We start from the raw sequence: 144,179 nt of genomic DNA on the forward strand, positions 1-144,179 counted from the left end.
CTGCAGACCCCCACTAGATATGTCCCCCCGGTTTGACAGTGAACCATTGATAACCACTCTTTGAGTCAGGTTTTTCATCCAGTTTTGCAGCCAATTTATAGTAATCGCACCTAGACCACGTCTCCCTAGTTTGCCCATGAGACGGGTTGGGGACAATTGGAGGGGGGCTGTTGGATGTTAGGGTAGTGGATAGATAGTGCAGGGGGAGCTAGCGTGAGGGGACTGGGGTTAGGACGCGAAGTGGGGTGGTATTGGGGTATAGGCTATTTGCTGATGCAGATAAACGGGCAGCACTGCAGGAGGCTGAGAGCATTTGGGGGCTGTGAGCAGAGGCTGAGGGCACTGGGGAGAAGCTGGGGACAGTTTGGGGAGAGGCTGCAGGCGGCTGAGAGAGCTCGGGGGAGGCGGCGCCAGAGCGAGGGGCTAAGTATGGGGGGACCCTGAGGGGCTTTGCGGAAGGAGATTGGGAGGGGGAAGGTTTCTGGGCAGACCACACAGTGGCTGGGGCCTGGAGTGCAGCGAGCCCCACCCCGCAGCGAGTTCCGGGGGGGCGGCCGCTGCACAAGCCCAGCCCCCTCGGCGTGCGGGGCGGGGCGGGGACGGTACGGCGGCGGGAGGCTCCGCAGCGGCTGCAGCCCCAGCAGCAGCGCCGGCGCCGCCGAACCCCGATGCCTCCCCTGCAGCGGCTCGCCAGGGAAGATGGCGCCGTCCCACGTCCTCAAGTGCTGCCAGAGGGTGCTGGCCTGGGTGCCCGTGGTCTTCATCGCCCTGGTGGTGGCCTGGTCCTACTACGCCTACGTGGTGGAGCTGTGTGCGTGTGAGTGTCCGCGAGCGGGCGGCTGCCCCGGCCAGGGAAGGGCGGCCGGAGGTGGCGCTCCCACTTCCCCCAGCAGCCCGGGGGGGCAGCGGCTGTGAGAGCGGGGAGTCCCCCCCGGTTACCTCCGCTGTGCCCCGGCTCCCCGATCTCGGCCCCAAATCCTGTCTCTCCTCCGCCTGCTGGTCGCGGGGCTGAGACCCGTGTGTCATGCGGGGCCCTCCCAGGGGGTCCCCCGCTCGCTTGGGGGTGCCTGTCGCCTGTCCCCTCTCTGGTGTAGGTACGGGGTGTCCGTCCCCGCGGTGTCCGTGGCTGCCGCCTGTCACTTCAGCTAGCCGGGTACCGAGCTGCTTGGGGGATGTTACAGCACTTGGATGTTGCCCTGTGTGAGGCTGCTGGGTTGCTTGTTTTGTGTCCCTCATTTTGGAGCTTTGCCTCACACTTGGGAAGTAGCAGGCTGAGAGCCGCAGGGGTGGTGGTGTAGCTCCTGTTTAAATTGTGTCAACTGGCCCTTGTGCCCAAGGGTGTCCCACAGATGTGTTTTTTAAAAAATGTCCCTTTAACTTGGTAGCATTTGAGAGGGGAGGTAGCGGCAGTTCCTTGGTTTCTGCAAGCTTGAGAGGTGCTGCACCCGTCCTTGCTGACTGCCTGTAGGAGAGCATCCAGCAGAGTGCCGAAGTGGTGGTGGTGATAGGCCTAGAGTCTCATAAACGAAGGCTTCTTGGGGGGAAAGACCAGGGTGCCAAAGAACCTAGAAGAGTTAAAAGTGAGGAAGGAATGGGCTGTGGGGAAGAGATGTGAGAGAGGGACGTAAAAGGCCTGGGATGGTCTGGAGAAGGACTGAACTCCCTGCCACTTGAAGTCCATAAAAGTGGCTCAGGGCCTCTCAGAAATCTGCCTTTAGGATCATTGTAACTTGCGCCAGCCTTTGGTTAATTCCTTCACCATCCATGGTTTCTTCCCTACTTAAAGGGGTAACGTTATTTATGTGTGTTGCCACTTTTTTGTTAGCTTTTGTTTTGTTTTGACACTGTTCTTTCATCCCCTTCCCCCTCCCCCCCCATGATGTGGGGAATTTTTTAACTGAACCACTGTTGTTTGTTTTCTTTTAAAAATAAACTGGGCTAGAAGTTCATGTTTTAGAAAGTAAAACTTTTTGAGTTCTTTAGTGTTCTGCCCCTCTTCTGATAATGAATCCTAAAACCTAGTGTCACTGAAATGTGATTAGAGTGAAATCTTTTGACTTAGACAGTAGGGAAAAAGGATTTAGAGCTTAGATGTTTCATACTGTCAGGCTATTGGTAGTGTAGTTCAGTGTTATGTAAATCTTATTTGAAGACCGTGTCATTCAGGATGATATTTATCCTTTTCTTATATCTAGATCTCAATTTAAACTGAAGTCTTACGGCATTGTTCGGTTCAGATTATTTGTTCATTTAATAATAATAATACATTGCACTTACATAATTCACCAGAACTTCAAAGCATGTAAAAACATAATAAAGACATGTAGTGTTTAAAATCTCTAGGTAGTCTATGTAAAAGAGTTGAAATGCATAAAAATAATAGATGGGAAGACAGAAGAGTGCACAACTACTATAATATAAGGACTGCCAATTAATCACGTGATTAACTCAAAAAAATTAATCATGATTAATCGCACTGTTAAACGAATACCAACTGAAATTTATTAAATATTTTTGATGTTTTTCTACATTTTCAAATATATTGATTTCAGTTATAACAGAATATAACACAGTGCTCACTTTATATTATTTTTGCTTACAAATATTTGCACTTAAAAATGATAAAAAGTAGTATTTTTCAATACACCGCATACAAGTACTGTTGTGCAATCTCTTTATCATGAAAGTGTAACTTCAAATGAGTTTGTTTTGTTACATAACTCCACTCAAAAACAAAAAAATGTACAAGTCCACTCAGTCCTACTTCTCGTTCAGTGAATTGCGAGTTTGTTTATGTTTACGGGAGATAATGCTGCCCACTTCTCACTTTCAGGTGACACTGTAATTAAGAACAGGCGTTCGCATGGCACTGTTGTAGCTGGTGTTGCAAGTTATTTACGTGCCAGATGCGCTAAAGATTCCTATGCCTCTTCATGCTTTGACCATCATTCTGGAGGACATGCTTCCATGCTGATGACGCTGGTTAAAAAAATAATGCGTTAATTAAATTAGTGACTGAACTCCTTGGGGGAGAATTGTATGTCTACTGCTCTGTTTTACCCACATTCTGCCATATATTTCATGTTATAGCAGTCTCGGATGATGACTCAGCACATGTTGTTTGTTTTAAGAACACTTTCACTGCAAATTTGACAAAATGCAAAGAAGATACCAATATGAAATTTCTAAAGATAGCTACAGCACTCGACCCAAGATTTAAGAATCTGAAGTGCCTTCCAAAATCTGAGAGGTGTGAAGTATGCTTTCAGAAGTCTTAAAAGAGCAACACTCTGACGTGGAAACAGAGAACCCAAACCACCAAAAAAGAATATCAACCTTCTGCTGGTGACATCTGACTCAGACGATGAAAATGAACATGCATCAGTCCGCACTGCTTTGGATCGTTATCGAGCAGAACTCGTCATCCGCATGGATGCATGTCCTCTGGAATGGTGGTTGAAGCATCAAGGGGCATGTGAATCTTTAGCACATCTGGCATGTAAATATCTTGTGACGCCGGCTACAACAGTGCCTGTTCTCACTTTCAGGTGACATTGTAAACAAGAAGCAGGCAGCATTATTTTCTGCAAATGTAAACAAACTTGTTTGTCTGCTCTGAACAAGAAGTAGGACTGATTGGACTTGTAGGCTCTAAAGTTTTACATTGTTTTATTTTTGAATGCAGGTTTACAAATTCTACATTTGTAAGTTCAACTTCCATGATAAAGAGATTGCATTACAGTACTTCTATTAGGTGAATTGAAAAATACTATTTCTTTTGTTTTTTACAGTGCAAATATTTGTAATAAAAAATAAAGTGAGCACTGTACACTTTGTATTCTGTGCTGTAATTGAAATCAATATATTTGAAAATGTAGAAAACATCAAAAATATTTAAATAAATTGTATTATATTATTGTTTAATGGCACGATTAATCACGATTAATTTTTTTAATTGCTTGACAGCCCTAATATATATATTTCTGTTTGTGGGGCCCTGGAATATGGAAATACTTTAATTATTTATATAGAATGTGTGAAATGCTTTTGTTTTTTCTGTTATATTGTGCAAGCCTTCTATTTCTAGTTACAGGGCATATCTGATATTTGGACAAGCTTGTAAAAATCTGTATGTATAAGTCCCTTACAGATAAGATTTTCCACTGTATTTAGGTATAGGGAGAAGTATTTGGATCACTTGTATTTTTGCAGCTGTTAATCATATTTCATTTTTTTTTTAAATAAGAGTAGTCTGGAGGAAGAAGTGTGAATACTATAGACTTTAGGCATCAAATTATTTAGCTTGGTTATACATTTTTACCCTTTTTAGTTAGGGTTAAAATGAAACCTATTAAACTATGAGTGATCTTTAAGTTTCATGTAAGAGGTTTATGTAGACAGGCTTGATACTATACCAAAATTTGTGTCAAAGGTTCTGATTTGTGGACACATTGATGGGACTATTCACATGAATAAAGTTACTCCTATGCATAAATGTTTGTAAGATTGGACCTTTCTTATTTTGTGAAGGTCTATTTTAAAACTGTCCAAGCACTTGCAACCAAATTTTTAGCCAGCCTCTAACATTGGATGACCTGTGGTTTCCGGGCACAATTATTTATATTACAGTAGCTCCTAGAAGCCTCAAATGAAATTGTAGCCACATTTTGTATGTATGCACAGTGAGAGACTGTCCCTGCCCTGAAGAGTTTACGGTCCAATTGGACAAGACGATCTAAGACCTAGTCTACACTAAAAAATTAGGTCAGTTTATTTACATCAGTCAGGGGTGTGAAAAAATCCACACCCCTGAGCATCGTTGTTAAGATGACCTAAGTCCTTGTGTAGACAATGCTAGGTTGACCGAACAATTCTTCCGTTAACCTAGCTACTGCCTCTCGGGGAAGTGGATGCTGACAGGAGAACCCCTCCCATTGGTGTCGTTTTATATATAGACAAGCCCTCAGAGTGTTCCTTGTTTACAGGCAAGGAATTGAAACATCTGGAGACTAAATGATTTGCCCAAGGTTATACAGGAAGTCTTTGGTTGAGTCAGGAATTGAACTAGTTCTTCCAAGCCTCAGTTCAGTGTCTTGACCTCAAGGCCATCCAGTGTTAGAGGCTGACTAATAATTGTACCTGTACCTTGAAAATGTTGGCCCTGATCCTGGAAGGAGCTCTAGGGATGGATTCCTAAACCTGCACAGTGCCCCATTGAATTCAGTGGAGCTCTGCAGAGAAACCGGGGTCCATCCACGTGGAGATCCTTGCAGAACTGGGGCTTTTGTTGGTATTAAAACCCTCAGTTGTATGCATAAATCATCTAGCCATTTTGCACTCTCAGTGCAATTTTTTCATTCTTAATGTTTGCAGGTGCAACTGTGCAGGCTGTGCTTGCAAATTCAATCTTTAATAATAGGAAATCTAGATCATTATTGTATTGCTGTTTTAAGTGGATTCTTGACATGTTACCAGTCAAAAATCACTGTGTTTGGTATGTCTCGTGTTCTATTTTCTATGACTGAAAAAATAGTTGATACTTTAATTTTTTTTATTTTGTGTTATGTAGAAGTCTTGGGAAAAGGTTGGTTGATGTGAATACTTACCGGTAGTAGACAAACCAAGGGGTGGAGAATGTAGATTTGTGATGCTTTTCTTTTACACATCAGTTCATTTAAAAAACACACAGACCTTAGTCATGGCTCAGAATGCAAAATTACTGGATGCTCACCTTCTTTTGGCAAGTAGATATCCCTACTTAAAGGGGTAACATTATTTATTTGTTTTTTATGACATGTGTGTTTTCTTTTTGATTGGGAACTACTGCACTGTATATTATTGTGAAGAGCAATGACAACCCTTTTAATATACCACTAATATGTGAAAGTGATGTGATCTCTGCAAGGGCAGAAATGGAGCTGTCAGTTTCACTTCTCTCATTCCTCAGTGAAATACACATAGTGCAGATGATATGATTGCTCTTGTGGAAAAAGACACAGAAAGATCATTAAGAGGCAGATGGAAGGAAAGGCTAGAAAAGAAAATACAGACAGGAAACTGAAAGGAAGCGAGCATGAATGAGAGAGAAGTGGAAGGCAGGCAGGGCCATAAATGTCAGTGTCTTCCCCAGGATGTTAAGAAAGGATGTATGTAAAGGATTGTCTGAGTACTAACTGCATGAGGAGACATCCGGAGAGTTTGGGAGCATTCTTTGTCTATTCCCTCAACCATAACTTTTTATTGTATTATCACAGTTCCTTGGGGTCCTGGCCCATGACTGGGACTCAGTTGTGCTAGGCACTGTACAAACACAGAACAAAAAGATAGTTCCTTTCTTGTAGCCCCTCCTTACTAAATTAATAAAGGTGAACAAATGTATTCACTGAGTAATTTAGTGGGCTACCAGGATGCACTTTTAGTATCTTGTTTGCAAGCTTTGCAAAAGATTCTTGAAAACAAAATTAGAGAGGATCCCAATATTGGGATCCTCACTGTTGTCTCTGTCCCCATTCTGTTTATCTTCCTCTTCCCATACTTGTTTTATTCCCACTGTTCTTTCTCTGTTTAATTATGTATTTGAGTTTCATGTTTCTGCATTTTTCTCTTACCCCTGTGATGGAACTGGGGCAGCTTTGTAATAATTTATAAATTCATAAACTTGGGCCTGCCTGAGTACAGGGGACTGGACTTGATGACCTCTCGAGGCCCCCTCTAGCCCTACATTTCTGTTAAAAACTGTATGTTGACCTGGTTATTTGGATGTTTACTGTATGGCTATATTTAGCTTAATAGGGAGCTGTCAGGAATAGCAATCAGGAAAGAATGGCTCAAAATAAGACATTTCTCAGTAAACACTTGAGTAGTTGTTAAGAGGCTACGAGGACAGGAAAAGGCCTGTGAATGTAGGAGATAGAAGAACTGGAAGGTTTAGAAAGGAATGGTCTCTTAAGAGGCGGTGTAGTTGTTTGAGGAAACCAGACTGAGACAGATGGCCCGCAGGTGTCTGAAGAGGTTAAGCTTGCTTAGGTTATTATTTTGGGTGGAAAGCTTTTAGGCAAGGTAGACATGCATGTAGGTTGTTTTAAAATCCATTTTCTCTAAATGCTCTGTTTCTACTGCTGAACTAAGCAATACTTTGGTTTTAAGAAGGCTGTCTGATCACTGTACACCCTGCTCACAGACTCCCGAAGGAAAGAAAGACAAGTACTTGAACTCAGTCGGACCTGCTGGGTAATAACGGTTGAAACACAGGGCACTGTAGCCCAGTGTGCTCTAGGTGTGGGAATTCTTGACATCTGAGAAATGCTTTACACACACATTGAATTGCAGAGTGAAAATGATTGACTGGGTTTGTGTTGTGATCCAAATGAATTTCATTCTGCACCTGGCTCCAGTGCAAAGCCACTGAATTTGGTGCTGCTGGTGGCACTGATTTCTTAGTAGTTCATTGCCTTGGATGGAGATCAGGAAGAATGATGGAGGTGGTCGTGTGAGACAAAGAATGTCTGGTTCTGCTATGTTAATATTTTGGGGAGGGAGAAGATTTAAGTAGAAATCGGAAACCAACAATTAAGTATGATGGTCACTTTTGGGTTATTTTAAATTTTGGATTATGCATAAAAATAGATGCTCAATCAGCTGATCCATGTGGATCTTCAAAATGAACATTTATCCCTGGCAGAAATTATTCAGTGTAGAAATTGTTTGTGCATATAGTCTGGATGACTCCTGGGGTGGTTGATAAGATGCAAAGCCTTCCATATCTACGCCACTGTCTTGAATCTGTGCTGGCTTGGTAGTGACCAAAAGACATTGTTGTGACCTATATAAAATGAGCTGGGGAGTGATCTTGGTCTGTTCCATACTAGACAAGAATCCATTATGTACCATGGTTATGAACACACTAAATATTTAGATATTGCAGTTCACACTACTTGGTACCATTGATGCAATCTCAGTATTGTGACTGAACTAACTTATCTTTGGGTGTGCTGCTTGTAGAACATAGCTAAGGTGCATTGGTTGGAAGTTATACACCGCTACCCCTATATAACGCCACCCGATATAACACGAATTCGGATATAACGCGGTAAAGCAGTGCTCCGGGGGGGGCGGGGCTGTGCACTCCGGTGGATCAAAGCAAGTTCGATATAACGCGGTTTCACTTATAACGCGGTAAGATTTTTTAGTTCCTGAGGACAGCGTTATATCGAGGTAGAGGTGTAGCTGGAAACTGGTAGTGCTGTCAGTACTTTGCTTTCCCTATTGAGAGCGGGTCAGTTTTCAAAAGCACCTTTTACTTGAGTTACATTTTTAAGGAAAAAATCTTGCTGTATATTGCACCTTTTATTTATATAAGCCTATACACATCTTCCTTGTGAAGATATTCCAAAGCCCTTAGAAATAAGTGAGTTATATAATTGTGACTATAGGCAACCAGAGTAGTTTGTGCTCATCCCACCAATGGTGTATTAACTGTGGATCCAGCCCAGGGCTGATTCAGGACAAACAGCTGACCAAGATTGTTGTTTCTTGTCTTATGCTTAGATTGTAAGAGCTCTTTGGGTCAGGGACTCTTTTTGTTCTGTGTTTGTATAGTGCCTAGCATAACTGGATCCTGGTCTGTGACTGGAGCTCCCAGTTGCTACAATTGGTGGATTAACTGTGGATCTTGCCCTGGGCTGAACCAGGATCCATTATGCAGGAAAACTCTTGTCTTGTGGGACATCCTGCCTAAATATGTTAAAACTGGGACTTGTTTCAATCTAGTTGTCTAGCTACTAACCGCTACACCTTAAAGAAACTTGAAGCCCTGGTCTGTTTCTGCTGGCCTTAGTTGTGCCTCCACTGAGTTCTGCATGCTCTCACAGATAATGAAACCTGGGGTGTGTCAACTTCTTTGAGAGAGGAATTTGAAAAGCCCCAATCTCATTTTGGGTAAAATTCAATTAGTTGCTTATGCCAGGGCCCAGCCAACAGATGTAGCTGGCCAGAGTTTATTGCTAAGTAGATAAGAATTGTTAGAGAGGGGATGTCATTTTCCAGCCACCAAACCTTGTATTTGCTCCTTCCCCCATTCACACAGCTCTTAGATCCTCCAGTTTCACCATCCTCCATCTCACTTTTTCTAGCTGCAAATCCCTTCTGCAGCGCCCCACACCTAAAAATGTGTTTCCTCTGTGGAAGAAAATGACTTCCCCTTGTGATTGACCTGGCTCTTTTCTCCCTCGCCTGCCCCTGAACATTGAAGCAGTATGATTTTGGTGAAAAATGCCAGTGGTCATCTATGCTATGGCTCCCAATGTTATTAACACTGGTTCAGCTCCACCAACATCATCAGTGGAAAACTTATGCAAAACTTCCCTAGGATAGATAAGCCTTAAATTAAATCACAAAATTGGTGGTGGAGTGGGGAATGGGACCAAAAGCGTAGCTAGCTAAAGGAACTGATCTCCAGACCATTGTTTTCACAACGAACATGGAAAACTTCTACTGTCTCTGGAATCAGCAATGAACCATTACAGTAGAGGCAAGTTTGTCTGGTTTTTATAACAGTGGACTGGGAATGATGGTCTCTCACTTTCTTTCTCCATAGCCCAGCCCCCCTCACCGATGGAACAGCATATGCTTTCAAAGGTAGAATTTAGCTTCCTTTGCTGCTATGGAGGAGCAGTCTGTTGAGCTCCTTTAATCTTCAGACTAGAAACAGCGTTTGTATACTTTAATAGCTAAGACATTTTTTCCCCTCACACCCACTCTTCCTTATGGCCTTGTCACTAGGGAAAAAATGGTGCTAGCCAACACATGTTAAAATCCTAGTGAATGCAAGGCAGTTTGTAGTTTCCATATGTGTTATATTACAGACAGTGTTATCTTCACTAGGAGTTTAACATACGTTAGGTGTGCTGTTACCTCATGTTAGCTTTTTTCTTAGTGTGGCTGCACCTCTATGTTGTGAAAAATCATTACTACCTTGTCCTAGGAAAATGTGATAGTCTCTGTCTTTGGTTTGTTTAGTATCCTGAACTCACTTATACAGTTAGTCTGTACCATGGACTGTCTTATTGTTCTGTGTTTGTATAGCCCCCAGCACAGTGGAGTCCTGATCCATGGCTCAGGCTCCTAGGTGCGACAATAATACAAATAAATAAATAAATATGTAACTTCAGTTCCCTCTATCTGTACCACCAAGCCCACAAGGGTTACTGTAAAAGTAAATACAAACAGTCCTTTATAATTTCTCTGACGCACAGTCAGTACTAAGAGGCTTGGGTTGATCTGTTTTAGTGCTGTGTTCTGATAAACAAAGGGACTGTAATTTCATCTGTTTTCCCTCAACAAGTCTTTACTCTGTATCAAAATGTTAACACAATAGCTAACAAACAATGACAAGGTTGCACTTAACAACAGTTCTACAGTGTTTCAGTAACTTTTTGGAAAGGTCTTCTGTTTCTGTATTTGCATGAGTATCAGCAATATATTACAAGACTTGCATATGGTGCTTTTATATGAGCTCAACATATCTTGCTAATGGGATGAAGAGGCCCACATTTCAAGGAGAATGGAAAGCTGGAGTGATTAGTTACAGTAAGCTAAATATTTTAGCTATCTTAAATATATATTATAAAAAAGAACAAAAAGGTTTTGGATATATCTGTTACTGTTTCACTATCTCAATTCAGTGATGGGAGTTGGGAATGGTGTCTGTCTCTTTGGAGGCTACCATTTTATATATACTTCCTATCAAGCGCTTCAGCCTGATGCAGTGGGATTGACAGATCTGATCCCGTTTGAGAACACTTAAAGAAAGATGATCAAACTTTTTATAAGGTATGCTAAATTAACTGATATGACTCACAAAAAGGAAGGGGAAGAATGGGGTTAGTGCCCTTTTATGGTATATAAGGTTTGAAATCAGGGCTTTGGAGCGGAGCCCGGAGCTGGAGCGTGGAGCAGCTCCGGAGCAGTGGAGCTGCAGGTTTTTGCCGGGAGCTGGAGCGGAGCAGGAGCACAGTTCCAAAGCCCTGTTTGAAATGGCATGCATGTTCTTTTTAAAAATTCTGCTTGGTTTGTTACTCTGGAGTTAACAGGTATATCAAGTTTTGTCTTCCTTGATTGTGCTCTAGGTCTCGTTGGCTGTGTTTAGATATAGATTATTAACTTTCTCATCCCTTAATTGAAAGGCTTGGACTAATGTCTTCTAAATATTTCTCAGACATTGAATTTAAATGTGCAGATTAAAAAAAAAAGTTTGAAATAGTCTGAATAATAATCACTTCATTTTTCAGTTAATCGGGGTTTACATTTCTTTATCCAAATCATACCAATTCTTCAGTCATCCATAGAGTCTTGTAGGGAAATCAAGATAGACAAGACCTGAAGTTCTACTCTGCTTAAAAAAGAAAAAAGTTATTTTAGTTTTTGAAAACAAAATAATATTTCAGGTCTTCCTTATACGTATAAAGAAACAAAGGCATAAACTTATGTTTGCTTTTGTAGATCACCTTTTACCCTCTTCAAAATTGAACTTCATCCAAGTTTAAACAAACAAAACCATATAGAGCAAAAAAGTTCACTATCTGCCCTTAATTTTATGGTTAAAATATATAGATAGCCTTGTCCGTATTCAAAGACTCTTACTAGGGTAGTTCAGAAATGCATCTTCTGAACTGAGTTGTCCTTGCAACATAGTATATTTAGACTGTCTTGTATCTATCTCTTTCTTTGCTTCTATAATTTGTGAAACTTCTCTATATATCTGGCTTAGTACACAAGAGTAATCTGTATATGGTTATTTTTAACACCTTTTTTTTTTTTTTTTAAAGACAAATCCCAGTTGTATCTTGTATAAACTTGGGTTTTGGAATTCTGTGTTTATCTCACTTGGTATATCAATGCTTACGCAACTTTTTTCTAATAATCCTGAGATCCCTTTAACCAAACCCACCATTTCCTCATATACAACCAGTATGAATTTGTGACATTTTCTTATGTTTCATCCTTCCATGCAATAAACCAGTGGTCTCAAAGTGGGGTGCGCAAGAGGATCCTTGGGGCTGCGCAGCAGGAGGAGCGCTTTTTTTTTTTTTTCTTCTTCTTCTTCGTCAGGCGGGAGTCCGAGCGGCTTTTTTTGTTTTGTTTTGGTTTGGTTTTTTTTGTTGCTTCGGCAAAAATGGTAGAGCCGGCGCGGCAGGAGGTGCATGCTCAAAAATTTTTTACTGATAGGGGTGTGCGATCAAAAAAGTTGGGAGACCACTGCAATAAACTATTAGCCTCTAAGGATAGAACAAGAAGCAATGGGCTTAAACTGCAGCAAGGGAGGTTTAGGTTGGACATTAGGAAAAAGTTTCTAACTGTCAGGGTGGTTAAACACTGGAATAAATTGCCTAGGGAGGTTGTGGAATCTCCATCTCTGGAGATATTTAAGAGTAGGTTAGATAAATGTCTGTCAGGGATGGTCTAGACAGTATTTGGTCCTGCCATGAGGGCAGGGGATTGGACTCGATGACCTCTCGAGGTCCCTTCCAGTCCTAGAATCTATTAATCTATTAATCAATTAATTACATCTTCCTACAGTTTTTCAGACTCTCCAGTTCAGTTGTCAGTGTCACACAGTCTGGAGTGGCTAATGACCGTGAGTGCCAGCCTCAGGGCAGACTGTCAAAAAGCAGGACAGAAACCCAAAACTGGTTGTATGTTCAATAATTAGATTTCACCAACCCAGTAACAGGTGTGAAGTTCTAAAGCACTATAACAGTCTTACCACAGAGTTACGGACAATCCCCTTGGACATTCCAGTCTATCTTGCCACCCAGGCAAGCTGGACTATAGATGGTCACTTTACAACAAAAATCCCAACAATATTCAGGTTACTCCCAGTTCCAAAGAACCAGTCACTTACCACAGGTCAGTTATACTCAGATCTCAAGCCCAAGACACAGCCTGTAGCCAATCCTGTAATAAACTAACTAAACTCCTATCTCAGTTAATAAATCTTATTTACAAGGCTAAAACAGGAAACATACACACACAAAGGTAATATAAGCATCTATAATAAGCAGCTTTATATGGCTTTTAGGGCTCACCCATACCATACAGCATGGGGATCTCTTTCTTATGTTTAGGAATCTTTGCCCCTCAGAATCCAGACAGCATAAAGATCCCAGTTTCTCTTTGTCTGGGTTTTTTATCCCGTATCACACGGGAATCCAAATTGATGGGATGAGATCATGCTCAGGTCTTAGAGGGAGTGAGGGATGCAGTCAACATGGTCTCTATCCTTTGATGCTATGCATTGCCTCATTTGCCTTCAATGGGCCATCTGGTTGCAGGACCACTTTACCTGAATTAATGCTGCTTGTCCTGTTTGGTGAGTTACACAATTACAGAGGTTTACAATACAGACACTCAATATAACTTTATACCATGAGCTACAGAAGTTACAAGTGAGATCAGTACATGCAGCTTCCTACATTGTTCATAAGGTCTAAGCACCAAACACATTCTTACAACTCTAATATTTATCTTAACGATACTAACACACAGGTAAGCCAGACTGGTTTCCAGCTGTGCATTTGTCAATGTTCAGTGGGGCCTGGAGCCTTGGCATGAGCTGCCACCTGGTCTGCTAGCATCAAAGTCGTATTGATTTCATTCTTAGAAACTGCTCATAATTTCTCTTCAAAAGTGCCAACAGAGTCGTATTTTTTTTTTCCAACTTTGGAGGCAAAAACATCCAATTTTCCCTTAGTGGTGTTTAACAGAAGTGCTAATCAATTATCAGACCTTCTTGCTCCCTGGGCAGACTCCCTAACATGGTGTGAGAGGGTAGGAGAGGCAGCAGCAGACACACTAAATCCTGTAGCCACCTCCCCCACACTTCCCCATTTCTGCTGCCTTTGAACTTTGAGGGATACACCTTAACCGTGTCCTGCACCCCACAGAGGCGTAGCGAGCGCCCTCCGTACCCTCCGACCGGAGGGGGCCCCGCAAGGAAGGGGGCCCCTAAAAGTGGCAAAATAAATACCGCATTCCAGTTTCTGCATTGTAAGGGGCCCCGCCCGGACATATGTTCGGAGGGGGCCACGTTCGGAGGGGGCCACGTTCTTTGTTGCTACGGCCCTGGCACCCCAGAACAATAAGAGTGAGAAATGTCTTAAGAAAACAATCCAGCAGGAATGATTCCTTGCTGTCTGTGAGAGCATAATATTTGACTCCTGTCTTCTTCTCTCAACTTTAAGCCAAAATTAAGTCCTGTCACTTCCTCCACAACATTTCAGCCAAATTGCTCATCCACACCCTACTCATATTCCATCATGACTACTAGAATCTTCTCCTCTGTGTAACAGTCTTGGTTAATAATTTGATCACTGTGGCCACAGGCGCTGGCTTCCTTCAGGCTCTGGGGGTGCTCTACCCCCCACTCTGCCCCAGGCCTTGACCCCTTCCCCCAAGCCCCTGCCCCTACTCTGCCCCAGGCCCTGCCTCCATCTCACCCCTTCTCCCAAGTCCCCACCCTTGCCTGCCTCTTCCCACCCCTGCTCTGCCCCAGGCCCTGCCCCCACCGCCCCCTCCTGCCCCGTTCCGCCGCCGCCTCCCCTGAGCACGCCCCATCCCAACTCCTCCCCCTCTCCCCCCAGCACCTCCTGTACACCGCGGAACAGCTGGTCGTGGCAGGCGGGAGGCACTGGGAGGGAGGGGAAGGAATTAAGTGGCGGGGCTGCCGGTGGGTGGGAGGGGAAGGGGAGAGCTGGCTGCTGGTGGGTGCTAAGCACCTACTAATTTTTTTCCATGGGTGCTCCAGCCCTGGAGCACCCACGGAGTCAACGCCTATGACTGTGGTAATAGACAGCCCCCACTCTATCCAAAATGCTGCTCTACCAAAGTCGTCATTCTCACCAAGAACTTTTACCATGTCACCTCCCACTCCCTTTTTGAGTCATTTTGCTGCCCCTGTGTTACATTGTGCATCAAATTTAGACTTCTTGTCCTTTTCCTCGAGTCCTTGATCTCATTCAGATCACTCACTTAAAAAAAAATAAAAAAAAATCCTACAATAAATACCAATACCTTCTGAACCATTATGATGTATGTTACATGTATATGTAAACTCACTATCTCTGTAATCCATGTCTCTACCAGCGCTTCCTGGTGTATGTTCTGCCTTCTCTTGTTTGTCATGTCTACCCCCTTAGTTTTGGGGCTCTTGAGAGCAGTAACTTGTCTTGGGCGTCTCTGTGAAGCATCTAGCACTGGTATGTATACAATTAACAATACTTAATCCTAAATTCTGTTAGATTTAGAAATCTATAACACTTAAAATATTCTGTCCCCACATTGGCTGTTTGTCTCATTCCAGAAGCCCAAGTTCAAGCTAATCACATGTACTCTTGGGAACAACAGACTTGCTTTGTTTTTTAATTTATAAAAGGAGAAGGTTTTTTTATAAGACAGTTTGAAGCACAACTTGCAGTTTTCTATTATAGATTAGAACTTGACATTAATGATTCAATGGATACTTGTCTCAGTTATGGAAAATGTGTAGTATTATGTAATTCTTGAGACAAAACCTCTAACAGTGACTTATTTTTTGAAGGGTTTGGCTAAATTATCCATAATTTTTGGATAACTAAGAAGATTTTGAAGCTTGAGACTTGTGTTTTGTCCACCAATATTTTATAAATATGAGAATAGACTATATTTTATTAGGATAAATATAACCAAAGGCTTTTCAGAGCTGTGGATTTGTACTATAAGAATGGTGTGGCCAGCACAAGAAAGCAGGAAAATGACTACCAGTGAAGCAGCTTCTATACTAGAGCTAGCTAGATTGGAAGCAGAAGCGAAGGAAAAGGATCGGGAGTTTCAATTGAAACTCAAAGAGGCAGAGGAAGCCAGGGAGGTGGCTGCCCACGAAAGAGCAGTGGAGGCAGAAGAGGCTGCCCACAAGAGAGCTATGGAGGCAGAAACAGCCAGGGAGGTGGCTGCCCACAAAAGAGCAATGGAGGCAGAATAGGCTGCTCATGAGAGAGCTATGGAGGCCCAGATTGAGGCCCAAAAGCATGAACTGGCTGTTATGGAGTTGAAGAGACAAAACCCTTTAGCTGCTGGCTCCACTTCCCCAAAAACCCACAAATGAGAGCCATCATGAGGAATCCCCTTGCTACCACCTGAGCTGGAACAAGGGCTGTACCAGGGGAAAGGATTGTGCCCAGACTAGGAAGGCGTCCAGTCTGTGAAAGAGACTTATTGAAACATCTTTCTGGGTGAGATTTTATCTGTTTTCAGTTGTATTATTGTATTAGGCTTAGATTTGCGTGTTTTATTTTATTTTGCTTGGTAATTCACTTTGTTCTGTCTGCTACTACTTGAAACCACTTAACTCCTACTTTCTGTATTTAATATCACTTTTTACTTATTAATTATAACTCAGAGTATGTGTTAATACCTGGGGGGGGGGGGACAAACAGCTGTGCATATCTCTCTATCAGTGTTACAGAGGGTGAACAATTTGAGTTTACCCTGTAAAAGCTTTATACAAGGTCAAACAGATTTATTTGGGTTTAAACCCCATTGGGAGTTGGGCATCTGAGTGTTAAAGACAAGAAGACTTCTGTAAGCTGCTTTCAGTTAAGTCTGCAGCTTTGGGGCAAGTAATTCAGACCCTGGGTCTGTGTTGGAGCAGACAGGCGTGTCTGGCTCAGCAAAACAGGGTGCTGGGGTCCCAAGCTGGCAGGGAAAGCAGGAGCAGAAGTAGTCTTGGCACATCACTTTGCAGTTCGCAAGGGGGTGTCTGTGATCTAACCCGTCACAAATGGTACACCTGTCTAGAATGAAAATAAAGCGGCCTTTGGGTTTTTTCCTTGGAAAATTGTTCCATGTATCTAACGCAGAAATCTGCTGGAGAATGGAAGCTGAAAAAGGAGAGGTGTTTGTGACAAATAAAATAAAGTGTTGTTATGGGGAGGAACTACCGTTTCTTCCTTTTGTATTAAAGATTAGTTTGAACTATGGAAATTTGAAGTCATTGCAGAAACTTGGAGAGGTCAGTCTAGTAAGTATACACATCATTATAATTCTTGGCACACTAGCAGTGTTGCAGGGGTCCATGTACTGGAATAAAGCCAGCAGGTGGGTTTTAAAACTATGATTTTTCTTAATGCTTCAGAGCTTAAACATATTTAACTACTGGTTTTGGTTTTTTGTCTGTTTGTTTTTGGATAGGGAATGTGGTTAGAGAGGGAGTTTAAAGGTTGTTCCACATTAGGATAGAATTAAATAGTTTTTGTTTGTGTGAAGTATAATAGAGAACTAGAATGCCTTACAATTAATTATTCAGAGATTGTCCAGATTTCCCTCTTCTTCATGTCATATGCAATTTGCAGAAAGACATTGTTTACCAATTCCTAATTATACAGATAATATACCAAAGGCAATAATTCCATGCTGTTCGCCTAGATACTCTGGTGATTGACAGCACATGGATACTTAAGTGTAGTGTGCCTAATAGGCTGGAACTCATTCTTTCAGCTTGTCCACAGCTAATAGACAGACTACGGTGTGCTTTTGAAATAAAACTTCTTTAAATGGCTCTGTTCATAAGCTTTGCACAACTAAGTAATATCTTTCAGCAGTTAATGTAAATAACTGTATTGTTTGCTTTAACATCAGAGTAGTGCTGACTCTATGTAGTCAATGAACTTACCAAAAATAATTTATGCTTGTTGCATGCAGTTTGCTTAGAGCGAAGAAACTCATCCCTCACTGACATTTAATTTTTTTAAAATCAGAGATCATCCTTCCCAAAAATCTAGTGGTTGATGGGAGACCCCCATTTTGCTAGCTGGATTGGGCCTCATTTCTCAGGTCGTCAGAGAAGTTCCACAGCAGCAAACACTTGGCCCCAAGAAAGAGAGAGTGACTTGTGTTCTGCGATTGGATTAGAATGGAATCTCATCCACTCCTCCATATGCTTCATATCGGGTCTAAGGGCGTGGGAAAAAATGGATTTTTAAGAGACTAAAGGAAAATATGTATTCTCAAAGACAGGCCATTACTTAACTGTGGAATGTGTGTTCGCGGGCCTTCCTTTGACAGTTATTTAAAATGTATATGCATCCAACTCACAAAATAAAAGCTATTTTAGCATGTCAAATCTCCCGCGGGAGGTAGGTAATAATGCTTTAAGTAAAATGTAATACAAACAATGCAACCACAGTAATAGTAAGGTAACTTAAAAACTAATATCTTCAAAATGGTAAAGTTAATTTAAGAAAATCAAACCACCCTGAATTTTCTAATCCCTGAAATCTGTGCAAACAACTGGAAAGTGAAACATCTTTATAAAACTGTAGTGTAATGATGACTCTACAAGGCAGGTGTAGTTAAAACCATATATACTCGTTCATAAGCCTATTTTTTTTAGTAAAAAAGAGAAACATCAGAGAAGGGGTCGGCTTATGAACGGGTACAGAGAGGGAGAGGTGGGACACAGCCCCTCCCGCCAACAGAGGGGGCAAGGAGAGGCAGCACAGCCAGCAGAGACAGAAGGGAAGAGGGGCCAGAGTCTCTCCGCTTCTGGCCGCGCTGCTCTCCCCCCAGTCTCCGAAGCAGCTGCAGCTCCGGGACTGGCAGGCTGCGGCTGCGCCACCCGGCCTGCCAGAGCAGCTCCAGCCAGGACAGAGACATCCTCCCCTGGCCCTCCCCAGCTAAGGTGGGAAGGGATGGGATGGGGAGAGTGTGGGGGTCCCGGGCTAGGGGTGGGGTCATGTGGGGAGGTGGTCACGGGTTACTCCCCTGACCCCCCAGCTTTCTCCCCCACCCAAAATTTCCCCACCAGTTGCTGTCCCAGCCCGTCAGGGTAAGCCGCTGATGGGCCAGGACACTTTGTTAACTTAGGTTTACCTCCGTGCCTGTGGACGCTCGAGGTAAACAAACCATCTCCACCCGCCAGTGGCTTATCCTGATGGCCTGGGAGCCAAAGTTTGCCGACCCCTGAATTATAGGGTCGGCTTATGAATGGGTCATAAAAAAAATTCCATTTTTACTTATCCATTTTGGGGGGGTCAGCTTATAAACAAACCGGCTTATGATCGAGTATATACGGGTGGTAATTTCCAGCATTTTTATTCCCCTCTATTTAACTGCATAACTTTACCAATATTTCAGCACTCATAAGTACTCTCTGTTTTGGCTTAGTTAAATCAAGACTGTTCATATTTCCTTGTCTTTATCTACCTGGATTTGAAGGGTGAATGGGTTTGTTAGTAGGATCTGAAGTTAGGCCATTGGGCACATATAATTAAGGTACTGAATTTTTTGCCCAGTGACCCAAGTGCTCTTTAGGGATAGGTGCTTGATTATCAACACAGGTATTGACTAAAAAATATACACTTTAGCTGGTGAAGAGTACATTTTATTCTTTTCAGAAAACAGTAATTCTGATCAGAGAAATTTGAAGATGAGAAGCATGTCTCTATAGCTTGTTTTTATTTTTTTAGATTTATTGTTTCCAGTGTTGCCCACAATGTGTTAGGTGTTCGCTATATAAAACCCATGTATTGCTAAAATTTTACTATCACCTGGCCACTTTGCTTGTTTCTGACTCCCCTTTCTAATTCCTTCAGTGCTTGTTTTCACTGCACAGTTAACTCAAGTTTATAACTCGAGTGTTGCCCCTAACTGTAGTCCCATCCCCACACACAAACCTTGAGATAAAAGCATCACTGCATTTGAGTTAAAGTTGGTAGGCCTGAGAGGAGTATAGGCTAAAGCTCAGCGAAACACAGCTCGTCAGCTGCTAACACGATCACTCTGTAGTGTGGACGAAGGCTAGTGCCACTCAAGTACTGCTATTCTTCCAGTGTCTTCCTATAATTCTCCCCATGTGTCCAGGAAGGACAGAGAAGTTCTCTCACAACTCACTGGGAAAGAATTACTAGAGCAGCTCAGCTTACTACAGTACTAAGAAACATGGCATGTGCTCCCAGAGGTTTTAATGCCACACCCAAGTGAGTGCAGCACCAGTATGGACACAGAAGCTCATATTGTTTCTCAGGCTATATCTACACTGCGCACCTTACAATGGCACAGCTGTGCTGCTACAGCTGTGCCGTTGTAAGGTATGCAGTGTAGCTGCTCTTTGGCACTGTGAGAGAGCTCTCCTGATGACAAAATAAAACCACCCCCAACATGGGAGGGTGGTTTCGTCACTAGGAGAGTGTCTCCCGCCGACGAAGCGCTGTCCATACCGGTGTTTTTCGTTGTTAAAACGTTTGTTGTTCGGAGGTTTTTTTCACAACCCTGAGCGACAAAACTTTTAATGATGAAAGTGCAGTGTAGACATAGCCTCAGTGTGGCTGCTTTCACTCAAGCTAGGTTAACTCAGGATATATCTATACTGCAATAAAAAACCTGTGGCACGACGTTTCAGAGCTTGGGTCAGCTGACTCTGGCTTGCACTGTGGGGCTAAAAATTGCACATAGACACTTGGGGTGGAGCCCAGGCTCCAAAACTCCACAAGAGACAGAGGTTCTTCTTCGAGTGATTGTTCACGTCCATTACACATTAGGTGTGCGCGCGCCGCGTGCACGAACGTCGGAAACTTTTTCCCTCAGCGGCTCCCGTCGGGCCTGCAGGGTCCCCCCTCCCGCCAGAGCAGCGCCCCGCTCTAGCGTATATATGTCCCTGCCGGCCCGACCCTCCCTCAGTTCCTTCTTACCGTCCGTGTCGACGTTGGAACAACTCTATCTCTCGTCTGAGAGTGTCCCTTAGCATAGTACTTAGTGTTATCTTACAGTTATTTGTTCTTTAGTAGTTAGTGTTAAGCTGCAACCCCTGGCTATTTAGAAAGACTTAAACTTCTTTGTGTCGGGTGTTTGGCCAACCCCGGCACCGGTCCTGGGCGGCGGGGCATGCCGCACGCCCAAGGCTTCAAGGCTTGTGCCACGTGCCGCAAGCCTATGCCAGTAAGCGATCCACACGACTCGTGTCTCCGTTGCCTGGGGGAAGCACATCAAAAGGAGCGCTGCAAGATCTGTAAGGCTTTCAAGCCCAGGACTAAGAAAGAGAGAGACTTTCGCCTTAGGCAGCTGCTCATGGAGACGGCGTTACAGCCCTCCACTTCGACGGCACCGTCAACCTCGGTGCGGAGCGCCCCGGCATCGGTCCGTGATCTGACGCCGGCGGGGCAACCGAAGCCCACGGCACCGAATCAGCGTGAACACCTCCGGCACCGATCGTCGTCGCCGGCTAAATCGAAGGGCCAACCCAAGGCCCGAGGACGTTCCCCGCATAAGAGGGTAGCGCCTGCGAAGACCACAAGTGCACCCAAGGCCTCTGCGGCCCCAGCACAGATCCCGGTGCCAGTGGCTCCGGTGCCGAAAGGCCCGTCGAGCCCCGGGATGGGCGCGTCGAGTGAGGAGGAAGGGCTGGAGGAGCTTTTGGAACAGCCCTCCACCCCGGACACATTTGAGGCAGCAAAGGACCTCATTGAATTGTCCGCTGAGGGCACCCTCCGCGCTAAGGACAATCTGCCGAGACTGCCATACAGAGGCAAGCCGGCAATGGTGCGCCCATCGCGGTCGCCATCTCGGCACCGTTCACGGCGCCGGTCCCGGTCGAGCTCCGCCTCGGTGGACTCCCGGCTTCCCTCCGTGCAGAGAGCCGCACAACCGTCGGGCCCCAATAAGCGCACTGCACCGACCCAGCAGCCCTGCTCGAGTAGGCACCGGGACGTGTCAGTTGCGCGATCCCCAAGACTGAACTCCCGCAGTCGGTCCCGGGGTCACCGGTACCGATCCAGGTCAGCAAGACGCTACTCCCGGTCCCGATCACGGAAGCACTACTCTCCGACCCCGGACCGGCACCATTCCACGGCACCGCCGTGGCCTTCCAGATCACCGTCCGTAGTTTCAGATGTAGACTCGGGCCCTTCCAGCAGATATGCCCACAGAGCACAGGCCAGTAGGGAGCACGAAGCAACTTGGCACCCACAGTGGGGCCATCCAGGACAATGGCCATTCTGGACCCCTTGGGCCTACCACCAGCAAGGCCCCCCGTCCAGGACCTCAAGATCTGGCCCCTCGGGACACCGGTCCCGCTCTCCACAGTGGCGCCCACCCTCTCGCAAAGAGGCCACGGTCTCCAGGCCGCCAGAGAGAGAAAGGGCTGACTCGGCACCGAGCCCGGCACCGTCCCAGACCCACGTCAGGGAACGCACTCCAGAGGAGCGCCCAGCCGATGAGGAGTTGCAGGAGGAGGAAGACGCGCAAAAGGCCCTGACCTCCTCCTCCTCGCCAGACGAAGCCGTGGCGGACACAACCGTGTCCAGCCCTCCCCCGATTGACCATCGGGCGCACCAGGACCTGCTCCGCCGAGTAGCCCTCAATTTGGGGTTACAGGCAGAGGAGACGGTTGAGCAGGAGGACCCCATGGTCGACATCCTAAGCCCGGAGGGCCCCTCCAGGATCGCGCTCCCGCTCATAAAAACGGTCCAGTCCAATTACAAAACAGTATGGCAAACACCGGCCTCCAGTGCGCCTACTGCAAAAGGCGTGGAGAGGAAATACTTCGCCCCATCCAAAGGGTTTGATTTCCTCTTCTCTCACCCAACACCATGTTCGCTGGTCGTCTCTGCGGTCAACGAACGGGAGCGACATGGCCAGCAAGCCCCGGCCCCCAAGGCCAAGGAGGCAAAACGCTTGGACTTATTTGGGAGAAAGGTCTACTCGTCCGGAGGCCTCCAGTTGAGGATCGCAAACCAACAAGCGATCCTGAACAGACACAACTTCAATTCCTGGGCATCAGTCTCCAAGTTTAAGGAATCCTTGCCTCAGGGCTCGCAACCCGAATTTGCGGCTATAGTAGACGAAGGGAAGGCAGTAGCCAAGGCCTCCCTTGACTCCGCGGACGCAGCTGCTGGGACAATCGCATCAGGAGTGGTAATGAGACGCTCGGCGTGGCTACAGGCTTCCGGCCTTCCCCCAGAGGTGCAAAACACCCTCCAAGACCTTCCGTTCGAGGGGTCAGGCTTGTTCTCGGACCAGACGGACGCCAGACTGCATAGCCTCAAGGACTCTCGAGCTGCCCTCAAGTCATTGGGGATGCATACCCCAGTGACGCAGAGGAAACCCTTTAAGCCCCAACCTCCGCAGAGACAGTACCACCCTCGTCCTAGACAGGAACCGTACCGCAGGAGGGGCAGGGATAACAGGCGTAGACGCAATAACACGCCTAACCAGGGCCAGAATCATGGCCAAGGCAAGCCGCAGCCGGGAAACAAGCAAGGGTTTTGAAGCTGCGATCGAGGACAGAGTACCAACCTCTATTCCGGATCCCCCTCTGTGTTTCAGGGACCGCCTGTCCCATTTTTACCGTGCTTGGTCAAATATAACATCGGACCGCTGGGTCCTGCGCACGGTGGAGGCGGGCTACACCCTTCAATTCTCCTCGCCCCCTCCCTCCCACCCCCCATCCCCGTCCCTCTTCAGGGACCCCTCTCACGAGCAACTCCTCATGCAGGAGGTGCGGACCCTCCTCACAGTAGGAGCGGTGGAAGACGTTCCTCCGGACCTCAGGGGGAAAGGGTTCTACTCCAGATACTTCCTCATTCCCAAAGCAAAAGGGGGCCTCCGTCCCATTTTGGACCTACGCAAACTAAACAAATTCTTGGTCAAAACACGTTTCCGTATGGTCTCCCTTGGTGCTATTATCCCATCCCTGGATCCGGGAGATTGGTACGCTGCCCTCGATATGAAAGATGCGTACTTTCACATCGCCATCTGCCCGGCCCACCGGCGGTTCCTGCGCTTCACCATCAACCAGCGCCACTTTCAATTTACGGTCTTGCCTTTCGGCCTGGCAGCGGCCCCGCGAGTATTCACAAAATGCATGTCCGTGGTGGCAGCTTTTCTTTGAAAAAGAAGGATGCGCGTCTACCCGTACTTGGACGACTGGCTCCTTGCGGGCCGAGGTCCGCTCCCATGTGGCGTTGGTACTACAGGTGTTCCGCAAGCTCGGTCTACTGGTCAATGTGCCCAAGTCATCGCTGATCCCCACGCGGAGACTGGACTTCATGGGGCAGTCCTGGACTCAGTAGCGGCACGGGCAAGTCTTCCCGTATCGTGGTTCTTGGCCATTCAAAAGGTCGTGAGCTCCATCCAGCAATTCCCCACGACCACGGCCAGATGTTGCTTGCAACTCTTGGGACACATGGCGGCCTGCACACATGTAGTCAGACACGCCCGCCTAAGACTCAGGCCATTGCAGTTGTGGCTGGCCCAAACATATCGCTCCAACAGAGACCCCTTGGACCTGGTGGTGACGATCCCAGATCGGGTGTCGAACTCCCTCCGCTGGTGGCTCGATCGGCAGCAGGTTTGCGCAGGGGTCCCTTTCGCCACCCCGCAACCCACTCTGACGTTAGTAACAGACGCGTCGGACCTGGGTTGGGGGGCGCACCTGGGGGACCTGCGGACTCGGGGCTTATGGTCCAGGGAAGAAAAGTTGCTTCACATCAACCTGAAGGAGTTAAGGGCGGTTCGCCTCGCCTGTCAGACCTTTCACGCCACCATAGAAGGCCACAGCGTGTCAGGTCTGACGGACAACACTACCGCCATGTTCTACATAAACAAGCAGGGCGGGTCCCGGTCCTCTCCCCTCTGTCACGAGGCGCTCCTCCTCTGGGACTTCTGCATAGCCCATTCAGTCCACCTACTAGCAACATATCTCCCGGGGGCCCAAAACGGGTTAGCGGACCGCCTCAGCCGGTCCTACCACATGCACGAGTGGACGTTGAGACAGGACGTCCTGCATGTAATCTTCCGGAGGTGGAGGTTTCCCCAGGTGGATCTCTTTGCCACCAAGGGCAACAGCCAATGCCCTCAGTTTTGTTCATTCCAGAACCTCAGCCCGGGCTCGTTGGCAGATGCCTTCGCGATTCCTTGGGGCGGGAGCCTGAGGTATGCCTTCCCCCCATTCCCGCTCATCCACAGGGTCCTCCTCAAGACCTGCAGGGACAAGGCGACAGTCATCCTCATCGCCCCGGCGTGGCCACGCCAACACTGGTTCACGACCCTGCTGGAACTGTCCATGACCACTCCGATCGCCCTCCCCCTCCATCGCGACCTCATCACGCAAGACCGGGGTCGCCTACTCCACCCGAACCTACCGTCGCTACATCTCACGGCGTGGTTTCTCTCTGGCTAAACGATACGGAGCACAGGTGCTCCCATCAGGTCCAGCAGGTTCTCCTTGGTAGTAGGAAGCCCTCCACAAGAGCGACCTACCTCACCAAATGGAAACGGTTCTCCCACTGGTGTGAGCCTCATCACATACAGCCTCTGCAGGCCTCAGTCCCATCGATTCTGGACTACTTGCTGCACCTCAAGCATCAGGGGCTCGCCCCCGCCTCAATTAAGGTGCATCTGGCTGCCATATCGGCGTTCCACCCTGGGGAGTTGGGGGCTTCGGTGTTCTCCAACCCCACAGTGGCTCGATTCCTCAAGGGGCTGGAGAGGGTGTTTCCCTACTCGCGCCCGCCGGTCCCTGCGTGGAATCTCAACCTGGTCCTGACTAAGCTCATGGGGCCGCCTTTTGAACCCCTGGCCTCTTGCTCCCTCATGCATCTCTCATGGAAGGTAGCGTTTCTCGTGGCCATCACATCGGCTAGGAGGGTATCGGGATTGAGGGCCCTCACTTCGGAACCTCCCTATACAGTTTTTTATAAAGATAAGGTGCAACTGAGGCCGCACCCAAGATTCCTTCCAAAGGTGGTCACGCATTTTCATATGGGACAGGACATTTGTTTACCGGTGTTCTTCCCTAAGCCCCATTCGGACCCAAGCCACCGCAGCTTGCATACCCTCGATGTCCGTAGGGCCTTGGCTTTTTATCTAGAACGGACCAGGCCATTCCGCAAGTTGACTCAACTGTTCGTTGCCGTTGCGGAGCGAATGAGAGGCCAACCTATCTCGACGCAACGCTTGTCAGCATGGATTGTGCTTTGCATATGCACGTGCTATGAACTCGCTAACGTACCAGCCCCGGAGATCAGGGCTCACTCTACTAGGGCCCAAGCGTCCTCGGCGGCGTTCCTGGCGCAGGTTCCACTCCAGGAAATCTGTAAAGCGGCCACCTGGTCGTCAGTGCATACGTTCAAGCCCACTACGCGATCCATCATCAAACCAGAGAGGACGCGGCGGTCGGTAGAGCTGTGCTTCATTCGATTATTCCTTGACTCCTACCCTCCTCCAGTGGTAAGCTTGTGAGTCACCTAATGTGTAATGGACGTGAACAATCACTCGAAGAAGAAAAAACGGTTACTTACCTTCTGTAACTGTTGTTCTTCGAGATGTGTTGTTCACGTCCATTACACTTCCCACTCTCCTTCCCCTCTGTCGGAGTCACCGGCAAGAAGGAACCGAGGGAGGGTCGGGCCGGCAGGGATATATATACGCTAGAGTGGGGCGCCGCTCTGGCGGGAGGGGGGACCCTGCAGGCCCGACGGGAGCCGCTGAGGGAAAAAGTTTCCGACGTTGGTGCACGCAGCGCGCGCACACCTAATGTGTAATGGACGTGAACAACACATCTCGAAGAACAACAGTTACAGAAGGTAAGTAACCGTTTTGTCTTGGCGCTCGGGAGCCCAAGCTCTGAGGCACGTTTCCCCCGCCCCCTGCAGGGTTTCAGAGCCCAGACTCCAGCCTGAACCCAAATGTCTACACTGCAATTTTTAGCCCCACAACCCAAGGCCCTGCGAACCTGAGTTAGCTGACCTGGACCATGGGTCTTTTATTGCAGTGTAGATATATCCTCAGAGAGGAGTAACTCAAGTGTACATAAGTTGAGTTGACTCTGTAGTGTAGACATACTCTCTGTTTTGATTTTAAAAGAGAGTGTGCCTTCTTTTGTGTTTGTATAGCACTTAGCACATTGTGGGCAGTATTGGAAACAAATCACTTATATGTAGCATTAAAAAACTACCCTGCAGTCAAGCCATTGAAGTTACTTGAAGGTGTTGTGACAGAGCCGAGTATTCAGGAGGGATTGAATGAGGAGTGTGTAGTGGCTTTACCAACCAGATGAGGAAGGTATAATCAAGTGACACTAGAACTAGGAACAGGCCAAATTGCTAGTAAAATTAACAGATTGTGTTCCTTCAGTGTACTGGTGATTAAGAAAAAGGAAGGAAGACTGAATAATGAGCTAATTTAGGTGTCTTGATTGTGTGCAGTTGTGCTTCATTACAGTGAATGGTGCTTTTCAAGGATAACAAATTTGGTGAAGAGTTTCTGCTGCAGTGCAGTAGTTTGAGTAGCTGAATGTGCTGATTACAGAGCCAGCCTTAGCATTTTTGGATGAATGTACAAAACACTTTTTAAGCCAACCTCTCTTTCCAAATATAGCCAATACCTCACCATTTTACCCGGCTATGCATATGACTAGCTTCAGGATTGATTAGCTAGGTGACTTCTTTTCAGAGCAACCTTGTATTTAGCTTCCTGAAGGGGGGAGATTTTCAAAAGCACAGGTGTCAGTTTGGTGCCTAATTCTGGTTCAAAGTCAATGGGAGTTGGGTACCAAACTGCCATTTGTGCCTTTGAAAATCTCCCCTTAATTCTTTGTCTGCTTTCTTGCATCAGGGAAAGTGGAAAGGGTCCATGTAAATTACCAACATCTAAAAATGTTTCAAGGCACAATTCTGCAGATAACCCAGTGGTCAGTATGCTGCTAGAATCTCTGGAAACTTTTGTGTGCATTCTGGTGCATTATAGTCCCCTCTACAGCAATAATATATGAACATTAATGAATCATCATAACCTTCACCTGTGAAGTAGTTAATAGAAAAACGTAGGCAGAAAAGTTTGACTTTGAGTTGGTGTAATAAGAGCAGGGAATGTAATGGATCCTCTACTCTGTCCTGTGTCCACAAACCAGGCCATGTCTCGTGGTATTAAAGTGACCTTCCTTGTGGTCATTGGTCACATTGCTACTTGCAGCTGAGCAGCCAAGCTGGGAAGTAAAAACCTGAAGCAGTCATAACACTGTCAGAGACCGTCTCCATCCCCAACAACTGCAAATTTGATTGAGCTTTCCTCAAAAAATCAAAGGATCCATATGTGCTAGTGCAGGGGTGGACAAACTTTGTGGCCTGAGGACCACATCTGGGTATAGAAATTGTATGGTGGGCCATGAATGCTCATGAAATTGGGGTTGGGGTGCGGGAGGGGGCTGAGGGCTCTGGCTGGGGGTGCGGGCTCAATGGTGGGGCCAGAAATGAGTAGTTCGGGGTGCAGGAGGAGGCTCCGGGCTGGGGGGGGGTGAGGGCTCCGGCTGGGGCTGCAGGCTCTGGGGTGGGGCTGGGGATGAGAGGTTTGGGCTGTAGGAGGGGGCCCCTGGGCCGGGACTGAGGGGTCAGAGGGCGGGAAGGGGATCAGTGCTGGGACGGGGTTGGGGTGCAGGGGATAGCTCAGGGGTGCAGGCTTGGGGTGGCGTTTACCTAAGTGGCTCCCGGAATCAGTGGCATGTCCCTCCTCTAGCTCCTATGCAGAGGCGCAGCCAGGCGGCTATGCTGCGCGCTGCCCCGTCTGCAGGTGCCGCCCCTGCAGCTCCCATTGGCCGTGGTTCCCAGCCAATGGGAGCTGCAGAGGCGGCAGTTGGGGCAGGGACAGTGTGCAGAGTGGAGCCCCCTGGCTGCTTCTACGCGTAGGAGCCGGAGGGGGGACATGCCGCTGTTTCCGGAAGCCGAGCACCGGAGCAGTGCAAGTACCAGACCTCGCTCCCCAGTGGGAGCTCGAGGGTCGGATTAAAACGGCTGGCGGGCTGGATGCAGCCCATGGGCTGTAGTTTGCCCAGCCCTGTGCTAGTGGCTTTCCCAGTCCCACAGGTCAGATCTGACTAGCTATAAGAATGATACAGAATAATTCATGACTTTTTAGAGATTTTCTAAATCTCACACAGTTTTGGTAACTATTTAATTATATCTATTTTTGAAACAGATATAATTAAATCAGTGCAAGCAACTCCCTAGTGTGGACACAACGTAAAGGTGCTTATATCAGAATAGCTTATTTTGATAAATGTGTGGTTTCTTAACTGATCTAACAGTTCAGTTTTTTGTAGACAACCCTAAGAAAAATCAGTGACAGCCTTTCAGCCCCAGGGTACCTTTACACTTTCAAGACTATCTTTGCAAGGAAGAGGACTAGAAACTTACTTTCTAAATATGAAAGTTGAAATTGCCGTTCAAAACCAGGAATGGAGTCAGTGATGGAGGGTCATCTGCAGCTTTGGGGGGCCCAAAAGCCAGCTCTGACTAGATCTCTTTATTTTGAACTGAGGGGTGAGGAGCAGAATCCTCTTGGCATCCACTGTGGTTGTTGTCACGGAGATCTCCTGTACCTGTTCAGTGACTCTGTTGCAGTATACATACTATAGAAAACGCTTAGATGCATAGAAGGCTTGTACACGGTAATTAGAATGTTTTTGTTTCTGCAGCTTATGCTGTTTTTAAAAACAAACAAACATATACTTACAGATCTCCCTTGTTTCCGTGTTGGTACACATACTGTGTTAAAGCTAGAGTGGCCTCGCCATAAATAAATATCTACCTTGCTTTTGTAATAAGAGAGTATTTTCTGGGCAGTGTGCCTCTCAGGCACTCTAAATTATCTGTTGCGGTCAAATAACTCTGTTAATGTTGCTTTAACCATATAACACAAACTGTGACCATGGTTAGTAACAACTAAAAAACAAGTCATTATGACCCATATTATGCAACTATAACCTCACTTTTACCATATTTGGAATATAATGCAATTTATAATGTCAGTTCCTGTGAGTGTTAATTCTCTCAATAAACTAATAAATATAGCAGTATGTGGCATGGCCCTGTCTATGCAGGTAAAAAATATGCCTTGCTTTTTAATTTTTCCAACCACATAGCTCAACTCGATTGGAACCCGCTCCCCTCCCTTAACTCCTGTGCAGACAGTTTAACATCTTTTGAGATAGTTTGAAGCTACCGCACAACCAGGAGTGATTCCACATAACAGTATTAACTCAAGTGATCCACCCTTGAGATTCTTCCCTTGTGTTAGCTATGGGAGTTAGCTCCTGCATCCATGCGAGCATTCTGTTTACTTGTGTGTGATGCCAAGGCTTTTGGGGACCCATCTCACTGTAGTGCTACATTAAACTGCAATGCTCCCTGAATGCTTTTGCAGTGTAATGAGGGAGAACATGTCTGCCCCTTCTGGGGATTCTGGTTGGAAGTGGTATGAACCTAGTAACTCAGTGAAGTAAACCAGTTCCATCTGGGCTCGCTCCAGATTTCTCTCTGGAGAAACATTCCTATGGGTGGCAAAGCATGTATCCAACTTGTGGGCCCTGCTAGCGTCACACCAAAGATCCACCAGTACCTTCATGTCCGCCTTTGGCCAGCTGGCAGCATACTGAGGCGGTCCTCTTGGGGTCATTCTTAACAAACAGAGCTCTGTGCTGCAGATAGATGAGTAAAGTTGCCGATACTGGAAACTGTGCAAGTGGGGGAAAGAAGGCTGAGAAGGCCGATGTGCAGTGGTAGGTGGTTTCTGATCAGAAAACAGAGAGAGGTAGATGGCAAGAAAAGGGCATGGGGTGGGAGGTGTTGGGGGATTGTTGGAAGGCATTGAGGACTAGCGATTTTTGCTTGTGTCGTGGCATTACCCTGTATCCAGGCTACAGATAAGACACACTAGCAACTGTTGAGGGAATCTCACTGGAAATCTTTCCTACACCCCCAGTTATGTCCGCCAGCTTTTGTTATATCACCACCACACGTGAGTGATTGAGATTTTGTATGTGGATGGGGTCGGGAACACTCAAGCTCTGCCTTGTGTTACCTTGCTAGTGGTCCTGTCTACATGGATCTTAAAGGGAGTGGGGGTCTCAGTTGAGTTGAGCTAATTTACTTTTTGGAGAGAGCTAGGGTGGAGAACTTGCTCTTGTAGTCAGTCAGGGCCACTGTTGAGATGTGTTTCAACTGAGTTCCAGAGCTGATGGGTGGTGGGTGTGGTTTTTTTTAAATTGTTTTGATCTTCATTTGTGAACAATTTAATGGAGTGGAAGCTGGGGAGAGTTAGGGCTTCAGATATGGTGAAGGAATGTACTTGCATCTGCACGTTAGTATTTCCCCACCTACATGGAGCACCAAGAAGAATGTAAAAGTTCACTCTTTGGATGCCTGGAAAGACTGTAATATTCAAAGTATATGACTTCAGTCAGAATTCATGATGGGGCTGCAAATAAATGTTCCATAAGAAACAGATCCAGTTATTTCCATGTCTTTATTTTTATTTGAGTTTTATCTGCAATCAGTACTCTACAATTGGAAGAATACACACCCAATACCTGAAGGATGGTTTTGTGGTTAAAGTTATTGCACTGAGATACAGGTTCTATTTCTGGCTTTTTAGCAGATTTCCTTTGATACCTTGGGCAAATCACTCAATCTCTCTGTGCCTCACTATGGAGATACTTCCCTACCTTGCAGGGATGTTGGAGGTGCTCCGATACTACTGTAGTAACCATAGAAAAGCCTATAAATAGACTCATGGACTTTAAGGCCAGAAGGAATCATCATGATCATCTAGTCTGACCTCCTGCACATTGCAGGTCACAGAACCTCACCAACTCACTCCTGTAACAGACCCTAACTTCTGGTTGAGTTACTGAAGTCTTCAAATCATGATTTAAAGAATTTGTGTTACAGAGAATCCAGCATTTACACTACAAATAAGTGATATACATTCTGAAGTCCCTTAAAGTGGTGCATGTATTTTCAGAGGGCGAATGCTTGACACTTCCTGAAAATAGGGTTCCTCTAAGGTGTCTCAGTTTGGACATCCAAATATAGAAGTATCCAAAATCACTAGTCACTGCTGAAAAATTCGACCTCTTTTACGTCGGATTCATTAGATCATCCACCAATCTCCCTACCACTGCAGCATTGTTTCCTGTGGTCATGGGTGGTGGGTGGAGCCCCCGTTTGGGGAGGCTAGTCCCGGCTCTGCCCCTTCCTCCCACTGACATCCATCCCATCCCCTCCCACGGCCGGAGGAGTGTGTAGTGCAAGAAATTACTATCTGTAGGAATTTGCTACATCGGATAGCAGTTTTTTAGAGTAGCAATTTTTTACAATCCCTTACATATGCATAACTGCTGCAGGTAGCAGATTCCTACAGATAGCAGTTTCTCACACTACAGGCATAATAAATCAAAAACTTTGCCACAAAACCCTGCAACCAGGGGTCCGCCGGCTGTGGCAGCGCCTATTATACCCACCGCCCATGCCTGTGGTCCAGGTCTTGAAGGTGCAAGCCTAAAGAGTGGCATGGTCAAGGTGCAAAGACAAAAATGGGGAGAGAGAGGTGCTTAGGAGAGGTATAAGCAATAGGAAGGAATTAGGAGGAAAATGAGTGGCATTGGGACATCTGAGACAAAACACTCAAGCTTTTTCCCCTGTTAGAAGCCAAAGTTGGAATGTGTTTTTGTTTTCTAACTCAGCTAAGCAGAAAGTTAAATAAGAAGCCAGCCTAATAGAGCACCTAGTTTCACATTGCAAAATACACTATTTTCAGAGAATTGAGTGCAACATGAACAGGACTCTGACAGTATAATAGATCTGACTTGAATAGAAAATAGGTTCACTTTGTACGTTAGTATGTGTTGCTTTTGGTGCGTAAGTAGGATTAAGTCATGTTTGAAGAATGAGGGTTTTCTTTTTACTCCTTTGTTTTATTTTGTTGTTTGTGCTTCATGTTGAGAGAAGGTAAAAGTTAGAGACAAATTTATACAATGCGTTCAACTAAAACCTTAGAGACCTTTGGGTTTATCAGTCTTTGTTGAAACTTCAAGGTTTCTGTAGTGCTCAGGCACTTTATGAGCACGCATGTGTCTGACGAAGTGGGTATTCACCCACGAAAGCTTATGCTCCAATACATCTGTTAGTCTTAAAGGTGCCACAGGACTCTCTGTTGCTTAAAATAGTAAATATTACTATTAATTTGAAATAGGACTTCATGATGTAATGTAGATCCATCCTGGAAAACAGTTGACTCGCCTCTTGCTTGCTGTGTGACTTTAGTCAAGTCATAAACCTTGGTGCCTCAGGACTGTGCTTCAGTTTATCCATCCGTGGAGTGAGAGTAATCTCTCTTTAGCTAAAATGGTAACCAGCTTTACATTTTAAGACCAGATTTTTTTACCCTTCCCCTAAATTGGCTAGACCCCAACAAATTGTCCTCATACCTTATGTGCACTTCTCTGCCCAAAGGGCTTTTTTTTTTTTTTTAATTTGGTGGTGACCAGACATAATCTTGAAATGAAAACAGTATGAGAAACCAGAAGGATTTCACTATTAGGACATACTTCAGACTACAATATTTTGTTAGCCATCAGACCATGCAGAGCAATTTTAGGGTATGCATGTTGACCTGAGGGAGCTGGCTAGGAAAGGGAGAGAGAATTAGCTTCCTTCCAGGGTTATGAGGTGTATTTAGTGTTTGCAAAGTGCATCCAGCAGGCTCGCCGACAGAAATTCCGGTCCACGGGGCCCCCCCAAAGTGCAGGGCCCTGCGGCCCGCCCAGGCAATTTAAAAGGGCCTGTGGCTCCCGGCAGCCACCACTACCATGGCAGCAGCAGCGGCTGGGGGCCACCGGGCACTTTTAAATTGCCTGGGCCCCTGGTAAATTGCCCCCTTTGCGTCCCCCCTCATCCTCCGGTCAGCGGGCCTGGCATCCAGATCCTTGGATGAAATCTCTGTAAGTGCAAAGTAATATGATGTTATCTAGGCTTAAGCTGATTATGTTGAAGAGGGAAAATATATGATTTTTGAAGCATCATTCTGAATATTCTCATAAAATATAATTGAGTTGAATTTGCTTGATATAGTACTTGTATAGGCCACATATTACAGCGCTTTTTGACTGGAACTATGATGTGAACCTTTTTATATATATTTTTTCTAAGTTGGATGCTTAGTTTCTTTCCTTTCAGAAGACAAGTGGAATTTTGAATTTATCTTGTCCCAGAGAATGCATGTTTTTCCAACTCCATGCAAAGGTGTTCACCCAGGATAGAGCTGTAGCTAGAAGCAAAATTCAGTCTGAAAATACATGTTGTCATTTTGAAGTTAATTGTTTAGGAACTCAATCTTGCAAGAAAAACCACTTTTAATGTTTACCTTCCACTGTCTGTAATGTTCACCTTTTTATGTTGGGGGAAAAAATTGAAATTATTAAGTAAGCAATTTAATATGAACAAGAAAAGAGAAATATAATACAGTAAATTAGAACTATTTTGTTTTAATAAACTACAAATATATCCAGAGTTTAAAAAAAAAAAAAATAGAAAATAACTTGAAACTAAGGCTGTCAAGTGATTAAAAAAATTAATCATGATTAATCGTAAAATTAATTGCACTTTTAAACAATAATAGAATACCATTTATTTAAATATTTTTGGATGTTTTCTACATTTTCAAATATATTCATTTCAATTACAACACAGAATACAAAGTGTACAGTGTTCACTTTATATTTATTTTTGATTACAAATATTTGCACTGTAAAAAAACAAAAGTAGTATTTTTCAATTCACCTAATACAGGTACTGTAGTGCAATCTCTTTATCATGAAAGTTGAACCTACAAATGTAGAATTATGTAGAGAAAATTACTGCAGTCTCTAAAGTTTTACATTGTTCTATTTTTGATTGCAAGTCCACTCAGTCCTACTTCTTGTTCAGCCAGTCGCTCAGACAAACAAGTCTTTGCAGGAGATAATGCTGCCCACTTCTTGTCACCTGAAAGTGAGAACAGGTGTTTGCATGGCACTGTTGTAGCCGGCATCGCAAGATATTTGCGTGCCAGATGCGGCAAAGATTCATATGTCCCTTCATGCTTCAACCACCATTCCAGGGGACACGTGCCCATGCTGATGATGGGTTCTGCTCGATAACAATCCAAAGCAGTGTGGACCAACGCATGTTCATTTTCATCATCTGAGTCAGATGCCACAGCAGAAGGTTGATTTTCTTTTTTGGTGGTTCGGATTCTGTATTTTCCTCGTCGGAGTGCTGCTCTTATAAGACTTCTGAAAGCATGCTCCACACCTCATCCTTTTCAGATTTTGGAAGGCACTTCAGATTCTTAAACCTTGGGTCGAGTGCTATACCTATCTTTAGAAATCTCATATTGGTACCTTCTTTGCGTTTTGTCAAATCTGCAGTGAAAGTGTTCTTAAAACAAACATGTGCCTGGTCATCATCTGAGACTGCTATAACATGAAATATATGGCAGAATGTGGGTAAAACAGAGCAGGGGACATACAAATCTCCCCCAAGATGTTCAGTCACAAATTTAATTAATGCTTTTTTTTTTTTTACGAGCGTCATCAGCATGGAAGCATCTCCTCTGGAATGGTGGCCAAAGCATGAAGGGGCATATGAATGTTTAGCATATCTGGCATGTAAATTCCTTGCAATGCCAGCTACAAAAGTGCCATGCAAATGCCTGTTCTCACTTTCTGGTGACATTGTAAATAAAAAGAGAGCAGCATTATTTCCTGTAAATGTAAACAAACTTGTTTGTCTTAGCGATTGGCTGAACAAGAAGTAGGACTGAGTGGACTTGTAGGCTCTGAAGTTTTACATTGTTTTTTGTTTTTGAGTGCAGTTATGTAACACAAAAAAATCTAAATTTGTAAATTGCACTTTCACGACAAAGAGATGGCACTAGGATACTTGCATGAGGTGATTCGTTTATAAGCCGACCCCCCCCAAGATGGATAAGTAAAAATGGAACATTTTTATGACCTGTTCATAAGCCGACCCTATAATTCAGGGGTCAGCAAACTTTGGCTCCTGGGCCATCAGGATAAGCCGCTGGCAGGCCAAGATGATTTGTTTACCTCGAGCATCTGCAGGCACGGAGGTAAACCTAAGTAAACAAAGTGTCCTGGCGCGCCAGCTGCTTACCCTGATGGGCCGGGACAGCAACTGGTGGGGAAATTTTTTTGGGGGGGAGAAGCTGGGAGTCAGGGGAGTAACCCCTGTGACCACCCCCCACATGACCCCACCCCTAGCCTGGGACCCCCACACTCTCCCCATCGCATCCCTTCCTACCTTATCTGGGGAGGGCCAGGGGAGGATGTCTCTGGCCTGGCTGGAGCTGCTCTGGCAGGCTGGGCAGTGCGGCTGCAGCCTGCTCCACGGGCCAGATCGGGCAGCGTGGCTGCAGCGCGTTCCAGCGAGCTGGGCCGGGCGGCACGGCCACAGCGTGCTCTGGGGGGTGGGGCCGGAGCTGCAGCTGCTTCGGAGGCTGGGGGGAGAGCAGCGTGGCCAGAAGCGGAGAGACTCTGGCCCCGCCTCTTCCCTTCTGGCTCTGCTGGCTGTGCTGCCTCTCCTTGCTCCCTCTGTTGGCGGGAGGGGCTGTGTCCCACCTCTCCCTCTCTATACCCGTTGATAAGCCGACCCCCTTCTCTGGCGCTTCCCTTTTTTACTAAAAAAAATTCAGCTTATGAACGCGTATATACGTATTTCTTTTGTTTATCATTTTTACAGTGCAAATATTTGTAATCAAAAATAATATACACTTTGATTTCAGTTACAACACAGAATACAATATATATGAAAATGTAGAAAAACATCCAAAATATTTAATAAATTTCAATTGGTATTCTATTGTTTAAAAGTGTGATTAAAACTGCAATTAATTGCGATTAATTTTTTTGAGTTAATCATGTGAGTTAACTACGATTAATCGACAGCCCTACTTGAAACCTTGAAGCGCCTGTCTACGCTACTATCTTATGTCGGTATAACCACGAGCAATGCAGCTATACAGACTGAACTCCTGGTGTAGATAGTGCTTCTCTATGAACATAGCTACCCCTCTCGGGGAGGTGGAGTACTTATTCCAGTGGGAGAAACTCTCCTGTCGTCATACATAGCACTACAGTGGTGCAGCTTGCACCACTGTAAGCGTAGACAAATTCTAACTCACAAGAGGTTAATACTGACTGTACTGTCCTATAGCATGTGAGCCTGTTCTTAGCAGTTGTAACTTGTCTTTGTACACATTGACTTGCTTCGGGACTATTTTACTAAGTTATTAGTTCATGTTCTTCGGGGGAGGGAAAATGCCCTAAAAAAAAAAAAAAGGGCACTTAAAACAGAAACTTGATTTTTAAATCATACCCAATAGTTCTTCCTAATTCAGTTTAAAACCAAACTTGCTGTATTTTGGATGGTAGATAAAGTTTCTTCCCTTAGAGGGAAGGAATTAAAAAGTTGCCAATAAAACTGCATAGGGGAATGGAGAGGGTGCTGAGCAGGTGAATTAAAGGAAAGAACCACCAGCATAAGCGGAAAGGAAGCATCTGAGCCTTGTGAGAGAAGCCAGAACATTTTATTTTACTTGTTTTGCTTTTTCTTTCTTTGGTTAGGTCTTATTACTGCTAAGAATTACTAACTATTTGGAGGCATCTAGACAATCAAAAAAGAGGGTGGTGCCAGTCCTAAGGACAATGGAAGGGCAGACAGACAAGTAGACAGAGATTAGGAGGAGTGGGGAAACATACATTTTACTTACACATGGCAATAAAGTTCACTGTAGACTGCATGACTGAAGTGGGTCTTAAAGGGGGATTTAATGTGGAGAGGATGAAGACCTTGCAAACGAGCACAGGAATGCCCCGCCTGTGCAAGAGGAAAACGCATGGCTGTGTCTGTGCAAAGCTGACAGACAGTGGAAATTAGGAAAGTTGGCAGAGTAGGGAGGGAGGAGACAATGCAAAATGAGACCTGCTCAGGTAGGTAGGTAGGGGCAGAGTTATGCAGAGCTTTGGAGATGGTGATGACAAACTTGAATTTGATGTAGTAGCAAGTGGCGAGCCAAGGAAGGGATTCAGAGAGGGGCGTGACATGATCAAAATCAGAAGCAAGGAAAATTTCCAGTGCAGTATTTTGTCTGGACTGAAAGAGTTGGTTTAGGGAAGCCAGAGAAGAGGCTGTTGCATTAGTTAAGACAAGATATAATGAGGGCCTGAACAAGAGATTTAGCTGTAGGGATAGAAATAAATGGAGAGATCTTAGAGATATTAAGGAGGAAGAAGTGATGAGACTTTTAGATATGAGCTGAATGTGTCAGGCAGGGGAGAGGAAGTCAAAAATAGCTTGTAAATTACATGTCTGTGTGATGGGGAGGATGATGGTGGTGTTGAAAGTGATAGAGAAGTGTGGAGCTCTAGAAAGTAGATTGGATGTGACTAATACAAAAAATTGTATAGGGACTTCTGTAAAGAGCTCTGCAATTATTTAAACTTCCCTCTGTATCTGCCAATTGAAGGGTTTTATTCATTTAAGCTTTTCTGAAATCTCTGTAGGCAGTAAATAAGCTGGGTGTGTGTACGACCTAAGAAAGTTCGGAAAGTATAGTAGGTGTTCATGGCAACATGTTTAATTGTTAAATTATGATCTAATTAAATATATGGATTAATGCTTGTGAAGAGCAGCATGCTTATTTGGCTAGAGCAGGGAGCTGGGGCTCCTGGCTGTTTGTAGCCCTGTCACTGACTTTTGAGACTGTGGGAATCTAGAGGAGAAGTTTAATGAGTGTTTACCTCACAGAGTTATGGAGGCTCCGTTAACATTTGTAACATGCTTTGATCTTTAAAACACAATATAGATATATTTAACCTTTTCTGTCTTTCTTTTTTCCTAGTTACGATTACCTCAACTGGAGAAAAAGGTAGGAAACATGTATTACTCATCCTCAATAAATAAATTGAAAGTTTTATAAATAGGAAAGTTGCCTACTTCTTGTCTCCTTAATATAAATGTACAGTGTGTTTCTGATGTATAATTTACACCTACTTACCAATGCAATTTTGTATGATTTTATGTAACTCTCTCTAGAGAGAGTGAGCAGATGGGTACATAGAGGGAAAACATAGGGAGGCTGGATCTATCAAGCTTTTAGTGCCACAAGCTTGGGATGATCATATTACCTGTGAGCCATGGAATCATGACTTAATTATGCAGATCTTTCAAAACAAGTGGTTGGGGGGGGGAGGGGAAATCAGACCCACATCACGTTTTCTGTATACCACTTAATGTGTGTTATGTGGGTCTCTTTTATCTCTCTGGTTTTCCCCCTTGTTTTTAAAGTGCATTAATTGTTGTGGTAACCATACTATTGATATCTGCTATGGCTATGTCCATTGCAGAATAAAATCAGTCATATGGTTATTGAAATTCTGGAGTTATCATAGTGATGGTTCTGACCACATTTGTTGTGTATATGTTTTGTATTACACTGAAATAACTAGAAAAAACTATGTTGAGAAAACATTATTAAGGTTGCAAAGTTAGGAGATGCCAGAATTAAACTTGCCCATGCAGCCTTAATTCAGCCCCCTTATGTGCATACATTACAATACAGTCTTTAGTTACATGATTACATGCTATTTTTTCTATGAGACCCCTGTCTCATTCACTTCACAGGATTGAGCTACTCTGGGGCTCAATCAGGGTTGGGTAGGGAAGCAGACTTGTTTGTAGGACTCCTGCCTCATTTGTTGCAGAAATTAAAAAGTGGGTAGTGAATGAGGTAGGGGAGTATGGTCTCATGGTTAAAGCAGCTGAATGCTGCCTTGGGTAATTAGATTTTATCCCTGCTTCTGCCACAGAGTTCCTATGAGATGTTGGACAAGACACTTCAACCAAACTTTTCACAGGTGGTCACTAATCGTGTGGTCCTCATTTTCTGGGAGCCTAACTTGAGACCCTGCAATCTGATATGCAGAGGAGCTGAGCGCACTCAGCTGCTACTAAGGTCAATAGGGGCTGTGCTTTGAACATATAAAATGCTGTATAATGCCAAGCACTGTAAAATATCAGGTTCTAGGCATTTCAATTGGACATACAAAATTAATGAATCCTTTTTACCTCTAGTCCTTCTGTGCCTTGGTTTACCATCTGTAAAATGGGGATAATAATACCTCCTCACCTCACAGGGCCATTGCGCAAATACCTTTGTGAAGCACTCTGATGCTGTAGTGATTAGCATAATAGAAAAGCCCAGGAGGAAACTAATAAGTCTGAAGAATGAAGAGCTGAATAGAATCTAGTGTAGTTTGTACCTATAGGCCCAGGAAATCTAGATATTTAAGACTTGATCCTCAGATCACTGAGCAGCCCCTCCTTTTCCTATAGTTCAACATATTTTTACAGGTTATACTCAAAAAAAAAGCACCAGTAGAGGAGAAACCTTACTTGTTTTTAATATTCCTACTCTTTTTTTGAAGAAATACAAAACGAGTCTGACTTGCAGGAAAACATTCACATTTAGGTGTTGATATGAAATAGGAAATCTCCTTTATTTGAATTTTATAGCTCTTGTAGTCAGGTGGTGGTGGTTGGTTGTTGCATCAGTAGAAAAATGAGCCCTCTAGCAGCCAAGGTGGCATCAATAGATTCCTGTGATTTTTAAACGAAGAGCCCATATCCTTGCAGTTTAATTTCTGCCTCACATTTCAAGTGTATTATGTTTAAATCCTATTACAGCAGTGCTTAATTATAATTTTCTATTTAATTTAACAATAGGTACATAGAACTATGTGACTGATCTATCTCTTGTTTGATATGTGTATTTTCTCCCCTAATTTGGCTTATTTTTAAACACGTGAATTGTTTTGAATCTGATATACAACCACATAAAAACCAGTAGACCCTAAGCCTATACACATGCAAGACTCTAATGATAACCACACGAGGAAATCTAGAGTGGTGTGGTGTCATGAGTGTCTCTGGGTGTGCATGTCTAATCCAGTTTCCCAAAGTTGCTTTCTCTATCTGAAGATTATCACAAGAGTTTAAGAAAATGTTTTTTATTAATCAGATACAAATTGGGCCTCTGTTCTCCCACATATTTTGATTCTATAAGCCAGGTTGTTAGAAAACATACTAAATGTAAGTGGTAAGTGCATTTTTGTTTTGTTTGGTGCAGTGGGAATTCTGTAGGGTTTTCTGTAGACTTCATTCTGTCAGTCTTGAACCTCTCATCAGTGTAACCCTTCCTTCAGCTGAAGAAGATTTCATATAGATCCCTCAAAAGCCCAGCACTACTGAGTGATGCAAGACCTTCTCTTCTTCTAAGCACTCAGCTACTCCCTGTGCAGTACTGCCAGCACATGTTTAATTAATGAACAAAGTCTGAGCAGGGGCCCTGAATACATTCCCCTTCCACTTGTCAGTTCAGTGTCACTAGACCACTTAGTCTGCCAACTTACATTTGTTCAGTGAAGACAGCAGAAGTAACTCTGCCAATCCCTTTAGTTGACTGCAGTTAAAATGCTGTTAAATTTACAGATTTTTCTTACACTTCAAACAAAGTTAGACTTTATGGTTATGATCTCTGATTATGTTAGAACTGTGAAATGACTTTACCTGCTAGTTGGTGCTGGGGTTATTTTATTTTTTTTGTTCTTTCCTTTCCTTCTTCTGGTTTGTACTTATAAGAAAATAAGCAGATCTTAATTGGAAACCAGCTAATGCATATTTATACTTGGAGCCAGCACAAGGATCTTCGAAGGGTTTCCCTCAAAGAGTCCTGCTGCTACTGCCTTTGCAGGTTGGGTGGAGTCTAGAAGGGAAGCTGCTGAATCTGGTGTCTTCCACCCCACCCCATCTTTACCCCAAGAGGCGCCTGCGTGCAGAATCCCTTTCCCAACAGCAGCAGTAACGACAGCACATGAGTGAGGCAGGATAGAGAGGCAGGGGCCTGTTCAGCATTGGGCCAACCTCCAAAGGACAGGACCCTGATCCCAGGGACTTCCTCCTGCATGGCGTACAGTAGCAGCTGGACCCGTCTGGGCAGGACACTCAAGACTCCTGTTCCCCTTGAAGAGTATAGCTGTAGAGGGCTGACCTTCAGCTTCCAGTGCTGTATGACATAGAAATCATAGACTTGTAGGGCTGGCAAGGACCTCAAGAGGTAATCTAGCTCAGCCCCCTGCACTGAGAAAGGATTAAGTAAACCTAGACCATCCTTGACAGCTGCTTGTCTAGCCTGTTCTTAAAAACCTCCCAGTGATGGGGATTCCACAACCTCCCTAGGTAACCTGTACCAGTGCTTACCTATCCTTATAGTTAAAACATTTTTCCTAATATCTAACCTAAATCTCCCTTGCTGCAGATTAAGGCCATTACTTCTTGTCATACCTTCAGTGGACATGGAAAACAATTGACCACCGTCCTCTTTATAACAGCCCTTAACATATTTGAAGACTCTTATCAGGTCCTGTTTCCTCTCCCCAAACCTCTCCCCCTCCTCCCTCCCCCCGTCTTCTTCTCTGGAATAAACTAGTCCAGTTCTTTCAACCTTTTCTCATAAATCAGGTTTTCTAAACCAATCATCATTTTTTGTTGCTCTCCTCTGGAGACTCTGCAATTTGTCTGTATCTTTCTTAAAGTGTGGTGCCAAAAACTGGACACACTACTCCAGCTGAGACCTCACCAGTGCCGAATAGAGTGGAACAGTTACCTCCCATGTCTTACCCAAGACACGCCTGTTAATACAGCCCAGAATGACGTTTGCCTTTTTATATAACAGCACTGCACTGATGACTCATATTCAGTTTGTGAGTCACTATACCCTCTCACTCCGATCCTTCGTTGCTGCCTAGCCAGTTATTCTCCATTTTGTATTTGTAAATTTGATTTTTTCCTTTTTAGGTGTACTACTTTGCACTTGTCTTTATTGAATTTCATCTTGTTGATTTTAGATGTTCTCTGATTTATAAAGACCGTTTTGAATTCTAATCCTGTCCTCCAAAATGCTTATAACCCCTCCCAGCTTGGTGTCGTCTGCAGAGGTCTCTGTCTTCCTGATTTCATCACTTTTGCAAGAAGTCTAGACCGCTTTCTCTTTCTGCTAAGTATTGCTAGCACGGCCACAAATTTATGCCCTTATTGCCACTAACTACTGTCTGTACTACCATCTGTGGTTGCTTATTTGCATTGCAGTAGCACCTAGCCCCCGTAAGGGCTTAGGGCCTGTGTGTGTGCGTGCTAGAGAGGCCTCCGACCCTCAAAGAATTTGCATTTTAAGTGTAATCTTCTATGTTTTACAAAAACAACAAGGAGTCTGGTGGCACCTTAAAGACTAACAGATTTATTTGGGCATCAGCTTTCGTGGGTAAAAACCTCACTTCTTCTATGTTTTAGTTAACTCCGTACTGCTAAGACAGTTTAGTTGTGCCTGCCCTCGTGCATCCATCACTTCCTCTTTCTGGTTCTAACTATTCCACTCTTCTCACCCCGTTGCACTGATTTACCCAGCCACCTCCATTGTAATCTTAAATTTACTTTTGTCCTCCTTCCCCAACCCACCTTACTGTTTTTATCATGCCTCCTATTATGTCTAAACTTAAACATGAAGCTTTTTAGAGAAGACCCCACCTTATTTGTTCTGTATAGTGCTAGTACCCTGGGACATTTCATAAAGAAATAAGCATTCATGTCACATGGTGGCAGTTTTTAGGACTCTGCATACGAATATAAAGTTATTTTTGCTGACTGCTATGTCACTTGAGTTCCGCTAGCTCTAGTCCAGGAGTGTTAAAACCATTCTAATCTCTCTCTAAAGCTACGTCTACACTACACAGCTTTTAGTGACACGGCTGTGCCGCTACAGCTGTGCCATTAAAAGGCGCTTAGTGTAGCTGCTGTTTGTTGGCAGGAGAGAGCTCTCTTGCTGACAAAAAACTTCCACCCCCAACGATCAGCAGTAGCTTTGTCAGCAGGAGTGGCACTGTTCACACCGGCGCTTTTCCTCGACAAAACTTTTGTCTTTCGGGGTGTGTGGTTTTTTTAAACACCTCTGAACGACAAAAGTTTTGTCGTTCATTTGCCAGTGTAGACAAAGCCTAAGGCAAGGGAGATAGGGGCAGGGGCAGAAGTGCCCTATTAGGAAAGACCCGAGGAACAGCCAAGTGCATGAGGAAGCTTAGGTTAAGGTTCATGTTGTGCACAACAACATACCCTCTCTCCCCCTTTGGGAGTTAAGTGTGGCCCTATCCAAAGTGTGTGTGTGTGTGTGTGTGTGTGTGTGTGTGCATTGTTTGGAGCAGGTGGAAGTGCCGCAAGCTTACTGTCTACTTCATGCCATCCTTGAAACATTAAATATAGCTTCTTTAAATGTTTATTTCTATATCAGCATAGCAAAGTAGGTCAAGCTTCCCCCTTCTTGGAAGGGAAGATGACATAAATGTTTGATGTTACTTCCTCATTTTAAGAAGTTTGCTGCCTGACGCCACACAGCTGTTTAATCTCAAAAGTAGGTGGGAGCAGCTGTTCATAGTGGCTAGTTTTAAGAATCTTGCATAGTAAGGTATGAATATAGTAAATGGAATGCCTGTGGGGGGTGACAATTTCAGGATTTAGGTGGCATTGACACGCCTGCTAATTAGTGTTCCAGTATCTTCCAACGCTGTTTAGATTGGAAATGTGCCTCTTGGGAAATGGAATAGGATTTAGGCTGGTGAAGAGCAATGAAGTCAAATAACTGTCTCCTTCCTCATGGCTGCAGTTTTGCTGCTGTTAACATTACTTCAGCCTAATTTCATCTGATGCGGAAGGGAATTCAATGGGAGACTGACAAGCTGGACCACTCCTTGGTTTCTCTGTCTCTTAGCTTAATTTGGGTTAAAGTAGTTCGTGTATCTTCTTAGAAAGGAGTGTACTTGGTGCTCAAAGTCAGTTAGAGGATATCTTGCCTTGATGCTGCTTGAGTCACAGCAGCTTGATGATTCAGTACTTTGATTTCTTTGACTAGCTAGATATGCTGGAACAACTTAGGCTACAGTCTTGAGTTAGCTTAGTTGCTTTGCTCATATAGGTCCTTAAGGTTGGTCTTTCTCCCTGTTTGTAAAAGCCTTTTGGAGTCTTTCTGCATCATACCAACAGTCAGTGGTTCCTGTTTACTTCTGGTATGAGGCGTAGGTCATGTGCTGCACTGGAGCATTGCTAACTGTCCCCAGGTCCACACGTCAAGTATGTTGCTCGCCTGATTTCTAATGGCTTCTTCAATTCCTAGGGACAGTTTTTGTCAGGAAGGAAGGTCCAGTCATTTTTCTTCCATTATCCAGTAAGGGTGTCTGACTGATCAGTTTGCATTGTATAAGCTCTACATTCATCTTCAGGTATTCTTACATCCTCAGTGACGTTGCCTGTGTAGATCTCCATTCTTAAAACATATGACATGCAGACCTAAGAACTGTTAAAGTTAGCCTAGCAAGAAGCTGAATGTATCAGTGCATTCTCCTTATGGTATAAACATGTCAGCAGTTTAAAGGGAGACCTCTCTTTTCCTGTTTCCTTGTATTCTCAGCTCCCACCTCGGGTCAGATCCTGGAATCGCCTTACTCTGATCAAGTGGTCTCCAAAGTTTTTATGTCATGCCCCCCCCCTTACCCATAATGGACTCTGTCTATGCCCCACTGGGGGCTGGGGCCAGAGCTGGGGGCAGAGTGGGGCTGGGTGGTGCTTCGTCCCTGCCCCCCATGGGGGCTGGCTATGCTGCGCACTCCTCCCGAATATTCCTCCGCCCCACAGTTTTGGGACCACTGCTCTAATCAAATGCTCTTATCTTACTGCTGTTAGTTGTGTTAATTTAGTGTTATTCATTGGTATCGCATTTAAAATAGCACAGTACTAAATTTTGACATCTAATCAGTGGCCAATTATTTTCAACTTCCACAAGATGCCACACATCAGCATACAATGAGTTCTGCCTTCATCTATCTAGAGCAGTGATCGCCAACCTTTTTATGCCCAAGATCACTTTGAATTTAAGGGCAACCCAGGCTCTGCCCCGCCCCGTCCGCAAAGCCCCGCCCCGCTCACTCCATTTCCCCCCTCTCTCCGTCACTCACTCTCCCTGACCCTCACTCACTTTCACTGGGCTGGGGATGAGGAGTTCGTTGTGTGGGAGGGGGCTCTGGGCTGAGTCTAGGGAAGGAGGTTGGGGTGCAGGAGGGGTGAGGGGTGCAAGCCCTGGGAGGGAATTTGGTGCAGGAGGGGGCTCTGGGCTGGGGCAGAGTGTTGGGGTATAGGGTGCTGGCTCTGGGAGGGGGATCAGGGCTGGGCCAGGGGGTTGGGGTGTAGGAGGGGATTCAGGGTGCTGGCTCAGGGCTAGGGGTTGGGGTGCGGCCTCCCGCCGAGCAGCACTTAACCTCCAGCAGCTCCCAGTCGGTGGTGTAGCGTGGCTGCTGCTGAGGCAGGCTCCCTGCCTACCCTGGCCCCATGCTGCTCCCGGAAGGGGCCAACGTGCCCCTGGGGGCGGGGAGCAGCACGTGGTTCTGGACGCCGCCCCTCTCTGCAAGCACCGCCCCTGCAGCTCCCATTGGCCATAGCTCCCCGTTCCTGGCCAATGGGAGCTGCGGGGGTGGTGCTTGCAGGCAGGAGCAGCGTACAGAGGGAGACCCCTGGCCGTGGGGCATGCTGGCCGCTTCCAGGAGCAGCGTGGGGCTGGGGTAGGCAGGGTGCCTATCTTAGCGGCAGCCCCGCTGCACCGCCGGAGATTGCGATCAACTGAGAGATCCTCTAGGATCGACCAGTCGATCGCAGTCGACCGGTTGATGACCACTGATCTAGATAAATGTTCTTCACAAGATGTTACAGAGAAGTAGAAACTGGTCAAACTAGTCTTGGATATCATGACGTTGTTCAGCCCTGGCCACCAGCATTAACCCAAGCACCATAAACTGTGGTGCTATATTCATCATGCCATTTTAAGCACTTGCTCAATCTCCTGTGATGGCTTCAAATCACCCAATGGATTCTCTTTTTCCAGTACCACGAATCCATTTATAAATCTCTGAATTAATTCCTACCAAGAATGGCTGTGATCTATATGTGTGTCTGCTTCATGCTACAGATCAGTGGCCAACTGCTTCTTGGTTTCCTTCCCCTCCTCCCAAAATGCTAGAGATGATAGCTCCCATTAAATGATTTTGATATTGCCCTGTGGTATATTAACACCAGAGAACAAATCTCTCATCTTCTGACACAAGGGTCCTGCTTCTGCTTTTGCACATGAAATTATATCCAATTCTTTCAGGAATCTGACCACGAGTTGTCTGCAGTGCTGATGCTTCCCTTTAATCCAGAAGAGAGCCTAGAAATACTTTATTTTGCAACCCTAAGGAGAAGTTGGGTCATCCAGTTCTCATGAGTCTCCCAGACACTGTTAACTAATCATAAACATATCATAACATATCTTGAAATTAGCTACACCTTTTCCTTATATCAGCACCATTAAAAGAAATGGAGTCCATTTTGTGTTAAAGGCCAGTAGTTCCTACTTTCCACTATGGCTGTGACAGTGCTGAGTCTACAGTTTAGTTACAAATATTCCTTTTTATTTGGCAGGTGGAGGCAGAGAAGGCACCAAGAGTTATACAGACAAAAAATAATCAGAAAGGCAGAAGTTCTCACTATCACAAATGTTCATACAAAAATAAGATGTTACATCAAGAATTCCCATTATCTAGTCCCCAACCCTTTATTATAAGTATAAAGAATAGCTTTTCCAAGATGGAATCAGAGTGGGAGCCTAGTATATTAAATACTACAGCAAAATCCAAATGTGATTAATGTTTACCTTGTTTGAATTACAGTACAGGTACATTTACATTTTAATATTATTTACAACCCCTTTCCAACACCTAGTAGTAATAAAATATAGTTATAATACTGGCATGTAAAAAATTTTTAGTGCAATGCTTAAACTTTATAAGATATACCTCTACCTCGATATAACGCGTCCCGATATAACACAAATTCGGATATAATGCGGTAAAGCAGTGCTCCGGGGGGGCGGGACTGCGCACTCCGGTGGATCAAAGCAAGTTCGATATAACACGGTTTCACCTATAACGCGGTAAGATTTTTTTGGCTCCCGAGGACACCGTTATATCGAGGTAGAGGTGTATATCTATTGCATAACCCAAATTTTACATTAACATGAGTGTTTTCACTGTTCTGGTATCATTTACTTCATTTGCTGACAATATATTATACTGTACATGGACTGAATTTAGTAATCGAACCAACTGAAATATATGTGGCCTGTCAAGATAATTTAAATGTATACTTCCAGCTTTTTTATTTTGCTATTCCAGACATCAGACACTTTATTTTAATTTTCCTGAGGGTGGGTACGTGGGAATGAAGGTATGTTTCTAAAGTTGTGGGTTGCTGCTGTCATGATGAGGCTCATTCAGTTGTAAAAAAGTGGGAGTATAAGTGGGGAAATTGCTTCATGACCAAGATTTTGATCATCATTATTTTAGTAGCCTATTAAATGATTCATTCTGAGGATGAAGTAGTACTCATCATATCTGGTGGGCTATCAAGTGGATTTAGACAACTTCTTTATAGGGCTAAGCCCACTCAGATGTGCTAGTATTCCTAATTATCCAGTGGGTTTCAGTGCAATTTATCTTACTGGCTTGCAGAAGAGAAATAACTTATCTACACCCAAAACCATTGCATTTTTATGTTCTAGTTCTAGGTCTTTTCAGCTATACTCACTGAAATCTTATTGTATTTATTTTTATTGCAGTTGTCTACCTTGTGGTTTTTCATCTGTCATTTGTCATGTTTGTATGGTCCTATTGGAAGACGATTTTTACAACTCCTGCTTCCCCCTCCGATGAGGTAAATTTAATGATGGAAAAATGCCAACACTTATTATACCATTGAACTGTTTTCAGCAGTGATACTTATTTAAAGTACAATGTAATTCATCTTCTCTGTTCCCATTAACTGAAATAAATAGCATGCTGCCATATCATGAATGTAAATAATTAAATTACTTTGAAAATCATCGTAACCTAATGAATTTTTTTCAGATTGAATGCTTGTTTCTAAGTGGTCACAAGTTTGACATTCAGGTGTATATGTTCAAGTAATAAGGTATGCGAGTATATATGACACTACAATGTTTTGCTAAGCAATAACTTCAGTTTGGTGTTTAGAATAAATAAAATATAAGTAGGCTTGGAAGGATTCGTTTTTATGGGTAAATGTTGGTAAACGTTGATTTCACCATACACACACAATCTGACTAAAAATATTTCCATCAATTAATCAAAATGTACAGATAGGAAAAGGAAGAAAAATGCTACTTGAGAACGTGAGGTTGATTGAATGATATTTACTTTGTGTATTTTGACACGTGACATTGACAATTTGTTTATAAAGCTTTAACTTTTTGAATCCCAATGCCTGTACAATGCGGTATACCCGGGGTCGGCAACCTTTCAGAAACGGTGTGCCGAGTCTTCTTAAATTAGAGTGAATAAATGGTTTCATGTGCCAGTAATACATTTTAATGTTTTTAGAAGGTCTCTTTCTATAAGTCTATAATATATAACTAAACTATTGTTGTATGTAAAGTAAATAAGGTTTTTAAAATGTTTAAGAAGCTTCATTTAAAATTAAATTAAAATGCAGAGCCCTCTGGACTGGTGGCCAGGACCCGGGCAGTCTGAGTGCCACTGAAAATCAGCTCACGTGCCACCTTTGGCACGCGTGCCATAGGTTGCCTACCCCTGGGGTATACAAACCCCACACTGGGCCTGAAGGGGTTAAAAGGCTATACTAGGCCCAGGCAACCCCGTCCCTATAGGCCTGTTGAGCATGTGCAATGGGAGGAGTGGGTTAAAAGGAGCTCAGAAGCCCAGGCAAAGGGTGGATGGGTTGCAGGAGAGAAGAATCCTTCTCCGGAAAGCCAGACAGAAGGTGGAGCCTTCAGAGGGGACCACAAAGCGGGTTAGGCCCCAGGCAGTGCCTTCTCCAACCACCACCCACTTGGAGAACAAGCAGGTTTTGCAAGGCCCAGCTCATTTGGACTTTGTGAAGCTATTGACTGTTTGGACTAGCGGGGTCATGCCCCAAAGTGAAGGAGCACTAGCCCAGGGCAGCAGACTTGGGCTCTGTACAGGGAAGAACCTGCCGATGTTACTTCCCAAAGGGCTCTGGGCTGGGACCCGGTGGAGAGGAAGGGGCCAGGTCCCCGTACTATGGCCAACTTAAAAGAAAAGCCCCAGACAGAGGGGGAAGGCCCCAACACTCTTGACCTGGGGTCAGGAACCAGGCATCCACTCCCCCAACAAAGAGACAAGGGATTGTATGTCAGATGCACTAACCAGTAGGCCACCCACCAAGCTCCCAACCTCTCTATCAGTGTATCATTAATTACTGTCTGACGCCGCCCCTAGTTTCCCACAACTGTGAAAATGTAAATTGATTTTTAAAAAATGCTTAAAACCAATAATTTTGTGCAACTGTGAAAATTTACATCAATAAAAATTGAAAAATGCTTAAAAATAAACATCAATATTATCTGTCAAAATTATAAAAAAATTAAAATTAATTCTGCCAAAACTAAATATAAGTTAAGACATAAGCTCAGTGACTCAATCTATATGTATTTTCATTATACACCCTTATTTGAACTCTCTCAGTGACGTTTCTTTGGATAAGGATAGGTTACAATAAATATTCGTAACATTAAGAGGATTGTAATGCTCAGTGATAAGTCTGTTTAGAAGCTCAAGGCGTGGCGAGCACTGTTAAATCAATATAGAAAGAAATCTCTAAACACTGACATAAAAAGTGCTAGCTTTATTGACAGAGGTAATTGTAATATAATCATCTCTCCAAGGAATCTATTAGGTGAATTAACCTATAACCTGATGGCTTTTATTTTTTTCCTGTAAGTCAATTGATCTATAGGCTTAATATCAAAACTACAATTGAAATTGTCCCTCTATTTCCTGTAATTTTAAAGCTGGCTAAACACAAATTTTTTTATTCTATTTTTGGCAGGGATGACTCTCAATGCCAGCATTTAGCCCGAAGCAAATTTGTACAGGTGAAAACATACGTGCAATGGAAAATCAGACACTGTAGTTCTATAATATGTATCTATAAAATGTCACAGAAATCTACAGTAGAGTCGGAGAGGAAGCTGAAGAGAGAGCTCTGCTGGTTAGCTGAGCAAAGGAAGTAGTACTGAATATTTTTAAGTTGTAAATTCACTGCGGAGGCTGGCCTTCAAATCATATGACTGGTTTAATTGGTGCCTGTTCTGTATAATAATGACAAAACATTTGGCAGATCCAACAGTTATCTCAACCGGTCACCTGCTCCAAGATTTGTAGAGCCACATGAACTTAGCTTAAGCATCAGTGTATTTTATAATTATTTTGGTACTTGCTTGGATACTTCTGTCTGCCAACATCTATTTATAACTAACTAATAAAAGCTGCAGCAAGGCTTCAACTTTCAGTGAGTAGCAGAGAGTTAAAAAGAGTGCGGCCATTTTAAGTGTTGATAAAATCAGGTCTGAATAGGAAAATTTCTACATATGAGCTTATCCAAAAGCCATGTTCCTCCTTTGAGCACTCTTCTCCCACAGTCTCTGTCTATCATCTCCGTTCAGGCACCAGGGAAGAATATAGTATTGTCTCTAAACTGTTCCCACTTAATTTTTTCCAATTGTTTTAAAACATAAATGTATACATTTTCACGTAATCTTATTATTTTAAGTACCCATTCTTGTAAAATGAGTGGCATCCTGTGATTTTACTAATATACTAAAAAAAGATTTCACACCTGTTATTGTGCAAGTGTAATCCCTGCACATTTTATAGTAAGGAAGAACAATCAACATTATGTGAGATCCCAGAAAGAGAGGAAGGAAACAAAGGGGCTCTTTGTTACTGTTTATATTAAGAGCTGCTAAAATTTTGTCACAATTGTTTTGTTGATCGGTAACTTTCATCCCTTTGAACATTTGCATCTGTTGCCCAAAGAGAGGGTAGACTTGTGACCCCATTAATATTCAGTAGACATAATAATGTAAGCATAACTTTTTTGGGAAATTGAACATTTGTTAGCCAATTTGTTATGGTTACAGGACAACTTTAAAAAAAATTAAAACCACCCGATTTTAGAGGTTTAGGGTTTTTTCTGTGCATTAGAATTTCCCACTTCTCTGGCCTGGGGTTGAAGACACCAAGCAGACTTCTCCTAGCTTGACAAGGCCTCCTGAGAGGCAGCAGCAAAAGTGTACTACGGCACTCCTCGTACTTATACAGTGTTGCCAACTCTCACAATATTTGATATTTTACTTAAAGCCCTGTCTCCTGTAGGCAAATAATTATGTGAGAATCTGCCTTTATTTTTTAAAAAGTAAGTTTCTAGCCCTTGTGGTTGTGGAGAAAAGCTTTAAAACATGACCCAAGTGCACCCTGATACCCCCAAAGGCAAATAAAAAGAATACAAGATATATTTATTCTTTTTTAAATTCATGATTTGAAGCCAATTTCATAATTTTTGGAAACTGACATTTTATGACTTTTTTAAAAAATTGGAGCTGGCAATCCTGCATACAGCAGTGGAATCTTGCCTGACTACTGCGGGATGTGGGTTGAATCTTCAGCCTTCTGGATTTAAGAAGTAACATGGGGAGGCAACAGCAATCTCTCCTACTCTTCCTGTAGTAGAAGTGAAGTGTAGTAGAAGCCCAAGAAAAACCCACATGAACTAATCAAGAAGTACAACATGGTTCGTTACAGGGCCCAAGAAAAACCCACATGAACTAATCAAGAAGTACAACATGGTTAAAATGATAAACCCTTAATCCGGTTTGCATCTTTTCCTCACTGGAGTGGGTGTGGAGACACTGAGTAGTGCATATAGAAAGAAAAGGGGACCTTTAGGGATTCCTGCTGGGAGCTCAGACAGATTTTTGCCCCAGATCCCTAAATCCTCAAGGATTGAACTCACAACCCTGGGTTTAGCAGGCCAATGCTCAAACCACTGAGCTATTCCTCCCCCCTCTGTTATTACAGAGCCCTCTGAACTCCTGGGATCCCCAAGCACCTCTGGGACAGGGTTTAGACCCATGGTTTCAAGGGAAGTTTGCACCTTCATAAAACGCCACTGAGTACAAGTCTTCATCTTGTAATCTTGTATCGCAAAGGGAAATCGAGTGGTGGGAACTAGGACAAAGACAGTTCCTTTAAATTTAGCATTTTAAAGTTTTGTTACAAAGGATCAATCATGTAATTTCAGAATGTGTGGGGGACAATTCTTGCTGTACCTCCTATCATTTACTACTTTTTCTCCTCTGTTTGGTAAGATGATAGGCAGATATTGCTGCTTCTTTAGGGGTAAAGTATTCAAACAACATAAACCTTGATTGGTCATGCAGTTAAAAACTATTCTTCTGTCCCCCTCTTGCAGTTCTGCTTATCAAAATCTGATAAAGAACAATATGAAAGAGAAGAGAGACCAGAATCCCAGCAGGACATTTTGAGAAGAGCTGCTAAAGACTTACCTATCTATACCACAACAGCATCAAGGGGTGAGGCATGCAGACAAGTCCAGTTGTCCAAAAGCTCCTAGTCCAATTCATGAGATTTATTTTGATGTTGCTGTGTGAACCGTCTGCTAAATAATTTCTGCAAAAGGCCATGACTTCATATTTCCCCATGAGATGCCAGAGTTCTTAGAGAGGACTAAGGCTTGGGGAGTATGGTCCAATAAAAAATATACCTCACTCACCTTGTCTCTCTTATCACTTAATAGTAAGTCATGAGATTTGTTAATGGTTATCTTGAGTAAATTCATTTTGCATTTAAGTGATTTCCAAACTATGGTTCCTGGGCCATTGGTGGTCTGTGGGGCACTTGCTGGTTGTCAGCACAGAGCTGCCTGGTGGTGGTGGCTTTTCTCCTTCTTTATAGCTGCCTCTACAAGTGTGCCATCTTTTTATCAAGAAGAGTCTGGAGGCTTGTTAAAAGCAACTGCTGAGAAGGAGTAGTAGCCAGCCTAACTGCATCTGCTAGATACCACGTCAGCAGAATAGGAGAGAACTATGAGCCCCCCTCAAGGACTAGGAGAGGACTAAGGCTTGGGGAGTATGTCAAGAGGCACATGGGGAGAAGAGGACCTGGTGTCTGGGTAGCATATCCAGAGGAGAAGGAAACCAAGTGGCAGGGAAGCATGTGCTGGAGGATCAGGGGAGGGGAGACTGAGGAACAGATTAAATGAAGAGGAAGAGTTGAAAAAGCATTTATTACAGTAGAAACAGATACTGCTACACTAAATACTTTCATGTTACATTTTTCTGTAAGCAATTGTTGTAGTTGCCACAGCAATCTTATGCGATTCAGAATGGAAGTGGGAGGGGAGATGTCCTTGAAACAGTCTCTTGAACATAGGAAACTTCTGTGTGTATGTAATTTAATTTTACAAAGACCTGTTTAACAGATTGACTTTTAAAATTTGAACATAGCAATCAGATATTGTGATAGATGCCAACTAATCAAGCCTGACCGCTGTCACCACTGTTCTGCATGTGACCTGTAAGTAGCTGTGATGATCTATTGTTTAAATTCTCATTTTGAATACTTGTGCCTTATTTTTATTGCTTGCCAGTGGAACTGCATAATGGTAGATCTACTATCTCTGTCCCTCTCCCAGCCCACAGAGCCTGGGCTTCATGTAAGACGTGCAAATCTCTGCCTTTCCCTCTGCTGGAACTGCAACTGTTCTTCTGCATATGGGGCCCTCTGCACCGTGGAGAATGGGGCAGGATTTGTCCTAAATGAGCTTCTAGCTTTGTAAAATGTGTTCAGTCTGAAGGATCAGTACTGGAGAGTGAAGTGGGTCTGGACTGTGATATATATGCCAACAGAAACTTCTGTGCATGGAACCTACCTTGCTTCCCTAGCTGTCAGGCACAAGCATGCTGTGGTAGTAACAACTTTGTTTCGGGAGAGCTACAGTAGCATTACAGGTCTTCGTAACTTCAGAGGTATTAGTGTTATCCACCAAGCACATTCTGCTCCACCTGCAAAATCTGTTCTTACAAGCCACTTAAGACTGGGAAATAAATTGTTAATAGATTTCAGTGACTGAACTTGGGTAGATCTATTTAATTAAGAAATCTGATGAATGCATGTGTCTGTCTGGAATTACTACCCTTTGGCCATGCTATACTAAAGTTGGGAGAAAATGGAATATAGACCATTGGAACTATCGATTTATATATTTTTCCATCTTCCTCCTCTCTATCCCAAAGTTATTTTTCTATCAAGCATTTTGATCAGATTGATTAAGTGGAGTGCCAGGTTACCATGTTTCCCATACTATCCACAGCAGCTGTAAGGCATGCTGGTTATTAAAATCAATTCTGAATGTTGAATTTTTTCCTCCTCAAATGATAATGCTGAATCATAGAATATCAGGGTTGGAAGGGACCTCAGGAGGTCATCTAGTCCAACCCACTGCTCAAAGCAGGACCAATTCCCAGCTAAATCATACCAGCCAGGGCTGTGTCAAGCCTGACCTTAAAAACCTCTCTAAGGAAGGAGATTCCACCACCTCCCTACGTAACCCATTCCAGAGCTTCACCACCCTCCTAGTGAAAAAGTTTTTCCTAATATCCAACCTAAATCTCCCCCGCTGCAACTTGAGACCATTACTCCTTGTTCTGTCATCTGGTACCACTGAGAACAGTCTAGATCCATCCTCTTTGGAACCCCCTTTCAGGTAGTTGAAAGCAGCTATCAAATCCCCCCTCATTCTTCTCTTCTGCAGACTAAACAATCCCAGTTCCCTCAGCCTCTCCTCATAAGTCATGTGCTCCAGCCCCCTAATCATTTTTGTTGCCCTCCGCTGGACTCGTTCCAATTTTTCCACATCCTTCTTGTAGGGTGGGGCCCAAAACTGGACACAGTACTCCAGATGAGGCCTCACCAATGTCGAATAGAGGGGAACGATCACGTCCCTCAATCTGCTGGCAATGCCCCTACTTATACGGCCCAAAATGCCATTAGCCTTCTTGGCAACAAGGGCACACTGTTGACTCATATCCAGCTTCTCGTCCACTGTAACCCCTAGGTCCTTTTCTGCAGAACTGCTGCCTAGCCATTTGGTCCCTAGTCTGTAGCAGTGCATGGGATTCTTCCGTCCTAAGTGCAGGACTCTGCACTTGTCCTTGTTGAACCTCACCAGCTTTCTTTTGGCCCAATCCTCTAATTTGTCTAGGTCCCTCTGTATCCTATCCCTACCCTCCATCGTATCTACCACTCCTCCCAGTTAATGTCTGCAAACTTGCTGAGAATGCAGTCCACGCCATCCTCCAGATCATTAATGAAGATATTGAACAAAACTGACCCTTGGGGCACTCCGCTTGATACCGGCAGCCAACTAGACATGGAGCCATTGAGCACTACTCATTGAGCCCGACGATCTAGCCAGCTTTCTATCCATCTTATAGTCCATTCATCCAGCCCATACGTCTTTAACTTGCCGGCAAGAATACTGTAGGAGACCTGTATCAAAAGCTTTGCTAAAGTCAGGGAATAACACATCCACTGCTTTCCCCTCATCCACAGACCCAGTTATCTCCTCATAGAAGGCAATTAGGTTAGTCAGGCATGACTTGCCCTTGGTGAATCCATGCTGACTGTTCCTGATCACTTTCCTCTTCTCTAAGTGCTTCAGAATTGATTCCTTGAGGACCTGCTCCATGATTTTTCCAGGGACTGAGGTGAGGCTGACTGGCCTGGAGTTCCCCAGATCCTCCTCCTTCCCTTTTTTTAAAGATGGGCACTACATTAGCCTTTTTCCAGTCATCCGGGACCTCCCCCGATCCCCATGAGTTTTCAAAGATAATGGCCAATGGCTCTGCAATCACATCCGCCAACTCCTTTAGCACCCTAGGATACAGTGCATCCGGCCCCATGGACTTGTGCATGTCCAGCTTTTCTAAATAGTCCTGAACCACTTCTTTCTCCACAGAGGGCTGGTCACTTTCTCCCCATGCTCTGCTGCCCAGTGCAGCAGTCTGGGAGCTGACCTTGTTCGTGAAGACAGAGGCAAAAAAAGCATTGAATACATTAGCTTTTTCCACATCCTCTGTCACTAGGTTGCCTCCCTCATTCAGTAAGGGGCCCACACTTTCCTTGACTTTCTTCTTGTTGCTAACATACCTGAAGAAACCCTTCTTGTTACTCTTAACATCTCTTGCTAGCTGCAACTCCAAATGTGATTTGGCCTTCCTGATTTCACTCCTGCATGCCTGAGCAATATTTTTATACTCCTCCCTGGTCATTTGTCTAATCTTCCACTTCTTGTAAGCTTCTTTTTTGTGTTTAAGATCAGCAAGGATTTCACTGTTAAGCCAAGCTGGTCGCCTGCCATATTTACTATTCTTTCTACACATCGGGATGGTTTGTTCCTGCAACCTCAACAAGGATTCTTTAAAATACAGCCAGCTCTCCTGGACTCCTTTACCCCTCATGTTATTCTCCCAGAGGATCCTGCCCATCAGTACCCTGAGGGAGTCAAAGTCTGCTTTTCTGAAGTCCAGGGTCCGTATTCTGCTGCTCTCCTTTCTTCCTTGCGTCAGGATCCTGAACTCGACCATCTCATGGTCACTACCTCCCTGGTTCCCATCCACTTTTGCTTCCCCTACTAATTCTTTCTGGTTGTGAGCAGCAGGTCAAGAAGAGCTCTGCCCCTAGTTGGTTCCTCCAGCACTTGCACCAGGAAATTGTCCCCTACACTTTCCAAAAACTTCCTGGATTGTCTGTGCACTGCTGTATTGGTCTCCCAGCAGATATCAGAGTGATTAAAGTCTCCCATGAGAACCAGGGCCTGCGATCTAGTAACTTCTGTTAGTTGCCTGAAGAAAGCCTCGTCCACCTCATCCCCCTGGTGTGGTGGTTTATAGCAGACTCCCACCACAACATCACCCTTGTTGCCACACTTCTAAACTTAATCCAGAGACTCTCAGGTTTTTCTGCAGTTTCATACCGGAGCTCTGAGCAGTCATGCTGCTCTTTTACATACAATGCAACTCCCCCACCTTTTTCCCTGCCTGTCCTTCCTGAACAGTTTATATCCATCCATGACAGTACTCCAGTCATGTGATTTATCCCACCAAGTCTCTGTTATTCCAGTCACATCATAGTTCCTTGACTGTGCCAGGACTTCCAGTTCTCCCTGCTTGTTTCCCAGGCTTCTTGCATTTGTGTATAGGCACTTAAGGTAACACGCTGATTGTCCCGCTTTCTCAGTCTGAGACAGGAGTCCTCCCCTCTTACGCTCTCCTGCTCGTGCTTCCTCCCCGTATCCCATTTCCCACTTACCTCAGGGCTTTGGTCTCCTTCCCCCAGCGAACCTAGTTTAAAGCCCTCCTCACTAGGTTAGCCAGCCTCCTCACTAGGTTAGCCTGCGAAGATGCTCTTCCCTCTCTTCGTTAGATGGAGTTGGTGTACAGTGAAAACAGAACCTTATAGTCTATGGAGACAGAGAGTGCCTTGTGCAGTTCAATAATATCCCCTCTTTCTGATTAATGGGCTTTTTTGAGTACTATCTTCTACTTCTCCTGGGCAGAAGGTCTGACAGCTATAATATGGGCCCTTTGCCTGAAGGGGTGGGGTTGAAAAGTAGAAGTAATGGGTATTAAAAAGTTGTTTCACAGCTTTAGGAAGTTTGAGACCAAATATTTAAATTAGAAAGTAAATGTATTTTGTACTTTAATTTTTATTTTAATTAATTGGAAATGGACTTTTTCTTTTTCAGGTGTGTACTAAAAATGGACCATCATTGTCCTTGGTATGTTTTTGTTTTTTTTAAATGAATATAAATAATATTGAAACAATTGATCAAATTCTGCACTCTCTTACACCAAAGTAAACATGTAATTACTCCATTGATTTTTAATGAAATTTCTCCAAATTCAGACATGTATAAATGAGAGCAGCATATTTCCTAATGCTTATTGCACTGTATATTGCAAGCCAGAATTGTAGGTCTAAGAAACCTAAATATGTACTTATATATAGATTCACATCAGAACTGATCAGGGTAAAAGAAATGAGAGAGGCTGAAATGCTGCTTTATTGTGTTTAATTCAATACTGTATGTGCCAAGAGATAAGAATCTAATTTACTAAATTGGGAAAATCAACTTCTTAAATGAATGTCAAGTATCAGAGGGGTAGCCGTGTTAGTCTGGATCTGTAAAAGCAGCAACGAGTCCTGTGGCACCTTATAGACTAACAGACGTATAGGAGCATGAGCTTTCGTGGGTGAATACCACTTCTTAAATGAATTCACTCCCAGATATCAAGTTGATCAGCTCACTAACAGGTACAGTAACTCCTCACTTAACATTGTCCCAGTTAACGTTATTTCGTTGTTACGTCGCTAATCTATTAGAGAACATGCTCGTTTAAAGTTGCGCAATGCTCCCTTATAACGTTGTTTGGCAGCTACCTGCTTTGTCCAGTGCTTGCAGGAAAAGCAGCCTGTTGCAGCTAGCTGGTGGGGGCTTGGAACCAGAGTGGGCCGGCAGCCCCCTATCAGCTCCCCTAAGTACCCTGTGCTGCAGCCGCCCAGCAGATTATCAACTACAGTAACTCCTCACTTAACGTTGTAGTTATGTTCCTGAAAAATGCGACTTTAAGCGAAACGATGTTAAGCGAATCCAATTTCCCCATAAGAATTAATGTAAATGAGGGGGTTAGGTTCCAGGGGAATTTTTTTCACCAGACAAAAGACACACACACACACACACACACACACACACACACACACACACACACACACACACACACACACTATAAGTTTTAAACAAACGATTTAATACTGGTACACAGTGATGATGATTGTGAAGCTGGGTTGAGGTGGAGGAGTCAGATGGTGGGATATTTCCCTTACTGCTAAATGATGAACTAGCAATTAGCTGAGCCCTCAAGGGTTAACTCTCTCACTCTGCAAGGCAGCAGGAATGGAGGGAGATATGCGCATTTCCCTTAAGTACACTGCCTTGTTAATTAGATCAGCTTGCTGAGACCACAGTTGCAAGCTCCCTCCGTCCTGAGCCCTGCTCTATGGAAGATGGGGTAAGCGGGGTGCAGGAGCAGGGGGGAGGGGGACACCCTGACATTAGCCTCCCTCTTCCTCCCCCCCCTCCCCCGGCAAAGCAAGCAGGAGTCTCGGGAGCAGCTCCAAGGCAGAGGGCAGGAACAGCACATGGCAGTCGGGGGAGGGACACAGCTGAACTGCAGGCAGCTGCTGCACAGGGAACTTAGGGGAGTGGGGAGCTGATAGGGGGCTGCCGGTCCACCCTGGTTCCAAGCCCCCACCAGCTAGCTGCAAGGGGCTGCTCTTCCTGCAAGCAGTAGACAAAGTAGGCGGCTGCCAAATGACGTCAGAAGGGAGCATTACACAACTTTAAATGAGCATGTTCCCTAATTGATCAGCAACGAAACAATGTTAACCAGGATGACTTTTAAGTGAGGAGTTACTGTATCAGGTAGTTCAAGTGTCCCTCCCCCCACTGCCGTGTGCTGCTCCTGCCCTCTGCCTTGGAGCTGCTCCCGGGAGCCTCCTGCTTGCTGTGGAGGGAAAGTGGGGTGCTGATGTCAGGGTGTCCCCCTCTCCTGCCCCCTGCTCCTGTACCCCATCTCCACAGAGCAGAGGGGGGACACGATGGCTGAGGAGGAAGGGAGTTTGCTGATCTACTTAAAAAGGCAGTGTACTTAGAGTGGGGTCAGTGTACTTAAAGGGGCGATGTGCGTCTCTCTCACACACACACACACACACACACACACACACGTCTGTCTCTCTCGCACGCATGCACCCTCTGGCACTTTGGAAAGTGGAGGGAGTGGTGCGCTCTAGTGTATAGAGTGGGTTCATCATCATGTTCAGTTTCCGCAGGGAATGTTTGCAGCCACTGCCATGCGACTATTGTGTCTCCTCCCTCTATTCGTGCTGCATTGTAGAGTGTGAGGCTACATTAACAACAATGTGTTAACACTTGAGGGGTCAGCTGAGTGCTAGTTCATCATTTAGCAGCAAGGCATTCCCTGGGAAATATCCCACCCTCTGACTCCATCACCTCAACCAAGCTTCACAATCATCATTGCTGTGTACAGTATTAAATTGTTTAAAACATATACTGTGTGTGTGTGTGTGTGTGTGTGTGTGTGTGTGTGTGTGTGTTTTGTCTGGCGAAAAAAATTTCCCTGGAATCTAACCCCCCTATTTACATTAATTCTTATGGGGAAATTGGATTCGCTTAACATCGTTTCGCTTAAACTCACATTTTTTCAGGAACATAACTACAACGTTAAGCGAGGAGTTACTGTATTGCTATATATATATTTTTTTTCCATGCAGGATTCATTTCAGGGTGTAGAATTGCAACCTGGACATGTAGACCCTATTGAATATCATGCAGTTTTTATTCCCCTACACATGACGTGCCATCCCAGCAGATATTGCTAGTTGTGGTAAACATTAATAGATGTTCTAGGGCCTAACGTGACACCCATTGAAGTCAATGGAAAGGCCCCCAGTGGCTCAAGGTCTCTGATGTCTGGCAAGACTTCATATTTTTATATAAGAAATCTGGCCAGAAATGGTGCTGGTCATCAGGCTGCTCTTTGTTCAGCAAAATTATTTCAGTGGCAGGAGTGATGGGAGGAGCCCAGATCACCTGACTTAAGGGAATATTCTTGAAAAAGGGGATTTTAAAATGTTAAATCTTAACTTTTTCATTGATGGAACGTTGTCCCAATTGACAGACTGCTGAAATCATGCACATACAATGGTGCCCCACAAAAACAGTTTGATTAATCTTTATACCATAGTGATATCTCTCTCTCTCTCTCTCTCTCTTTCTCTTTTAGGGTGAATAACTGTGTGGGATTTTCTAACTACAAATTCTTCCTCCTGTTTTTATTATACTCCTTATTGTACTGTCTGTTTGTTGCCGCTACGGTCTTGCAGTACTTCATAAAGTTTTGGACAGTAAGTTTTGCTTTTTGTTAAATTAGCATGCATTACTGAAATCTATATCAGAGCATCATGTCATCCATTTTTGTCTGTTTTGTGGATCAGTACCATCAACAGCAGCATCACTTGAGGTGACTGAAGCAAGAGAACCTTCCGAAATGAAATGAATTAAGTTCTACATTGAGTAGAGCTGGACAAATACTGTGGGAGAGTAGAGAGGGTGGAAATTCAAAAACAATAAAATGCAACTTCTCTGATGCCCAAAATTGAACAGCACAGCTCAATTTTTCAAATATGTGTGTTGGATACTTACAGAGAGCTGCTTATAATCCAAGCAACAGAGTAAAACAAATGATGGAAAATATTGTCAGATTTGAATAACAAATTCAAGGAAATAGAAATCCACTTGTGGATATTCTGCAAGCAGAAGAGACAGCTAAATGTGCCTATTCATTATGAATTTGTTTGGTTTTAATACTGAGTGCTTATAATGGCAAATTTCAATTTGAGGTTAGTAGCGTTTACTGACCAGACATGGGCATCATAAGAGTTATGCGAAGTATGTGCAGTGTTAATACTGTTTACTTTCACTGCAACTGTTTTCAGTGTTCAAATGGACAATATGCACGTACTCCATTACACAAATTCATTTGAATAGAGCCTTATCAGTGGAAGCATCCTTATACATTATATTTTATGCCAATTCTCTTCCAGAGATAAGTGCACATTCCAGACTCAATAGAGTATCTTCTATTTCATTCCCTCTCCTAATATTAAAGCCTTGCATTGTGCCTGCTGTCCTTCCTGATACATAGGACTAGATGTAGTTACTTTCAGAATTCAGCTAATGCTACTGAAAAATAATTGATTGGAAGAATTGTCATCAGTGAAAGGCTCTTCTTCACAACTTTTTAAACTTGTGACTGCCTCTTAGACACAAGTTGCCATCTGTGCAGCTGTGCAAAACAGTAATTATCCTCAGAGCTGTAAGGATGACAGTTTTTGGAGCCTAAAGATGTAGCTATATCAGGGATCTCTTTCTTTGTATAAGACTACACGATACGTTCGGAGTAGCTACACTTGAAACAGTTGTTCTTTTGATGTCTAAGAAAGACAAATGGTATAAATGGTGTACGTAGAATTGGGCGTACAGCCTGGATGACTACTAAGTGCTACCTTTCAGTATAATATATCAATTTTACATTGTGGCCCATCAGTGTAGAGCCAAAGAACTCAGTAGGAATTGAGTGTCAGTGCTTTGCAGGATCAGGCTCTATGATTGTATTCAATCGGATATGTTACTAATTTCCTCATTAAAACATTGCCTTGGCAAATTTCTCAAAACTAAATGGTCTAACTCTAATGTTCAATCTTATTGAATATACACTATTGAATCTTTAATTTGTTTGTTAACGTGGCTCAATGTGGATGTGGCCCTCTGTATTTTACAGATCAGTGGGGGAGCAGACATGCAGGAAAGAGGACTGATTTGCTTTGTCACCTCATTTCATAAGTCTTATTACAGTGGAAGTCTTGTGTCTGGACATTTGGCCATAATGAGCATTATTTAATACCACCTATTTACAGAAAATCTCTTCCAAAGCCCATCAGACACAATAGTGGAGAGGACTTCTCTGAGTGGAGAGAGGAAACTTAAGAGCTTCTTATGTAATCATTAGACTTCAATATTCCCTGCAAGCATGTGTCGTTTCTGATAATTGACTGTTTAAAAAAAAAAAAAAAAAAAAAGTGGTCTTATCTTACTCAGCAGTACTGCTTCATTTGTATATTCAATTATATCTGTTTGCTTTAGTGATTAAAACAGGTATGTGATGCTTCTTATGTCTGGTAGCACTGCAGAGCCAACATACTTAGAAAGATTGAGCAGGATTCAGTGCATCAACAACAGAACATTTTTGATTATGAGTGTGGGTCTAATTTGGCATGCAGAACTTTGATATTCAAGAGTGGAAAGAACCCACCTTGACAAATTTCAAAATGAGGTTGCTGGACTTGCAGTAGGAAAAACATCTTTTAATTGTAAACTTGCACACACTTGTTATCGAAATCATTGAGAGACAAAATCCTGAATTCTTTCAATGCCTTTCTTACAATCACTTTTCAAAGTAAAACTATACTTTATACCTATATTCAAGCCACTTATACACTCCTGCATTTAATGTACCTAAAATAAATTATAATGAGACTAAAATAGTTGACCATTTTAATAAGACTTCTGTAGAGCAGTGGTGGCACCTTCATCAGCATGGCTTACAAAATTCACTTGCGTGTGGTGTGTAGGTAGCTTTTCTAGATGAATGCCATCAACTTCTGCAGATCTAAGATTTTATTGCTAGGTGTGATTTGTTTTCTTTGAAATATTCTAGTCTCAGTAGTTGTAAAGAAAGCCTTCCAGATATGAACCAGGTATAACTGATGTGTTGCTGTCTGAAGACTGTTAGCTTCAGTGCCTCTGCAGCTGCTCATATCTTATTCGCAAAGCAAAGTGAAAATTGATCAGGCTTGTTAGTTTTCACTGTTCTGTTGAGGACCTTTGAGACAGCACTGACCCAACATGGACAAGTTTCAGATGAAATTTACTCTGCTGCAGCTTGGGAAAGCTCTGAGCAAAGGCAGAAGATGGATTCAAAAACAGAGCCTGGTACAGGGGTTCTTAGATTTTAAAGTGATGAGACCATATATAGGTACATAGATAGGATAAGTGCAACAGCACCAGCCTTGCAACAGCCAGTAGGCTCTGAGGCTGAAGTGGGGGAACAGAGCTATTTTTTTCTTCCAACAGCCAGTGGGGAATGGAAACTTCATACTTACCAAGCATACATTATCTGGATACTACAAAAATGGAGCCCTCGAGCAGATCTAGGGACAACATTGTAGTAGAAATCCCAAATCTCCTTTTGCAACAGCTGCAAGCAGGGAGAGGAAGGCTGTGGGAGGAGCTTAGATTCTCACATGGGCATTGCTACTAGCCAATAGGGCCCTTCATTTTAGTTGAGACCTCAGGCTATTAGATGTTTAGAAAATCCCTATAAATGAGAGTGCCTGTGTGGAATGAGGGCAGTATGAGGAGAACAATGAAATAAGAAAATATTCTGTGGGGAAGATGAATAGAAGTAACAGGAGAGGAAGTTTGAAACAACTTTTTTTTTTTTTTTTTTTTAAATCCACTTGGCTATTTTGTTACACGAACAATCAAAAAATATCTTTACCAAAATGAGTTCTGCCCATGTTAGGTAAACAATTTCTAAAGTTCAGAACAGCAGCAGCAATTTAACCACAGTATTGACCAGGTCCTGATCAAATTTTATTTCAAAAACTAAGTATTTTGCTTTGAGAAAATACTGTTCTCCAATAATTACTTTGTCTGTTTTACAGAAATATAATTCCAAAATAGCCAAGTGGATGTTTTTTTAAATTGTTTTTTTAAAAAAAAAAATTTCAAACTGAAGATGTGTGCCATGTTTCATGAAAGTTGTGTCAGAATTGCTATCAGCCCTTGAAAATGTGTTCTTTACAGTGGAAAAAACTGACATACCTTGAAGTTCTAGTACTTTTACAGTTTTGAGAATTTTTCTCTTATCACTTAGCCTGCAAACTCTGTTGACAGAGCCTTGGCTATCCTGCCTCCCTGGAATAAAAAGCACCTCTGTAACTTCCTTGTTTACTCTGTGGATCTGTATTTCTTAATCTTCAAGCTGTGTCCCCCAGAAAGAGGGCCACCTATCTTGGGTTGGAAAGAGGCTTGGCTACCCCAGCGTGGAGGTCAGCAGAGAGAAGCAATTAATCTCCTCCGCTGACCCTGATGTCAAGAGGTCAAAACATGGCTGGGTCTCTTGAAGAAAAGAGAGAGAGAATAGCAGCCCTAAGAAATGGAAATCATCAGTAACTAAATGGCCCTACGTAAGGATGTTGCGAGGTCAAGGAGCCTAGCCTTGATATGTTGGTGGAGAGAGCAGTTGTACCTTGCTCTCTTAGGCCTTGTCTAGACTTGGATGTAAGATGTGATGTTAATTAACACGTTTTAAAAGTCTTGTGTGGACAAGGGAAGCTGCCTTTAGCATGTGCTAAACTGTTCAAGTTAAAGCTTAGGCTTTTGTTTGATCAGCTTTACATATGTTTAAAGCAGTCAGTCTTGCCCACGCTAGACTTTTAAAGTGTTAGCTAACGTGTGCTAACATCACACTTGAAGTCCGAGTTTAGAAGCCTAGAAGGGGAAGCCTAGAGTTTTTCAGTTAACTGGTGGGAGGCATCCCAGATCAGTGTATAAGACCCTTTTGCCTTCACGCAAAAGGACACCGCAGGAGAGGGAACATTATCACATGTGTATTTGTATGGGCAGTTTTTATTTTTTTAGCTATGACTGACTAGAGAAAACGAGAGAGAAACCATTTTATTCTGCCTCATTTAGAGCCCATTCCTAAATGTTTTACTTCCCCAGCACAACTGAAAAACAAACATCATGTCTGAATGGAAAATTTTCTCCTCTTCATATTTACAACCCCCTGACTGACAACTCCAACGTGTGGTAATGAGTATATTGGAAATGCAGATAGATGTGTAATCACTAAACTGTACAGCATTTGTTTTGCACCTCTAAGGTATGCTGAGCTTGAGTTATTTTCCTGACCCCTGAATATTCTGTTCATAGTCAGTTTTTTAAACCTCAGTTACAAAATTAAAAGACAGTTAGATGAAAACTACTAATGGAGAGAGCACCTGATGCAACTGTATTGGGAAAGCTGAGGAAACATGTTGAAAGCGCCCCATACATGGTATAAATGTTGCCAGTTACACACACCAACAGACCACTTTAGGCTTTCAAAAAAGAGTTGGCAATCTGCTCCTGTGCACTTTGCTCCCATTTTCTTTATGAATGAAAGATAAGACTTCTAATGGGCATTGGAACTCTGCATGTTTTAGAACACATGTGCACACTAACCATTGCTTTCCGAACAAAGCCTGTGCTGTTTTCAAACATTTGTCTTGAAGTAATACTGGTATATAATAAATTGTCTTTGTTTGCGCAAAGCTTTGCCGCAGGAAATCTGCAGAGAATTGTCCAAAGGTAAAATCCTGTGTTGATGTGATTAATATAGAAATTGTTCCTACTGTGCTTTTTCTAGTCCATTCATTTGTGATAGTTGTTTACCTTGTTACCTAATTGGAAAAAACCTGTAATCCTTTCTCCATATAGGACAGGTGGTATAGAGTGTTTGTGTGTTTGATTTAATTGAAATGTATGACCGATAACCTAGAAAAGAAATCAACATCAGATAAGTGTGTGTTGAATGGACTAATGGAAAATTAAATGGCAATAAGGCCAACTACACCTCTGAATAAAAATAGATACTCTAATTTCCGAATGCTGTTAAAGGTCAACTTCTTAAAAGTATTGAGTTTTTGAGCGTATGTAATTAAATCATTTATTGTTTAAAAAACTCAGTGGCCTATTGCAAAAGTATACAGCAAAGCCTAAAAATAGATAGGGAAGAAAGTGAATGCCTAATATTTTTGTTTGTTTTTTAAAATCATGTTTTGTACCTGACGTACTGAAGTTGTAGTTCAAGAAAAGTTGATCTACATAAAAACATAATTTTGCCATGGGCACGGGCCTGTAGTGGTTTGCTGTGTAAGTGCTGGCTGTGTTTTAAGCTGGTCTAACTCAAGCAACTAGGCCTAGATCAACCAAGGGGACTTAGCCCTGCTGCCTAAACTAGCCAGTAGGAATTGGAGGAAAGGGGTGGGTCTTAGGCAGCTCTCTCATTTTGACATTCTTGGCCATGAACCTCATAGATTCCAAGGTCAGAAAAGACTGTTGTGATCATCTAGTCTGACCACCTGTATAACACAGGCCATAGAACTTCCCCAAAATCATTCATTTTGAACTAGAAATCATTCCTTTAAACCTCCCAGGTGAATGCCCTGACCCCTGGCCTACTGGGGGGAGCCACGGGCATTAGCAAGTCCTCCTCCTCTGTTTTGTGCAGGGCCCAATCCAGTAAGTGTGCCCTTAAGTGACCTTTGAGAACACCCAGGATGTGGGCGCTGTAGGCAACCTAGGAGTTGGAATGCCCAGTTTGAAGATCCCGCTGGGTCTTAGGCATTGAGCAACTCAGGACTTGCACATGCCCACTGGCAGAAATGTAGACACCTAGGGAATTTAAGCACTTTCATGGTTAAGCGGCAGCTGAGCAAAGGGTTTGAGGATCTAAACTTTGGACTTAGGCACCTAAATCCCTTTGTGGATTTAGCCCCTAATGTTTCCAACATTTAAAAATATTTTAGACAAGACATTGTGTAACTAGTCCAGTTCCTCTCTGCTTTCGCTGCCAGTTTGGGGGCATGTTAACAGGGACACTGTCAACTTAAAATCAAGTCAGTTTTTAAATTAAAAGTAGTTTAAGCACCTTCCCTGAGTCCATCTGTTGATTCTTGTGGTTTCACAGTCCAAATTTTCCTGTTTCTAAAAACAATTTTCTCTCCCCTGTTGCTGTATGGAAGACCCACCCTAACATGAAAGAGATTATACCAAAAGTGCTGTCAAATGTACATAGAAAATACTGCTCGCTTCCAGTTATGTTGGTGTTTACAAGGAACAGTAGGTAAAATTCAGACAGAATGGGGTTACCATCAGGCTAATCACTGTGATCCACTGCTCTGAACCGCTTCAGATAATATGGAATATTAGTGATGCAGCATATTATGCAAAGTGAAGGGAAAAAAGCTTCAGAGGGGAATAAGTGTAGAGTGGGACGTTTACTGAGGATGCTGGATTATTAGCTAAAAAGGGTTAATATTAATCTTCATTTTTTTTCTCCCCAGAATGATCTGCCAGACTCACATGCAAAATTCCATGTACTTTTCCTTTTCTTTGTGGCTGCCATGTTCTTCATCAGCATACTGTCACTTTTCAGCTACCACTGCTGGCTAGTCAGCAAAAACAGATCAACAATAGGTCAGTTAATTGGAATATGTAGTTGCCTTTTGGCCAGAAAACTGATACTGATGTGAGCATGAGTTCTGCAGGAAGTGGCATAATGTTTAAGGGAAATTCTAAAATCCTGCGGAGAGTGGAACATTTTCAGTGGAAGTAATTTAATTGAAAGATTCTGTTGTGAGATAATTGAGTGTAAAGAGTTATCTGTCTGGAACCAAAGGTGTGGGTGCACGATGGATTTCAGTTATTTGTTTTATCTTTTTGTTGTATTTTTTGTATGATGCCTAGCATAATAGGTCCCTAATCCCTGGTTGGAACCCATAGGCGTTACCACAGTACAAATCATTTGTATTACAGTAGCACCCCACGGCTCCAACCAAGATCATGGCACCATTGTGCTAGGTGCTGTACGTAGATGTAGAAAGACACAATCCATGCCCCAGAAATGTTATGAGGTATAGAGGGAATAAAAGAGGGGACCTTGTACTAGAAAACTTTTTATAAAACACTCAAAGTAATACAGAAAAATGGAAATACTGACAAATATTTCCTGACTAACATAAGAATGGCTGTACCGGGTCAGACCAAAGGTCCATCTAGCCCAGTATCCTGTCTACCGACAGTGGCCAATGCCAGGTGCCCCAGAGGGAGTGGACCAACAGGCAATGATCAAGTGATCTCTCTCCTGCCATCCATCTCCATCCTCTGACAAACAGAGGCTAGGGACACCATTCCTTACCCATCCTGGCTAATAGCCATTAATGGACTTAACCACCATGAATTTATCCAGTTCTCTTTTAAATGCTGTTATAGTCCTAGCCTTCACAACCTCCTCAGGTAAGGAGTTCCACAAGTTGACTGTGCGCTGCGTGAAGAAGAACTTCCTTGTATTTGTTTTAAACCTACTGCCTATTAATTTCATTTGGTGACCCCTAGTTCTTGTATTATGGGAATAAGTAAATAACTTTTCCTTATCCACTTTCTCCACATCACTCATGATTTTATATACCTCTATCATATCCCCCCTTAGTCTCCTCTTTTCCAAGCTGAAGAGTCCTAGCCTCTTTAATCTCTCCTCATATGGGACCCGTTCCAAACCCCTAATCATTTTAGTTGCCCTTTTCTGAACCTTTTCTAGTGCCAGTATATCTTTTTTTAGATGAGACCACATCTGTACGCAGTATTCAAGATGTGGGCGTACCATCGATTTATATAAGGGCAATAATATATTCTCAGTCTTATTCTCTATCCCCTTTTTAATGATCCCTAACATCCTGTTTGCTTTTTTGACCGCCTCTGCACACTGCGCGGACATCTTCAGAGAACTATCCACGATGACTCCAAGATCTTTTTCCTGACTTGTAGATAAATTAGCCCCCATCATATTGTATGTATAGTTGGGGTTATTTTTTCCAATGTGCATTACTTTACATTTATCCACATTAAATTTCATTTGCCATTTTGTTGCCCAATCACTTAGTTTTGTGAGATCTTTTTGAAGTTCATCACAGTCTGCTTTGGTCTTAACTATCTTGAGCAGTTTAGTATCATCTGCAAACTTTGCCACCTCACTGTTTACCCCTTTCTCCAGATCATTTATAAATAAGTTGAATAGGATTGGTCCATAATGATGCTTCCCTTGCCTGCTGTAAACTGAGTCTTGCTGGTCAGTACAATGGGTATTTTTTCTACCGTGTGTTCAAGTTAAAGCACTTGGATAACATTTTCAAAAGTGCCTACGTGACTTTGTAGCCCAAGTCCTATTGATTTTTTTCTGTGATTTTTTTTTTTTTCCCCCCCCTCCTCAGATTTTTCATCAATCAGATCATTCACTCAGCTCTAGTTGCAGCCTTTCCTTCTGATTGTGGTCTTTGCTTCTGTTAGACAGGCCTTCTCACATCAAGATTAGACTATTGCAATGCGCTGTACATGAGGCTATACTTTAAAACTATTTGAAGATTGAAGCTGGTACAGAATGCAGCAACTCCCTTATCAAACAGTATCTCACTGGGAGTATGCAACACTGGTGCTCCAAGATCAGCACTGACTGCCTAGTGGTTAATTTATTTGTAGATTTGTATTAATGCTGCAGGGTAGTTGTTATAAGCCTAATTATAGTCGGGGTTTCAGGTTTTGTATTAGTATTCTTTCGACTGTCAAATGTAAATAAAATAAAATAAAATAAAATAGACATGTTATAAAAGCACGTCCCATATCAAATTTAAAGTTTTACCGTTCATTGCTGTTATGTCACTTACCTTGTTAGATCTTTGCCATATTTTTAATGGCTAAAACCTGACATCAGTGTTTTACTGTAATGCATTTTAAGGCATTGTTGATATTAGTTTCACTAAACTCACTGTCTGAATGCCATGTATCTTTCCATTGCCTACAGTAAACATAGTAATGAAGAGAAATTGTTTGTTCATTTCCATGCTTTCTAAGTATGTTGCTTAGTTTAAAATTGTTAATTTCCTTTTTTAAACAGAAGCATTCCGGGCACCCACATTTCGAAATGGCCCTGACAAAAATGGCTTCTCTCTCGGATGCAGCAAAAATCTGAAAGAGGTTTTTGGAGATGAAAAGAAGTATTGGTTGCTGCCTGTTTTTACAAGGTATTAAGTAAGACTTGATACCCCTTATGGGAACCATGGATTCCACTACTTTAAAAAACAAACTAAATATGCATAACTCCTGGAATTTAGGGGTTGGTGGGTGAAAGTGTACAGTAAACAGCTGAACAGACTTCACTGAGGACCCTAATCTGAAGAGTTAAGCCTTGATCACAAGGGAGCGTAGGGCCCTGCCAAACTGAGATGTTGAAAACACTTCTTGAACAGTGTTTAGAAAGATGCTAACAGTTTCAAATGACAGTGGGCTGGTGCCTTACATAGAGCAGGAGCCCAGCAACACAAAGGACCAGACCAGTGAACTCTCAGGCTTCACCTGTGCTACAAGAACACTGATGTAAGATGACATTTTTTAGAAACAATTTTAAAAATAACTGTCTGACACAATTTTGCCTTCAGTGTGGACCGCACATAATTAGTTTTACGAGAAAATATTCCGAGACTAAGCAATACAAGGCTCTGGCTGTGGTAGAGAAATTGACAAATAATTTCCCAGCAGTTTTAATACCATTTCAGATGAACCTGTGTTAGAATGGGTGTTTAAAACCACTGGGATCTATAGTGTAGATGAGCCTCTGTCAGCCAGACCAGTTTTTTTCCTATCATTTTAATTTAGAATGGCTTCAAAAGCAGGTTTATTGAAGGTGTGGTAAAAATAGGTCTGGCCACTGGAGCCTTGCCTACACTACAGCTCTCGCCAGTTTAAATGCCAGATCACCTGCATGCATTTGTACAGTGGGATGTGTGAATCTCTCTCGCATGCTTTCACACACAAATTTATACAAAAAAAAATCAGTTACTTTTGGGTCACATCCCAAAGAATCATCTCAGTAGTTCTTACTAAAATCTATAGTCTGGTGCTGTGACTCAGTCATGACAGACAGCAATCTGTTTAGGCAGAGAAGGGCAAAAGTTATTTCATAGGCCTGCCCGAAAGCACAGAAACTGGCTCCAGTATTAAGTGGCCTGGCCACATAGCTAAACGGTAGAACTTTGCACTGGCATGCAGGAGATCTATGTGCAGTTCCTGTTTTCACTGGGGTTTGGAGTGCAGCATGGCACTTAAGCTAACTAGTTCTGACATGTGACATTTGATTTTCATGCAAGTACCTATTCAACTGGATTTACCTACCTCATTTTAATACACTTCCAATATTGATTTACTTAATGTTTCCTTCATCGTGTAGCTTGGGTGATGGTTGTAATTTTCCAACTCGCCTGGTGATTATGGATCCAGAGCAACTTACTGTCTCAAGCCAAAATGAACCCGCCAAAAGGTATTTAGTTTCAGCTATTTATTTTGTATTTCTGTGCTTTTATTTATGTCTCATTTCATCTTTCATCTGGCGAATAAACTAAGTGTAAGTTTGAAAGGCCACTTTAAACTAGTTGCACCCACCAGTAGGTCCTGAATTAGTTTGTAATCCTTCATAGGTAGATGGGGTGGGTTGAGGAACAATGATGGACAGCACAATGAATATGTCTCCTCAGTGCAAAGCAGTGATCAAAAAAGAAAGGAATAAGTTATTTACATGACCGTATTAAGGGGATAGACACCAATACCGAAAATATAAATGGATAGATTGATGATAGGGCCCTACCAAATTCACGATCCATTTTGGTCAATTTCATGGTCATAGGATTTTAAAAATTGTAAATTTCATGATTTCAGATATTTAAATCTGACATTTCATGCTGTTGTAATTGTAGACGTCCTGACCCAAAAGAGGGTTGTGGGGGAAAAGGGGGTTGTAAGGTTATTGTAGGTGAGTCGCAGTATTGATACCCTTCTGTGCTGCTGCTGGCAGCAGTGCTGCCTTCGGAGCTGGGCTGCCAGAGAGCGGCGGCAGCTGGCCAGGAGCCCAGCTCTGAAGGCAGCACTGTCTCCAGCAGCAGCGCAGAAGTAAGGATGGCATGGTATGGTATTGTCACCCTTACTTCTGCACTGCTGCTGCTGACGGGGTGCTGCCTTCAGAGCTGGGCACCTGGCCAGCTGCTGCTGCTCTCCGGCCACCCAGCTCTGAAGGCAGCTCGGAAGTAAGAGTGGCAATACCACGACCCTCCTATAATAACTTTGCGACCCCACCCCCTTTTGGGACAGGACCCACAGTTTGAGAAACACTGGTCTCCCCTGTAAAATCTGTGTAGTATAGGTTAAAAGTACACAAAAGACTAGATTTCACGGTCCATGACGTGTTTTTCACGGCCATGAATTTGGTAGGGCCCTAATGATACATCTTCACCATGAACACTTTCAGATTTGGTTACTTCTCAAGAAGAACATAATAGAAAAGTTTCAATGATTAGCAAATAATATAATTTGAAGGCCTATGAGAAGGGATTTGAAAACACTAAAATAATAATACAATTTTAGAGAAGGATTAGAAAGAGGTAGATGTGTATAAAGTAACAAATGACATTGGTGGTGTTTTTACCATTTCACATAGTCCCGTAAATGCATAAACAAGGGGACACTCAAGCCCTACCTGTTTGAGGAAATTGAACTGTTGCTGGCAACGATTTTTAGTAGTTTGCTGATATTGAAAAGTGTGCTAGTTTAGAGAGGACAAAACTGTCTTCAGTATTCTTCAGAAAGCTGGATCCAGACTTGGTGAAGATTTGTACATGTACATGGAACTAAGTCTTTCTGAAGTGCTATTATTGTCCAGCCTACACTAGCACTTAAGAGGAATCCATGGCTTAAATCATTCTGGCAACAGTTCTGTGTTCTGGTGTAGATGGGCTTTGGAGAAATTAAAAGCCAACTTTTATAAAATAAATTAAATATACTTTTTTTATGCAAGATAACTAACCTGTGGAACTTGCTTAAACTTAAACAATGGAGCAGGATTACGGCTCAAATAATGCAGTAGCCTATTGCATTAGGCGCATACTGAATGGAGCCCCCTAACATTAACTTGTCCCATTGTTATATACTGCTTTTTCTTTTTCAGGAAGTACTGGCTACGTTATTTTTGTAATTTATATGGCAATTGTGTAGGTGAAATCACAAGATGAATGCAGCATGGAGTTCTGAACAAGGCATTCCTCAGTGTTCAATTTTCCATTTTCCCCATGAGAATAGTAAATGGCCTTAACCAGTCCAGGCAGAGGCTATTTTCACTGAAGCAAGTCTATACGTAAATTAGGTTTCAAACGGGCAAAAATATACTTAATTTCCAGTTACATTGCCTGGACTGTTTGGTGTTTTTGTTTTACTTTTAAGTCAATTTTATTAAATGTTTCAATAACTTATGACTTGTATGCTTCTTACAAAATCTAACTTTGGACAATACTTCTGTGTACTCTGTTTTCAGTTCTGGAGCCAATCAGCCCTTTCCTGTCAGGCCACTCAGTGAGTCACAAAATCGATTGTTGGACAATGAAAGTCAGTGGGTGGAAGGTGGCTCAGAAGAAGAAAATGTTAAATCAGGTAGAATTTATAAAGTAAAGGGTCACATCTCAGCTGGTATCAGACTTTATAGTTGAGCTATGTTTTCCTAATGGATTTTTAAAGTTTAGTAAATAAAATATTAATGGGTGGAAAATTTGTCAAATGGAATCAAGTCAATATTTTATTTCTAGAATGAGACTAACTTGTGCCTCATAATCTAATCCAAAACAGATTAGTGCATTAAGGAAATCAAAGAGTTCCAACTTTCTAGTCTCCTGTTCTGGATGTTCTAGTTTGGGATGGGTTTGTGCTTTGGTTTAAAGGGAGGGGGAAATTACTTCTGTAAAATAGAGAGAGAAGGTGGGTGAGCCAATATCTTTATTGGACCAATTTCTGTTGGTGAGAAACACAAATATATGCAGCACCGTAAACTTTGTGGTTTAAAGCCAGTGTCTGTGCAATACATACTTTGTATGATGATCCTCTCACTTTTTAGGTGCAAAAAAGCATGTTATAGTTTCATTGGAAAGCTGATCTCAGTCTGTTAATGACCAATTATCTCAATGAGAAAAAGGTAAGATCAATGTAATTGATTATTTTACACAGAAACAGCAAATAAATTACTTCTGGCCATCTGAAGCCATAAAATATCCAGTCTGTGAATTCAGAGAACGTCTCGAAGTTCCCTCTTCAGTGCATCACAAGTGCTAGAGGTGTAGCTCGACGTAGCATTCTGTCTGCAGAGTAATATGTGGGTTGGCTAGTCTCTTCCTCTGTCTGATTAAACAGCAGAGAACCTTGCCTCTTAATAGTACCATCCTCTGATTTATTTGCTTCAGAAGTAATTAAGGTCTGATAGTAACTCAGTTCAGCCTTCCTTGAGCAAGAGTAGATTTAAGAATAGAGTCCGGTGGATAAATGAACTGGAGGCTCATTTGTAGAGCTGAGCATGAGGTTCCTGGGATAGAGCCATAACAGATGGAGGGGATGAAACTGGAGAAGTGGATAGAAGGAGCAAACCCCGTAGCAGTGGATTTGTGGGCTGAGAAGACTCAGCCCTTCCCCCCAGTTTGGTCTGCAAACAGGCCAAAGAATTCCAGCCTTAACCCACCAGTGGAAGGAAATCGCTGCAGAGGCAATTCCAAGCTAAATGCTTTCTTGATGTTCTGGAGCAGCTAAACAATGTGTTGTTTTGTCCTGCTCTTGCTTATGAGGTCAGAAAAGCGGTGGGCGTGAGGTAAATCCTGCTTCAGTGAGCGACCTCTGTACACAGAACAAATGGCTCTGCTTAGTCACACTTCAAATTGACAGTAACATTATTTTTCTGTGCATGAAAGGGTTTCTGTATATACTTTTCTTATTTGATATTTGGGAAATACGAGGTGTGCTGCTGCATACATGAAAACTCTGTATTTCCTGAGTACATTTACAATGACTAATTTAGATTGTAATAGTGACTTTAAAAAAAGCTGGTGGAATTCTGTAAGGAAAATGCAACGAGAAAGTATTTGTAAGAGCAACAGATTGTATACAGACACAACTGTTATTTGTTGTTTGTTATTAGTTATGATGTACCATTTTATGTTGTTAAGGAGAATTTAGAGGGACCATCTATTGGCATCCTGTATTGCAAGTTCCCCATTGGACTTCCCTGGTTGCCAAAGTCTGTCACCATGTAGGAGAAATAGGGAGACTGAGGTTCTTTGCAGGAAGCTGGGCAACTGCTGTAGGAAGAGAATACAACTGATTCAGGAAAGCAGCACTATTTAGGACAGCGTATAAGCTTGTGCTTAAATGTTGCCCTGAATAGAGATGAGTACATGTTTAAGTACTTTTATGAATCAGGGCCTTACCAGAGGCAGAGAGCTTGAAATTATATGTTTTAAAATCTTATTTGTAGAATTAATTATAAGGTAGGTAGATATAATTCTTAAATAGAAGCTGATCTACATGTTTATTAAAGTTAATGTTACACTTCCACTAATTAACTTATTTCCTTTAATTAGGTTTCTGCGACACATTTGTGCTTGAATATTAATTTTGTTTGGAAGATGTTGCTCAGTAAAATGGAACAGTGTGAACATGTTAAAGAAGATTTATGAGAAATTGTTTTTGTACAGTACAATGGACGCTTATAAGCACTGCTGCAGAGCAGGGAAGTAAGACAGATGCCTTAAGATTATTAATATGCATTTATGCAACATTGACTTATATACTGCTACAAAAGAGCCAAATCCTGAAGTGTCCTGCATGGGTGAGCAAGGCCCAAACAGAGCAGAAACTATGCATTGCTGCTGTGGGGGGATAGATCTGCCAAGACCCAAGCAGGCAGATCCCATATTCCTGTGAACTGCAGAAGTTACTTCCATAGCAGGTCTCCAGGGGACCAAGAAAGGGGAAAAGTGGATGTGTTGCCCACAAACACAGAGCATGGCCAGTGAGTCTCCACTGTGTAGCTACATGTGGCCCAAACACCACGTAAGAGAAGAGCAGCACGATGTATCTTCATCTCTTCCTAGTACCCAGTGGTAGCTGGTCACACACTTACTACCCCTGTACCCTGGCTCTGTAGTGCTGTGGGGGTTAAAAACGCCTTCCTTCAGCCCTGATTTGTTGCAGCAAAATGCCAAGCAGGTAAAGCTCTTTCACTTGGGCTCCACTTGTTTGCTTCAGGATTGGGCCCCCTAGTAATTTGATTTCTTTAATCCTATCAGGAATGTGACTCCGTAAAGTGACCATTTAGATATAGTAACCTGAACAACAATTTTATTTTTCCTACAGTTGCCTCTCAACATACAAAACATTTGTCAATCCAGAAAGGAGCTAACAAACTAGTACACTTTTCTGTTAGGGGTGCAAAATGGGATGTACAAGGCAGTAACAGAGCAGCAAGATCCTAGTGGCAGCAGAAAACTTACTGTAAGTTTTGTACTGTATTGGAAAATGGAACTGGAGGAAATTACTGCTTTTTATATTGAACACTTGATGGTTTATAAACATTGTTTTATATTTGCTTTAGCTTTTTAATAAAAACAGAAGGTTGTTTTTTTTTATTGTTGGCTCTAAAGTACCATTTAGACACAGTTCAAGTATCTGTGATGAAATGTAAATGTTGGATCATGCATTTGGGGAATGTATTGGAAGTTTATTTTATGCTTTAGTCTGTTGTCTTTTACTTTCATTTTAAGTGGAAGTGACTGAAAAATAGCTGAAATAAGCACTTTACATAATTCTTTATCTTGTTCATGAAAGGCAAGTTAAATGTTTCCTATGTAGGGAATATAGTCCATCCAAAGCTCGAGACCCACAGCAAACAACATATCCACATTTCTTACTCCTATTTAGAAAAGACTACTAATGATATTTATTTTTCAGTGGTACTGACATTGCACCCAGCAAACCTGAAAAATGTCCCTTACTTGTGAATTTCTTTATTCCACTATATGGTATCTGCTGATCCTGAATAGGTGCAATTGGGTCCTCTTGAAACTGGGATTGGACGCAGCAGAGCAGTTTATCAGGGATGAAGGGACCCACCTATATGTTTTTGTTCCTGGGCTGATTACTTCCAAAACTGAACGTGTATTTTATGGAAACACTAAGGTTAAAGTTGGGGCAGGATTTTGCTCTCACAGGGCCCTTAAGTCCTCTCTGGAGTTAAAATGGTACCTATTCCTTTATATTTTCAAGTACTGCTTAAAGTGGGAGGGATCTGAGAATTTTTAAGCATGCTCTGGTCACTAGCAAGTGTACTCATGGAAGGAAATTTAATGGTCCAAAATTTCACTTTTCAGAAGTCTTGCAAAATGTCTCTAAAAATTTTGTACTACTTTTGTACAAAAAGTGTAGCACCTACCAACTTCAGAATTCACAAAAAACATCATATGCCTTCTTTTGAGCTACAAACCCCTTTTCCCTGAAATCTTTCAGCCAGTCTCAAATATTGGCAACTTCTGCTTAACTGAAAATAAAAAAAAAGAAGTCACCGAATTCTAGCAATCAACATGTTAGGTTTGGAAAGAGAGATCTCCCCATCAAAATATCCTATGGCTTGGGGAAAGGTGCACTGGGTTGAGACCGAGAAGACCCTGATTTCATCTCCCCTCTTCCACTGACGGGTGTTAAGGGCTGTGAAGCACCCCAAGCTGTCATTATAGAAAACATGACTATGGGTATTTCCCCCTGCATTTTACAGATGACCTAATTGAAGATCTAAGAGGTTGCAGAGGGTCATTTCTGGCAGAGCAGGGACTAGAACCTAGGTCTCTACTGTGGCAAGCTCTCACTTAACAGTACTGCCTTTGAGTCTAAAAACACTGTGTTAATTGTATCTGTTTAGTATACCAGTATAATTGCATCCACACTAGAGGCTAACACCAATTTAACTATATTGGCTTCTAAACTAATACAATTTAAAGCAGTACAAAAGCTGCGTATAGACAAGCCCTCCGAGCTTAAGCCAAATGTCCGTGTGTGGTTTCCAGTGAGCAGTAGTTTCTTTGGGAGCATTCTTTCCTCTGCATCTCAGATAAGCCACTAACAATGAATTGAGACTTCCATACAGAATTGGTGCTACTGATATATAGATCTGGATAAAGATAGATTTTTAGTGCCATAGTTTGCCAGATTTTCTGATGTTTTGAGTAAGACTAGTATGAGAATAGCACACTCTTGATTCTGGTGAAGGAGGAGCTCTGCTTGGATGTAAAAGCAGGTAGTATCTGAGGCCACTTTTACAGGATGTAAAACATCATTGGGTGGTTCAACAAAGAGCCCCCTGGTTCAGCTCACCCTTCTTGGGAGAAGTGATTGCCACAAAAAAGACCATATTGATGGAAAGGAAATACCATGAAACTGATCTTAAAGGGTGCCCAACTATGGACTCCTAGAACTAAATAGAATCCACTGGCCAAAGTGGTGCATCTCTCTGATACAGGGAGTCACCTTTGCTGTCTTTTTTGAGAACTGACATAGGAGCTCTGGGTATACAATAGGTACAGCATCTGAAACAGGATCAAATCTTCCAGGCTGTCATTTGGAGAGCAACCCTATTGGCAGTTTCCCATGCATAGGCAAGAGCACTCTGTACTGGAGTGAAGGAAAGTGAATTAAAGGCAGAAGGGGAGAGAGCCAGCAATAAAAATAAATTTGGCAAGAAAGAAAGAGATGGGGGAAGCTGTTTTGCTGCTGAGTGGAGTTGTAAGCGCACTGCTTCCACGCTTTGCCTTACAGAGGCAGGACAACCTGTGAGAGCAACCTACTGAGCAAGTCCTTTCAGCCCAGGCCTTCCTATTCCATCACTCAGAGACTTCCAGTCACTGCATCAAGGGAACCCCACCCATGCAGGATCAGTGGATGTGTTCTTGAGATAATATGATTATAGTGAGTGCTGGATTGTGTTTTATAAAAGCTGTTCCATATGTGCAAGTACAGAAATACTGAGATGACAACTAAGGGCTTGTCTACACTGGCAATTTACAGCGCTGCTATTTTCTTGCTCGGGGGGTGAAAAAACACCCCCCTGAGCGCAGCAAGTTTCAGCGCTGTACAGCGCCAGTGTAGGAAATTGAAATAGCACTACCAGCGCTGGGAGCTATTCCCCTTGTGGAGGTGGGTTTTTTAGAGCGCTGGGAGAGCTCTCTGCCGCGAGTACACAAGCCACGTTAAAGCGCTGCCACAGCAGTGCTTTAGCATTGCCAGTGTAGACTAGCAGTTCCAATGCTTAAGCCTTCAGATGCCTCCACATTGCAGCCACAAATAGTATTCCAGTTATTTGATTGCTGGAGTATATTGGTACCATTAGAATCTGTGTGCTTAATGTTTCTTAAAGCTATTTTATATTAAATATATGTAATGTGCTTTAAACTTCCAGTTTGAGGACAAAAGCTTGATATAAAGCTCTTCTCTCTTCCTATGTAAGGGTTTCCTCCCATTTCTGAATACTTAAGATGATAAAGAAGTCCCTTAAGGGGAAAAGATGAAACAAGTGAATCTGTGAGAGAATTCAATTCAATTTGAAATGCTTTTGCTTATGTAACAGTACCTGCATTTACAATTTGTACCACATAATCAGACTGTTTTAAATAGTGGTCGTCTGATTCTTGGCAAATTTGTATGATGAATGTAGGAAAAGAGAGATGCTATCTCTTCTCAACTAAATTCTTAGAATACTATCTCAAAATTTGACATCAGTTTATAGAAAGTAATCTTTGAGCCTAGACTTCCACTGACTGATTTTTACTAGGTAATTCTAGAAGAAATTTTTTGACATTACTAATGTTTTTAGCTGTCTGATTTAAGAAAGTACACGCTAATGTGTTAGTAAGCATACCCAAACTGTGTGGAATGAATAGGTAACAAGCTACTCTTCGTACAGTATATGTCAGAATTAGGCACACTAACACTTGCACTTCTATGAGTTTTAAGTATCTAAATTTTTTAGGTACTATTCCAGTCTAAGTTCATGCTTGAAACAGATTTTAGTATGTTTATAGTAATTTTTGTGGACATTTGTCTGCATCATTGAAGCATTGCAATTTCAGCTCAATGGAGCCCCAACAGTGGAATGGAAGTAGCATTTGTAAGTAACAATTAAGGTCTATTGCCAGACTGTCTAATGAAGGATAAGGCTAGTGCAATCAGTCTTCAGTTTGAGCAGCAACCAACCAAATTCAAAAGTATCTTCTGAATATGAAGTTTTACATTACAATATAGTTTGTGGAACCCAGGCAAGTTTTAGGGATTCGGACATCTGTTTAAAAAGACTCCAAATATTTCAATTACTGAAATATCTGTAAACACAGATCACCCGGGAACCATTGTTCACCATACCTGAAATGTAATTAGATATTCAACACACAGGGCATCTTGTCAGTGTCACTAATAGATACCAAAGAGAAGCTGCAGTATGTAAAGCTTAGTTTAATACTGAAAATGTTTACTAAGTTCATTTCTATCCATTTATTTTGTATGTAGCTTTTTGTATGCATATTTTTCTTTAGTATAGAGCTGCCATAATATGTAATGAAAATGCAGAATGTAGTTATAGTGCATCTTAACATTACTGTAATGATAAAATGTGTTTTAGGTTAGACTTAATAAAACTGATTTTTGCGGAGGTTACTTGAATCTTGTTTCCAATAGGTAGCAGAATCTGACCATGTTTACAAGATTGTTTTAATTACTTGGTTTTCAGAAGATGAGATTTACCAGCAGAAACTCAGATGAGTGCATAGCACCTATGCAAATGTGCTGGGGAATGAGTATCAGGATCTCCTGCTTGCTGTCACCAAAGCTTTAATGGTGACCAGCAGACTTCATACTGTTTACATTATTTAGGTTACAATATACTCAACATGCCTCTGTTGAGCTCTTTTCCTGCTTCATCAGCTCCAGTCAGGTATTCTGAGAAAATCAGATTTCACAGTAATATTTTTAGGATCAATCTACATTATGGTTCAGACAGAGGATAGATAAGACTGATGTATGCTAGTCCTTTATTAAGAATCTGCCCCATTTAAATTGTGAAATAAATATCTCTGCAGCTCCTGTATTTGCCAATGGGTATGTCATCTACATTGCACTGTAATGGCAAAATCCTGGGTGTCTGCACATATCTTACTTTCTTGTAGTTATTTTCAGTGGGTTACGTACACTTGCAATTAATTGTTTGAGTCTCTGAAGTTAATTATACAAGAATAAATATGTAATAAATAACATTGTATTTTTTGTATGTTGCCGGTAGGAACATTCCTATGCAGAAAGAAAATATGTTGCCATTTATAGTTTAATACTTTGAAGTGTTTTTTTTTAAATGGGCTTTTATAAATGAATGAAATATACAAAAAAAACACAAATTTTGCCTGAGTTCCTTCATATTTTAATCGTATCTTGTAACTTCTCCATATGTATATTTTTTTCACCACTGTACTCTTAGGTTATTACTTAATGTTAAATGTTTGCATTCAGACTTTTGTAAATCAGAGTTCAGACCTACATATTTTGTCTAAATTACAATTCACGGTTTAGGCAAAACTTGCACCTTTTGGGGCCCTCTTTTCCTAAGTGGTAAAGTATTAAGGTATGACACTTGACCTCACTGAATGCAAAAGTGACTAAATAAAGAATGTGAAATATTCTGAAAATAAACTGTTTAAATGTAGTGCATTTGTGTGGCGGTGCGGGAAGCTTGTTTGACCCGTTGATGGAAAGCTAAAACATTTGTAAAGGGAAGTCAAAATTCTCCTAATTTTGTTAGAGATGGGCATATGCATGGTGTGCTTTGCAGTACAGGTAAGACTCTCTGCCCCACAAGGTTTACAGTCCAAAACAAGAGCAAATTACAACATGGTAACTGTTAATTCTAACCTATCCTGTTTTAATCATCATACTGATCTGTCTAATGGAAAATCTGGTTCTGCAATTTCAGAGTCAAAGCTGCCACTATAGAGAATTAAAACACAGATGCATTCAGAATAGTCCAAGGGTCACTGTATGGGGAGCTGCTCCCCCAGACACTCCTGCCAAGCCTCCCGCTGTACACCCAGAACCCCCAATACCTGCACCTCAACCCCTGCATCTGGACCCCACTGCCTCCAGACCACCCCCTAGAGTTCCCTGCACTCAAACCCCGAGCCCCACCCCATCACCCTGAGCTCAAGGCCGCTTGCCACTGACTTCCAACTAGCTGCACCCAGACCCCCACCCTGCACGCTGAGCCCCAACCACTTTCACCTGGAAGCCCCTGCAACCTCTCCCCCCCCCCCGATCCCCCCACTGAACTACCTGCACCCTGACTGTCCCACACAGAATCTTCTCACCACATACTGAGCCCCTCCCCACTTGGGTCCTGCCTGCCCCACACCTGGTGCTTCTGGCCCAGGCCTTGTGCTGTGTCAGGGTTGGGTGTAGTCTCACCACTGAGTCCATGTCCCAGGTGGGGAGGCTGCAGGGTGATCTCCCACCTTAATACATCTAGTGGCCTATGCTCCCCACTGCCATGCTGGAGTCTCTGCATTTATTTATTGACAAAGTTTGCAGAATTTTAAAATAATGTGTGCAGAATTTTTAATTTTTTGGCACAGAATGCCCTCAGGAGTAAAATTCATAGGAAAAAAATGGGTTCACACAATATAAGAATCACTGCCCTGGAGCATTTGTAATTTAAGTTAAGGAAAACCAGACCAGACAGCAACACAATGAAAGCACTATGACTACAGGGCTGTGGGAGTGAGGGGGAAGAAGTTGAGGGTGCAGATAGTGTTCTCATAATCCTCCTAGTTGAGAGTAAAGGCCCGGGCAGGGACACATGCATCCTGGATATAAATGCATCACTGCATAGATGGTGTTGACAAGAGGACTTTGGCTTCCTTGACCATGGGATGCTGTTTTGGGAAGAGATGGGTCAAATAAAACATACCCATAAGTATGACTAAATCCTTATTTAGTTATGAGAAACTCTTAATCCTAATATGGCCTCAATGCCTTTTGTTTCTCCAGATTATTTTTAGATACTATTATTCTTGGATATCAATCTGCCCAGAATAGCATAATCAGACCTTCTCATGCCCACATCAGTTATTCATTTTCATCTCCAAATAAAGCAAAGGGACTCAGTGGTAGGAAAAGGCCAGCAATAATACTGGTTAACCTACTAAGGTTGCTTTCCCCCCCACTTTTGAGGAGGAAGCTAGTGAAGAAAAGGACTGGTTTACAGCAACCCTGCCAAACTCCCACTACACAACAGCCATTGCCTTACAGCAATTCCCACTGCCCAAATGCAGCATGGCTCTATACAAAACCCCTGCTTTATAACAGAAGATAGGCATATACTGGAGAGGCTTGGAAAGCTTTCACTGTGTAGTGAGCTAAGATTAAGGGGGAAAAAACCTCACATTTTTCCTGTATGATTGATTTTAATGTCATTAACTCTACATATATTAACACAAGACAAATGTTCATCTGATTCACATCCTTATCCCCACATTTTTATACCAAGTACAAAATTTTCCACAAGAGGTGTTGAACAGCCTACAACAGATCAGATGGTAGAGCACTGCAAATATGCCAAAAGTGAACAGATATGATTTAAGAGTTTGTCCATTTTTTAGTCACATTCAAGTGATTCAAATGATCCGTAACATATCTATGTTCAGGAAACTTAGATATCGCCTGGCTTTTCACGGCCTCCCATTTTGCAAGTCTCCGCTCTGCATTATGTTTATATTCCTGCTCTAGTGTCATATATGGTCGACTCAGCCAATATTCATTCTCAGCTTCAACTTCCAGCCTTTGAATCATTGAACGCTTCATTGAAAGAGTAACCACTCTTGGTCTTCTGTATTTTCCAATCCATTGTTTCCCAGGAATTCTTTTTCGGAGTACTGTGGTCAGAAACATTACCTTAAAGTAAATAAGATTATATATAAAGTTTTAAAATTTATTATGAATAATTAAAGTCAGCTTAGAAATAACGAGTGTTTCTGTACAATTAAAACACTTGCTCAGAACACTTTTAAGCATTAGAGCAGCCTTTACTCTGCTGCAGCACGCCTTGAGGTCCGGGGCTCTTCCACCAGCCAGCGGCTGCAGGAGAGAAGGGACAGAGGAGGGGAGACAGGGAGATTGAACTCTGATTGATTGCTCTGCCCCTGAAGTAGGCAGGGCAGTGAGACAAACAGCCAGTCAGATGGCAGCTTTCCCCCACTTATTGTTCTAACATTTAATTTTTCAAAAAATTCCACTGCACACCTGTTCGTGCCTGATGACACACTGGTTGGGATTTGGGAAACACTGCATTAGAGTAAAGTGTTACAAAGCTGAACGATTACAAAATTGGTACCCTGAAATAACCACCATTCAGACAGCTTCTACAGTGATGGATGCATCAGAGTTTCACAGATTTTTTTTAAGGCCACAATGGACCATTAGATATTCTAATCTGATCTCCTGTACAACACAGGCTACTGAATTTCACCCAGTTATCCCTGCATCCAGGCCAATAACTTCTGTTTGACTAAAGCATATTTTCTAGAAAGGCATCCAGTCTTAATGTGACGACAGACAGATAATCCACCACTTTCTGCGGTAGAGCCAATGGATAATCCCCCTCCCTGTAAATAGCAACAGAGGGTCCTGTGGCACCTTTAAGACTAACAGAAGTATTGGGAGCATAAGCTTTCGTGGGTAAGAACCTCACTTCTTCAGATGCAAGTAATGGAAATCTCCAGAGGCAGGTATAAATCCGTATGGAGATAACCTCGTTTATACCTGCCTCTGGAGATTTCCATTACTTGCATCTGAAGAAGTGAGGTTCTTACCCACGAAAGCTTATGCTCCCAATACTTCTGTTAGTCTTAAAGGTGCCACAGGACCCTCTGTTGCTTTTTACAGATTCAGACTAACACGGCTACCCCTCTGATACTTGACTCCCTGTAAATGATATGCCTTATTTCTAATGGATATTTGTCCAGCATTACCTTCCACTCTTTGGTTCTTGTAAAAGAACCTTTTAGTACCTGGTATTTTCTCCCTGTAAAGGTACTTACACACCTCAATCAGCTCACCACCTGATTTTTAATTAGCTAGATTAAAAAAATAAATTAAACATTAAGTCTCTAACTGTAAGGCACTTTTCCCCACCGTTTAATCATTTTTGGCACTGCAGCCTCTCCAAGAACTTGCTGACTATGGGGGCCCCAGAACTAGATTCCAGTATCTGTCTCACCAATGCATATAAAGGGGCATTTACACGTTCAAAGCTTGCAGCAGCCCGTTTTGCCATAGCATTCCACTAGGCTCTCGTCTTGAATTACTTGGTCACTGCCCCCCTTAAATCCTTGCCAGAGTCACCGCCTTCTAGCACCCAGGCGGCCCCAGGCTGGATGCGCGTTCCCAGAGGTGTAGCTTTGCACCCCGCGGCACCGAATCGCATCGCTTGCATGGGCGCAGGTTACGCTCCCCATCGCGCTGTAACTAGCACCCCGCCCCCACTGCAGTTACCGCCCCACGCCAGTCCCCACAGAGCCCCTGGAGCCTCGCTTTCCCCGGAGCAGGGGAAGCCGGGTCTCAGGAGGCCCGGCCGGGGGGCGCGCTAGAACCGCCGGGGGTCAGAGCTCCCCGCGCAGGCTGCCCCGTGGGAGGGCACAGGCCGGGCCACGCGAGCTAGGGAGTGACAGGCCCGGGGGTGAGGGGCTGTCCGCGCCTGGAGCCCTTTACCCTAAGGCGAGGTCCGGCCTCACCGACCGCAGGTCACCGGCTTCGTTCACCGCAGCCCGGTCACTTCCGCGTGGGCCGGGGACAAGACGGCAACGGCCTACACCAGGCGCTAAACAGGGTCAACACCGCGCGAGCGAGACATATGCCACGGACGCTCGATTCTATCGCGAGACTAGGAGCGCCGCCGCGGGAGGGGCGGCGCCTCGCAGCGCCCAATGGCGTTCGTTCTGCTCAGGCATTCAAACAAAGTTCGAGGCGCGCGGCGGTGGTGGCGGCGGGTCTTTTTGTTTCCATTCTATCAGCAAGGGGCGGACCCGGGCGAGCGAACCTAGAGCGGCTGCGGGTAACGGCTCGGCCGCGCGCTGTCGGGTGGGGCTGGGGAGCCTCCTCTCTGCCCCGTGCCGAGCTAAGCAGGGAGACAGTCCGAGAGGGGAGTGCTGGTGCCCGGCGGGGTTGTTAGCTGAGCCCTCGCTCCCCCACCCGGGGTGTGTGTGTGTGATTGCATTAGGTGAGTCCCGTCCCGTCCCGTCCCGTCCCCGTCCCCCCCCACACACACACAGACACGTGCGGAGTGGGGGGACTATTGTGTTAGCTGAGCTCCCCCACAGACATAGGCCGGGGGAGGGGGTATCGCAGTAACCGAGCCCCTCTGCAGGGCTCTGAAACTGCTTTAATTTGTACCATACCTTGGTGCGCCCCCGACATCTCAAACACTATGTGCCATCCGGTCAGGGAGTGTCCCTAGCTAACAACGGCCTCCGGACGGCAAAGGGGCCTGGCTGAAACCTCGGGATTCACCGTGATTGCAGAGATACAAATCCCAGGAAATGTCTGCTTTTCCCGCTGTGGGAGCTCCCAGGCCCCTCTCCTGCAACTGATGTGTGAAATGCCACATGCACATTGCTCCTCTCTGGGTGCATTTATTGGGGGGGCCTTAATTGGCTTCAGTACTTATGGACTCTCAGTAAAATAAATGCCTCGGGAAGTATAAAATGTGTGATTATGACAATCTCTTTAAATCTAGACAGCCTGTCAGAAAGAAACACTGTGGAGCTGCCATTAGTACTGTGTGTCTTGTAACTTGAAAAACACATGAAATGTGTCATAAATGACATCCTCCTCTGTGTCGCTTTTCCTTTTTAGCCTATGCATAACCTGCCTCAGGGGGCACGTGACTAGGATCCATCACTGAATTTGGTCCACTGTTTGACTGGTTGGTTTCCCCAGGCTGGGTACTGACAGGGAGTGCGATCCATGCCCCCTCTGTGCTGCTGAACTGCTGTTAATGGCTTGACTTTAACTCGTTTAATTTACATTTAAACTAAATTCTTGCTAATTCTCATCTGGCCTATTGTTGAACATGAGCCGAAGTCCCCTTGGCTTCCCTCTGAATGAAATGTAAGGCCAGGACAATACAAAACATTTAAAGTAGCTCTCACAGAAAATGAAAAAAAATGGTATTAGTGAGAAGGGGGTAAAATGGCAGAGGATTCTGATGGGGGAGGTTTGGTTGGAAGTGGGGACTTTATGCGGGCATTCTGCCCTCTTGAAGTTTGCCTTACTCCTCCGCACCTTCCAAGCAGGGCCCCTGTCTACAGTTGCTGGGTAAATTCCACAGCTGTTCCCCTTACTGGGAGGAGGCTTGAATTGCAGCCAGCTAGTTCTTTAGCAGAAGAGCAAGGTGGCGTTCCTTAATTTTATAGCCAGGCTTTATTTGCTGACCACCCTTCCCTTCCCCCTGCCCAATTCCCCTGGGGAGATAGGAGGAAATTCCCTATGTGTCTCTGGCCTCCCAGCTCTGTTGTGGCAAGTCTGCAGCTTCTACAGTGGATTTCTGTGTGGGAGCACTTTGCTGTCAGAGTTCTCTGCAGCTGCAGCTTTTGCAGCTGCTCTGAGCCATCCCTGTATGCGTCTTTTTGTGTGAGAGGATCACTGGCAGCATGACATGGAACTTCGTAAGTTCACCTCAGTAGCTCAAGGTGTGCAGTTTGGTACTGTCAGTGTATTTGGTATGGGTCACCACTGAGAATACCAAACCGAGGACAGATGTCAAGAAACACGGCAGACACACCCCTAACTGGTGGTTTATTCTATAATAAGATTTCACCAAGCCAGTTAACAACAGTGACTTCTGTACCACCACACTAGTTATCAAGAAGCCAAAACAGAGTTTCCTTAGGCATTCCAGCCCCTGACTTACACCCAGACAACTGGATTTTTGTTATGAATGATTATTAAAACTAGAAATCATATATAAAGTTCTTCCAATCCCAAAGGACCAGCCACCTTCCCAGCTCAGTATATACTTTCAGGATCTTACCAAATACCACACTGCAGCCAATTCCTTTAGTTAACTAAAAACTAAAGATTTATTAATAGAAAAGAAGAGGGTTACTAAATGGTTAAAGGAATCATATACAGTTGATTTCAGAGTCTGTAGGTCAGGATAATAGCAGTGATGGTGATTCTGCTAGCGTGTAGTAAATCTCCCTGGATCACCTAAAAAGACTGGGGATTATCAGTGTTTTTCCAAAGCTTCCTTGTTAGAAATCACAATCTAGAGAAGTGGAGCAAGAAAGAAGACAAAGCAGTGATGTCAGTCTCCTATTTTATACCCTCAGCCCATGTGCCTAGAAAGTTACTGGCAAAAAGATGGAGTCTTAGATCACATGTCCTTCATGCCTCACTGAGTCATGTGGCAACCATTGTCTGGTGCTTTCTGAAACGTATCCAGGAGAGGCTCACTGGGCAAGCTGAGTCTCTTCAATGGCCCATCAACACAGGGATGGCTAGTATGGATGTAAATTTGCCCTGTGGGTGTCACCCAAGAGAAAAACATACTTGATATACAAACATAGCCCAGCGGTTCTCAAACTGTTGGTCGGGACCCTAAAGTGGGTCATGGCTTAGACTTGCTGAAGCCCAACCCTGAGGGGTTCAGCCCTAGGTAGTGGGGCTCAGGTTATAGGCCCCCTGTGTGGGGCTGAAGCCCTTGGACTTCAACTCCTCCCCATCCCCCCACCCAGAGTGGTGGGGCTCAGGCTTCCCCCCGCCCCCTGGGGCAGTGGGACTCGGATGGGCTCAGGCTTCTGGTCCCCCTCCTGGGGTTGTATAATACAGGCAGTCCTCGGACTTATTACACAATTGGTTCTTGAAAATTGCGTCGTAACTTGGAACCGCAGTACGCTCCATTGTGGGACCAAGCATCATAAAGTCAAAACCAATTGTAAGTCAAATCAGGGTGTCAACTCAGAAACATTGTAAGTGCCATTCATCGTAAGTCGAATGTCGTAAAGTCTAGGACTGCCTGTATTCATAACTTCAGATACAATGATGATACCTGGATTTAAACAGAATAATCATACTAAATATAGTATAACTTTTCCATTGATACATGACATACTTTGTACAGGATTTATTGCAATTTGTAACAGTGTATTAGTGTAACTAGTTATATTCCTTTTTATACAGCATCACAGGTACAAGCTAAGGCTAGGCATAGCAGGAAGCCAGCCAGTTTGGTGCCACATGAGAGTACAGCACCCATCTGCCCAGTCTCCGTGTGCAAATATACTGCTCAGTAGAACTTTATGCCAGCGTGGTTGGTGATGTTATTCACCATCATGAATATGGCCAGGAGAGTGCATTTTGTTTCATGGGCGTATGCTGGAGCACTGCACTGCATGCAGCGACTGTTCATTTGAAACTGAAACACTTTTTAGTTTTTTAGCATCCCATTTCCAACAAGCTCACAGTTTGGTACCCCCTGTCTTAGTGGATATATGGAGTTCTATACAGTTGCATCTTTCAGAGATGACCTTAAGCCACTTATATACAGTGTAGTTTGTAGCCATGTCAGTCAGTCCCAGGATATTAGAGAAACAAGGTGGGTGAGGTAATATCTTTTATCGGATCAAATTCTGTTGGGGAGCGAGACAAGCTTTCAGGCTATACAGAGCTCTTCTTCAGGACCTGAAGCTTGTCTCTCCCCCCAACAGAAGTTGGTCTGATAAAAGATATTGCCTCACCCACCTTGTCTCTTGAAATGACTTCTGGCACTTTGTAAGAGTATGGTTTTCCTGTGGTATTCATGAGTAAAATTTCCCCTCATACCCCACTGCTGTGCTTCATGCTGTAGTCTATAGATCTCTTATGCAAGAGATGGCCTATGTAAATGTCAACTATTAAGTTGCTGATAGGTGTTTGCCTTGTCTTCTCTAGTGATTTTCTTCATCATGGAGGTGACAGGAAATTTCTTCAGCAAACTGCGTGCTTTAGCTGTCACTTTGGAGAAAGAGGCTGAGCAACTTGAACAAGCATTAAATAGAGAAGATACACGTAAGTGTGTGAGAGGCTGCACCTCAAATCTGGTACTTCAATGAAAGCTGTTAGTTTTGTGCTCTCAGCAAGAAAAACACATTACAAGAGAGGTCAAAGTATTTCCATCCTGCTCTTTTGTATGGAGATGCAGATTCTAGTTTCCGATGTAATATGGATATTTGGATTAAGATGGAATGTTGAATGCTGAGCTCTATAGACTTAGAAGGCCACATGCCTTGTTCAAAACTTTAACTTTTTTTGTCTTGCAACTATTTTTCTTTGTTGAAATTTCTGTATGTTGTGGGTTAAATCTTGAATGGTATGTTCCTAGAATGGCCTTTTTAACATTTGATATATATATATATATAAAAAAAAAAAAAGGAAAATTTGTGATTATGAGTTGTGGAAACTGGCAAATTGTTTAAAAAATATGATACCTCTCTTCTAGAAAATAATAGTGATGCAGCATTACCTACACGTGAAAAGTTTGCTTAAACTTATTTTGTTAACCTCGTTCGCACATATTTAAGTTGTGGGCTGCAGCACTGTGTGGTGAAGCTCTCCCTTCAGCATAAAAAAACCACCCCGCGAGGGACAGAAGCTGTGTCGGCAACATAGCCCTGTGCACACTAGCATTTACGCCAGCGTCACTTGTGTTGCTCAAGGGAGTGGAATATTCACACCCCTGAGCAACACAAGTTTTGCCGACATAAGTGATACTGTAGACATAGACTGAGTTCCTGGAGGACATGCAGTAACCCTCCCCCGGGAAGAAGAATACAACCTCTTTTTTTACAAACCCTTCACCCATCATGCACATGATACCAACTAACGCTATACTTGTATTTACCCTTCATTAAACTCAGATCACGAGTTCTCTTCCATGTAACTGCAGACTATCTCCAGGGCCCCACTACATAAGAATGGCTATACTGGGTCAGACCAAAGGTCCATCCAGCCCAGTATCTTGTCTGCTGACAGTGGCCAATAACAGGTGCCCCAGAGGGAGTGAACCTAACAGGTAGTGATTAAGTGATCTCTCTTCTGCCATCCATCTCCACCCTCTGACAAACAGAGGCTAGGGACACCATTCCTTACCCATCCTGGCTAATAGCCATTAATGGACTTAACCTCCATGAATTTATCTAGTTCTCTTTTAAACCCTGTTATAGTCCTAGCCTTCACAACCTCCTCAGGCAAGAAGTTCCACAGGTTGACTGTGCGCTGTGTGAAGAAGAACTTCCTTTTATTTGTTTTAAACCTGCTGCCCATTAAGTTCATTTGGTGGCCCCTAGTTCTTATATTATGGGAACAAGTAAATAACTTTTCCTTATTCACTTTCTCCACACCACTCATGATTTTATATACCTCTATCATATCCCCCCTTAGTCTCCTCTTTTCCAAGCTGAAAAGTCCTAGCCTCTTTAATCTCTCCTCATATGGGACCCATTCCAAACCCCTAATCATTTTAGTTGCCCTTCTCTGAACCTTTTCTAATGCCAGTATATCTTTTTTGAGATGAGGAGACCACATCTGTACGCAGTATTCAAGATGTGGGCGTACCATGGATTTATATAAGGGCAATAAGATAATCTCCGTCTTATTCTCTATCCCTTTTTTAATGATTCCTAACATCCTGTTTGCTTTTTTGACTGCCGCTGCACACTGCATGAACATCTTCAGAGAACTATCCACGATGACTCCAAGATCTCTTTTCTGATTAGTTGTAGCTAAATTAGCCCCCATCATATTGTATGTATAGTTGAAGTTATTTTTTCCAATGTGCATTACTTTACATTTATCCACATCAAATTTCATTTGCCATTTTGTTGCCCAATCACTTAGTTTTGTGAGATCTTTTTGAAGTTCTTCACAGTCTGCTTTGGTCTTAACTATCTTGAGCAGTTTAGTATCGTCTGCAAACTTTGCCACCTCACTGTTTACCCCTTTCTCCAGATCATTTATGAATAAGTTGAATAGGATTGGTCCTAGGACTGACCCTTGGGGAACACCACTAGTTACCCCTCTCCATTCTGAAAATTTACCCTTTATTCCTACCCTTCGTTGCCTGTCTTTTAACCAGTTCTCAATCCATGAAAGGATCTTCCCTCTTATCCCATGACAACTTAATTTATGTAAGAGCCTTTGGCGAGGGACCTTGTCAAAGACTTTCTGGAAATCTAAGTACACTATGTCCACTGGATCCCCCCCTTGTCCACATGTTTGTTGACCCCTTCAAAGAACTCTAATAGATTAGTAAGATATGATTTCCCTTTACAGAAACCATGTTGACTTTTGCCCAACAATTTATGTTCTTCTATGTGTCTGACAATTTTATTCTTTACGATTGTTTCAACTAATTTGCCCAGTACTGACGTTAGACTTACCGGTCTGTAATTGCCGGGATCACCTCTAGAGCCCTTTTTAAATATTGTCATTACATTAGCTATCTTCCAGTCACTGGGTACGGAAGCTGATTTAAAGGACAGGTTACAAACCATAGTTAATAGTTACACAATTTCACATTTGAGTTCTTTCAGAACTCTTGGGTGAATGCCATCTGGTCCTGGTTACTTGTTAAGTTTATCAATTAATTCCAAAACCTTCTCTAATGACACTTCAATCTGTGACAATTCCTCAGATTTGTCACCTACAAAGGATGGCTCAGGTTTGGGAATCTCCCTAACATCCTCAGCCGTGAAGACTGAAGCAAAGAATTCATTTAGTTTCTCTGCAGTGACTCTATTGCCTTTAAGTGCTCCTTTTTTATCTCGATTGTTCAGGGGCCCTACTGGTTGTTTAGCAGGTTTCCTGCTTCTGATGTACTTAAAAAACATTTTATTACCTTTTGAGTTTTTGGCTAGCTGTTCTTCAAACGCCTTTTTGGCTTTTCTTATTACATTTTTACATTTAATTTGGCAGTGTTTCTGCTCCTTTCTATTTACCTCACTAGGATTTGACTTCAACTTTTTAAATGATGCCTTTTTATCTCTCACTGCTTCTTTTACATGGTTGTTAAGCCATGGTGGCTCTTTTTTAGTTCTTTTACTGTGTTTTTTAATTTGGGATACACATTTAAGTTGGGCCTCTATTATGGTGTCTTTGAAAAGTGTTCATGCAGCTTACAGAGATTTCACTCTAGTCACTGTACTTTTTAATTTCTGTTTAACTAACCTCTTCATTTTTGCATAGTTCCCCTTTCTGAAATTAAATGCCACAGTGTTGGGCTGCTGAGGTGTTCTTCCCACCACAGGAATGTTAAATGTTGTTATATTATGGTCACTGTTTCCAAGCGGTCCTGTTATAGTTACCTCTTGGACCAGATCCTGCACTCCACTCTGGACTAGATCGAGAATTGCCTCTCCCCTTGTGAAAAAAACCGAGGAGTCCTTGTGGCACCTTAGAGACTAACAAACAAATAAATTTGTTAGTCTCTAACAAATTTATTTGTTTGTTAGTCTCTAAGGTGCCACAAGGACTCCTCGGTTTTTTTGCTAATACAGACTAATATGGCTACCACTGAAACCTCTCCCCTTGTGGGTTCCTGTACCAGCTGCTCCAAGAAGCAGTCATTTAAAGTATTGAGAAATTTTGTCTCTGCATTTTGTCCTGAGGTGACATGTACCCAGTCAGTACGGGGATAATTGAAATCCCCCACTATTACTGAGTTCTTTATTTTGATAGCCTCTCTAATCACCCTCAGCATTTCATAGTCACCATCACTGTCCTGGTCAGGTGGTCAATATTTTATGTTCTTATTAGAGCCTGGAATTACTATCCATAGAGATTCTATGGAACATGTGGATTCATTTAAGATTCTTACTTCATTTGATTCTACACTTTCTTTCACATATAGTGCCACTCCTTCCCCTTCCCCCTCCCCCCCACCCCCCGCACGACTTGTTCTGTTCTTCCGATATATTTTGTACCCAGGAATGTTTGTGTCCCATTGATTGTCCTCAGTCCACCAGGTTTCTGTAATGCCTATTATATCAATATCCTCCTTTAACACGAGGCACTCTAGTTCATCCATCTTATTATTTAGACCTCTAGCATTTGTGTACAAGCACTTTAAAAACTTGTCACTGTTTATTTGTCTGCCCTTTTCTGATGTGTCAGATTCTTTTTTATGTGAGTGTTTCTCGTCTGATCTGGCCCCTACATTATCCTCTTCCATCCTCTCCTCCTGACTAGAACCTAGAGAATCTCTATCAATAGACTCTCCTCTAAGAGAAGTCTCTGTCCGATCCACGTGCTCCTCTGCAGCAGTCGGCTTTCCCCCATCTCTTAGTTTAAAAACTGCTCTACAACCTTTTTAATGTTAAGTGCCAGCAGGATCCACTTTGGTTTAGGTGGAGCCCATCTCTCCTGTATAGGCTCCCCCCATCCCAAAAGTTTCCCCAGTTCCTAATAAATCTAAACCCCTCCTCCCTACACCATAGTCTCATCCACACATTGAGACTTTGAAGCTCTGCCTGCCTACCTGGCCCAGCGCGTGGAACTGGGAGCATTTCTGAGAATGCCACCATAGAGGTCCTGGATTTCAGTCTCTTCCCTAGCAGCCTCAATTTGACCTCCAGGACGTCTCTCCTACCTTTCCCTATGTCATTGGTACCTACATGTACCACGACCACCGGCTCCTCCCCAGCACTACACATAAGTCTATCTAGATGCTTCGAGAGATCCGCAACCGTCGCACCAGCCAGGCAAGTCACCATACGGTTCTCCCGGTCATTATCTATGTTTCTAATGATCGAATCTCCCATTACTAACACCTGCCTTTTCCTAATGACTGGAGTTTCCTCCCCCAGAGAGGTAACCTCAGTGCGAGAGGATACCCCAACATTATCTGAAAGGAGGGTCCCAACTACGGGAAAGTTTCCCTCTGCTCCCATTGACTGCTCTCCTTCCCTGAGCGTTTCATCCTCCTTAACAGCGCAGGGGCTGTCTGACCGGAGGTGGGACAAATCTACAGTGTCCCAGAAAGCCTCATCAACATACTTCTCTGCCTCCCTTAGCTCCTCCAGTTCCGCCACCCTGGTCTCCAAAGCCCGTACACGGTCTCTGAGGGCTAGGAGCTCCTTGCACTGAATGCACACAGACGCCACCCGCCTACAGGGCAGGTAATTATACATGCTACACTGAGCGCAATAAACAGAATAGCCCCCACTCCGCTGCTGGACTTCTGCCTGCATTCTCTCCTACAGCTACCTAGGTTAATGAGAGGGTTTTTGTTTAAATCAAGACGTTTTGATCATAGTTTAGTTTAAAGGTTTTAAAGAATGGCAAGTGTACCTCTCCCCCTTCCCACTCCCCTTCCAAACTCCCTGTTAGCGGCCCCTATTCGCAAAGCTCCCTGGTCGCTGACTCACTGCTTTAGAAAGCCCCGGCCTTCCTGATAGCCCCGCCCCCTGACTAAGGCTCAGCCAATGAACAGAGGCTTCTAGATTTCAAACCTTGTTTAGAAGCTCACAGCATACGGTCCTTCAAACAAAACAGACAGACAAACACAAGCTCAGCACACAGCAAGTAACCCCCAAACAGAAAGACAGTACAGACAGCCACTTACCTCAAGGGTCCTGTATTTGCTCCTCCTTCACCTGGAGAACTCCCTCTCGAAACTCCCTGTTAACGGCCCCTGTTCGCAAAGCTGTGACACAAACAACATAAGTAAATTACATTACATCCTTCCCGTGCCATTGTTGGTGCACAGGGCGGAAACTAGTCTCTTCCGTTCTTCTTTGTCATTTTCTGTTGCTTTCATCTGCTCTACAGTGTTGATCAACTGTTTTGCCTGCCCTTCTAAGGGTTCTTCTGAAGGTTTCTCTCGGGCAACCTTGTTTCCTCAAACCAGTTGTTTTCCACTTGACAGCCTCATGTGGGAATCTGTGTGTTGGCACCCAGAGTTCTTGTCCCAAATATGTGCCGTGCTTCCTTCCGATTCTGATGGCAACAATCGGCTGGTTAGTGATTTCTCGGATCTTGTGTTCATAATGAAGTCTTTCCAACCAATGCCCAAAATCTTTTGTGGGCACTTATTTTTGAATGCATCTAATTTTTCTGTCTAATGATTTGGTAGATAGCCAGCTCTCAAAGCCATACATTCGCACAGAGATTATGTTTGAATTGAAAATTCTCAGTTTTGTTCTGATGCTACAGATGTAAGCTTGGAAGGATTAGATTTTTATTGCTACATGTCAGTAAATGTCATTTTCACTATACACACACAAACTGATGAAAAAATATTGCCATAGATGATAATTGAAACTTACCGATAGGCAAAGTAAGAAATTCTGCTTGAGAACTTTAGAGTTTGATTTAAAGGTATTTACTTTATATATTTTGACGCGATATTGACAATTCGTGTTTTAATGGTTATAGAGCTTTACATTTTTGAATCTCAACATCTGCTGTCATTAAATAATTGTCTGACACCCCATATAATTTCTCACAACTGAACATTTAAATCAACAAAAATTAAAAATGTTTTAAAATAAACATTGATATTTCTGCTGAAATTATATAAAATAAAAAGTTCTGCAAACCTACGTATTTCTTTTATTACCATGCGTTTTTAAGTTTAGTAAATGCTGTGTTGCCTTTCCTATCCTTGATCTCGCTTCCTTCTTGAAGTCTCTGTTGGCCAATATGGTGCTGTCTACGTAGGTGAACTGTTCTACTTTTTGTTTTTGCCTTCTAGTGTGATTTTACTGCTAGATGACTGGGCTTCAAGTATGTTTGTTTTAGCATACTAATCTTGAGCCCTGCTTGGCCTGTTTTTTTTTTTTTGCCAGATTGTCTATCTTTGTAACTTTTCAGGAGTGTCACTCAGTAGTGCAATATCATCAGCAAAGTCTAGGTCTTCTAGGCATTTGCCATGCTATATCAGTGTTTGTGTTGCCAGTACCCTTCTTCATTATCCAGTCTATGGCAATGCCAAACAGTGGTGATAAAATGCAGCCCTGTTTTATGACAGTATCCAAGTTGAACTACCTTGTCTGGTTGTTTACCCTTACAGAGCACTTTGCATCTTTGTACATGGCCTTGATAATGGTGACAACTTTAGCTGGGATTCCGTAGGACTGAAGCACATTCCACAATGTATGTCTGTGCAGCCTGTTCAAATGTCTTTTGAAAAATCAATTAAATTAATGATGAGGGGAGCTTCTCAGGTTAGACATTCTTCTATGATGGTCCTTAGTATGAATATCTCCTCTACGCAGGATGTCTTGGGCCTGAGTTCTTCTCTAAACTTTGTACCCACTGCCTTTCTTCCTGAGTACTGTCACTCAGCAGGCGGCTTTCCCTACAACTGAGTAATGTAACTTCTCTCCCATTTTTGCAGTCAGTAAGATCACCCTTTTTGGATATTCTGACAATGATTCCATCTTTTCACTGGTCATTAGGGGGTCTCTTTGTTCCCAAACCTTCGTTGACCAACTGTCTGTTTTGTTACGGTGATGGTATCAAGTTTTTAGTGTTTCTGCTGTGACTTGATCATCTCTCAACGCTTTATATTTCAGTTTCTTGATTGCAACCTGTACTTTTGACATCTCTGTTGGGCCAATGTTAATATCGAGTTGATCCAGTTTGCATGTTTCATCGAAATCTGGTGCTGAAATGGGGCTTGGTCTGTTGAGAACTTCTTTTAAATGTTCTGCTCATTTGTTTTTCTGGCCTACCTCAGTTGTAAGCATTTTTCCATCTTTGCTTTTTATTGGCCTATTTCCTATTTTGAAATTTTCACTTGGTAAACAACTCTGACTTTCTATCATAGCAGCAGTTTCAGCTTCAGCTGCTAGGTCTTCAACATATCTCCATTTATCTTTCCTTGCATTGCTTTTCACTGCTTTCTTGCTCTCCTCTTTTGTTTTTTCCAATATTTCATTGATCTTAGAATTCAGGAGTTTTCCTGTCAGTACTTTTCTTTCCTGGATGAGAGGCCACATTTCTTGGCTTACCCTGTTCTTGCTCTGTCTACACTGATACCCAACTGTGATTGCTGCAGGTTAAATCACATTGTCTCTGGAAGTCTGAGCACTGCTTAGGTCTGTTGTCTCTCACCTTCTTCTGCCTCTGGCAATGTCTCAAATCTGTTTTTCAGTTCAAGCAGGAATTTCTAACTGTACACTTTTGTTTTCTGTTTAAAGTTGATAATTTAGTTTGAATTTGAATTTCAGTTTAGAAATGCAAAGATTTTGGCTGCTGCTGACATCTGCTGCTCAATGTGCCCTTGAGGCTTGGACAGATGACCTGACTTTCGAACTAGTGCAGTTGTGATCATAGGCGCCGATTCCGTGGGTGCTCCGGGGCTGGAGCACCCACGGGGAAAAATTGGTGGGTGCTCAGCACCCACCAGCAACTCCCCCTCTTCCCCCCCCCCCAGCTTGCCTCCGTCTCCTTCCCTGAGTGTGCCGCGTTCCCGCTTTTTTCCCCTAGCTCCCAGCGCTTGCGCCGCGAAACAGCTGTTTCGCGTGGCTGGGGAGGAGGAGGAACATGGCGCGCTCAGGGAAGAGGCGGGGCCGGGGTGGGGATTTGGGGAAGGGGTCCAATAGGGGCAGGGAGGGGGTGGAGTTGGGGCGGGGACTTTGTGAAAGGGGTTGGAATGGAGGCAGGGCCGGGGGGTGGAGGGGCGCGAGCACCCACTGGCGCCGGGGAAAGTTTGCACCTATGGCTGTGATTGATCTAGTTTGTCATTTTGCCATCTGGTGAATTCCATGTTTCTTTGTGTATATCTTTGTAAGGGAACTGGGTGCTTGCAAGAACTAGGTTGGACACCAAGTACAATTCTACTGATGACTCCCAACCCATACTTATCCATTTCTCTTTCCATTCCTAGTTTGTCACATCCTACTATAGCCTTAAAGTCACCCATCACAAGGAGTAAGTCATGTTTTGGTATTCTGCCAATCCTCTTTGGAGGCAATTTAAAAACTCATCTTTATCGTCATTGCCATGTTCCTCTGTCCGAGCATAGCACTGTATGATTGACATTTTTAGGAATCTGGTTTGGAGTCTGGAGAATATGATGCACTGGTTTATATGTTCCCAATTGATGAGTGATTACCTTGTGTAGAATCAGCCATAAAGAGCACTACTCCCTCTAATTGTTTGTTGTCACTATAACCTGAATAAATGAGATGTGGCTTCTCTTGCGTGAAGTGCTGTTTGTCCGCACCTGTCAGTCTGCTCTCGCTGATGCCCAGAATTTCGAATCTAACGTTGTCCATCTCCTTCATGATCTTTGATATTTGAAACATCATTCTCATGTTTCAGTAACAAACTTTGAAGTGTTTTCTTGCTGCCAGCATCAAACTTTTCAGGATCCTGGTTTCCACAGACTTGGTTTCACCAGGAGCCTTCATGCAGCATGTGGGCTCAGCAGTGTTCTCTGCTGAGCAGCCATTTTTACCGGAATGATACCTTGGTTCCGTTTCTATAATCAGTGTGGGTTTTTTATGAGGCTAGGTGGTTAACCTTGTGCTCAACCCTCCCCACTTTATTCATGCTTGGGATGAGCAATCACATTAAAGTTCAGCAGGCCAGCTTAACCTACAGAGTGCAGTGCTGAAATGAAGGATACTAGATTTCTCAAGTACACTTGCATCTCTTTGATCACACACTCTCAGGGGTCAAGGAGAGGGATTCTCAAATCCCCAGAGACTGCAGCCTCCTAGGTTGCCTCATATCAAAATCGCTCTTCTTCCAAGCTGCTCCAACTAATTTCTCCACCATTCAGTACAGCTACATCTAACACAATGAACGCAGCTCGGGAGCATGCAGATAATTCCCAGTGGGGGCTCCAGGTGGGCGAGTTAAGATTGCATGGGCAGGTATCTCAACTTTGTATTTCTTCATTTTCACAAGTTTGAGTTTTGCTAAACTTGGAGTTTTGGAGGGGCATGAGATACCACCGGGCAACCTTAACTCTGCATTAATGACGGTTTTTTTCTATTTAATCTTTGATGACAATTCAGTGCCTTGTTCCATTACCTCTAATCCTTAAAGTCAGTAGGTTTTACTTACATTTTCTGTTTCATTGTAAACCTATTGCTGCTTGTATTGTCCTTATTGATCTAGTCTATCCTATGCTATTTGTCTATCTATTTGCATTGCTTGCTTGCTTGCTTGCTTTATAGCGTTTCTGCACATTTGATTCAAGGTTTTAATTTGATTTATCAACTCATACTTTTCCTGGTCTGTACATTGCCGTGTCTTGTCACATAGCAGATGTTCCCTCTTGCTTCAGCTATTCACATTAACCTCAATTTCCAATATAAGGGACAAAGTCTGCCTACTTTTGCATGCATAAGTGGGAAACACTGGCATCTGTATGCAAGCAAACAAGTCAGAATTGGTATTAGATTCTGCTTTTTGCAGGTATAGATGTTTGTATCCATGTTTCTGCCAAACTGAGTTGAAGGTTAACCCTGATAAGAGGTGAAATTTGGCACAGGTATCACATTTTCACAGGACATTCTTATAGGAGTAGATTATACCTGTGGTGATACTGCTTCTATAAACAGGACTTTCTAGCATCATTCACTGGAGCAGTAATGGAGTGAACCTAAATTGATCCTCCTCAATTTCTCTCCTCTTCCCCCTGTGGCTTTGCATCCTGTGCAATGTCAGTTGTCACACTGCAGTCTCATGATATGTGGGACATTTGGTTTATAATATTACACTTGGTTCTTTTTTATATATTTATTTATTTGTTTTTGTTTTGTTTTTCATGTTGAATCTAATAGAAGTATATGTCTGTGGTAGAAATAATTGAGATTAGCGACTAACTTAATGAAAAGATATTAATCTCTGTTTTTCTTCCAAAATCGTTTTCCATTAACATGCATATTGAAGAATATGAAGATGAATCTCCAATGAGAGTTTTACATGACCTGCATTGTGAAGTCAGGACTCTAAAGGTAATGACTCATCACTTGCTTGTCAAACTATACAGCAACGTATCTTTTTATTTTCCATAACTTGACAGATCAAATATTTTACAGTTCTAACTCATGAAGGTTAACAACTCAGAATTTGACTTGTTTTCTTTCAGTTTGCAAGTCCTAATTATTTGTTTTCCAAACTAATTACTTTAGTAAATTCTTTGTTTATAGAGTTGCTGGCACTGAATTTATAATAAACCAATTTGTGCACTTCATGAGAAGGAGACCAAATTTAGTAAGAAAACAGATCCCAGTTTCAGGCTTTCACATGGTGGTTAAAAATAGTAAAAAGATTTTTAAATATACAAATATTTTGTCTACTGTCTTCTCACTCTGGTATGTAAATATTGAATTCATAGATTCTAAGGCCAGAAGCGACCATTGTGAGCATCTAGTTTGACCTCCTGTATAAGACAGGCCATACAATTTCCCAAAAATGATTCCTAGCGCAGATTTTTTAGAAAAACATCCAATCTTGATTTTAAAATTGTCAATGATGGAGAATCCACCATGACCCTTGATAAAGTGTTCCAATGGCTAAATTGACATTTGAATTGACAGTGTGCTGAAGTATTCCGTAACCCAAAATTTCTAACATAAATGTTCAGCTAGGGAGTAAATTGTAGCACTGATGGAGTTCAGATTAGATGTACTAATATATACCCCAGTGAACATGTTATCTTGCTATAAGAGTTTTATGGTGAACTACATAAAAATACAATGGAAAATATGGAAGAAACTTATTATCAATGTCTAATGGTCTGTTCAAACTATTCTGTGGGTGTTTTACTCATGACTTCATTGAGAGCAGTCCCTAAGCAACTAAAATCTTCTAACGTTCTCATTTGTTTGACAGTTCCATCACTCTTAAATTTCCTCCCTTCCCCACTATCTAGCATTCTACCCAGCTGCAGGTATTTTGGCTGAAATATGCAAAAGGGCAGTATCCAATCCTGGAGCCTTAGATGAGAAGAAATGCTTCCTTCCCACAATCTGGAACTCTAACTCTACTTAACTGCTGTGTGGGCAATGCTCTGATCTTTTGCCTCCCATAATATCAGAGCAGCAACATCTCAGGACCTTTCCTCAGTGAGAAAGTAGAGACAAGGACTGAGAATTACAAATTCTGTTTGAAGTCAACTACTAAGCATCTTAGATTAAATCTTCTTTTTTAAGAGCTTCCACTATCTACTGGTTAGTGTAAAATATGGTGACAATTGTGCTGTAATGTTCTATCCGGCCAGCAAGTTTTAATAACTCTTCATTTCGGCACACTGGGATTGAATTTGAACCAGATTAGTCTATTTGAAGTACTGACTTATAGGGGAAAGTCTGAGCCTTCCAGTCCCCGAATTCCCAACATGTTTTATTGCTACCATAACTTCGTACATATTTTTATATTTCTGCTGTAGGATATACTTCAGACATAAGCATGTTGTTCCATATAGCAAGGTAACTGGTGGAAATTGAAGGTGGTGAATATTGTGTTCCACTTCCTTCCCAAAGCAAAAAAATAAAAAAATTGAGTTTGTACACTTTTTGGTTTCCTTATTAATATACAGAAAACTTTGTGAAGCTGGTATGGTTGTGACACGTATACTTGACACAAACTCCCAAAAGCAATTAAATGGAGTTAACCCACCTAACAGTACATACTCCCCTCCATCACGTATGGGCACTTATTTACTATTACCACAACTACCGTACATAGCACACCACACCCATAACTGCCTCACTCAACGCAGCCTTCTCCACATACTCCTTTAATCAAAGTACCTCCTCCCAACGTTATTAGTTGTGGATATTAGGTAAGAGTGTTGGGTTAGTAGAAGGTAGTTTGGTAAAGTGGTTGGTGGAAGACTGGCTTCCCTAGGACAGCGTTATAGTTGTGGTACATGGACTGGTGCACAGTAGTTTTGATAATGGTAAGTTTCCTTTGGGTGGAGGAATAGAACATATGTACTGTTAGGTGGCTTAACTTTTCATTTACTGATTTTGTGTCAAATATGTTGTGTGTAGCAACCAAACTACTTCACAGCAAAGATCTGTGCATTTCCTAGTTTTGTAATGATTAAGTAGGGATGGGGAACTGGGTAAAGGGAGGAGGCCTGTGTGGAAGCAGAAGTGCAGCTGATGATGATTTTATCTATCGGCTCTTGGGTGCCAACAGCTGCACATATTTATTAACGCTTTTTTTACTGGCAACTTTGGTGTATAAACTTTCAAGAACAGCAGCTGAAAATTACCCTCAAAGGAGCTCAGGTATTAAGTGGCTGAGCTTCTAGCAAAAATATGCAATCTCTCATTAACAACAGCTACTGTGCCAGAGGACTAGAGAGTAGCAAATGTTGTATTTATGTTTAGAAAACATTTTAGGAGTGATCTGGGGAAGTACATACATGGTGGGAGGGCTGGGTGTTGAGGGGTCCAGGTACATACCCCTCACAGCCAGGAAAATTTCAACCAAAGCACAGTGTGTTCTGAAGGGAAGATGTTTAAAAGCTGTTTAAAAATTTTGCATTTGTTTTTAACATGTGTATCTTCAGTGACTAGCCTTTTGAATAAAAGAAGCCTTTATTTAAAGAGTCAATACACTCACCCATTTGATGAAGCATACAATAAATATATTGTATACTTTATTCCCCACTGATCTTTGAACAAAACTAGGGAAGAACAAAGCTATTTGTAAATTAATATTTTAAAACTCACGCCTCTACTTTTTTCCTTCAAAGGGTGATGTTAACGCTACCCTTGATCAGAGTCGCTCTGAAAGACAAGAAACTTATGATTTCATGAAGGCCATTAAAGTACTGATGCAAAGAAATACAACAGATCTTGAAAAAATAAGAGAACTGTTCCAGAAATATGGTTATCAACCACTTGTTAAAGATAACTCAGGTAATACTACTTGAAAATACTGTAGAACCTTTGGAAGATTAAAAATATGATTTCTGATAAAACATTGCCCAAATTGTAAGCATCTCTGTATTAAAGCACAGACCAAATGTGTTAATATTATAAACTAGTTACAAAACATAATACAGGCTTAGCCAGATTTCTTTGCATTAACATTTCTAACAGTAGGTCTATTTGTAAACCCTTGAAATAGTATGCAACTTGAAATTTTTACCCGTGTTGCATGGACAAGTTAAATATCACAGTAACTTGCATAAAATTACACTCCCTGACCTTGTAATCTATCTTTCATTTCAGGTGTCATTAATGTGGATCATAGTAGTATTTGTGTTACAGTAATACTCAAAGATTTGGGGTCCCATTGTGCTGGGTGCTGTAAACACATGGACAAAATGACAAAGGTTCTAGAGTTAAGAGAGACCATTTGATGTGGTTTTTAAACATAACTGTCTTGTCCTATATTGAATACTAACTGATAATTAACAGCATGTTAAAACATGTAACACGTCTTCTTAACCCAATTTGTTATCCTAGCAGAGGATACATGAGCTATTGCACTGGTTTCACTTAAATCAGTTCATACCCCTGTACTCTTATGTTGGTTTGAATGGCTTTTTTCAGTTTAGCTTAAATCAAACTGAAATAAAGCTGGTTTAAACCAAAATAAGTGTCCATCCAGCGGCTTGCACCAGTTTAATTAAATTGTTTTAAAATCACAGTGTTAAACCAGTTTTGCATAGGCAAAGGCCTTAGCCAAAACCAAATGATTATCTAGTGGTGTCTCTTCTTCTTTAATGTTGCCTCAACTTTCCCCAGTCTACTCCTTATTGATATAAAAATCCCAGTAGTACTTGAGGATTAATATAAACCCTTAACAGTATTATTAAATTTTAAAGAAAATCAGTAAATATGTGCAATACTAAAGCATTTTCAGAAGTGTCACCACTGGCACTCCTGCTGCTTATACTATCATTTGAATGGCTTTCTTTTAGTTGCTATAATTTGTAGGAATTTGCAAGTGTTGTTTTCTTGAGTGTCTTAGTTTCTGAACATAACGTAGGATTTGGGCACTCAGTTACCTTTGCAGTGGGGTCTTCTTCGTTCCTCTTGATTTTTTTACATTGTGCTTGTGCACATTTTCACAGTTTTCTATTAACTCTTTGTCAGTGTTGTTTTTCTTAAGAGCAGTCCAGCTGTTGCGACACTTTCTTCTATAATCTTTCCTCCTTCTCCAAATAATATTCCCTGAATTTGAGAAAATGTCTGTTTTTAACCACCTTTCCATTGTAGGGTTTCGTGTCGTTTCCAGTGGCACCTTCTAGTATCAAGAAAATATTTACTTCATTTTTCAAATGAATTGCTTTTTTTTTGTTTTGTTTAAAAGTAAACATTATTCTCTCCCCCTCCATAGCCCTCATCACTTTGGTACATATTAATTTGCTTTCTATAGTTTTCAGATTTTAGTGATCTTTGTGCAGGAGAGTTAAAATATTCTTTTCTTTTAACCATTTCATTATTGAAATAAGTACACCAGAAGTTCCTTTGGATTCCTGTTACATTTAACAGGATTTCAATTTTACAACCATAGCCATTGACTACACGGCACCTCTGCACAAGAGCAGGGGACTGTGCCAGCATATCTGATTGTAGAGATTAAGGAGTAAAATGAAAATAAGTCCACTATATATCATATTTAGCCTAGGATTACAAAATAAGTCTTGTTTTCTTAGTCTATAAACAGTTCTTAAGTGGTAACTGAAATTTCTGAAGTATCCTTTGTTTTTAATAAAACAGTGGAGGACGAGGAGGAAGTTAACCATGCATCTAAGGTATCTGACCAAGCTAACTCTGATCAAGAGAAAGTGGAAGATATGTCTAGCTTTCCTGCATGTATTGGGAAAACATCTGTGCCTAAGGATCCCCTGCGTAACCCACAGCTTTCAGATTTCGGTCTTTCACAGTACGCATTCTCCAGAACTTGGGATGCGATGGATGTACAATCCCAGACAAATATGCATAAAGAAGATTCAAGAAATAGAATTCCAACTCCCAAACAGGCCCCATATATAGTGCCCAAAACACCAAAATGTACATTAAAGATGGATGATTATGAGTGTTTAACTCCAAAGCTTGAACATTTTGGCATTAGTGAACATACCATGTGTTTGAATGAAGACTATACAATGGCACTTATTAATAAAAATGTTCAGACAAGAAAAAAGTAAGTAGACGTTTTTAACTTCAGACTATCCTGTGTTTTCTGTAGTAGTTTTCTCTGATTATACTAGTTTCTTGCAATTTTCTGATGGTATGTGATCCTTTTTTTCATATTGATTTCCAGCTTTGTTAGTGTTGCATTTTGAAAAAAACACTATGTATACACACACACTCTCTCTCTTCCCCCTCCCCACCCCCCCACCCCGCCAGACACTGCTGTATTGGATACCCTAGATAAATTGCGTCTTTCTGCAAATTTTGTGCCTTCTAAAGATTTTAAATTTTCCAGTTTGAGTAGGTTCCACATGATAGAGACAGTCAGATCTGAAGACTTTGGCTTTCATTAACCTCAGATTTGGGTTCAGATATTAATAAACATTGTCCTATGCAGTAATCATTTGAATTCACTCTCACCTGTTCTCTTTGTTGCAATAATCTGGGATATTCTGCAATAATCTCCATTTTCATTACTGTAAGTGTATCTGTTTTGGGATTATACTTTGATAATATCTAAAATAAAACATTAAAGGGATTACAGAGGTAATTATCTGAGCAAGAATTCAAAGCATTTGAGAACTGATTTAAAGCTATTTCTTGATAATGCTGTCTGAGTTATGGATGGGCAATAAAAGGTGATTTTTTTTTTTTAAGTTAGCACTTTTAAAAGCAGTTACCAGCTGTAATGTAGTCCAGTTTTTGGTTTTTTTTAAACTAATTTTTCAGAAAACCAAAGACTGATAAAAAATGTTTACAATTTTTAATAGTCATGGAAATATTGTTTTTATCAAATAGATACTCCCTTGTAGTAGCTGCAACACAAACACAGCAGCATGGAGAACTTCAAAGTCAAACTGGTATTTCTAAGGGTCTGACTTCTAAAATGGGTACACCTGGTTTTAAAAGTCAGGTCCTCATTGTCCATAGCTGAATGAAACAGAAGAAATACACAGCATAATAAGCAACAGAGAGTCCTGTGGCACCTTTAAGACTAACAGATGTATTGGAGCGTAAGCTTTCGTGGGTGAATGCCCACTTCGTCGGATGCTTGTGAATTCACCCACGAAAGCTTATGCTTCAATACATCTGTTAGTCTTAAAGGTGCCACAGGACTCTCTGTTGCTTTTTACAGATCCAGACTAACACGACTACCCCTCTGATATACTTGACAGCATAATAAGTAAATTATATTTTTAAAATAATTTAGGTTGTAATAATCTAAAGTGAGGTTATTAAAATAGGTGAAGTGTGTTTTTTCACAATGTCCTTTTAAATTCTACAACTCAGTTTCTCTTAATGATTTATTTCACTTAATGAAAGAGTTAGCATATGGAGTGACAGAAAAGGGCTGATAATGAAAACTGTCACAACTTTAATTATGAAGTCAGTGTTAGTTCCCTGGGACTTCTATAATTGACTCTCTATTATTTTTTAAAACTCAAATGGAAAGTTTGTAGTAGAATTAAACAGAAATCACAGCATAGTTGGCTGTTTTTCCTTCACACTTACTGAGTAGGTGGATATATATATTTTTTTTTGGATCAATCTTAAAATTCAAATTCTTTAAAAATCAAATCTCCAGACAGACATTATGCTCTTGCTATGATGCCAATGTATGTTAGAACTAGTGGCTTGAATTGTAAATACTACAAGCACAGGCAATTCAGTTATTTTGCCTTTTTCTATACATATGAAAAATTGACATGATAATTTCCCACATATATTCCACCCATTGGCTATTCTATGGCTGCTATTTCTCTCCCCACTCTGTGGACTTGTAAAGGAATCAGTCTCAATTCATGTCTGCATCATTCTGCGTAGCCTGCACTTGGGGTGGAGGGGAGCTGATGGGAGGCTGCCGGCCCACCCCGGTTCCAAGCTCCCACGGCCAAACAACGTTATAAGTAAACATTGCGCAACTTCAAATGAGTATGTTCTCTAATAGATCAGCGATGTAACAATGAAACAACATTAACCAGCACGATGTTAAGTGAGGAGTTACTGTAGTTTAATTTTTGTTTCATTTGCCCTGCAGGATAACAATCCTCTTCTTGCACTTTCTCTTTCCTGGACTCTTTCTTGTCAGGCATATAGTGCATAAAGTATGCAGAAAGATTTTACATGCTTTTAAGCAGGCTAATTTTTGTAAATAAGACTCTGTAAAATTTAATTAGTTTATTAATTTAATGGGAAGAATCTGTATAAAGTTTGATATGTGTCTGTAGCCAGAGTGACACAAAGTAGACTTATTAAATGTCATTTTTAAACACCTATAACTTAAAATGGTTTGACTAATTGCTTTCAAAAATAATTCTAGCATACTTAAAGTATTTCCCCAATTTTTTTAGCTAGAAATACTTTTCCTGTGCTAAACTGTAAGTGATATGAAAATGGGTCTTGTAATGAAACTCGGGTTGCAACCTTCATGGAATTAAGTAGATAATCAGTGTAACGTAACCTGTAACTCAAACAGCTTGACCAATTTTCCTGAAGCTTTAGGGGGAAAAATTCTCCTTAGTCTTGAGTAACTTTGGCAATTTTCAAGCCAAACTAACTTTCCTAGCCAGTAGGGAGATAAATATATGGGTCTTAAAATGGAACCTGGTTGCAACCTTAAAGAGACATCAACTTAAAATCATACAACAGCACTTCAGGTATAGTCATGGGAATTCCCATATCAGATCAGACCTGTCAGTACCTTATGTTTAAGGGGAAGGTTCAAGAATCCCTGTTGGACAATTATGGAATCCGTGGTCATAGGGAAAACAGGGCTGGGAAACAACTTCCTCTGTCTTTCTCGTTGCTAATCTTCCTCCTCTGCTGTATAGATTTCAGGCAAGAGGGAGAGACAATGTAAAATAAAATGGAAATATGGACTCTAAAATCAGATCAAGTGTGGGACAAGACAACCTACTTTTAACTTTTTTCCAGAATGACTAAGTTTCAAATCTCTTGGGCAATTGATAGGGCATGGATAGATTGCTGCACTTGTACGCTATGAACTACGGGATTTGAACCATAGCTTTCTTTGAAGACGAGAATGTGTGTAGTCTTATGTATTTATACAATTCCTAGCACAATCCTGATCCTGATCAGGCCTCTGGGTGTAACTGCTATATAAATGTTTAGTAAGTTGACAATATACCTTTAATCATGGAACCATAGTCATGGTATTTTAATATCACTTTTGATGTATTTTTTTAATCCCAATCTGTAGTTTTCCTAAGGAAGATGATAATGAAATGTATGTGGCAGCAGAAACATCATCAAAGTCCAGGGAAATCATGGTTACTCCTGGACCAGCAATGAAAACACCTAGCGAAAATGGTAAATTCAAACTATTTGGAATTAATAGTGGTAATTTTCAATTAATTCTGTAGTAAACTTTCTGCATTGACAGTTCAGGTTTGATACTTGTTTGCATTATAAGGGTTCAGAAAATTAATTTTAAAGGGTACAAAAGAAGGTGGGTTTGGCGGTGTCTAAATCTAGCATCCAGATTTAAAGATAAATATTTGTTTTCTCTCCTATCTCCAACACCATCATCCACAGAGACCAAATATGTTACTCTGTGAGTCTTTCACCTTCAGAACTTAATCGTTGCTTCAGTAATTTTAAACTTATTTATTAAAAGAACAGGAATGAAATTACGTTATAATAAACTGACCTGGTATTATAACTTGTAACTCTTTCAAGATAGCTGTACAGTATCTTAAAAGAGAAAAATGAGACATACTTCAGAAGGTGTATGAAGATCTTAGAGCAAAATTGTACACTGACAGATATTTAAAATTTGGAAAAATGGAAGATAGGTTTATGTAAGAGATTTGTTCAGAAATCTGATGTAGATAAGTTTTAAGCAAGAGAACTGGTTCTTGAATGTGGATATTGCTATGGATTTGAACCTAACATTTGCATTGTATAGATGGACTAAAGCGTCTAACCTTAAAGATCCTTCTAATTTAGTTATGTCTTCACAGTGGTAAAATGGTCAGCTAGTATTATACTTTCATGCTGTTTTGGGATGTGTAAATACACAAAAATTGTTACTGCAGTCTCTAATACAGAATTGTAAAATTGAACTGTTATAGATGCCCTATGTATTCAAGCATGTAAAATTATTACTCATATCCATTATTTTAGCTGCTGATTGCCTGGCTTCTCCTTTGATACCTGTGTTCTGCACTCCTGGTCTGAAAATTCCTTCCAGAAAGGACAATACCATCTTACCCAAATCCCCGAAGATGAAAGAATCAAATATTTCTAATCAGACAGCAACACCCACTCTTCCAGACTTTGAAACAGGCTGGCTAAAAACAGAAAGTAAAGTAAGTGCTTAAATATCATTTTAGTAATCATATTTACTCTGTGACAAGTGAAAATGTACTTAGATATAATTTTTTAAATGTGTCAGTAATGGCCTTCCCTTCCCACACTGCTTTTGTGGGCAAGTGTATCACTGTAGAACCAATCTCCGTAACATCAACTTGAAGTAATTAACAGCATTCTTAATTTGTCTAATAAAACTAAACTAGTTGAAGACATTTTACTATAAATTTGAATACAATTATCATCTTTTATACAGCCATTAAAGGGGAACAAGGCTGAGTCATTGCCAGAGATTGATGTGACAGTTAAACAACACAAAGAAGATTGTGCTCCTCCTATTTTAAGTTCTGACATGTATCTTGAACATCTCGGAAGACCCTCTCTTCCAAAAATATCTGACTATGAAAATCTCCTTAATACTCCTCCGCCTCCAGAAATAACAAAGATACCAGAAGACATTCTGCAGGTTGTTTTTACTTACTTCTTGTGTGTGTTTGTGCCTGTGGAATCTGCATTCTGTTATCAGATCAGTGGTGTGGAAAGACTACTTCATTTTACCAGATTTGAATCTGGAAATTTTTTGCTGCTTTCAGTTGAAAATGTATAAACCATAGTCATGGTTTGAATTCTTGCTCAGATAATTACCTCTTTAATCTCTTTAATGTTTTATTTTAGATATTATCAAAGTATAATCCCAAAACAGATACACCTACAGTAATGAAAATGGAGACCAAAACAGGAATTGCTACAAGATTTGAAAGGAATATCCCGGATTATTGCAACAAAGAGAACAGGTGAGAGTGAATTCCCCAGATGTACTAAAGAAATTGAATTGATATAATTTAGGGGAGTATATTTGGAGAAGATACATTCATTTAGAAATTAATATTTGCTCTCAGATCAGCTACCAAAACAACCCTTCTTTGTTGTGTCTTAATAAATGTGCAATATTTGGCCTGGTATTTATGGTGACTTTCTTAAGGTTCCTTTTCTGTTTGGTCTGTAGTTCAGACAAATATATATTTGTGTACAACTAATAACTTCATTTTTTATAAATAGCCAGAATAAATTCATAGAATTTAAAATGATCATGTTCAGCTGTATAACTACCAAAATTGAAGGAGTTGTGACCTGGCAAATATATAAAAGTGTGTGCTATATCAGTGGTGGGGAATACATAGCCGCTTCCCATACTAACTGGCCAGAACTCTGGCAGTCTAGTAATTAAAGAAGACATAGGACAGATTACTGTACCCTTCCCAAATAGCATGTGTGTATACATGCAAATACAATTACTTCATGACTCTGGGAGAATTGACTATGAAGAATGTAAACAGTCAAGAAATACTGCTTACACCTTTATTAATCAGGAAGGAACCCAAGTATCCTTTAAATGTGCAGTCCAAGGACTTAATCAAATCTAATGCTCATTCTTGTACAAAGGAGGACAGGAAAAAAATTAATGTCATAAAACTCTAACTTTTTTACCTTTTCTTTCTTCAAGGGCTCTTTGCCCACTCCCTGAGAACCAATGCCCAAATGGTTTCTTCAGACGTTGTACTATTCAAGATTAGGTCATTAAAACCAGGGAACAGAAATAACCACCTGTGACTTAAATGACCAATCACGCAGCCCAAATAGCAAATTTTGAATACTCAAATGTTTGCAGCAAATAGTTTGTGAACAAATCTATAGGTTGAAACAAGTTTGCACAACGTATCTGAGCAATTCTGCATAATGGATAAATTAGTAAAAATCCTGTTCAGATTGATCAGGAAAAGAATTTGTGACAAATAACTTGACCTACTATGGATATCTCACACAGGATGATATTCCTCTGCTTCAGTGTTCTTTATTGTGCTTGTTGCTTACTCTGATATTAAACTTGTTATTGCTACAGATTTTAGAGTATTGGTGAGGAAAAGACAAGTCTTCTTCAGAGTTAAGGCCATCATACCACAGTATTCATGAGAGCCCTGAATGAAACTGAGAACACTCTGGCTTACATCAGCTAGTATGTTTGATATTGGGATCCACTCTAGTTCTGTATCAAATAGAATAAAGCTTTAATTTAGATGGACTTTTTCCCTGTCAAGCAAGATTTACAAAGAAATGCCTCTTTCAAAGGCTTTCTGTTTGAACTGACAAACTTAGTTCTCTTTGTTGAAGACACTACTGAAATGTTAAATAAACTTCTGTTCTGGATATATTTGCAGAGGATATTCTGAATCTATCAAATCAAATGATTGAGAGTGAGCTGGGCCTGGTTCTGGATTTTGAGCCACATTCATGGATCTTCTGAGTCTTACAGAACTTAAAGCATTTGAAGAAATAGAAAACCAGTGAAAAAAGACCTATATCTCAATTTCTAATAACTTTCAGCAAGTCCCAAGGAACTAGTTATGCAAAACTCTCATGGAAAAGAGATGTATATTGTCATAACTTTGCCTTTCTTCAACAACAAAATACATCTCCATGGCACTAGCTGCAAACTTGGAAGTGGGAGGCACAGGAGAAAGAGGACTTCTTATACACAGGACCTGGGGCGAGTAAAATCGTTTTAATTAACAATTTGTACTAAATCTCATATTAAAATAAAGCACTCTCAAAAATATATTTGTGCTACATTTCTATGTTAGTGATGATGTGGTTCAAATTGCTTTGCAGAATAATCCTTCATTTAATTCAGAACTGGTGACATATTCCATATGATTATTTCTGTCTGCTTACCCATGTTTGTGCAGTATACTAGAGAGAAGAGGATGATTCAAATAATACACTAAACTGAAACTTCAATATGCTGCCTTAGAAAGTAAAATCTCTAAATCTTTCACTTACATTATAAATCTTGTTAAGAGCACTGAATTTAAGGTCAACATTTTATTAAAATATCTGTTTTGTTGTCTGTAACCAGGAAGTTGAAAGCCACTCCAGTGACTGAAGAACTAGAAAGAAGAATAAATACAGTGTTACCTAAACAGCTTCTAAATAAGGAACTGCTTATGCACATACACTAAGAAATTGGTTCTCTCTTTGGGGCGGGGAGAGAAACAAGATGAAGAGGAAATGAGAGAACTGTATTGAAAAACATTTTATAAAAAAAAGACAGGGAGGTGTTAAATATTTGACCCACTTTAGATAGATATAATGTGAAAGATAGTGGCAAATGCTGAATTGTTTTAATGAATTTTTGAAAAGATCATTCCTAATCGCATCACTTTTGATCCATGCAAAGTGATGGTGGTTTGTAGTTATCAGCCTGAATTCCAGCACTCTCCTCCCAAGTAGTCCTTATTTTCAGAGGCCTTGTTATCCATAACGGGGCCTGAGAGGCATTACAAGCAGGAAAACCAATAATAAAGAACTGCTTAAATCCTGTCCCTTAAAAGCAGTCTGATACAGAGGAAATTACCTGTACTGATTTGAAAGGAAAACGCTAGCAAGAGGCAACTCTGAATGTTATAGGCAACAGACTTCTGCTGCACAGTTCCTCTCATTATTCATAACGAATGGGTAATTCCTCCTACCTCTAGAATTTGGAGGCAATCCACTGTTGTTGCTGGGAGCTCTGGGACTAAGCCCTTCCCTTTGGCTTAGGCCACCAAAATTGCTGCCTCAGGCCAAGGAACAAGTTGGTAGTTCAGTTTCTCCCAACCAATTTGTTTCAACAAATAAATTAATTAATTTATTTATGCAGTAGTGACTTCATTTCAGCTTCTAGTTCTTCTCTCCCTCTTCTGAGCTGAGGACTTACTGAAGCATTGACGCTCTAACCCTCTAGTTCCTCCAGAATAGCACTTCTTGACTGCACTCCCTTTGCCCTGCACTACAGCAGCAAAGAAGCCCTGTAAGCATTGAACCAAGTTCAAGAGGTGCTGTACACTGCTTTTCAGGAGCATCAGAGGGGGAGCTATGCCCTGCTTCCAACGAGCCACAGACCCTTGCTCTGCCAGTGCATGGGGCTTCAGAGGCTGAGCTATGCATAATGTGCCATCTTTCTCCTGTAAACAGCCAGGGTAAGTAACATACACATTACCGAAAGCGAGAAACCCCCACCCCCAAAAAACTAAAAACACTGACTCCTCCGAGACAGGAAGCCAGTTGCAGGTGAGGAGCTCATTAATATTAATAATATTGCTTCCACTTACTCTAATTTTGCTTATCTCTTGCTTTGAGGACATCAGATCCAAAAAGTGTGCTTCTGATTAAAACCAAATGTTAAACTGAAATGAAGTGAAACCTAAAATTTCCTAAATTTAAGAACCTAAGTTTGGTACAGCACTAGTCCCACCAATAAAAAATATAGTCAAACCTTCCAAAAGATCCCAAAGACCATAAAAATGAGGACAGTACACCAAAATTTCAAAGCCTCAACTGGCTATTCAGACAAGAAATGATTCATGTACTTAGTAAGGAAAACTTACTACTTGGCAATCAAATGGCTCATCGCATAGGGATATGAATCTTGCTTTGGGTGTGAAGTCTTGGATTTACATTCAGATCAGGTCCTTGCAGATGTGTGTAAAATGTTTTTAGCAATTTTTCCTGGGACTTGATGTGATTTGTGGCAAGAGCAATGGCTCCTAACTGAGTGGCTTCAAGGAAGTTGTGTTATACCCATCAATGTTCAGGGAGGACAGACATGATAAAAAAGGAGGCGGTGTTGCATTACATAAGAATATATACAATTGTTCTGATGAAGGAGGTGAAAGGCAGAACAGTTGAAAGTCGTTGGGTAAAAATAATAGGGGTGACACCATGATAGGGGTCTACTATAGACCACCAAGTCTGGAAGAGGCATTTCTAGAACAAACAACAGGAATATCCAACACAAGACCTGGTAACCCAGACATCTGTTGGAAAAATAAAATGCCAAAACACAAAATTTCCAATAAGTTTTTGGAATGTATTGGAGACAAATTTTTTGTTTCAGAAGATGGAGAAAGTAAGCATAGGGACAGCCATTTTAGATTTGATTCTGACCAACAGGGAAGAATTCATAGTGAATCTGAAGGTTGAAGGTAATTTGAATGAAAATGATTGTGAAATGATAGCTTTCATGATTTTAATAAGAGGAAGGAGTGAGAGCAGCAGAATAAGGATAATGGACTTTAACAAACTCCAAGAACTGGTAGGGAAGGTCCCATGGGAAGGAAATCTAAGACAATAAAGGAGTTCAGGAGAGGTGGGAGTTTTTCAAGGAGACAGTATTAAAGGCATAACTGCAAATTATCCCATTGCGAAAGAAAGAGGAAGAATAGTAAGAGGCCAGTCTGGCTCCATCAGGAGATCTTTAATGACCTGAAAATAAAAAAGGAAAGCTACAAAAAGTGGAAACATGAACAAATTGCTACGGAGGAGTACAAAAGAACAGCACAAGCATGTAGGGACAAAATCAGAAAAGCTAAGACACAAAGTGAATTACCCTAGCAAGGGATATAAAAGGCAATAAGATGAGGTTCTTTAAATATATTAGGAGCAAGAGAAAGACAACAGAAACTGTAGGTCCTTTGTATAGCAAGGAAGGAGAGCTAATAACAAATAACATCAAGAAAGCCAAGATGGTTAATGCCTATTTTGCTTCAGACTAGATGGTTAATGGTCACCAGATACTCACCACAATTAATATTAACAACAAGGAGGAAGGAATGCAAGCCAAAATAGGGAAAGAACAAGTTAAAGAATATTTAGATGTATTCAGTTTGGCAGGGCCTGATGAAATTCGTCCTAGGGCATTTAAGGAACTATCTGAAGCAATTTCAAAGCGGTTAGCAGTTATCTTTGAGAACTCCTGAAGGACAAGAGATGTTCCAGAAGACTGGACAAAGTACAGTAAACATGGTACCTAGCTTTAAAAAGCAGAGCAGAGCGGACCCTAATTATAGACCAGTCAGCCTAACTTCAATATCTGGATAGATACTAGAACAGATTATTAAACAAACAGTTTGTAAAAACCTAAAGGACAATAGTTATAACGAATAACCAACCTAATTTTCTTCTTTAACAGGATTACTGGCCTAGTGGATAGAGGGAAAGCAGTAGCTATGATATATCTTGATTTTAGTAAGGCTTTAGTCTTTAGTCCCCCATGACATTCTCCTAAGCAAACAAAGGAAATGCAATCGAGATTAAATTATTGTAAGGCGGGTGCATGATTGGTTGAAAGACCAGACTTAAAGAGTAGTTATCAATGGTTCGCTGTCAGACTTAGAGGGCACTTCTAGTGGGGTTTCACAGGGGTCTGTCCTCTGTCCGGAACTATTAAATATTTTCATTAATAACTTTGATAATGGATTGGAGAGTATGCTCATAACATTTTCAGATTTACACCAAGATAGGAGGAATTACAAGCACATTGGAGAACAGAATCAGACTTCAAAATGACCTTGACAAATTGGAGAATTGGTCTGAATTCAACAAGATGAAATTCAATAAAGATTAAGTGCAAAGTTAAAAATTAGGAAAGAAAAATTAAATGCACAACTATAAAATGGGGAATAACTGGCTAGGTGGTAGTGCTGCTTAAAAGGAGTTGAGGGTTATAGTGGACAACAAATTGAAAAAGTCAACAATGTGATGCTGTTGTGAAAAAGGCTAATATTCTGAGGTGATATTTGATAGGAGTGTTGTTATGTTAGACATGGGAGGTAACTGTCCCGCACTACTTGGCACTGGTGAGGCCTCAGCTGGAGTAACGTGCCCAATTCTTGGTGCCACACTTTAGAAAAGATGTGGACAAACTGAAGACAGGCTTAGAGGAGAGCGACAAAAATGATAAAAGGTTTAGCAAACCTGATCTCTGAAGAAAGGTTTAAAAAACGGCATGCTTAGACTTGAGAAAAGAAGATTTCAATTATGTTAAGGGCTGTTATAAAGAAGATGGTCAATTGTTCTCCATGTCTACTGAAGGTAGGACAAGAAGGCTTAATCTGCATCAAGGGCATTTTATGTTAGATATTAGGAGAAAACTTTCTAACTGTAAGGGTAGTAAGATCTAGAACAGGTTTCCAAGGGCGGTTGTGGAATCCCCATCATTAGAGGGTTTTATGATCAGGTTGGACAAACATCTGTCAGGGGTTGGCTAGGTTTACTTGTTTCTGTCAACACAGGGGGGTGCACTTGATGACGACTTGAGGTTCTTTCCAGCCCTATATTTCTATGATTCTATAGCAATCAGCCATCCTAAACAGACACGCTGTGTATCCAAATTTACAGGTGTTGAAGATGTTTGAGGAATCAGAGAAATTAGTATCTGAGAATTCAGAGAGGCCTTGATCCTCACTATTAAATCCCACATAGCAAATCTGTCACTAGCAAGAGTATTCCAGAAGAGGCTATTCCCCTAGCAGAGGGAAAAATCTGGAGCTGAAGCTCCCAAGGAAACCTAGATACATTTTCTTCCCAAACCATTAAACTCCTTACTGAGAGAGAGGCAACATGAGCATTTCTGTATAAGAGCTTACAGTTCTTCCCTAAGACTTCCTTTGGATCTACCCTCTATACCCATAATCTTAAGCAACATCTGGTGGTATTCACAGCAAGTCTCGGATTGCAAGTTATGCTACTTTACCGCTTCAAGCACAACATCCCATTCTGTTACTCAGCTTCTCTCCTCATTCATTGCTAATGGGTTAATGCCCTCCACCTATGGAACTTGGAGGCGGTCCAATGTTACTGAAAGCTCCAGGGCTAAGCCCTACTCTTCCGCTCAGGCTACCAGATTTTCTACCCCTGCTAGTTAAACCAGTTGGAAATTTAGTTTCCACCTACCCATTTTGTTTTATAACTTTAATTTTTATTTTTCTGTGCAGTACTTAGTCTTTCTTCCTTTCCCCCTGTATTAGGTGTTTGGCAGTGTGGGGGCTTTAACGACTTGGATCTGCTTCAGCCCCTGCCCCTGCCAGACTCTTCTCCGTCAGGCATGGCAGAGCTGTCTTGGTCCATGTCTATGCTAGGGTGCTACAACGACATAGCTATGGGTCCACAGCTAGAGAAATGTGGGCTTGGCAGAACTACCATTAAGTGCATACATAATTGGTTAAACAATCGCAAACAAAAAATAACTATTAATGGAATGATGTCAAACAGGAGGGAGGTCTCAAGTGGGGTTCCACAGGGATATGTTCTAGGTCCGATGTTGTTTAATATCTTTATTAATTACCTAGATGTAGGAATAGAGAGCATACTGATCAAATTTGCAGATGACACAAAGCTAGGCGGGTTCCCAATACTTTGGAGGATAGAGCTACAATTCAGAGGGATCTTGATAAATTGGAGACCTGGGCTATAGACAACAAAGTGAAATTCAACAAAGACAAATGTAAGGTACTACACTTAGGGGGAAAAAAAACAAATGCACAAATACAGAATGGGGGATACCTGGCGTGGCAGCAGCACTGCTGAGGAGAATCGGGGAGCTGTGGTGGATCACAACCTCGGCATGAGTCAGCAATGCGATGCTGTTGCAAAAAAAAGCAAATACAGTTTTAGGTTGCATTAATGGAGGCGTAGCTTGCAAGTCACAGGAGTTGATGGTACCGTTCTACTTGGTGCTGGTTAGACCTCAGCTGGAGTACTGTGTCCAATTTTGGTCACCAATGTATAGAAAGGATGTAGAGAAACTGGAAAGGCTCCAGAGGTAAGTGACAAAGATGATGAAAGGGACAGAATACAAGCCATATGAGCAAAGGCTGGAGGAACTGGGTATGTTTAATTTTGAAAAGAGGAGATTAATGGGGAGATGATAGCGATCTTAAAATACTTGAAAGGCTGCCATAAAAAAAGGTGGAGGAAAGTTGTTCTCTTGCCACAGAGGGCAGGACAAGAGGCAATGGGTTCAAGCAACAGCATAGCAGATTTAGATTAAATCTCAGGGAAAAACCTCCTAACTGTAAGCACAGTGGGATACCCTGCTTAGGGAGGTTGTGGAAGCTCCTTCACTGAAGGTTTTCAAGAAGAGGCTGGATAGCCATCTGTCTTGGATGGTTTAGATACAACAAATCCTGCATCTTAGCAGGGGGTTAGACTAGATGACCCTTGTGGTCCCTTCTAACCCTATGAGTCTGACCCCAGCTGTGTCTACACTGGAGGTTAGGTCAGCATAGCTATGGTGCTCTGGGGCATGGATTTTCTACACCCCTGAGCACCATAGCTATGTCAACCTAAGTTTTAAGTGTAGATCAGGCCTAAGTGGTGCTCCCTCTGTGAGGCAGCATTTACAGAGCGTGATGTGCCAGGGCATAGGGCTCAGAGTCAGATCAGCTTCTCAAGTCCTGTCCCTGTCCCCCACCCAAATCCTGAGGAGTTATGCAAACTCCAGAAAAGCCCAATCAGGAGCTTCTGAGCACTTGGGGAGAGAGTCTAAGACAGAGGATACCATCTGCCTGGCTATGGGGTAAGTCCTGTTTCCCCCATCCCCTAGATACTGAAGTGTACCCTCAGCTCCTTGAGAGAAGCAAGGCTCCTACACAGCTCACCTTCCTCTACACAGGGATAAGTCTTGCAAATCCTAGAGACTCTGGGCCCCAAATAGGCAAACACAAATGTCTCCTTAACAAGGCAGCAATTAATATTAATGAACAAGTGGGGCTAAACCACTTCTTTGCCTTCTCCCCCTGAGGGAGTTTTACTGGGGCTTTTCTACGCAGTGGCTCTCACAGTGGTCTGTATCAAGCTCACCACTCCTTCACCCTGAAGCATCTCTAGACTTCCAGAGAAGCCTGTTCCTCCTGTGCAGCCCTGACTCAGGTTGCAGTGTAATGGGAATTTTGCCTGTCTGTCTTTCAGCCTACGGTCCCTCACTCTGACTGCCTGGGAAGTGGGCTCAGATTTCAGGCAGTGGTGGAATTAGGGTGACCACCCATCCCTTATTTTAAGGGACACCTGCCTTATTTCATTGATTTGTCCCTTAGGGTGCACCGCCCTTATTTTAAGATGCATTGAAATATATTAAAACTGATCCTAAGTACCATTTTAAATGTTAAATTGAAGCTAACGATAATTCCATTGTACATTTGAGGGCAATAGAAATGTACATTTGCGAGAAAAATACATGATATTCTAAGGGAAATTGTGTTTCCCTGAAACGTCCCTTAAATTAAAGTGTTCTCTTATTTTTCATGTGGCTTTCCCTTATTTCCATCCAACAAAGGTGGTCACCCTAAGTGCAATGGGAATTGAGCCTTTTGACCATCAGCCATTAAACCCTTGTTCTGCTAGGGGGAAAGGGTCTTAGAATCTGAAAGGCAGGAAAGAGTCTCTTTCTGACCACCACTTCCCAGCTCCAGAAGGTGGCTCCAGAGGAAAGTGTAAAGACTAGGACCACTTCAGACAGTCTGTGACCAGAACAGAGGTACATGGGGATCTACTCTTACATGTACCACCTTTCTTAGGGTTCTTTTAATTTCAATTGCTTAACAAAAGAAAAGACCTCAAGAGTTGAATTTAGTTATGTAGAGTTTTGTTACATATTAACAACAGCAACTAATAATATAGGGTAGAAGAAGACAACAAGAGTAGTGACTATAATTTGGCTAACAAACTAGAATACTGGTTGATATAACTAACAGATACAGCAATTCCATGCAATATATTTGGGAGATCTTACTGTGTTAAGTTAATGTATCATTGTGGGCCATGGACTGTGTATAATTCCATGGGGGAAAGTGACCACAGCTCCTCCAGGAAATAAGAACAAGGGGGGAGGGGGAAAATAGGCAAATTCACTCAGGTTGTAACACCTCCAGAGAAGTACCATCACCTGGAGAGGCTATACAATACTAATTCAAACTGGATTCTCCAGAGACCAGTGGACAAAAGACTTTTGGAAAAATAGCCTGAGTTTAAGCTGGCTTAACGCCTTTTTCTGATCCAGCAAATGGTCAGGATATTCTGTCCAAAGGGGGTCGCGATCCTTCCTGGAAAGGGTTAGAAGGACATTGACCCTACTGAGGTGCCATAATACTTACGAGTGACCTCTGATAAGATTTTAGCATGCGTGTAGGTTCTTTTATTGTTTTTTATGTTTTCTCTAATGCTTTCTCAAGAATAAACATGCTTATAAAGAGCTGGCAATTACAGCTGTTCATAAGTCTTCAGAGAGAAAGCAAAGTGCAGACATTCTGGGGATATCCTAGTATAGGCTGGGAACTATGAAGCCTGGAAAAATTCTTGGTCGGGAGGGAGAGAGATGCAGGTCTCTGCCCAAGAGAGATGACCGCTGAGAAGCTGGAAGCTTAGAATGGGTACCCTTGAGGCACCACAGAGGGGGAATTCATGCAGTTGCCGTGAACTGTGGTAATAATCATTCAGGTTTTCAGAATCAAACCACAATAGAGAACAACACTTGTACTTAAGGCTGTGAGTTTGTCACAGATTCTGTGACTTTCTGGGACCTCCATGACTTCTGCAGTGGCTGGTGCAGCTGGCCCAGGGGGCAAAAGACAGGCAAAATTCCCATTACACTGCAACCTGAGTCAGGGCTGCACAGGAGGAACAGGCTTCTCTGGAAGTCTAGAGATGCTTCAGGGTGAAGCAGTGGTGAGCTTGATACAGACCACTGTGAGAGCCACTGCGTAGAAAAGCCCCAGTAAAATTCTCTCGGGGAGAAGTTTCAGGCCACTGCCCCCAGCAGCAGGAGGAGTTTGAGTGTGAGAGGGGGGTTCAGGGTTGGGGCACGGGAGTGGATGAGGGCTCTGGGTGGCGTTTACCTTGTGGGGCTCCCTGGAAGCAGCGACATCTCCCTCCCTCAGCTGCCTTTGCCCACAGGCACCGCCCCTGCAGCTCCCATTGACCGGGGTTCCGGGCCAATGGGAGCTGCGGAGCCTGCACTTGGGGCGGGGACAGTACGCAGAGCTAGGAGCTGAGGGAGGGACATGTTGCTGCTTCCGGGGAGCTGCAAGGAGCCAGGTAGGGAGCCTGCCAGACCCCAGTACCAGCGGGGGTCCCGGGCCACACACTGCCACCTGTGCCCCCCAGGCTGCCCTCCCACAAGCACCCGCGGCCCCTCCCCCCCGGCGGGCCCTCCCCCCCAAGATTTAGTCAGGGGTATATAGTACAAGTCATGGACAGGTCCCGGGCCGTGAATTTTTGTTTACTGCCCGGGACCTGTCCATGACTTTTACTAAAAATACCTTTGACTAAAACATACTTATTTATACTCAATCATTATCTCGAGATGGTCATTTTATTTCGATTTTTGACTGAGTCCCTCAGAATCATGTCTCACTTGTGCAAATGTTTAACTCCAGTGTTGCTAACACAATGTTCCTTAAACACTAGCTAGTTTGCTCTGGTCAGCAACTTACCTCCTCAAGTCACTTGCTGTGGGTCCCTTTGCAGCACATCTGTTAACCAACTTTGTAGTTATTGTTCAAGTTGCAGTTTCTTCATCAACACTGCTACCTGCTGAAATGTCCAGTTTAAAGTTCATATAATTTATAGAAAGTTACTCCATATTCTTTGATGTTCTTTAAACTTGTTTTAATAGTCCATTATATTATGCAAGGTCACTTCAAGAACTGTTGTTCTCCAGCAAGCCAGGACAGCTCTATAAATCTTACATTTCTGTTCTTGTTTTAACAACAAAGGTGGAACCGTGGTGTCTATGGAAGAACTGAGTCTGCATTATTAATAGGTTACATTTCTGATTAGTGCACTCTGATCAAATGTCCTTATAAGCACATTCTTTGGTTTTAGTTCCTTTTATTGTTTCCTCTTTCAGCAGTTATTTCACTAGCTTGATTGCCTTAGTTCTTCACTTTATCACTTAAACTAAAAGAAAAAAAATATGAACATAACCCCTTTCTTTCCTAACAGGATTGCCCATGAGGTAAACCCCTATCATTAAAGTTTACAATATTTGACCCACAGCTGTATTACTTATACTTGACTTCCTTTTTATATACATTTAAATTATAATATTATATTCCACCAAGTTCCTTATTTTACTACTGTATCTGGCATATCATACAATATTTTAATGTTCTTCGAGTGCTTGTTCATGTCCATTCCATGTCAGATTTGTGTGCTCCCCATATGCACCAGTGTCAGAAGTTTTTTCCCTCAGTGGTATCCGTAGGGATTGGCTCTGGCGCCCTCTGAAGTCACATGTGAATGCACCAGTATAAGGGGTGCCACCGGCCCCCCTTTCAGTTCCTTCTTACCACCAGTGATGGTGCTGGAACGTTTCTCTTGCCGTGGCAAGCATGTATCTATCAGTGCTTCTCTAAACCATTTTTAGTGTATATAGTTCTTAGGTAGTAGTTTCCTAGTGTAGCTGTTAGAAATAAGTTAGTCCCCTAAAGGACTTAGTCCATGGATGGGACATGCCCCGGTCACTGAGCTTCAAACTTGGTGAGCAGTGCAAGAAACCCATACCCATCAGTGATACCCACCAGAGCTGCTTAAAGTGTCTGGGAGACACACACATCCTAGCACCAGCAGGCGCCCCGGAGGCCCCCAGAACACCAACAATTTAGTCAGGGGTAAATAGTAAAAATCATGGGCATGTCACATGTCTGTGAATTTTTGTTTATTGCCCGTGACCTGTCCATGACTTTTACTAAAAATGCCCATGACTAAATCTTAGCCTTACTTATAGGTCACCCTCAAATTCAGGTCCTCTCATGAAACTTTCTCACACATAGATATTTTAGAACTCAGGGCAGCCATCCACCAGGAAAGTAAGGCTTTCCTGGCTCTTCTTCAGAGATCAGCAATTCCAGTGCTGATGGACACCACAGCAATGCAGTGTATAAACAGACAAAGGGGAGCAAAATCATCCCCACTCTATCAGGAAGCCACATGTCTAAAGGAGTCTATTTTGCAGGAGATTTTACTAATAGTTCTGCACCTTCCTGGTCTTCACAACACGCTGGTAGACCAGCTCAATAGGGACTTCTTCAGAAATGAGAGGTCTCTCAAAGATTCAGTTGTACAGTAGCATCATTTGCATATGGGGATTCCCAAAAGTAGAAATGTTTGTATTGAACCACCAATTTAATCAATACTGTACTATTTGCTATCCCTATCCATCAGCATAATAAACAGCATGTAACAAATATCGACTAATCACCCTCCTATCCAGGGCCACAATGTAGTTTCCTCCCCTAAAATTGCAAAATTCCTGAAGGGGACTCATGCTTCACCCCCCACCCACCCGGGGGCTCCCCTCCAGTTGTAGAGCCCCTCCTCATTCGGATCACCAGAGCATTGATGGATTCCCTCTTTGAACCCTTAGCATCCTGCTCCCTTGCTCACCTGTCAATGAAAACTACTTTCCTGGTGGCCATTACATCAGCTAGGAGAGTAGATGAGATTCAGTCTCTTATGTCAGATCCTCTGTCAGTGGTGTTTCATGACGACAGGGTTACTCTTAGACCTTACACAGTTTCTGCCCATGTTTGTCTCTGAGTTCCCTGAAAACCAGTCCCAGTTTTCTTTCCTAGACCTCATTCTTATCTGAGGTGAGGCAAAGTCTCACACACTCGATGTAGTGAGAGCGCTGTAATTCTATCTAGCGGAAAAAGATAATTGAGGAAAACACCCTGACTATTTGTGACCTTTACTGATGAGGTCAATGGGCAACCTATAGCCACAGAGAGGTTATCCAAGTGGGTGTCTGACTATGTAAGAATATGTTATTTATTAGCCAGGCAAGGTCCCCTGAGCCATTCCACTGGCTGCCAGGTTGGATAATATTCCCATACCTGAGATGTGTAGAGCAGCTACATGGAGCTCAATCCACACATTTATCACTCACTGTTCCCTAATGCAGGCCTCCTGATTGGAGGACAATTTTGGTAGAGTTGTCCTTGGTCTTTAGTCAAGTAGGACTCTTCATACACACCTCCAAGCAATTGGCAACTGCTTGTTAGTTACTAATAGTGAAATGTGTGTTAGACAGTTACTTGAAGAAGAAAGAATGGTTACTTACCATACAGTAACTATGCTTCTAGGTGTGTTGTCCATGTGGATTCCACAACCCACCCTCCTTCCCCGATACGACAGTCCTACTCCTCTGGGATTCTGTATTGGTGAAGGAATTGAGGAGTGGTTGGGCCTGCTCTGCCCTTAATACCCTTGGGTTGTGGGGCATGAGGGCACCCATGGTGCAGGTGCAGCCCCAGCAGACAATGGTAACCAAAAAGAATCCAGTTTTGAGTGCTTGTGTGCGCACCAAAAGTGGAATCTGTGTGGACAACACATCTCAAAGAACCACAGTTACTGCAGGGTAAGGAACCATTATTTTTCTTTGCCTCTGATTCAGAGCAGGCTGTGTGTCTTTGCTAATAAAAGCTGATTTTTGTGGCACAATATTAGGAGAGATCATGCTCATAATACCACAGTGGTGGTGATCCAGACTTTCCAAATTTAAGCATGAATGAATTTTGCATTACCCATATTAAAAGCCCAGATACAATCCTTAAACTGCTGATGACTAAAAAGATTAAATTACAGAAAATCTTAACCAAGCATAAATCTCATTTGACTTTCACATAGTGTTCCTGCTTATCTTTTGGGGTTCTCAGAGTGGTAAAGGGAAACTGCAAAGGGTTTGCTACTCAACAATTTGATACCAAACTAATGAAAAACGTATTTGACACTTTAAAAAAACAGTGTTATATTTTAACAAAATTTCCTTCTTCAGAGGTCTGCTGCAGATTTCCTAGCTTTTGTCAGTAAGTAAATATTACAAGTACCATAAACAAGAAATGGAATGGTTTTGTGATTCATACTTGTATTGTTATTCTGTCTTAGAAACCAGAGGCCCCGTATACAGCTGAACTGTTCTCAAGAATATGACTTGTAGTCTAGGTTGGCAACCATTGTTAGCATGAATTGTTGTTGAAAATAATTCATGCTAACATTCTTTAAGTGCCACTGTAGGAAGGGCCTGGAAGTCTGTATCTCAAGAACTTGACTAAAATCTGGTGGTCCCATACAGGTTTTACTTCTCTAATAACATGATTTTTAATCTGTTTGTTCTTGTTTCAGAATATAAAGCATGGGAAACAATGTAATCTGCTTATATCCACAATTGCATTAGTTGAGAAAAAATGTCTTACATTGTCCTGCATAGAAGCCTCTTAAAGGAGTAAATGATCTGTTATGTCTAAGAAGAATTTTGCCTGATCTTAAACACAAACGGTGGGAGATGTCACAGTGTAATGAATCATCCCAAACCAGTTGCCAAATACTTAAAATGATACAGCATTCCTGTTAGTTCCTTCTGCTGTTTGTTTTTTAAATCTCTGGACCAATAGCTATATTCTGAGCTTTCATGGTTATTTGTGTATGTCTTGGGTTTGTTGTGGTATATATAATTTGCCTTGTTTGACGTTAAAATGCATGTCATTATTCAGAGCTTTAAAAATCCACCCACCTGGGATGAGGGCCATCAACATCTGCAGTTAGTGTAGGGGCTGCCCTATATTTTCAGTGTATCATTAACAGTTATGTGTGGTTTTTTTCTGTTGGGTCACAATACAGAAATATTACCACTTGTGAGGAGCTAGGACAACATCCAATGGCCATTCTGCAGAATCACAGGAATTGCATTCCAAGGGAAAAAGAACAGGAGTACTTGTGGCACCTTAGAGACTAACAAATTTATTTGAGCATAAGCTTTCGTGGGCTACAGCCCACTTCATCGGATGCATAGAATGGAACATATAGTGAGGAGATATATATACATACAGAGAACATGAAAAGGTGGGAGTTCCCCTACCAACTCTAAGAGGCTAATTAATTAAGATGAGCTATTGTCAGCAGAAGAAAAAAAACTTTTGTAGTGATAATCGAGATAGCCCATTTAAGACAGTTTGACAAAAAGGTGTGAGGATACTTAACATGGGGAAATAGATTCAATGTGTGTAATGGCTCAGCCATTCCCAGTCTTTATTTAAGCCTAAATTGATAGTATCCAATTTATATATTAATTCAAGTTCAGCAGTTTCTCGTTGGAGTCTGTTTTTGAAGCTTTTCTGTTGCAAAATTGCCACCTTTAAATCTGTTACTGAGTGGCCAGAGAGGTTGAAGTGTTCTCCTACTGGTCTTTGAATGTTATGATTCCTGATGTCAGATTTGTGTCCATTTATTCTTTTGCATAGAGACTGTCCGGTTTGGCCAATGTACATGGCACATGATGGCATATATCACATTGGTAGATGTGCAGGTGAACGAGCCCCTGATGGCGTGGCTGATGTGATTAGGTCCTATGATGGTGTCACTTGAATAGATATGTGGACAGAGTTGGCATCGGGCTTTGTTGCAAGGATAGGTTCTGTGGTGTGTGGTTGCTGGTGAGTGTTTGCTTCAGGTTGGGGGGCTGTCTGTAGGTGAGGACAGGTCTGTTTCCCAACCTGAAGCAAATACTCACCAGCAACCACACACCACAGAACAAAAACACTAACCCAGGAACCTATCCTTGCAACAAAGCCCGATGCCAACTCTGTCCACATATCTATTCAAGTGACACCATTCTATGCATCCAATGAAGTGGGCTATAGCCCACGAAAGCTTATGCTCAAATAAATTGTTAGTCTCTAAGGTGCCACAAGTACTCCTGTTCTTTTTGCGGATACAGACTAACACGGCTGCTACTCTGATTCCAAGGGAACACTCCTCAGAAATGGATCCAAGCCTGTGCTTCCTATTCAAAAGTTGTTAATTGATATGAACTGTATCACCTGCCAGAGTTCACACTTGTAATTAAGTAGATAAAAATATGTGCTGGGGTGACAGAACTTTAATTATCAATTAGTATGAGTGTAAGTTGTTCCCAATTGCTGTTTTCACCAGTGGGGGAGGGGAGAGAAAGGATAATTCTAACTAACACACACACACTCTCTCTCTCTCTCTCTCTCTCTAACTGCTCCACAAAAGATTTTCCATTCACTCCGAATCCCCTTGGCGTAATACAATACATTTTCTGTAAAAGTCCAAATCCCACTAAGAATCTTCTACATTACTCTTTGGGTTTTCTCATTTTCTCTTTCAAAATGGTACATAGAGGGTTTTTTTCCCCACATCTTCTTTATTAACAGTGAATGGGTAGCGAGCACAGCACTTTACAACATGCTATAGAAGTGTGGGCGTGCAATTCAGATTGACTTTAAACTGACCTTGTGGTATGTGTAATTGACAGCTTTAGTACGAGCATTAATTCATATGACAAGGTGTTAGCATCTTCTCCCTACAGGCATATTTTGAACATGTTAATATTTATGTGGTGTTTTCAAAGTGCTGTGCAAACACTAAATTTCATCCCACTCCTGTCATGATCTCCCATGTTCCCATTGGAAAATTGAGGTAAAGATTGTGACTTGGTCAAGGCCATGCAGCACATCAGTCCAACTTTTTTGTTCTGAAATATTCCTGATTTAAGCTATGCTCCAATCTTCCCTTGTTTACAGCAAAAGGCCAACTCCAGGATTCCTGTGCTGGCTGCTCTGACAGCCCATTTAATCAATCATGCCTCTTCCGCTAGCAGCCCCTATGCTCCCCACCTCCACTCGTTCAGAACCTTGCAGGGAACTCTCATTTCCTTCCCATTTGTGAGTTTGCTCCAGTACTCTCTCAACAGCAGAGTCATTTCACACAAAATCCCTTTCCACCTTCCACTGCACACTTCCCTACTGGTCTAATCCCCATAGCACTTCACTCTGGAACATTTCTATTCCATCCAGAATGGGTAGAGTCAAGTCCTAGTTTGGGGAAGGAGGACCTTGAAAGATGACAACACTGCATCTTCTGGGGAACTGAAATGAGAATCCTAAGAGCATTTTTATAACTGGGGGAAACAGTTCACGAGGGAGCTTTGTTGGACCTTATTGTGGGAAGGACGACAGTAGAGATATAGTGAGTCCATAGACTAAAGTTTGGTTAATTCCTGTTTACGTTGAGCAATAGCTATATAGCACCATATTCAACACTCTGAAATACATTTGTAGAAAGGGTTTATTCATTGGAGCAGGGACTTGAACCTAATTCTCCCCCATGCCAGGTGAGTGCCCCATCACTGGGCAATAGAATCTCTCTCTCTCTCTCATGCATGCACTCCCCATGAATATTTAATACAAAGTGGAACAGCTTCTACAGTTGAGATTGAGACAGTCTTCCCAGAATACCCTGTAGACTGTGGGTAGGGACCTCGCTTGGGATATAGTAGACCTAATTTCCAGTCCCTGTTTTGAACCAGGTAGTGTAGGGATTTGAAAACAGTTCTCCTGTATCCCAGCTGAGTACACCAATCTGGACTACTGGCTATAATGACTGGGTGTCTCTCTGTTTTGATGTGAGAAAGAGCTTTTCTGTCTTAGGCACTTAATTCCAGAAGCAGGTTCACAGCTGTGAATCCTGAGTGGAGATGGGGCACCTAAATACTTTTCAGGGTTAGGGGATAGGCCCCACCCCTCTTCTCAGTGTTTCCTACTGGCTAGCTTAGTAACTCCCCATTCAGTGTGTTGGCTTCTGTGAGTTCTATTCTTAATTCTATTCTTCTCTCCCCATGTATTGTATAGAGAGCCTGGGTGCCTAATTCAAGACTCTGCAACACCAATGTGTCTGTGGATTTAGCCCTGTGTTTTCTATTGTCTTAATCTTTTCTGCCTGTGTTTCAATCCCTCTTTCTGCTGTTCCTCTTCTCAATCACTCTTTTTGCATGCTTCTTGCTTGAGTTGACTCCACTATCATCTGGTTGCTCAGCAACCAAGCACCAGCTCCTTTATTCCTCCTTCACCTGTGCCAGTCCCTTGTGCAGCAGATGAGCTCTCCTTGCATGCATGAACTGGGGAGCCACGGCAAATGGATCAAAAGCAAATGGAATAGATCATTTCAAGCATTCTCTGGAGCTGCAGGCACCTGAATTGACTGTGGGAGGTAAGGGCAGAGATCTTTGACTCAACTATCAAAAACAGTAGGGTTTTCCAGTGTAAGTGCAGCCTTCAGTGTCCTTAGTTTTCTACTTTAAAAACAAAATAGGCATCCCAGGGCCTCTTGAAGCTTAAAACCACACCCCACTGCACAGAGATCAACACAAGTGGAAATCACCCAAAATAAATAGCTCACTTTCAGATGTTACCTCTAGTTTTCCATGGCGTTCTGCATGACCATGCACACACAACTTTTCCTGCTGAGGTGGCAGTTGTGAGGAGGGCAAGTGCATTTTCCAGGCCAGAGAGTCTCTGCTTAAGCCTGTCAATTTCTGTTAAAGTATAAAAGATTCCAACTCAGGTCTTTGGGTAATTTCTCAAATCTTCAGACTCATGTGAGACCAGACCTTAAATGGTTTTGATATCCTGTGCTGCAGCATCCCCCAAGTCCAGCCCAAGCCACCTGCCTACTCAATGCTGTTCGTAGCAGCCACCCAGTTTTTGTGCAAGAGAAGCAAAGTCCTTTACAATTCATATACTTCAGTGTCCCATGCTGTCAGAAGAACTGCAGCACTTATTTCTTTTTAACCCAGCTCATCTGCTGTAATGTCTAGACACAAGGGCTCAGTCAAGAGACCAGCAGTAAAACTTCAGAATCTCCTTGCTTTTGACAGTTTATGACTTAGCTGTCACATTATTTTAAAGTAATGTTTTGTTTAATAGTAGCATAGCTATTGTCATTGATTTGTTCTGACATAATAGGTCTCTGAGACCTTGTACTAAAGATGTTTTTCACTCTTTATATAGCAGACTAAGAACTTGCCTGATTACTCTCCAGTCAAAATCTCTTATGGAAATAGCATTTGCTGCTCCATATAATGAGGCATTTTTGTAGGTAGACAAGGAGGTGGTCCAGGTTTGGATTAGTGTGGCACATAGTCAGGGAGTGTTATAAGTATGTAATTGTTAATGTTGATAGTTTACTTGTCATTGTCTTTAATGGTACTGGTCTTGCCACAATATTTGTAAAAATTGAAGTAGAAAAGAAGTCTGTAAAACTCGTAAGGGTTTCTCTTTTTGGAGCTAAATGGTTTCTCCCCTATTGCAGGCTCATTTCTTCCAGAAAAATATACTTGTTTGTTACTGTAACTAGTGCATTTCAGAGCTTCACAAACAAAGGCATTTATCAAATTACCACTTCTCAGCAGCCAAAGCACCGGTCTGAACAAGGCGGGATAAGATGAGGCAGAGGAGAGCAGCCCAATAACCAGGCTTACCTGAAGAAGCAGAGCAGGATGGTCACTGAAGAGCCCAGGCCTGCAGCAACAAGAGGCATACTGGCTCAGGCAGTGGGCAGGCAGGAGAGAGAAAGCTGGATAGAGCTACAGCAGATAATCCTGAGCTGGCTAATGCTGAAGGAAGGCAGTGACAAAGGCCAGGGAAGCGAATGAGTCCAAAGACTTTACAGTTGTAAAGTTTTTATAAATTGTTTTTTTTCCCTGCTGCCTCTAGTGAAGGCATGTCTGGCCTGAAGTCATCCCCTGTAGGAATGTGGGGGGAGAGAAGGACCAGGCCCCCATTACTAACCACTCTTTTAGGGTTAGTGGTGTGGGAAAGAGGAACCTTATAGTAAGGTTTAGGGTAGCCAACTTTCTAATCACACAAAACTGAACTCCCCTTCCCCAAGGCCCCACCCCTGCTCACTCCATCCCCCCTCCCTCCATCACTCGCTGTCCCCCACCCTCACTCACTTTCAGTGGGATGGGCCAGGGAATTGGGGGCAGGAGGGGGGTGAGGGCTCCAGCTGGGGGTGGGGGCAGGGATGAAGGGTTTGGGGTGAAGGAAGGGGCTCCAGGTTTGGGCAGGGGGTGAGGGCTCCAGCTGGAGGTGTGGGCTCTGGGGTGGGGCCAGAGATGAGGGGTTTGGGTGCAGGAGGGGGCTGGGGTTGGGGGGTGCAGGCTCTGGGATGGAGTTTGGGTGTGGGAGGGGACTCTGGGCTGGGGCCGGGGGTTGGGGTGTATGAGAGGATGTGGGGTCCCAGCAGCACTTACCATGGCTCCTGGGAAGCAGCCACCAGGTCCCTGCAGCCCCTAGATGATGGGCTGCCAGGGAGGCTCCGCTTGCTGCCTTCATGCCTGCAGGCGCCGCCCCCGCAGCTCCCATTGGTCGCAGTTCCCGGCCGCCTATGCGCCTAGGGGCTGCATGGCCTCAGCGGCCGCTTCCCAAAGCCATTCAGAACTAGGGCAGGCAGGGAGCCTGCCTTAGCCCCAGGCCCCTGCTGCACCACCAACCAGACTAGGTGCCAACTGGAGCCGCCAGGGTCTCTTTTTGACTGGGCGATCTGGTAGAAAACCAGACACCTGGCAATCTTAGTAAGGTTGCATGCACACACATAAATAGCATGGAGGAGGGGGTGGAGTGTCCCCAAACGTTTCTCTGTGGTGGTAGTTGGGGGACAAATGTGGCTCCTACGAGGGGCACAAATCCTGTTGTGAGTGGATTGGGCCTGGAGCGCCATCCACTCAGTCTGCTGTGGTATCTTTGTGGGAAAATTGGCTAACAGGACAAATTCACTGGTATCTTGCTTGGTTATGGAAGGCTGTGATTGCTGGCTGATTGTGGGTGGGGTTTGCCGGGGATTGGTGTAAACAGCAGAAAATGAAAATAGGGAAAAGACATATTTAGATACTACTGCCAAATTACCAAAATGGTCCCTTTAAAAAACAACTATGGTTTATGATTGATGTGTTATGAAAAAACTTGCATTTCTTCATACTTGATTTGAATATTTATGCTTATGTTATTAGAGTAATACAGTGTCATTAAGTTTTTATTTCCTTGCTTTTAAATGCTTGGTTTTTGTAACAGGTGCAATAGGTAACTACTATACCTTACCACTTACCAACTTCCCTGGTTTACGTTTTTTGGTTTTGGAATTTGTATTAGAGAATTTCTGGACAGGGCTATGAAACTGTGAAATGAAATTGAGTATTTCTGTAACAAGTGTCCCATGAATGAGGCATCCTCTGTAACAAATAGAGGCATCCTGAAGGCACTTAACACCATACATGTAAAGCACTGAAATAAAATTTGTAAATCAGCTTCAGTGCTGAAGAATTACATGCCGTTGTTGAAACCTTATCTGTAATGATACCACCATTTCTCCAAAACAATTTGTCTTCCTAATATCTTATAAAATGGAAGGAGTTTGGCTCCATGTCAGCACTTACAATTACTGCAGAGAAAAAGATCACTATATTTTTATCCCACTGATTCTATCAGGAAGTTTTATGGTGAGAGGTTTGAATTTAAAAAGGCTTCTGAAGCAATTGGATAGGAGTTAAAATATCAGCAAATTTAGCCCATTGAAATTACAGTCCACTTTGGAAAACAATTCAGAAGGCTTTGGTGCACTGGAAAGTATATGCCATGAGAACAGCCAGAATAAATGTGGCTGAATGAATGAATATCCTAGCAAGGTTAAGTTACGCATTTCACCTTTTGATAAACCACAACACCCCCCCCCCTTTTTTTTTTCCTTTTTTTTTTTTTTTACATTCTTACAAAATATATTTTCTAAATGAATTTTGCTACAGCACAAAAAGAAAAAAAAAAGAGGATGGTTTGGTTTTGCCTTTTGTTTTTATAGTCTCACTGTTCAATTCAAATAAGTTTTTGATTTTTACGTTAAACCCTTTTGGAGTACTGGATTCCTTGATAACCTACTACTTCATAAGCTAATTTAAATTACTTATTTTCCCTAGAATGATCTTCTGAAGTCTGCCTCCCTGTTCACTTCGCAGGGGGGACTCTCGTGTGCTCTATCTTCTTCCCATTTGCCGGGTGGGGTCTCTGTTCCCCATCCCAGTAGAGGTATTCTCTTCTCCACTGTCCCTCTTTCCAGTAGGGGCACTCCCTCTTAAAGTGGCCCTTTTGCCAACAGGCGTAACACTGCCCTACTTGGGCTTCTGGCCGACCTTGGGACCTTGCTTCTCTACTCGCTCTCTATAGCCCCTCTCTCACAGCAGCTTAAGCGTATACATCTGCTGCTTGGCTAGCCAGGCCACACAGACTCTCAAGTAGTCTGACTCCATTTCTCTACCTCCATTGTCTCTCAGTCAGGTAATAGTCCCCACAGTCTTCTAGCTTCCCCTTGTATTGGGGTGACGGTGTGCCAATTTTCTCCACCACATGTAAAGGGGCGGGACTCACCACCAGGGTGGACAGGCACTAAGGATCTTATGATGCTCTCTGTAGGGCAGGGATTTGCTCTGGTGCCACTGGCCAGAACATCCTCTCTCCTCCTGTGATGCAGCAGGCTCTGGGGGTTAACGTTCCTGGCTACTGCCTTGTCACCCCAAATGGGGATGAGTGAAGGGATTCTTCCGGTGCAGTTTGTAGAGTGTTTTGAGCTCCTTTGGGTGAAAGATGTTGTGTACCTGTAAGAGAGTATTACTTCTTCCCACCTCCCCACAAAATAGCCTCAGCTGGAGAGATATTGGGGGGATGTTTTTAGCTCTCCTCATCCCCACCAGTTTAATTCAGGAACCCAAAGGAAAAATCCCACCTTGCTTGAAAACAGCTTTTCCTCATAGAGCTGTAGAATAACAAAGGATTTATTAGGTCGCCTAACGTATTCCTTGGGCGAGGCCAGGGCTAGATTCATCCCTTCAGTGCATTTCTAATTATTTTTGTCCAGTTTGAGTTTTAATGACCAGCACTAGGACTCCCCTTGGGGATTATTCCTTGCTCCAATAGGCCTCACTTTTAGAAATGTTTCTCTGTTCTTTGACCTACATTTTCTCTTGCTGGATTCCATTCCTTCATTTGAAGTTCAGTCCCCTTGTACTACCCTCACAAATTCCCCTCCCTGAAAGTGTTTGCAACCTAGAAACACTTGCACTTAAATGCCATAAAGAAGAAACAGCCATTGTAGGCTGGAGTCTAAATTTGAGTGAACTTTACTGAACTTTTTTCCAGACAATGGATCTTTTAATGAAATCATATCCATATGAGTCAACAGTGTGCCCTTGTTGCCAAGAAGGCTAACGGCATTTTGGGCTGTATAAGTAGGGGCAGATCGAGGGACGTGATGGTTCCCCTCTATTCAGCATTGGTGAGGCCTTATCTGGAGTACTGTGTCCAATTTTGGGCCCCACACTACAAGAAGGATGTGGAAAAATTGGAAAGAATCCTGTGGAGGGCAACAAAAATTATTAGGAGGCTGGAGCACATGATTTATGAGGAGAGGCTGAGGGAACTGGGATTGTCTAGTCTGCAGAAGAGAAAAGTGAGGGGGGTTTGATAGCTGCTTTCAACTATCTGAAAGGGGGTTCCAAAGAGGATGGATCTAGACTGTTCTCAGTGGTACCAGATGACAGAACAAGGAGTAATGGTCTCAAGTTGCAGCGGGGGAGGTTTAGGTTGGATATTAGGAACAACTTTTTCACTGGGAGGGTGGTGAAGCACTGGAATGGGTTACCTAGGGAGGTGGTGGAATCTCCTTCCTTACGGTTTTTAAGGTCAGGCTTAACGAAGCCCTGGCTGGGATGATTTAGTAAGGGATTGGTCCTGCTTTGAGCTGGGGGTTGGACTAGATGACCTCCTGAGGTCCCTTCCAACCCTGATATTCTATGATTCTATGATTCATATATCTTATACAAACTGGATGATAATGCACATTGCCACAATACACTCAGTTTGTGTATAATCTTGAATTTGTAGGACAGTTGTTTATTTGTCATAATACCCTTGCTCCCTATTTGTCAAGCACAGTTTAAATTTTAAAAACTCCAGGATATCAAACAACAAAGCACAAACATTAAGAAATTAAATGAGACAACAACATATTCCATATCATCATGCCCATTATATTTGTATTGTCCGTTAGGAAGCACTCAGACAATGCAGGCAGAATTCTCAGCGCAACATGGTCTACTTGATGGGGCTCAGCAGTAGGAATTAGAGGATTTAGGTACAAATCCCAGCTCTGCCAATGTCCCATGTGACATTGGGGAAGTCATGTCACCTTTCTGTGCCTCTGTTTCCCCTTCCCTTAGGCTTTTTGGGGAGGGCCTGTTTGTACCATACCTAGCTAACTGGGTTAGAGCCTCAATTAGAGCCTCTAGGGGCCACTGTAATAAAATTATATTTCATAGAATTTAAGGCCAGAAAGGGGCCATTAAATCACCTAGTCTGTCCTTTGGTATATCACAGGCTATTAAATTTCACCTAGTTACTCCTAGATTGAGCCTACTGATAATAATATCCCATTCTTAAAATATTAGCTAAAAATAGTCCAGTTTCAGTTTAAATTTCTGTCTATTTCTCTTCTGCAGAGCACAAGGATGTTCTGCCACATAATTAAAAAAGGAGTCAACACAGCTTTAAAGTTCTTCTCATTGTTTCAAAATATAGAACATATTACATCATTTCCTGGAAACCCTCTTATCTCTTTTGCAATGTTATGGTCTGTATATTAAACTTGCCGCATCCTCATTACACTTTTTCTCAATTTTGTCATTTGTTTAGTTCTGTAAGAACAGTCTAATGAAAACAGTAACGGCTGTAGCAGACAACTGAGAACCGTTGATGGACTTTCGCTGACAAAGTATAGTTTGAGTTGTTTCCTCTAATTTGGCTGGTTCAGTATTTGCAGATAAGAAGTCTATTACACCATTCTCATTTCAGAAGAATAGATCCATTGCTTCAAACTGCAGGACCCCAGGAAAATTGGTTGACATCAATATTTCTGTTGGTTAAAGCTGCAGTAATTGGCATAGGTTACAATTTTCCATTATTCTTGGTTATGGGTTGACACTAATTCCCACATTAATTAAAAGGTTTTGTCATGACACGTGTTTCTGCATAAGTGTTCCATGTGAATTTTTAATACCACCCATGCTCACAATTTGTGGTATTGCTCACTGTTGGTCTTGTAACTCTCAAAATTTACCTCAACCTCCTGTCCCTCCTTTTGTGCTCCAGAAAGAGACATTCCTTTTGCCAGCATCATTTTTGACACATGTACTATTTTTGTTGGTAAATTGGAGGTGTCTGAGCAAAAAAAATAGGTTGGAAGCTCATCCAAGATGTTTGTTTAAAGAAAGGCCAAGCACAGCTCCTGTGGTGATTAGATAGTGAATACCATACTCAACCAGGAAAGGCAAACATGATGACTTGCCTGAGTGCTCCCTCTTCTCCAATATCCAAATATCATGACTCTGCTTCTGTGAAGCCCTAGGAAATGAAGGAAATAGGTTTCCAGTCTCTTTCTTGTTGAAACTGCACAACAGCTTTCCCTGAGCTATCTGCCACCATCATCTTCTGGGCCTTGGCAGCCTATATTTCCAAAACAGACAGAGGCATTTGCTCTCTGAGTGGCTGTGTAACTTGTACAAGGCTGAGTATAAATTTTCTTATGTATTTGCTCATGATCTGGAGTCTTCTAATTACTCCTGATGTATCTTTGTTTGCTGGAAAGTCTGACCAGTTTTATTGTATTTTTTATGTTTATTTTTATTGTTTGTTTGTTTCCTTACTTTGTTTAGATCAGATTAAACACCCCCCCCCCCACTCCTCCCGCCGCTCATACTGAGCACATCTTCCTCATATCTGATCTCTCTCCTGTGTACTTGTTTTTATTATTTGGGGTGAGATGACCGTGTCATGCACCAGAGTCCTTTATAAGCTTTCAAGAACAACTTAGCTTGCAAAGACTGTGCTGTTGCTCTGTGTGCTCCTAGCATAGTAACATTTTTGCTAAATAATATCAGATCCTCAAACAATTCTGTTATTTATTCCCAGCTTCTTTTGAAAGGCCTCATGAATCACAAGTTGCTGCTGTCCGTCTCTTGAACTGCTATTATCTGATGTGATCAGGTGCTGGATTTGGGGTATTCTGTCTGAGTCAACAGACACTTGGACTAACTTCTCAAAGTTCTCTTATTCTTCTGAAAAGGCAGTTATAAGCATTTCTGTCAGCATCAACAAAGGTTTGGGCTCTGTTTCAATAGTGAACTCCATACCTAGGCAGTAAGGCTAAACATGTTATCATAGACACATACTGCTGGCATCAGGAAATGAGGGCAACCGAATGCCTCCGTTTATGTCGTTGAAGTTGCATAAGGCTTGTAAGTCCTGAGGTATCACACTTCTTTTATTTATATTGGTGTCTCTTGTGGACCTTCAGTTGCAACTTTGTGGTATTACTCTGTGATGTTGAATCAGCAGCAGACCTTATATTCTGGTTACGTTCCTTCCAACAAAGTAACAAATCCACAGACAGTTCTGCCCTATGTCCCTAGCTTCTTTTGCAAGGCCTGAAGAGGCATATGTTGATACTGGCTGTCTTTTTTGAACTGCTTTATAGGTTGTGATTGGATGATGGATTTGGGGATATTCTCTCTCTCATTCTACAGACCAGTGATACTCAAACTCAGGCTTGTGATGTGTCTACTGCGGCTCTTTGCAGCACATGATATTAAAACACTGATTTAATTATTAACCAATCAGGATGCTTTTACTATGTTATAAACCAATTCTAGTTGATAAAATAATAATGCTTGGTCAGTTATTTTGCTGTGAGAATAATATAGATATAAACTAAATATTTCTCCTGTCATACTGTTTAAATATGAATAGTGTTGTCAGACGCTACCGGTGTGGTGCTCTGCTCTGTTCAATGTTGATATCAGTCGGGTGCATGCGTGTTCCCTCTGTGTGCTGTCCCAGCTCTGTGCAGATAGCTGACACAGCAGACCCCGAGAGAACCCCCAATTACCACAGACTCTTGTAAGGTACGAAGGCACCCGGGCCAGGTTTATTGTCGAAGAGAAACGGTCTCCAGCTCTCCGAATCAGATATCCAAGGTGCTGCTAGCTAGTACATATGTGCTCCCTGACAATGGACCAGCTCAGTCAGTGGCGGGACTTTCCACTGCCCCCTAGGCCAGACAAAGACGTCCACTCAGGGATGCATTCTTATACACAGGTACAAACAGATTACACATCACTCCTGACGTATTGAGGTGCAACCCCTCTACGTAGCAAGGCACAACCCCTCTACGCAGTAAGGTGCCGCCTCTCACCTTGTACATGTTGGTTCGAACAAAAAAACTCTATCCATCATATTACCCTTTTGCCCCTGTCCTTGTTATCTGTGTGGAATGTGCAAGTATCGGAGTGTTCTGGTATCTCTAGTGTCCAGTACCTTTTAGGTAATGTGTATTTTTGCAGCATCAGCCCTTTCCTTGCCAGCTTCTGTGAGCAGGGCCTGCCTCTGGCTCACAGCTTAACTTTGCTTTATGTTAGCAGAGTCTTGACCATTACTTTAGTTCAGGCCTTAGGCCTCATACTGGGCCTCTGATACCAAGGTTTATATCTCAGGGCCTCCTCTTACTACATTCCCCCACTTTTTGTCTTTTTACGGGGAGGATGTTTACCCGTCGTCCCGGAAAACCATAATGTATGGTTCTCAGGAGAGAACCCAGTGGGCTAAACACTAATAATAATAATAATTAATAGAGATAGCCCATCTCCTAGAACTAGAAGGGACCTTGAGTCCAGCCCCCCGCCTTCACTAGCAGGACCAAGTACAGATTTTGCCCCAGATCCCCAAGTGGCCCCCTCAAGTATTGAACTCACAACCCTGGTTTTAACAGGCCAATGCTCAAACCACTGAGCGATCCCTCCCCCCCCCTGTTATGTGGTCACCTCATTTTACCATCCATACACTCATGCCCCGTCTGTCCCTAGTCTGCACATTCCCTCGTACGACTGGCAGACAGATTTTATTATCCAATTATTTTTTAGTCCCTTATGGTGGGCCTGGGAATGTTAGGCCAGGGACCGTGATTCAGGAATGTAGTATTATGATTAAGCTATAGAGACACTTCCAAATAATAAATATATATGAATTGCATATATATTTGTAGTGTATATGGACATATATGTATAGTATGTACATATAACAGCACTTTATATCCAAGCATAACAATTTTTTTCCAATCTGTTGTAGTTTGGCCCTTGTGGTACTGCAGATAGCAACCCACTTTTATTAGGGCAATTACAGTTACCATCTGTATCATTATAAGTAGTAGGCTGAGTGTTTTGAAATACTGGGATAGGGATTGTGATAATGTGTCCCACAGTGCTATGTATATGAGAAGCAAAACAGAAATTTGGAGTAGTGACACTATCACTGAGGCCTTTATATATAAATATATTGTAATTAGTTACTACACAGAACTGTCCATTCATGTTATAGATTACCCTTACTGCTGGTTGTCACCCTGTGGTAAACTTTCCTGGGCAGGAAACAGAAGTGGCTAGCTTCTCTGTTCCATTGGTTGAACTGCTCTGTGATGCACCAGAAGTTGATGTAGATCCAGTTGTTTTTTATGGATGCTGTCTTCAAGATAACCTACTGAATGGACAGTAACCAATTTATCAAATATTGCTGTATCAGGATGTAGTATTGGTACCCAGACTGAACAAAATTGTTTTGAATAACATGTGCCTTAGTTAGGATGCAGTGTCAGTAACCCAAATTATGACTGGTACTAACAGGGAATTTGTTTACCCAATTTGTAGTTACTGTGTAACATAATTTCTTTACCAATTTGTTTCTCCTTGCCTTCATATTGTTTGCTGCCATTCGTTTGTTGATTTTTACCTGTGTGTTGGTTAAACAGTTTAGCAAGGTTATGCACATTGTACATGTTGTACAGCAATAATACAATACAGCAATAATACAGCAGTACAATGATAATACAGTAGTACAGCAATAATACAGTTGTTTTTACACAGTGAAAAACATTTCTGTATAGTGAAAAACCAAGTTGAAATTAAATGACAGTTTATCCTGGTACAGCTAGTGTTTTTTAGCTGATTGTTAACTTAATTGTCCATATATGGTAGATAGAGCTGTATTTGACAGTCTCTTATTTATAAAGCACTTCATTTTTCTTTTCTTGATGCTTGGGGGTTTCTTCACTGTATACTGATATCATCTGGTGTCTTCAGGGTGTAATATTTTCTGGCGTCTTTGGTCTGTGGGATGCAACTTAAACAACTTTTGTTAGTTAACATAGTAAAGTTTTTTGTTTTCCATTTTTGTTTTTGTTTTCAGTAACCCAAACTTAATACAAAGTTTAACTTAGTTTGTTTACAATGTAATAGGGACCGAGTCTTTTATAACACAAGCTATACTTTTGCAATTGTTGTATAGACATTCCTTTTCACTTGAGGTGCATTACTAATATTTTAAAATAAATGCCCACAATCTTCCATGAGAAGGTGTATTGCTTTCCCTTACTGAACACTCTGTTTTAGCAAAAGAGTTAACAGAATTTTTACCAAGCTTTTTAGAGTTAATTTGCTTGTGATACCAATTTAACTCTTGTTAACTGTTTAGAAGCACAAACTTTAACAACCACTGCTTCCCATTAACATAACATAACAAAAGAAAAGCGTATAAAATTAAACCAACTATAAAATTAAACCAAAATAAATTTTAAATACAGGTTCATGCAAATACTTTGAGGGTATTAAACTTTCATGATGCTTGGTTGTGTTTGGCCAAAGGTGGAAACCTGTTGAAATTGTTTGGTTAGCTTTATGCATAAATTGTTATTTTTAAACATTTTTGCTATCACATTATTATAACTATATTTAAAAGTGCAAACAAGTTTATAAAAAGCCCAAACAAGAAATTGACATTTTGTTAATAGTATCTTTACCTTAATGTTGAGGTTTCCCCTTTGAATAACAAATTAAAAATAAAATTAAAAAACACAACAAAACTGTGATTGATAAAAGAGAGTTCTTTTTGTTTGCAATTGCATTATTTGTTGAGGCAGAAATATATGTGCTTGTTCATGTCCATTCCAATCAGGTGTGAGCGTGCACATGTGCACATTGGCCGGAAGATTTTTCCCCTAGCAGCATTCGTGGGGTTGGCCTGGGTGTCCCCTGGAGTCGTGCCTTCATGGCGCCCAATATAGAGCCTTGCTGACCCACCACCCCCTCAGGGGCTGGAACTTCCCTTAGCTCTTGCTCAGCAAGCTCGTTCTTTCTCTAGTTGTATATAGTTACCTTAGTTAGTTAGTGTTCTTAGCGTTCTTAGTATAGAGATTGTTGGGGGTTCCCCCCACATCCCAGCTCCCCAGAACAGTGGTATGCCACGGTCCCCGGGTTTTAAAAACTGTGTGGCCTACGCAAAGCACATGCCAGACAGTGATCCGCACTTGTCGTGTTTACGGTGCCCAGGGGAGACCTATCAAAAAGATCGCTGTAAGATCTGCCGCGAGTTCCGTTCGAGAACTCTTTAAGAAAGGGAACAGCGGCTCAAGGTGATTCTCATGGAGGCAGCTCTACGCCCCCACTCCGACCCGGGCTCAGGGGACCCGATTCCTAATGCGTCATCCTCGACGCAGAGCG

General features: G+C 42.4%; 3 protein-coding genes across 3 annotated transcripts; 2 read left to right on the plus strand and 1 right to left on the minus strand.

Moving 5' to 3' along the window:
* The first annotated feature begins 639 nt into the window (after nucleotides 1–639).
* On the plus strand, nucleotides 640–75,019 carry ZDHHC20 (zinc finger DHHC-type palmitoyltransferase 20). The gene is made up of 11 exons (XM_065397603.1): nucleotides 640–817; nucleotides 38,764–38,790; nucleotides 48,670–48,764; nucleotides 53,364–53,484; nucleotides 54,418–54,487; nucleotides 58,719–58,751; nucleotides 61,837–61,957; nucleotides 68,786–68,918; nucleotides 71,389–71,515; nucleotides 72,718–72,807; nucleotides 74,848–75,019. Exons 1-11 carry the CDS (start codon nucleotides 700–702, stop codon nucleotides 75,017–75,019), a joined length of 1,107 nt encoding a protein of 368 aa, XP_065253675.1. The 5' UTR covers nucleotides 640–699.
* A 9,810-nt stretch (nucleotides 75,020–84,829) lies between these two features.
* MRPL57 (mitochondrial ribosomal protein L57) lies at nucleotides 84,830–87,314 on the minus strand. The gene is made up of 2 exons (XM_065415626.1): nucleotides 87,141–87,314; nucleotides 84,830–85,325 (listed from the first exon to the last, which is right to left on the minus strand). Exon 2 carries the CDS (start codon nucleotides 85,320–85,322, stop codon nucleotides 85,011–85,013), a length of 312 nt encoding a protein of 103 aa, XP_065271698.1. The 5' UTR covers nucleotides 85,323–85,325; nucleotides 87,141–87,314; the 3' UTR covers nucleotides 84,830–85,010.
* A 4,061-nt stretch (nucleotides 87,315–91,375) lies between these two features.
* Nucleotides 91,376–114,115, plus strand: SKA3 (spindle and kinetochore associated complex subunit 3). The gene is made up of 9 exons (XM_065423653.1): nucleotides 91,376–91,478; nucleotides 102,318–102,382; nucleotides 105,139–105,304; nucleotides 107,117–107,543; nucleotides 110,754–110,863; nucleotides 111,680–111,864; nucleotides 112,122–112,331; nucleotides 112,541–112,659; nucleotides 114,082–114,115. The coding sequence occupies exons 1-9, from the start codon at nucleotides 91,376–91,378 to the stop codon at nucleotides 114,113–114,115; spliced, it is 1,419 nt and encodes a 472-aa protein (XP_065279725.1).
* The last annotated feature ends 30,064 nt before the right edge of the window (nucleotides 114,116–144,179 follow it).

The sequence above is a fragment of the Emys orbicularis genome, chromosome 1, assembly GCF_028017835.1.
Source record: "Emys orbicularis isolate rEmyOrb1 chromosome 1, rEmyOrb1.hap1, whole genome shotgun sequence".
Lineage (NCBI taxonomy): Eukaryota > Metazoa > Chordata > Testudines > Emydidae > Emys > Emys orbicularis.

What these genes read in the sequence shown, in the direction of transcription:
- ZDHHC20 (XM_065397603.1), top strand. Translation starts at nt 700, where the DNA reads ATGGCGCCGTCCCACGTCCTCAAGTGCTGCCAGAGGGTGCTGGCCTGG. An exon ending in CTGCTTCCCCCTCCGATGAG is followed by an intron (nt 48,765 to 53,363) that starts GTAAATTTAATG and finishes CCCCTCTTGCAG; the next exon opens with TTCTGCTTATCAAAATCTGA. An exon ending in TTGCTGCCTGTTTTTACAAG is followed by an intron (nt 71,516 to 72,717) that starts GTATTAAGTAAG and finishes TTCATCGTGTAG; the next exon opens with CTTGGGTGATGGTTGTAATT.
- MRPL57 (XM_065415626.1), bottom strand. Translation starts at nt 85,322, where the DNA reads ATGTTTCTGACCACAGTACTCCGAAAAAGAATTCCTGGGAAACAATGG.
- SKA3 (XM_065423653.1), top strand. Translation starts at nt 91,376, where the DNA reads ATGGAGGTGACAGGAAATTTCTTCAGCAAACTGCGTGCTTTAGCTGTC. An exon ending in GTGAAGTCAGGACTCTAAAG is followed by an intron (nt 102,383 to 105,138) that starts GTAATGACTCAT and finishes TTTCCTTCAAAG; the next exon opens with GGTGATGTTAACGCTACCCT. An exon ending in ACTTGTTAAAGATAACTCAG is followed by an intron (nt 105,305 to 107,116) that starts GTAATACTACTT and finishes TTAATAAAACAG; the next exon opens with TGGAGGACGAGGAGGAAGTT.